The sequence below is a fragment of the Oryza sativa genome, chromosome 8, assembly GCF_034140825.1.
Source record: "Oryza sativa Japonica Group chromosome 8, ASM3414082v1".
In the NCBI taxonomy this organism is placed as follows: Eukaryota; Viridiplantae; Streptophyta; class Magnoliopsida; order Poales; family Poaceae; genus Oryza; species Oryza sativa.
The window spans coordinates 1601955-1738321 of record NC_089042.1 but is presented as its reverse complement, the minus strand read 5'-3'; the positions used below and the strand labels follow the sequence as shown (position 1 = coordinate 1738321).

The window sequence follows — 136367 nt, the reverse complement described above, 5'->3', positions numbered from 1 at the left end:
CAAACCATCATAATATGCAACTATTTTTATTTAAAACATCTTACTTTTATAGATATTGTTGGTCAAAGTAGCATCTCGAAGACAGTGTCAGAGCCTAAAAATGCTTATATTTGGGACGGGGGGAGTAGATAATTTGTATTAGGGAGGGAAAAATAGATACAATCTTGTGAAGATAATTACTTTGTAAAAAGCAAGTTCTTTTTCTATTTTGCAGTTTCCTCTATTATCAAAGAGTGGCCTTTTGGAGCGTTGTATCCGAGAGAAGATTGAGAATGGAGACAACAGTTGTGTCATTGACCTATCGGATATTCCTGGGGGAGCAAAGGCTTTTGAACTAACTGCTAAGTTCTGCTATGGTGTTAAGTTCGAAATGACTGCCTCCAATGTTGTGCATCTTCGCTGTGCTGCTGAATATCTCGAGATGACTGAAGAGATTGCTGAGGGGAATTTGATTGCGCAGACAGAGAACTTCCTTACCCAAACAGTCCTTAGGAGTTGGAAAGATTCAATCAAGGCCCTCCATACCTGTGATGACATCATTGATCTTGCTGAAAAATTGCAAATCGTAAAGAGGTGCATCGACTCAGTTGCAACTAGATCATGTACTGATCCTGATTTATTTGGGTGGCCAGTTGTCCAGTACGGAGGCCCCATGCAGAGTCCAGGAGGAAGCGTCTTGTGGAATGGCATTAGCACCGGAGCAAGGCCAAGACATAGCAGCCCTGATTGGTGGTATGATGATGTTTCATGCTTAAGCCTTCCATTATACAAAAAAGTAATCTCAGCTATGGAATACCGAGGAATCAATCAGGATATTATTGTTGGATCCTTGAACCACTATGCCAAAAGGCGTTTACCTGGCCTGAATCGGCGTAAAAGCATCAGTGATGTCAGCAGTTGCCTTTCAATATCATCTTTAACATCAATCCCTTCTGAAGAGGAACAAAAGTACCTACTTGAGGAAATTGATAGACTGTTACCTTTCCAAAGGGGGGTCACATCTTGCAAGCTGTTATTTGGTCTTCTGCGGACAGCAATCATCCTAAAAGCCAGCCCTTCTTGCGTGTCAAACTTGGAGAGACGGATAGGTATGCAGCTTGATAAGGCTACCCTGGAAGATCTTCTGATTCCAAACATCTCTGAGTCTGTTGAAACGCTCTATGATGTGGATTGTGTCCACAAGATTCTTGACCATTTCTTGGCAATGGATCAAGAAACTGGTGGGGCTTCCCCTGGCCTTGGTGAAGATGCACAAATGTTAGCTTCACCATCACTTATGCCTATAACAATGGTCGCTAAGTTGATTGATGGCTACCTAGCTGAAGTTGCACCAGATGTCAACCTAAAGCTGCCAAAGTTTCGGTCTTTGGCTGCTGCTATACCAGATTATGCCCGGCCAATAGATGACGGACTTTACCGTGCCATTGACATCTATCTGAAGGTAATACTTTTGTATTCCTGCCGATTACTTCTGTTGACATGTTAGCATGCTTGTTTGTGAAGCTTTTCAAGTCATTTGGCAAGTCAAAGCATGTTTTAAGTTTAGCATTTTACCATTCATGCATATCTCAGTTCGTCATATATCCTTTCAAATTGTAATTTATAATCAAGTTTGTATGTCAAGTGATTTGTGGAAAGCCTCTCTTTCAGTTTAATTAGGGATTTAGCCTTGTATTGTTTCACTGGTAACTGCGTAAGCCGATTTCCTGATGAAACTGAAGAATGGATTCAGAAGCCTACTATTCAGGTAGGCTTGCAGCAATACCTGCTCCTGAAATCCTGGCCTATCCATGTGGATGGGATGGAATTTCAGGCCATCCAAACAATGCCTAAACTGTACAGAACAGCTTGGCTATTCTCTTCCATCAATGAAGTTGTCATGCTAATTGCCAATAGCTATTGCCTTTTCCTAAAAAAAAACTATTATCTTAAAAACAATACCTATATCTATTAAAGTTTTGATCATGCATCTTGCTGTATCATGTTGATCTTGTAGATGCTTAATAATTTGTCTGGATTTTTTCTCCATAGGCGCATCCTCACCTGTCTGAATCAGAGAAGGAAGAACTTTGCCGGGTGATGGACTGCCAGAAGCTCTCTCTCGAGGCCTGCACTCACGCGGCTCAGAACGAGCGGCTCCCGCTGCGCGTCATCGTGCAGGTCCTCTTCTTCGAGCAGCTCCAGCTACGGAGCTCCATCGCCGAGTGCCTCATGGTCTCCGAGAACCTCGAAGGCGGCTCGAGGCAGCTCATCCCCACCATCTCCGGCGAGCAATACCGCCCCGGCTGGCCCCTGGCCTCCCGGGAGAACCAGGCCCTCCGGGAGGGCATGGACAACATGAAGCAGCGCGTCGCCGACCTGGAGAAGGAGTGCTCCACCATGAGGGATGAGATCGAGCGGCTGGGCCGCAGCCGGAGCACCGGCAAGGGCAGATTCTCCCTCAACATGAAACCACAGATTTGCAGCACCAAGGAGGCTATTCCGACGACAGCGACGACAACGGCGACGGCGAGCGAGGAGAAGATGGCCGTGGTGAAGGGTGACACCACGCCACGGCTGAAGCTCAGCAGGCACAAGAAGAAGCTGTCCATAGAAGCATGATGATGATGATCCGCTGATCACTCACACTACCAATCCTTTTCACTTTTCTTCTTCTCTGAATTCTTGATAATCGAGTGCCATCAGCTCAGTAGATGTGTTGCCGTGTTGGTGTCGTAACTGCGAACTTAGTGAGTTGTTGTTAGAGTGTTTTACATCCATCCATCCATCCAGCAGGAGGAGAATCTAGTGAAAGAGCTGTTACCTGTTCATTTTCTGGTGCTAAGTTTTTGACATTTTCATCATCATAGTAAAAATTGCCAAAGTGTTGTTAGCATATCTGTTGGAATTTGGATCACATCTCATTGGATTGTTTCTTCTGTGCGTCGACAGTAGATAAATCGGCACGTTTGGTTCTTTGCCAATCCTAACATTATCTTATTTTTGCAACAGTAAGAGTTATCATTGCCATAATTTTGGTAGAGTTGTCCGTTTGGATTTTGGCCTCCCTTTTTTTTTCCAATGGTTTTCTACCAAAATTGTTACTATGTTTTAGCCAAAATATTCTCTCCACAATCCGCAATGTAAGTTACTATCCGTAAGACCCATAAAAAGACCCATACATATTTTACATACAGTCCTTTAATTAATTTATTATTATTATACCAGGACTTGTTTTATTTTATCTACAATTTATCTCCAGAATTAGATTAAATTTCATAAAACTCCACCTGATCCGAATTACTCTACCAATAAGTAAAAGAAAAAGAAATTTGGTTCCTTGGGCAACCGTGCCCTCTGCAGACTCTGGCAAGGCCCATACGCCGGAGAGCCCAATAAGGCCCATCTCCTGAGACCGCAACCGCCACGAAACCCTAAAACCAAGCCCATCAGGCCCACCAACCCGAAGCCACACCCATCCCTCTCCCACTATAAATACCCGCACCCCCCACCCTGGAAACCCTAGGTTAAAGCGACGCCGCCGCCGCAAGCCGTCCGCCTTGCTCCTCCTCGCCGAGAGCTTGGTCCTCGCCGTCTCCTCTCCCCACGCGCAGATCTAAGCCTAGGGTTAGGGTTTGTGTAGCTCGCAGCGATGGCGATCAAGAGGACCAAGGCGGAGAAGAAGGTGGCGTACGACAAGAAGCTCTGCCAGCTTCTCGACGAGTACACCAAGGTGCTCATCGCCGTCGCCGACAACGTCGGGTCCAACCAGCTGCAGGAGATCCGCAAGGGCCTCAGGGGCGACTCCATCGTCCTCATGGGGAAGAACACCCTCATCCGCCGCTGCATCAAGGTGCACGCCGACAACACCGGCAACAAGGAGTTCCTCGAGCTCATGCCCCTCCTCGTCGTAAGTCCGACTCACCGTGTTCTTGCGGTTGTTTTTGCCTACGCGTGTTTCTGGAAATCGATGTGATGTTCTTGCTGTTTTTTTTTTGTAGGGAAACGTTGGCCTCATCTTCACCAAGGGTGACCTCAAGGAGGTCCGCGAGGAGGTTGCCAAGTACAAGGTATAACTGGCATTCAATCTGTGTTCTAGACTGCATGGATAGTAGATTGTATTGTGGTGATTCTGTAGTTTTTGTTGAATGTGATTCATTGGGTTGCACGCTCGCAGTTGATTATATGTGGAAGATATTAGTAGCGTGTTATGTAAAAAAATTGCAAATCTGATGCTTGATCCGTTTGCTAGTTTGTAACTGTATTAGTGTTATTATGAAACTTTCTGTGGAGCAGTTTATCCATATGCTATGTCGATATTTTTGTTGTATGATGCTAGATCTTCTGTTAGATTTTAAAGGACATATTCATCATCATGTAACTTTTCCAATGCGATTTGTCTCTGAAATATTGCATTGGTTTTATAATAGTAACTTGTTCTTTAAGTGAAATTGGTTGATGTTTTAGTGTGTTATCTTACAGTGATCATGGGAAGAATCTCAATTGTTAGTAGGTTGTGACAGTTTGATGCCTGATGAGTATTGCTAGTTTTTGCAAGCATGTACAACTTTAGGACATTATAGTCAATGTCATGCTCAATTTATCGCTAGGCTTATGCATGTTAAGTTTATCCATATGCAAAGTAGATGATCTGTTTGTATGGAATTAAGTGTTATGTTAGATGTGATATCACAATATTTGACCTCGTCACCTTTTAGTGTATGTCTCAAGTTCTTTGGTTATATTGCAATGTCATGTTGTAGATCCCACTACATATTGGAGTTTAATTTAGAGATTTCTTTAAATAGCCAGTAATTTATGTTTTTACAGTGTGACTTGTTGCTTGACTTGTGCTTCTCTTTTCATTGCGAAATCTCAGTGCATACTTGTGATGTTATCTGATGAATGAATAACCCTGATTTGTTTTTGTTATAAAACAGGTTGGAGCTCCTGCTCGTGTTGGTCTTGTTGCTCCTGTTGATGTGGTGGTTCCCCCTGGCAACACTGGTCTGGATCCATCCCAGACCTCTTTCTTCCAGGTGATCATTTGTTGATTTGTTAATAAATACTATCTTGTCTGCTTAGTCAAGTAGTCAACTACATGTTCTCACTGTTCCTATCTTGTTACAGGTGCTTAACATCCCCACCAAGATTAACAAGGGTACTGTGGAAATTATCACCCCTGTGGAGCTCATTAAGAAGGGTGACAAGGTGGGCTCCTCCGAGTCTGCTCTGCTTGCCAAGCTTGGTATCCGCCCCTTCTCATATGGGCTGGTTATTACCAATGTCTATGACAGTGGGTCAGTCTTCAGCCCTGAGGTGCTTGACCTCACTGAGGATGACCTGATGGAGAAGTTTGCTTCTGGTGTTTCTATGGTTGCCTCAGTCTCCCTGGCAATCTCGTACCCAACTATTGCTGCTGCACCACACATGTTCCTCAATGGGTACAAGAATGTGCTTGCTGTTGCTGTGGAGACCGAATACTCGTACCCACATGCTGATAAGATCAAGGAGTATTTGAAAGTAATCTTGTTTCTATTTCACTTTATGATGATGTTTTCTTAATGCTTGATAATTGGTCTAACTAAGATAATCAATAGATAGTAGATTACCATACTAAAATGTAGCATGTCCATGTCGGTACATTAACATCTTGTTTGGCTGCTTGGTGCAGCGCTGCTGCAGCGGCTGCCTAGCAGCATGCAGCTAGCTGGTGAACTGGTCATTTTTACTTATCTACATAATTGATTTAGTCGTTGAGCATTATTACATAGTCTAGTGAGCAATTGAATTTTTATGGTAGCAAGGAGTATTTCACTTAGGCTGTTTGTGCCTTTATTGGTTCATCCATGGTAGCAAAATGCTGTTTACCACACTAGAAAATAAGTTAATGCTGCTTTGGAAGCGGTTGCATCATGGTTTCTTACATATTTATCTGGCTTATATTTCTCAGGACCCCAGCAAGTTCGCTGTTGCTGCCCCAGTTGCCGCCGACAGTGGTGCTGCTGCTCCATCGGCTGCCAAGGAGGAAGAGAAGAAGGAAGAGCCCGAGGAGGAGTCCGATGGTGACCTGGGCATGAGCCTCTTCGACTAAGCCTCTTGCCATATCGCTGCAAAGTTGAAAGTTTTGTTTCAAGTTCTGAACATCGAAGTTTGTTTTTAATCTTTAGCATATTAATTTTCTACTAGACAAGAATGTATCCAACAATGGTATCGTTAATTATGCATTTTGGTTGTGCCCGTATCCCCCTGCTGTTTTTGGTGTGCCTGTGCGATGGTTATCGACTTCATCCTCCTGTGCATTTCATCTTTTTCTTTATTCGAATGCATGTATCCTAGAATTGCGCAGCGATCAGATCATGAAGAAAGAACTAATGCCGTGCGTTTAACCGCCGTAAGTTTGCCCTTGTTACTGGAAAATTTATGCAGATTTTCACAGAAAGTAACTTTCCCATGTTTCTGTAAATTGCTGCAAAATTTTCACAGAAATTTCTGTACATTTCAGCTCTATTTTCTTGCAGCAAGGCAAGAAGTCTAAAGTCACTTGGTCAGATAATACTACTACTTGGTAAAATAGGTTTTTCCAGGCAAGAAGTCCTTAAGTCAGTCACATGGTCAGATTCTACATCTCGATAAAATAGGTTATCTGTCTGGATATGTAGCAATCAGTGGCCTCCTATCCTGACCACAACCATCTCTGCTGCTCTGAACTTCTTATCTCGAATCGAAAGAAAAAAAGATTCAGATGTCACGCAATCACGTTGACACTTCTCCTTCCTCGCTCGCTCACGCTGTTGCGTTGCATGCGCAATGTCGCAGCAGCACGGCCGCGGCCACATTGCCCACTGCCTCGGCGGCGCCCTCGCCGGCCGAGACACCGTCGCCGTCTCCGGCAATCGCCGCCTGACCGGCGCTGGCCTCGCCGACGGGGCGCGTAGGCTGGCCGCCGCCCTCTCCAACCTCGGCGTCCGCCGTGGTCACGTCGTCGCCGTCGTCGCCTTCAACAGGTTGGGACTTGGGAGCTAGCTTTGCATTCTCTTCAGCTTGCCTCTCTGATTTGAGAAATGAAACCCGTAATTGTGGCTTCTGATTGATGCACTCATGTGTTCATCCATGGCTTCCCTTCTGCTTTGCAGCATCGAGTACATCGAGCTGTTCTTAGCCGTCACTTACATCGGAGGGATCATCGCTCCTCTCAACTACCGCTGGGTAATAATTCAATTCCTTCACCTCATGTATCACAAATTCAAGGGAAAAAAAAGAGCTGCAATTCAAACATTTTGTCTGAATTTCCATGTGCTGTTCTAGCCTGTGTTGATACTTTATACTGAACATTGAACTGTGTCATCTTCCATGTGGGTGGTCAGAGCTTTGAGGAGGCCTCACAGGCACTGGAGCTTGTGCAGCCAACAGTGTTCATCTTCGATGGCAGCTACAGCTCATGGGCGCTTCGGCTGAAGGAGAGCAACAGCTTGACATCGGTTAATCTTTACCTCTTCCTGGGGAATCTCTGCAGCATCAGCCAAGCTGCAAACTGTAAGTTCTTCAGATTGTTATTTTATTATTGTGAACAAGCTGGGTATATTTATATGAGAATATTGTTGCCCTGTGAATTATGGCTCAGTGCAACTCGTATTTACACATGAAAATTTGTTTCAGTTGTATCAGTTGTATCAGTTGAGCAGATCAAGAGGAGCTCAGGAGGAACTACTAGAGCAGTAGAGCCTGTGTCTGCTCCAAATGATGTTGCTCTGATATGCTTCACATCTGGTAAGCGATTGCTCTTCCTGGCACTGAGCTGATTCTTCCCTCATTCTGCACTGAATTATCTGCACTTTGGGGAATTTCAGTCTGCGGCCTTTTATGCATGTTATAGACAGGTTGAATTGGGATCAGTTTGATTCTAAATAACCATAAGCTATTTGGATTTAGGCACTACGGGACGACCAAAGGGTGTAGCGATAAGCCATACATCTTTGATCATTCAATCCCTTGCAAAAATTGCCATTGTTGGCTATGGTGAGGATGATGTATGCTTTCAGGATCCAAATATTGTCACATGATTTTCTTGAATATATAGTTCACTTAATGTTGACATTATTTTCCTTAGCAACCATCTAGATGTGATATAAATGGAATTTCATCATACATTTGTCTGGCCTGCAGATCTACCTGCATACAGCTCCTTTGTGCCATATTGGAGGGATCTCTTCATGCTTGGCAATCCTGATGGCTGGAGGCTGTCATGTCCTGATACCTAAATTTGACGTGAAATCGGCTTTCGACGCCATCCTAGAACACAGAGTGACTTCGTTCATCACTGTTCCTGCAATCATGGCTGACCTACTATCCTATGCTCGGTATGACAACGGCGATACAATATGATTCTGGAAGCCTAGGAATGAACAATTTGTTGGTGACTGATTAAAAGTTTTGGTACATCAGGAAACAGAAGATATTGAACCACGGGATGACCGTGACAAAGATTCTCAATGGCGGTGGCGGGTTGTCGAGTGAATTGATAACTGGAGCTTCTCACTTATTTCCTAATGCCACTATCTTCTCAGCTTATGGTATAACTACTTACCACTGATTTCAAGTTCATTTTTCCTGCAAAAATTCCCTAAAGTTAGGTACCATTAGGAGTCATTTTGATTCTTGCAAGTTGTAACATATCTCAAAAAACTGAACTGAGACATCACTGTTACTGTTACTATGAGCTCTGAATCATGTTATTGGCTACCTACTGCAAAGTTCACTAACTGGCTTAAAATTTTCATCAGGGATGACTGAGGCCTGTTCATCTCTGACATTCATGGTTCTCACCAGGCCAAAAATTCAAGAACCTAAGGACCAGTTAGGCAGCTCTTCTGAAGGTGTGTGTGTTGGCAAACCAGCGCCTCATATTGAGATACAGATCAACAGAAATGGAAGTAACAGTAGTTCTTCTTCACCAATTGGGAATATCTTGACAAGAGGCTTACATACGATGTCCGGATACTGGGTGAACAACAGCATAGACACATCAGATTCTGTCAGGAATGGATGGCTCGACACCGGCGACATTGGATGGGTGGATAAAACTGGTAATCTGTGGCTCATGGGGCGACAAAAGGGAAGAATCAAAACTGGAGGTGAAAATGTGTACCCAGAGGAGGTACTGATTCTACTATTAGTGCTGTAGTGCAATGTTCATAGGGTGACATTATGCTTATGCATATGTAGAAATGTGAAACCATGTTTAGGTGATTTTCATCTCAAAATTTTCAGGTAGAATCTGTACTGTCTCAGCACCCAGGTCTAGCTAAAGCCGTGGTGATTGGCATGCCGGATAGTCGTCTCGGGGAGAAAATTGTTGCCTGTGTTAGCATCAGGGATGGCTGGAACTGGGTTGATGCAAGAGCTGTGCACAAGGGGGAAGGCAGAGAAGTCTCTGCACAGATGCTTCAAGACCATTGCCGTACAAACAAATTGAGCAGGTATTCTGTCTCAACATAGCGTTTCATTAGTCAAATTATCAACTGTTTCAGATCAGTCCTTAAACAATGGAAATAAATGAGAGATAAGACGGAAAGTTTGCTTCCTGATGCTCTATCAGGTGTCACTATATTCAGAAAATCTACCTGTGCCACTGATTCTTTGGATCAATGATGCAGCAACTAACAAGCAAATGTTATCTTTTACAACTGAATTTTTTCAGCTAGTACAGTGTTAGCTAATCCACTGATATCATGATGGAAAAACTTTAAATGGACTCAGCTCTAAAATCTTAGAATTAAATGACCCTCTCTAGGTAATCAGGTAGTAGTTCTTTTTTCTTTTTACCTTACTTATCAAATGATCAGTACTCCACTATTTTTTTTTTCTGAAACAGATTCAAGGTGCCAAGGATATATTATCAGTGGAGTAAACCATTTCCAGTGACAACAACAGGGAAAATTAGAAGAGAACAGTTAAAGGCTGAGATATTAGCAAGCATGAAACTACACAGCAATTTATAGTCTTAGGCTATTGTTAGTGACCATGGCAGCACAAAAAAGCACATTATGTTCTTCATCTTCAGCTGGTGGTACATGCACATCACAGCAATATCCCAATTTTGGTCTCTCTTTTTCATTTTTACAGGCAGAATGCTATCCTACTTGTTATTTACTGAATTTGAGTTCAAGTATCCGATTATTTCATCAGCTAAAGCTAGCGGTGAAAATGGGGCGGGTATTTCCCGACCGCCCACCCGACCCGAGGCTCATGGGAGAAATATGGGACAAAAAATGGGATACCCGATACTATCCGAGTTCGAATCCGAATTCGTTAGAAAATATGGATAAGGATACAGGAAGTCATGTATCCGCCCATATGTCCCATATTATAAAATATGTATGAAAATCTATTATAAATCCACCTACAAACATGATAAAAAATGGTTAATCATTATTTTACGAGCTCACATGTAATATTGTATAATTTTTCTCTTGATGTATCTCATTTAATACTTTAATCACCTTTTTATATTTAATATCTATAATTAGAGATACAAATAGATGTCCGTTTCCAAATCCAATTCGAAGAAAATAATATGGAATAAGATACGGGATGAGTAATATCTTATCCGGCACTACCCGTATCCGACTCCGAATTTAAAGGAAAATATGGGTTAGGATATGGAAATGCCATAATCCGACAGTATCCACCCATTTTCACCCCTAGCTAAAGCTGATGCTCATTTTTGCAACCTGATGCCAGCAATAGATGATTCATCTACATCATGACTAATGAATATGTGATTCTCAATTTCTCATCATGACATAACGACCCCAAAATGTAATTAGTCAACCATATATTTTCAGATTTTTTGTTAGATAATGGATATTAAACCCAGCCTTTGCATTTTGTTTGGCGGTGTGCATCTACCTTCGGATGCAGAGGCCGAGCGCTACCTGTTATCCAAAAAAACAGCCTTTGTTTTAACAGAAGCTACAGCCACAGTATATTTTTAGATAACAGAAAAGCAGATTCTTTTCATCGTGCCTCATCTGTCAGCCTTTTTATCACCCAAATCAGTCACCATGTACACAGCAAATTCAAACAAAAACAAATTCGAATTTGAAAATGCACGCAGTAAGTTAAGTAGGGTAAATTCAGTTCCATTTTTATGGTTTTTCACACACAAAATTCACACTAAAGTTATTCAATAATAAGCCAGGAAGAGCACATTGTATGCGTGGTTCACGCAATCTCGCATCACAATTCACAGGAGCCGCATGAGCTGCACTTACTGCTGCCGTCTCATCGGAAACCCGTGACGCGACGTCCACGTACGCATCCGTGGGCCCCACCTCCCCCGTCCACGTCAGCGCCGTTTGAAATCCCCTTCCCCGCGCGCGCGCGGGGGTATATATATAACGCGCCGCCGCTTCGTCCTCGCGTCTCCCTCCACTCGCTTTCAACTCCGCGGCGGCGTGATCCGCGTCGAGCCCGAGCACGGCGCGGCGGCGAAGGCGGCGGGTTCTCGACTTCTCGATCGAGGTTGGGGGACGCTTTTGCATGCGGTGGTTAATTTGGTTGTGTTTGATCTGGTTGTTTTGGTGGATGGATTTTGATGGGGGGATTTTGGTGTCTGCGCGCCAGGTGTTCGACGGAATTCCGCAATGCCGAGCGGAGGGAGGCGGCTGCCGCCGTGGACGTCGCCGAGGGGGGCGGCGCCGAGGTGGAGCCCCTGCACGCCTGCGGGCGCGGACGGTTCGGGCCGCGCCGCCCACGCCACGCCGCCGGCGAGCGGCGGGTGCTCCTCGCACGTGACGCCCCCGGCGAGCGGTGGTGGCGGGTGTTACGGTTACCGTGTCACGCCGCCGACGAGCGGCGGGTGTTCCCGGCCTCCTAGGGCGCCGCTGTCGTCGGTGGATTCGCCCTACGTGCGGGCGAAGCAGGCTCAGGTAATTGGAATTCGGAAACCATCATGTGCGATGCAATTTCGTTTACTCTGGAGAGAGGTTGCAAATTAGGTTGCTGAAGTATGCTCAATATGGTGACTGTGTGTACTATATTAATTTCAATAATGAGTAGTTTGTGAGGGAGAAGGAAGGGCAAAAGCATTTTGTGGTTGTTTTAGTTACAGTATTTTCCATTGTTTCATGATATGTTTGAATTGAATTTAGGATATCCTGGGGGCAAAAACTTCACAAAAAGCAATGGGATGGCATCGTTTTGGTGTGAAGCTTTTCTTGCTGATTAGCTTTTTTTCATAGTTTCTGCTTTCTAGAACTCTGTAATCTGAATTTGTTTCCAGTAATGGAAAGGGGAAGCTCTGCTTCTCTGTCCCCCCTCAACCCACAAAAAAAAAAAACACTTTTAATTGAACCAGAAGAGAGAATATGAAGGTAATTTCCATGATATAGATAAAACTACTTCTATGTTTCTTTAACAAAACCAGTATTAGAGTAAAATCGTAAAGCGATATAGAAATTGTGTTCTCATGACTAGGCTCCCTTGTTACCAGAAATCTATTATACTAAAAGACTGATAGACCATCTCAAAAAAGATTGAATAGACACCAGCCACACCACCTGGGCAAGTTTTGATGGTGTGTTGCCACTAACGCATGCTATTCTAACTAGTAACTGTAGTGGGTACTAATTTTTCCCTTAATTGTTGCTTCAACATATTCATGCTAAATCATTCAGTACATGTTACTTGCTTTTTTGCAAAGTGACAGCGTTTCTTTTTCTACAGCTCTTTCAGTTTTGTGAACAAAAATGCATGTAATAACCTGAATCTAGAAATTTTCATAAGCTAGATCTGAGGTTTTTGTTTTCTTGTCTTGTTTTCTGCAGGTGATTGAAAAGGACCCAAACAAGGCAGTTCCATTGTTCTGGGCGGCTATAAACAGTGGTGATCGAATTGAGAGCGCACTGAAGGATATGGCTACTGTACTGAAGCAAGCAAATCGAGCCGAAGAGGCTATTGAGGCAATAAGATCCTTCCGTGATCGTTGCCCAAATGAAGCTCAGGAATCTCTTGACAATATTCTTCTTGACCTGTACAAGGTATCTTGGCCTGTAAACCAAGAACCTACAAGCTAAATCTTTCTGTTGTAAAGTAATTCTGTGATTTGGTAGGCCTATAGCAGTAGATCCTAAAGACATCTAAATTGCTGCACTGATGACATGTTAATTTTAGATGAAGATGCGACCATTTCTGTTCTGATACTAGTCATTTTTATGTAAAACCAGAAATGCGGCAGGACAAAAGAGCAGATTGAAATGCTGACATTGAAGTTGAGAATTGTTGATGAGGAGCTAGCTTCTGGCAGGTGGAAAACCAAGTTGTCTAAATCTCATGGAAGAGTAGTTTATTTGTCTCTCAGGGATGAAAAAGCAAGGTATTTAAAATCTTTCGTACATTGCTATTCAACCAGTAAACATCATTCTGATGCTCTTATTTGTCTTGAAGGTTGTTGGGTAACCTTGCCTGGGCCCATATGCAGTCTGAAAATTATGATGAGGCCGAAATGCTCTACAGGTATACTTTTGAGTCCAGTTTTCATCAACATCAGATGGCTTGTATCTCCCAAAGTGGCAGTATTTATTTATCCTGATTTCTAGTTTATTAGAAATGCTCACATTTGGTGTTCATTTGAGAAAATTAAGAGGAAAAAATAGGCGCTACTATATTCCTTCAATAGTTCCATAGTGTGAAAACTGAAAACAAAACATGTATAGGCAGAGCTCATACCCTTTTCATTCAAAAAGGAAAACAAAACATGTGGCCGCACAGTTAAAATCATCTAGGTGGGCTTGAAATGACTATACTCAGCAGTCAGCACTTATGAATCCTAGAAGTAATTATATAATAAAAACCATTTATTGAAACTGCAAGCAACAATCAGCTCTAATGAATGCTGATACTAGTAGGAGTGATATCTGGTTTACGTTATTCAACTAATCCAGCTGGTACTGACTACTGACTAGCCGTATGTCATTTGACACAGGCAAGCTCTTGCTATAGAAGCTGATTATAACAAAGAGTGCAACTTAGCTATCTGCCTGATAAAGACCGGAAAGGTAGCCGAAGCTAAATACCTTCTCCAATCTATACCTGACAACTGCAGTGATGAAAGCCATGTGAGGTCTCTTGCTCGGGCCAGAGAAATGCTTATGGAACTTGAGTCACCAACACTCCATTCTCCCATAACTCAGATGAAATCTAAAGAATCATTAATCTGGCTTGCTATTGATGCGGAGAACCTTGGGCATTTACAGCCACAGGTATCCTCAACTGCTTTGACTCAACTGAAATCTGAAGAACCACATATTTCAGTTGCTGCTGATGCAGAGAAGCAGGAGGATTGCAATTCACAAGTATTTCCATCTCCCATTACTCAGATGAAACGTGAAGAACCAGAAAGTTTGATTGCTACCAGTGGGGAGAATAATGAGAAATGCCTGAATGAATACCAAGATCTTTCTCGACTGTTCAATGATGCTGCTACACCCCAGTCGTTGCTTGAGAAACTACGAAAACGGCTGGTGAAAGAGGACACACTAAATATCAGCATACAGCACCAAGTTCAGATTCCTAGTTTTGTTGAATGCTTGCCAAACTCTGGTGGCTCCACAGATGCTGGTGAGAATACTAGGCCAGAGGGAAAGGCTCTTGTCAATGGTGTTAGAAAAACATGGGCTGATATGGTGGAAGAAGATGAACGTCAATTGGGTGATGTCAGCTCAACGATCGGTATGGACACTACTAAGCGAAATGTAAGCTGCAAGCATGCAAATGAGGAGATGTATAGAACACCCTCATTCTCTCAAGAAAGCAGCGCCTTAAAAAGATCAAGCGTGGATGATCACCCACAGAGTTCTTCAGCGGATTCATGGAGACACAGTGACTCCAAAATATCCACAGATGAGAACGTGAACATGAAGTTTGTCAGGACTGCTCCACAATGGAGACAGCAGAAGGTGCAAGATTACAGTAACCGAGTCTCCCAAAGGCTCGACACAAGCCATCTCAGTGATAGAGCTGAAGGCACAGAGCAACCACCTTGGAGAAGCAGCACAGCTCAGCGTTCGCTTTTTCCTGACTGGAAATCCAAGTGTGAAAGATATGGACATGGTTATGTGCCATTTGGTGACAATGAACATTTTCAAGGTTCCAGTCACTTTGAGGCCACCAATCGTTGGCCTAAGAATGCGAGACCATGGAGGCCTCAGAACCGCCTCTGGGTCTTCCAAGAAATCACAAATGAGATCAACCAAAAAGTAGTATAAATACACATGTAATCCAGCAAGTAGTTGTTTGCACTAGAATGAGATAGGTGAGAAATAGCTCCTCATACAAAGTTCTGTTTTGAGAAGAGGCGCTTCTAGCGCTTGAACTGTAACAGTTTCAAAGAAGTAATCGTATTGCGCAAACTCTCCGAGCATTGTCATACACAGTTCATATGCCTCTCTGTATCTGAGATTGAGTCCACAAACACAACACACTGCCATTGTGCATGACTCATGGATTGTACCATTGAGATATGTAAATGTGAGCAACAATCTGGTTGTGATTCAGTTACAGTGTCTGAAGGAATCTTTTCTCCCCCATATACTACATTTCACAGCAGACTAGAGCACTGTGGCTTACCATATACACCACGTTGTTGTTTGGCACTACTGCTTTAGATGATACTGCATGGTTCCTTGTTGAATGTTTTCATCTGTTGGCTGGACATCTGCTGCTCCATGATGGGCTGCAAGATCTGAGTGTTGCTCCCCCCTCTGGGCAATTTGCAGAAATGGCAATGCAAATGCATCCAGCCACTGGGTAAGCAATGTATGCATGCATTATCTGCATCTGCATAGTGCTCACCCCTGTGTCATTTTGTAGGTTGTCTACACACTGGAGTCAGGTGGATTCCCCACCACTGAAGCTGAGAGAGGGTGCTAACATGGTGGTGCTGGTGCTGTCCTCAGGGACAGCAATGGCTGGCTGGCAGCAGCCTTGAGCTTCACCTCCCTTGCAGGGGCCGAGGTGATGCTGCCAGCTAAGCAGGGGCCGCGACGTGTAGCGCCTTGTCACCGCTCCTCGGCTTCCGCGACAAAGCTGCATGCCGGTGAGCCTTGCCGGCGACAAGGGACAAGTCCCTACAATAATTCTTGCTGCATGATTGGCCACACATGTATACACTGGTGAATGCTAGCTGCTGATACATTCATGATCAACCTAGCTCCAAGATCAGCTGCTACCAATGGCCTTCTCCATTGCAAATGTTTGTGAAGACTGTATCATGGCATACATGGTGCGTCCCTTATCTGGTATTCCGGTTGGATGGATAGCCAGATACTAGGAGAGACAATTTGATGCCATTGTCAATGACTGACTCTTCTCTATTTGATCATGTGTGATGAACAGTCAGCATCAGCAAGCAGTGTACTGTTCTACACATCTTGCTTGGATATGCAGCAGCTACCTTACACCGGGCATGTGATCACCATCAACAAATCTGAGGTACAATGCATACTGTGCAGTAGCTCTTCATCTGGATACTACTAATGTATAGCAATTTAACATGCAGACAGCCTAGTCGGCCGTACACTGACAATTTACCTGAATCGCCTGCACATGACTATTTCAGGCTGCTACTATATGAGGGACTGTATATCTGTTTGTCAGCTGGTATCTTCTCGATCTTCAGTAAAACCTCTTCAAGTCGTCGCTGGCTATCGAATTCCACGTGCTTATTAAGATTTTAGACATCGAAATGATTGTTAAGAAGGGTGTAGATTGCAGGTAGTAATTGATCATGTGATTGCTTAGTGAATTAAGGCGATGGGATTAGCTAATCATTGTCTATTTGAATGTTGAGACTTGTTAGAGTTGATTGGGGGTTCTTTTTATCGTAGTTTATTTTTCAGCCTTAACTTTTAAACCTCTAATAATACATATATAAAAGTTGTACCTATATTTTTTTTGGCTGCTTCATTCATTTTTCTATGACTGGTCGGCTGTAGCTCAAATGATAGTGTTTAGTACTCAAAACAAAATATTTCATCTGTTTCACAATGTAAATCATTCTAGTATTTCCCATATTCATATTGATGTTAATGAATCTAGATATCTAGATTCATTAACATCAATATGAATATGGGAAATGCTAGAATGACTTACATTGTGAAACGGAGGGAGTAACAGTATAACTGTATACGTGTGGGCTCCTTGAAAAGCTAATATTAGGTGGAAATGGATTAGATTTGCAGCACACAACTGACAGATATATCAATCAATGGTGATATTCTCTTGAATGAAATCAATGGACATTTCTTGAATCTATCTGGAATCAAATTTGAATATATAGTATACAATTCACACAGTTTTCAGTCTCTGCATTGTCCTTCAGTCCAGCCACTTGTTTGGCGTCAGCTTTATTTGTACCTGTTCCTGTATGTGGATGCTTTTTATTACTCGATACAAACGCGTACAAACACTTCGCATGTTCCCGAATTCATTTTTTTTTGTTGAATCGATGTAACATTGACACTGGGTGCTCAAGATGTCGAAGTTTCGATTTATTCCAATAACAAAACCTGGAACAACCAGATTTAAACAACATGAAATATGATTCATTGACTTCATTAAAAAAAAATTGATACATTGAAGATTCATAGAGCTGGTACATGGAAGATTCAAAGCTATTGATCAAAATGGGTCTTCAAATCCCCAACCACTCGAGAGCAGCTGCATGCTGGCTAGACTTGGTCATAATTTGGGGAAAAAAATCTCTAGAATTCACTCCTATATGATCACTCAGACGACAACATATAAATCAAACTTCATTAAAAAAAACATATAAATCAAACTGGTTAGAATTCTGAGCCCTGCTTCAAATTTTCGATTAGTCAAGCCTTGCATGGTTATAAACAGGCATATCTACATGAGGTAACTTTATGAAGGAGAAAATTCCGGATAAGCATGGAGTGAATATGCTATTTTCAAATCAAAGTGGCCTGAAAACATATATTTGAAATCAATGGTTAACTGATATCGTGCAATCCTTTTGAACATTTATGCACAAGAGTGTTAATGATGCTCATTTAGATGATTTTTCAGAACCTAAATGCTTTCCATTGTTATCCCAAAATCCATTTCAAAGAGGGAAATTAAGCTAATATGAGATTTACATAGAACATCTCGCAGGATATGGTAGTAGCTAGTATCATGTTGTTTCAAAATGTCACAAAGATATGTACATTACTAGTATCTTATACATTACTAGTAACAATGGAGAGAACCATCAGTTTATATAATCATTGTGGGCAATTTTGAAAGGAGGATTTGATAGAAATCTGCATGAAAATCTTCCAAGGGAAAACTTATTTCCATTCATATTAGAGAAGAAAGGGGGAAATGGTAACTAGTTATTATGACAATTAATACCTGGAGGAGTACGTATAATATATCTATAAAAAATGGAGAAAAACAATGCATTTCATTTACCACGCATTAGCTGCAGGATATACAAATACTGTACGCAATGAATGCATTGCATTTATACTGTTTTGCAAATCACATTGAATAATACTGATCAAGATCAAGATCCAGTCGTCCGTGGAATAGCTGCCTGCAGGCAATTATCCCAAAAGAATAGTCCAAATCCATATATTTCTCCACAACAGAATAAAAAGGTATACATATATAAGAGATAATGAGATGACATCAAGGACAGATATTTATCAACAAACATAATATTAGCTTGCAAAAAGAATTTAAAATCGACATATATATGGCTTTACGAACCTCCCTCAAACTTCAACAAATGCACAAACGTTTGTCCTACTTGATATACATATATTTATCGAATTATCGTGTAATTTACCATGTAGAAGTCGAAGGACCATGCATAAACATAAAATCAAAAACATGCGTGGATAATATATGTAAGAAAACAATAAGCAACCAAGCCAATTCGGAGAAAGGAAAGGATTAATTAGGAGAAGGTTGGAAAATAGGAGGGAATATGCTTGGCTCCGTGCACGCCATCCATCATAGGCAACCTCTCGCAGAAGTTTGTTGCTCTAGATGAGTGGCATACAGGGAGCCAGGCACATTCCCAATATCATCACCTTTGCTTTAGATCAATTATCCATGCATTGATCTCCATCATCTCCTTCTCTTGTCACCTAGATCTCTCATCTTTGCTACACATATATCTCCATGCATGTCAATGCCATTGCTTATGCATGGATTTGCTACCACAATACATGTTGCAATATGAACAATCACCATCTCCTGAACTACTACTACACAATTTCTCCATGGATTGTTGACGAGGACGACAAGATCTAGAGAGAGAGAGAGATAGCTAGGAAGAACTAGAGAGAGAGAGAGAAATGATGTGGTGATGTGCAAGGTGAATGGGAGAGGATACTCTATATATAGGGGGGTGATGATGTGTGAGAGAGGAAGAATATTCCGTGCACACATACAAGCTATGAAAAGAAGACAACTCACAAAGTAAAAAATAGCTCCATGAAAACCGAGCTGGCTCTGCAGTAATTTACTCGTGGTAAAGAAAAAAAACGGTGATCTCCAACCAATTAAATCACTGTTCTCACCACTGCCAGCATAAAACAGTGTTAATAAGCAGGAACAATTCTTAGCCTGCATTGATTATTTTATCACCATTTTCGTACAAAAACATATAATTTCGACTGTAGCCAGATTGCTGTTTTTATTAATTGCCACACTACTGTACATTCTGCTCATGATGTTGCACTAGTAGCTGGAGTACCTAAAAGTTAACAACTATTTACTTGCTTTTTGATTTTTGCAGAAGTGCAGAGCATGAATGATTACTACTACATGAGTAGTGCAATTCCATCTTGACAAGCTGGGCCGAATGCATTGCTAGGCCAAATTTCTGTCTCACCCAACTCCCAAAGCTAGGTTGGGCTGGGCTAAATTTAAATGAATTTATGCACCCTATAATATATCAACAAGTTTTCTCTCTTTCAAATCTGAACCTAGAAAAAAATAATGATAAAAAAAAATCTGAAGCTAGAAAGACTCTGAGCATGCTCTGTGAAACCATGATAATATTTTTTTTATACTCTCCGAGTGCTAGATTGTACTTGTCAGCAAGCCCCTCGAAATTCCTGGTCGAAGAGGGAAGTCGCCGGCGAGGGCGCCACTGCGCCGACGAAGGAGGAGAAGCTAGCGGCGACGGAGTAGCAGTGGCGGCGGCGGCGGCGGGAGAAAGACATGAGGTCGAGGTCGCTGCACGGGTCCGGCGATGCATCGCGCTGGGACCCACCGCCGGTGACGGCCTCGGGAGGCGCCGACGGCTGCCACCGCCGTCCCGCCCCATTAATTTTGGGCGAGTTTGTTTGAAAACTTTTTATTGAGTAAATTTCACTGCCAATATTTAACTATTAATGCAAATTTCAATTTATTTTGACCTTACTTGCAACATGGCTAACGCTACCTTCATATTTTCACTTGCAACATGTGTTCTTCTACTTGTTGGTTTTCCACGCGCATACTTTCCCCACTACTAAATGGTATATTTTTTTTTCAAAAAATTCTATAAGAAAGTGATTTAAAAAATTATATTAATATATATTTTTAAAATTTTTTAATGAATACTTGATTAATCTGCTAATAAAATGACATGTTTTACATGGTTATGGATTAGTTCGCAATACACAACGTCATATATATTTGAGCTTTTGTACTTGTGACTGGGTCTATGGTTTGGGCCATCACGTTAGCTTCGGCCCACGCTGCGCATGCAGGAGACAGTGGGCCGTGTTCTATCACCGTGGGGCATTGAAGTCTAAGCGAGATGGCGCGAGAGTGGCTACTTGACTAGAGTGGCAAATAGTTAAATTCACCACTTTTTGAGCGCCGGAGTTTGTTCGAAAATTTTGGTTTTCTTGACAATTGAAAGATTTGCCATAGAGGGTGTGTTCGATATATATTTGTTGCGGTTGTACAGTGCAGCTGCTATGTTTTCTTTTGCGTGGGGGCATTTTAGCTGTGATGTGACTGCAGCAATATGAACCGAACATAGCCATATGCTTCATCCGTCTCATAAAAAATCAAATCATGGTTACAAATCTGGACGTATGTACTTGTTAGGAATTAAAGAATAAAAAATTGTGGGTAGAAATATTAAAAGTAGTAACATATTTCATTAAGAATAATTGCTAAATATACTTACCGTCGATATTAAAAAAAACTTTCACATGGACACTAACAAATTCTTCAGATAAAACATTCTGTTAAAAACTTTATGTTACAAAAAGCTTATATAGACAAATAGACAAATGTCAATCTGTATTTTAAATATATTCAAAAATCACTTTTGAAAAATATAAAATACCATTAACATAACATTAGCCTGTAAAGGCCTCTTGCAAGCCCCACTCTGTCAAAAAAAACATAACATGTATGCATCATTCATTTATTTTTACATGTCTCTATGGCAAGAACATTCTGTATATATCCAAGTATCCAACTATATTTAGGAGGATAAGATTTGACTAATGTATGATTCTTCACCCAGTGCATATAAGCCATATACCTGAATTCGGCTGGTACAATATATATGTTTGCATGTAGCTTACTAGTCGGACGCCCAGAGTTTTTTCTCCTGAATTCAGCCGGGTCTAAGAACTTAATGTGATACTCCCTTTCGTTTATAAATATATATCGTTTAAATATGTATATATGGTGTCAAACATCAAAATATTAACTCACTAATATCTGCAACTGCAAAGTTGTGAAAATTTGATATGTAATAATGATATTCATAGAGTTGCCATAAAAAAATAATTTCATATAGTTTTATTTTTATATAATTTTCATAAACATATAGTCGTAAAAGATAAATGCCTAGATGATAAGTTAAAAATAAAGGAATGGACGGATAAGTTTGTGTCACGATCTATATGACAATAAAAAAAAATGGAAGGATTGAGTCCCTGCTTTCTGGGAATCATATCATATATGCCCAAAAATTTACGATGCACATTCTGTGTACACCAACAAATTTCACAAAATTTTTAGAGAAAATTACACACATACTTCTAATAATTTATGCAAAGTATCATCTTTAGATTCATTATATTTTTAGTCGTGAAAAAAAATAAAATTATAACAGATTTTCTTTTTTATGGTGAGAATATAATAAATTTAAAGTTAATATTTTATAGATATGTGCAATACTATTAGAAGCACATGTTTTTTTAAAAAAAATAGATGGTGGCATTTGTTAATTGATGTACACAGACTGTGATACCTTTCCTGTTTTCAAACTTGTAGAGTTACATGTGTGAATTAGTAAAAAAAAAATAACCCCTTACAAGCCAAATTCCAACGAACAGTGTAGTACAGTAACCACAAACTAAATAATTTTTGTCCTTTCTTTTCTACAAGATTATCTGGAAGAATATTTGATTTGAATGTAAAGTTATCCTTGCCACGTAACCAGGCTCATCCCTTTCTCTTTCTTGCCATTTGTTTACAAGTGTTCTCTCTTCTTTTCTGCACTTGGCTCGATCGATCATCACCAAAGTTTAATTACCCTTCCGACAGTAGTTTACATTCCAATTTGATCGAATATTGGTGGAAAAGTGCAAAGGTGAGTCGACGATTCTCCACTTCACATCTTTAAATTAATTTGGATTTCAATAAATTTATTAGACCAATACTGATCGATCTTATACCATTGCTTGCTTCATTAATTAATCCTTCGGAGTCCTTTGTGTCGAATTTTGGTAAGTTGATACCGGATAAGCAAAAGCTGCATTGCTTTCTTGGCATGGATTAATTAGTTGAGAGCTTGTTTTTACACATCAAACTAATGCAAAGCACAGTCAGCTATTTGATTCCCTAAAAGGTATAATTTGTAACTATAAATAAAGTTAGTATATATACACGAATCGAATTGTGGCTTCTTGGAAGTTCATAGAGGTAGCCATGCTCAGATAATGTGATTCGACCGGTTAAAAGCAATATATGATGTAACTATATATATAGGTGTCCTAAAATCTGTTCTAATCCATTTGCTTGTAGTTATATGTAATGAAAAACACGCCCTATTATGGAATGCACCATTTTTTCCATCAATCATAATAGACATCCACGAAAGATTAATGATATATATAGAATATTCGATGGGCAGCTGATTACGAGCGCTCACCCCTAAACCACCATATATAATTATATCATATCAGGGTATCAACAACCTCGACTAGCTAAATGACCGGCCAATTGTTTCCTCGTCTAAGCTATTGTAGTCATTCGGTTATCTTAGGTGGGACTATTAACAGAGAACCTAAGATAAAATTTTAACTTTATATATTTATATCTTATACATATTACAACTCCAAATCCTATATATTAATTGGTTTTGTACATATATTTGACACAAAATATATAACAATAGCCTTCTCACACGAATGTTAAAAATTTTGATTGGCGGCCCTAACGTCCTATATACTACATCTGTTTTTTTTTTAATATATGACATCATTGATCTTTTGACAAACATTTCTTATTCAAATTTCTTATGTAAATATAAAAAATAAGTTATGTTTAAAGAATATTTGACGATAAATCAAGTCACAAATAAAATGAATGATAATTATATAAATTTTTCAAAGAAGACAAATGATCAAACTTATCTGAAAAAGTCAATAGCATCATATATTAAAAACGGAGGGAGTATCAACACACTTGTTTCACAAATATGCTTTCGACTTTGAATTTCATTTTTTTAGAAAAAAGAATTAACTACCTTTGACCGCAGAGAGAGCTTGGAGAGTATATGTATTGACACATTAAATTCAATGGACACGTGCTAGAGCTCGCATACTGATCGAACACGACCACATCATATATCCTTGTGGGCTTATTTAATTAGATATGCTACATGAATTAAACACGAGGGAAATTCTATATATTTGGATATAGCAATGAATTATTCTACATGAAAAACACGTACGTACGCGTCTGTGTTTGTATACTAATCAGCTGGTCGGCCAAGCGTGTGAGACCAGCCAAACAGGCTAGAATGTACGTAAAGTATATATTGTGTCGTGTGAGAGTACATATGTCAATATTTGGATCTTGAGAAGATCAAGCTAGATAGATATTTCCATGGAGAAATAAAGGAGATCTGCAAGCAGCTAGCTGATTGATTTGCACTTTAATCTGCAACCTGTCACTATGAGCTATGCGCTAACTTTAGTACAGGATCCCTTGCATTCGTATAGGTGCCAGTTTTGAAACTGGCACCTATTCGATTGAGGAAAGGTGTCGCTTACCAGCTAAAAAAATCAGCACCTATAATAAGTTCCCAACCTATACAAATAAGACAACCTCATCTTTTCGCTTATACTTACACTTATTAGTCAAAATTTAAATTTTCACTCTTAAATTTGAAGTTGATTTTGAGTTTTTTTTTATCAAAGTTTAGTTTTCAGCATTTATTTTTAGATAGTTAAGAACACGTATATAAATTTTGGCTCAGTAATCCGTATTTATATGCATATAATGACCTGCTGGTTTTCTTTTTCTTAATCTACTGCATTGCATTTTCTTTTTTACCATTACTTGATTGAGAAAATAATTTTAAGGTGATCCTTTCTTACCAACAAATAAAATACATATAGAGTTATAGATGGCTGATTGTTATGCATTATATTATTCCTAAGAAAACATATATGCTTTGTTCATTTCAATTGATTTACTAATGGATCGAATGAAAAGAAGACCGTAAACCAAGGCTCACATATAATTGTCCTTCCTTGATTCAAAATCTACATGCAAATAAACTAGTTGATCAAACCAATAGATACGATTGTACACAAATTTAAAAAATATGACATTGTATTAAAATTGCACACAAATTTTTAAAATTGCATTACATTTGAAATTAATATGTACAATATAGTATATGTGGTCATTTCAGAAATTATTTACCTTATTAATTAACAGTGTAGCTCTCAGTGCTACAAAATAAAATAATTATTTATTTTCTTAGGTTATACGAACCACTGGATCATCTCCCAATATGGACGGAGCAAACACATTTGGTACGTACACCTTAAGAAAGAGCTGGAGCCGCAATTGCTATAGTTGCGATATGAGTTTCACATGCCTAAAACTTTTATAAACCATTAATTTTAATCTATTCTTCATTTTCATTGACAAAATGATTCTAGTTGAGTTTAGGGTGGTGATTATTCTACACTTTCTTGTTCTAAAACTAGCTAGCTAGCTCCTACATATATACCTACTTAAGTACCTAGACTTACATATATATATTAGGCCCGTAGAAAAGCAGGAGAGACTCTATAGCTAGGCTTTGGAACTAACATCCAATTCCAATGGAGTTAGTAATTAGATTCCTAAGAAAGAAGGGAGGAAAGGAATTTGGAAAACGCATGGCCCTTGATGTTCTTCACGCACCCTTTCGGCCACTTTGGATCATTTGATTTTGATCGATATTATTGGTAGGTAGCCATGCATGAAGGTACAATTTGTATTTTTCTAAAATATTCCTTTGCTTTAATTCACATTCTCTTCGTAGCTAGTTGGGCATGCATTGCGAGCAAATTAATAAGCACCACTCAAATTTCGGTTTTGGAACATTACGATATTCTTCATCGACGTGTGCATTACATGTATATATATATTCCCACGCATATATACACACATAGATAATATATATAATATTTTTTAGAGGATCTAACATGTATAAATTTATATATATATATATATATATATATATATATATATATATATATATATATATATATATATATATATATATATATATATATATATATATATATATATATATATATATATATATATATATATATATATATATATATATATATATATATATATATATATATATATATATATATATATATATACCATGATAATAAACCTACGTGTCACACTGCTCTCGATATGATGCATGTATACATGCAATTATTCACGCATATATGCATGCATGCATGTAGCCGACCATATTACGTGGCAGAGCATATACCTCTTCATGATTTGGTTAATAATGTATATGCCCTCATTTATGAGTTTTAAACTTTGCCATTATCTAATAATACTTAAAAGTTGAAAATTCCATCCATGATCAATCTTATCAAGTACTCCATAGTTCATGATGTACAGATGACGTTAACTAAGCAACTGTAAGTTCAAGTGACTTAATTTGGTTTCGGTGATTAATGATAAATCTAATTATATGAGACTAACGTTTTTATGAGCCTTTCTTTGACTAGTCTTATTTGGATATGAAAGTAAAAATGATGGGAGGTATGTATTAAACTTCACATATTCTAACTTGGTCTCTCTTGTAGATCCAAAATATAGTGTGAGCTCCCTCATTGATCTTGATTGATTATGTGCATATGCATTCCTTCATATCCATATGTATGCACATCTTTAGGGGGAGCTTATTCTATATTTTGTTCATTATAAGATCTCTACTTTGATTTGAAATTATCTTTCATCCCATCTCTTTGTATTGTTTATATCGGATTATTATCTATCACAAAAGAGAGAAAAGATTGAAAAATCTTGGATTAAACAATTTGTGTAATTGTTACTTTGGTGATAGATGATAAACCGATGTTTATGGGATTAACCTCTCTTTTACATAAGTTTTCAACAAGGTTATTTCCCGATAATGAGATGTGGTAGATATGCATTCTTTGATGATGGACCTTAATCATGACAAGGATGAAATTCATGGAGATAAAGCGATATGTATCACTTCTTATCACCTACTTTTTGATAGGTTCATATATATGATTTCCATGTTATTGTTATATAAGTGTGAGACTAATGTTTACTTGAGTCTTATCTTATTTAGTCTCCTTTACATTGAGAACATGGAGATCATGAAGGTATGTGTTTTTTTGTTTATCTTCATCATTACTACATATGCATTCTCTATGTGTACAGGATAAACCCCCATTGGTTCTTCTTTACTTATGCATACACTTGTCTCTCTTGTATATTTCTTTGTATGCATATACTTAGGGGGAGCAAATCCTATACATTTATTGTGCATGTTTTAGATCCATGTTGTTCACCTATTATATATATCGGATCTTTGCACTTGAGCTTGCATATGAGTATATGACACTTATGATGTTAATGAATACTCAATAAACATATTCATATCTTTCATAAGCAACCGGTTGGTCACCAAGTGGAGGGTGCCAACCGATTTGTTGGGACTAATGTTTTCCTTTGAGTCGTGCAAAGGAATAGATCTAATTGCGATGAGGCTAATGAATGACACCATGGGTTAATGGTCACCAAGCCAAGGACATCGTCATGTTGGCAAGAATGAAGTCAAGCTTGTGATGAGAATAAAGTCTTGACAAAGGATGGCAAAGATCTCGGCATAAACATGGTTCAACCGAATGGTCACAAGTGTTGATGTTGGCTCAAGCATTGACCCCAAGTTGGATGGCGCAAGGCAAAGGTATAATGGAGCTAAGAATGTTTTCTTAGTCTTTTTCCCGGTCTTGGTGTTTGGTGTAGACCGGATTTACTAGATATGTGCCGTACTATCAAGAGGGGTATATGAAGCGAGCATGTGGATGATTTTGTGCCATATTAGTTCATATGCATATAGGTGCATTTTGTGGGCTTGTCTAGCCAAGTGTGGTGAGTTTTATCAAGTCCCAAACAAAGAGAGAAGTGGGCACATCCTATAGGTTTGGTTAGCCTCATGTGGTTATGTCCGGTGGAGTATTCTTTGGAGTGTGAGCCCTTTCTCCCTGAGAAAAGTTGTGTTTCTTGGATGGATTGTTCATGGGTTGGATAGCCCTTTGAATAAGCTTTCCATAGAGTCCAAGAACGCCAAATTCCGAGACCCGAGTCAAGAGATATCGCCGTTTTACTAACGGTTGGTTGTGCTGAAAAGTGACCTGCGGTCTGACCGTGGGCCTTAGGTCGGTCTGACCGGGGCTGTTAGCCGGTCTGACCAGCGTGGTAAGGCCGGTCTGACCGGCCCTACTGGTCTGTTGCACTGGTCTGGTTTTTGGTGGCGATACAGAGCTGCCAGAGCCGCAACCGGTCAGACCGAGCCGATGGCGGTCTGACCGAGCCGTGGACGGTCTGACCGGCCACTTCACTGCGGTCAGACCAGCCAGGTTGAGTGGGCTCAATGATTGCCCTGTAACGGTTAGTTTTCTAGCCATTATAAAGTAGTCCGGTCTGACCGGCCACTCTATGGCGGTCTGACCGGTAGAGCACAGAGTTGGGAATTTCGACTCCAACGGCTAGTTTTGGTGGTTGGGGGTATATATACCCACTCCCCAGCAGCAAGGGCAAGGTTTTGGTACTCAATTGCATTATCTTGAACCCTTGCAAGAGCTCTCACACCCTTGTGCACTTAGTTTGTCTAGTGAGGTATTAGAGAGTGAGTTAAGCCAATCCAAGTGTATTGCTCCATTGTTATAGCTAGTGTGGCACTTGATCATTCTCGGCAAGCATCCTAGACTTGTTACTCTTGGAGGTTGCCGCCTCCTAGACGGCTTGTGGAGGTGTTGCCCGGTGACCTCTCTGAGGAGATTGTGGAGGAGGCCCGGCGCCGGTTGAGTGGTTTGGAGTTCACCACCTTCGGAGTGAAGGAAGAACTACCCTAGTGATTGAGGCTTTGGTAGTCCTCTCCGTGGGCCGACTCCCGCCTTGCCCATCTCTTGACGAAGGGGGCGTGCGATGGCTTCGTGGTTGAGCGGTGGAGTTGGGCTCGCCTCAACGGGGATTAGGAAACCGGCGAGTTTCCGAACCTCGGTGAAAATTCCTTGTCTCTTGTCTCCTTTATTTTGTGCAAATTTACTTTGAGCAAGTTTACATACTAGAGTTTATTTGTGCTATTATCACCCTAGGCTTGCAAACCTCAACATAGGCTAGCTTCTTTGTGCACTTACTTGAGACTAGTTGATTTAGGTTTTGAATTGTGCAAAACCATTTTGATTTACGCTTCCGCATACAAAACTCGGTTTTAGCCAAAAGTTTGAAAAACCGCCTATTCACCCCCTCTAGTCGACCTCCTTGATCCTACAGCAACACACATATGCCGCGATATAATATACTCCCTCCGTCCAAAAAAGGTCAACCTCGTACTACGATGTGATACATTATAGTACAAAATTTAGATATAAAGATGTCCAGATTCGTAGATCTCGCAAGTCCACCTATCAAATTTAATTTATAAGGTGAGATGAGCCTAGCACTACTCTCTCTCTCTCTAAACTGACCGAACAACTGAATGGGTAGAGAGTTTGCTCAAATCTTTGATCTGATTAACCGTATATCACAAAATCATTTTAACACTACACTGCTTATCTTTTTCTTTACTCGAAGCATGTACAGATTCTGTGATTCATCCCATGAAATTCAATTTATTAACAAGACAGTTAAGAAAACATTGTAGCCAAATATCTTTATCTACACGTTATATTATATTTTAGGAGAAAGACATCAATTCATATATGCAAAGCTAAGCTTCTGTGCATGAGTGCGTATAAATCAATCAAATCCAAGCTAAAAGCAAGAATTAGCTTACCTTGAAGACATAAGTCCTGCCAATTCATGAACCGCATCGAGCTCCTGCTACCCTTAATAATTATTAGTAATCGATAGACAGTGATATTATATATATATATATATATATATATATATATATATATATATATATATATATATATATATATATATATATATATATATATATATATATATATATATATATATATATATATATATATATATATATATATATATATATATATATATATATATCACAACACATACATTTCAGAATTTTTTTAATTAATACTATTGTTGAAAAAGTATACCACCAACTATAATTAACTTAGAATAAACCCTGAAAACTAGTAATTTGACACCAATTTAATTATTTTTTCCTATTAATTTTGGTTTTTTTTTTGCGGTCTATCAGTTAATACCTATAGAATGACCGTTCATTACAAAACTCTTAATTAATTTAAATTAAGTAAAACTAAGTGTACCGAAGGGGGCAATTGAAGCACTTCCGCATGGGTGCTTTTACGGTACCTTTCTACTAGCTAGATCAACATGTGGTTATATATCTACGGTTTGTTTCAGACACCATATAGAGTAAATTCCCTATATACCCTTAAAATTTACCCGTTCACTTCTATATCCCTAAAATTTCAATTTGATCCTTTCCATACCCCTCCCGTTACATTTTTCTTCATTTCACCGTTAAGTTTGGTGGCAAATGTCTTTAATGCCCTTGATGATTTAGGTTTAAATATAAGCTTGAAAAACAATTGAAAATTTTGTTTGTGTGCAGAGTGTGTGCATTTTAAGTAACTAATGAGACTAAATAATTAGTTCATAAAATTTTGAAAATAAAACAAATGTAATAAATTATTTTTTTATTTGAAATTTAATAGGACAATAGATTTTTTTTGATCGGGAGCATTCTTAAAAAAATATCGTGAGCATTAGTAGTCCTATATTTGTATGAATGCTCCTCATTTTTATGATTTTCAAAAAATAAAATAAATATATATATTTTTATTTCATTATCTAAAAGTAAATTTTATCATAAATAATGTATCGCATAGCAATCATAACTATTAATAATCTCACGTGACAAACTTTTATATTTTCAATAATGTAATTCATAAACTTCTATGTTCATTCAAAGTGTAAAATGGTTATTTTTATAGAAATTAAACGGTCAACTAATGGTCAATTGAATGGAGGGGCATGGAAAGGATCAAAATCAAATATTGGAGGTATACAAGGAAGTAAACAAAATTCAGAAGCATAGAAAGGATCAGTTAAAATTTTAGCGGTATACAAGGGATTATCTCCACCATATATCTTGAATATCTTTAGACATGAATAAACTTATAGGTATGTTTTACTCCAATTTTCCTACCAATGTACAATATCGATTCAAGTAACCGGAAATTCAAAATGACCGATGAGATGTATATTATTACACTTTGGGGCTTCTTTGCTAACTCCTATATTATTACACTTTGGGGCTTCTTTGCTATACTATATAGTACTAGTTAGCAAAGAAGCCCCAAAGTGTAATAATATGTAGTCATTGGTGATTTATGCATAAATACACAAAATACAATCATTCATTGCATCCCTTGAAATTCCATAAAATGCTCTTCAATTCCTTTGGCAATCTTTTTGTGTGCACTTTTCTACTTTAGGATTAGCATGCTATGCTAGCTAATTAGACAGCATATTCTATTACTTCATAAAGAAAACACACAGCACAAAATTAGTTTGCATATTCCTCTAGCAACAATTCATTGACATATTTCTCCCTCTGCTTCCACTTGGGTGAATGAACATTCCAGTAATGGCTATAGGCAGAGGGAGAGAGGGGAAGGGATCTAGTACTTCCTCACTTTCACAATGTTTGTCTGGTCGGCATACTATAAAGACATAACAGTGCAATAATAGAATGAGTCCAAATTCGACGCAGTTAATTAGATATAGTGTAGATTAATGCATATATAATAAACAAGAGCAATCATGCATATAGTCGAATTTCACTTAAAAAGTTGAATAGTTTTGTGTCCCTTCTGATATATATGCGCGAAGGAAATAAATAATTAATTAGTAGTGTCAAATGGAGGAATAATTAATTAATTAATTAATTAATAGCTGCTAAACTTTTAAATTATTCCATTGTTCTCAATGTAAAAGAGGCATCTCTCTTAAGTCTGAATTACCAAGGGCATCTATTTATAAATTTATGGTTGTGAAGTTGTACCCTAATGAAAGCTACTTCTAGATGGCAGGTAAAGCTAGCTGGAGTAGGCTTTTTTGGCCAAACTGGTGACCGTAGAAGGAAGAGCTCATCAAATGTTTGCATCTATCTAGGCTTAATTCTTTTATCAACAGAGTAACTAGTTCAAACGAGATTTTTTTTCCATCCTTATATATCTATCTCCCTCAACTTGAGAGGCAAAAGATTAAACCGGTAGAATTGAGAGCAAATGTCCTAGTGAGTTCTTGTTTTTTTGGTGATATATATACCTTCTAAGGATGAGAGAAAAAATATCCTAGCTAGTGAGTTTTGATCTTCAATTGGAATTATTTGGACAGCTGTTTATGGCCGAGTTTAGTTCCAAACTTTTTCTTCAAACTTCTAACTTTTCCATCACATCAAAACTTTTCTACACACACAAACTTCTAACTTTTCCGTCACATCGTTTCAATTTCAACCAAACTTCTAATTTTAGCGTGAACTAGACACACCCTGTAAACTAAACAAGTTTATGAATATGAGGTCTATTTCAAGCAAGCAGTAAAGAATCTATAACGGATTGAGCATACATTGCTAGCTAGCGTGATGAGCGCTTAATTTGTTGCTAAAGGGAGCATACGTTTTCTTGCTTGATTTTTATTGTAATAGGGACTTGTATCCTATCTTACTATAAAGTTATAACACACTAAATTTTAAAGCTCAACATGTAAAGATGACACATCATCATGCATTAACAAGATGCCACATCATCATCCACTAACAATTTTATAATTTGTTAAATTTTAGAGTTTTTCAATATAAACATGTTAAATCATCATCCCACATAATTCACATAATATTTCAATATATTTCTTCATCATTTTTTATAATATCATATATACCTATATGATTCATCCTCACTTAGTGCTATTTCTCTCTTCTCCCATTAAATCATATCACATCAATTACTTTAACCTTAGATGATTAATCTATGGTCCAAAGTATCTCACTCCCTTTCCTTTCTCATAAAACCGCATCATCTTACTTTTACATTTGAATCATCATTTTATATACTATTTAAATTTAAATTATCATAAACCATATTAACTTATGTAAGTTCATGTTGTTTAGCTATTGTCATCATACTGAACTTCCGTAGTAACACGCGGGGTTTCACCTAGTATATAGATTGTTAGTCCCTCCATGGTGTTACTAGTTTTAGTGTAAGAATTTTATATATTAATGAGCGGAGTAACTACATATGTGTGTATCCTATATATTAATTTCCAGTCAAATAAAAAAGTGATAATTGCATATTTACAAGGATGTCTTTCCATTAAGGCATAGTAGTAATCCTATTGATCGATCAGGTAGTTTGCCGGATACTACTAGCTAGTAGTGATATATCTGCAGGTTTGCTAGCTAGCTTGTGAATGAGTGATGGGAATGAAGACGGATAACATTGGGGATAAGAATTGCTACGTGGTGTTCAACTCCCAAAGCCATCACAGCCTATATATATCATGCATATATCTCAACAACCAGGTAAGCAGGCATGCATATGCAACTTTATGTGTGTGTATACATGTGGCAATATACTCCTATATACTCCCTCCTTCCCTAAATGTTTGACGCCGTTGACTTTTTTAAACATGTTTGATCGTTTGTCTTATTCAAAAACTTTAGTGAAATGTGTAAAACTATATGTATACATAAAAGTATATTTAACAATAAATCAAATGATTGAAAAAAAATTAATAATTACTTAAATTTCGGTCAAACATTTTTAAAAAAGTTAACGGCGTCAAATATTTTGGGATGGAGGGAGTATATGCATATGCTTGTGCATTTTGCATCTACTTTTTTGAAGCCGTTTGATGTGAACGTATTATGTATATTGTTGGCCAAGCTATGGGCGGTCAAACTATGCTCCATCCGTGTAGACAGTTCAATTCCTCTCTCTCTCTCTCTCTCGATCAAGTGATAACTGAGAATTTTCTTACGTGGAACCACTTGGAATATACACATGTGGACTGCCAATCGGTTTACCAGCTGCCGAGACCTACAACGACAAAGCATATACTTTCCTGGTCCACAGAATTGTTCTTCTATTGATAGAACAAATTAAATTAACGGTCATTTTTTTCGCCAAAACTTTCAGATTTATAACCTTAGGATCGTCTCGAGATTTATCCATGAAGAAAAAAAATTGCTAGAGATTAAGAATATTTCACACATGTCATGCGTAAGACCCCGGTGCTAAGCCAATCAAATCATAGTTGAATACAAATATTATAGGAGTATAAGTTATATTGTAGTTACAATGCAGTTACAGTGCAGTTACAATGTAATTACACTTCAATTATACTATAGTTACATTTGAAAGTTTTACATTCAAAAATCTTACAACAATTTTTTAGATACTCCCTTAAATTAAATAGGGTTGAGAAAACAGCTTTGCTATTAGTCGATCGATATATCATTGCCTAAACTTTTCTTAGTGTCAATCGCCTAAACGTATTTGCGGTCTGCGGATAACCTAATTAAACTTCATGCACATGATATGTAAAAAAAATTAAATCAACTTTGTTGTGACCATATATCATCATTATGGGTTCTGGGCTTCTATATATGGCGATGCACATTATTATTGTCACGAGATACTTTTGCCGACGTGTCATCCGTGACGAGCCTTATGACGCTAGAATTTTGTCACATAACTTGTTCTATGACAAAGCTAGGACTTCACTTTGACATTTTGAGATCACCATCAAATGTCAAATTTCTTGTAGTGTTATACCGTGTAAATTTTTAACTCAAAAGAAAAGGAAAACAACATGTAGATAAAACTTCTCAGGCCTTCTCGAGTTCTGGTTGGCACGAGGGATAAGGGGATCCGTTGAAAAGGCTCTGTCTCTCGTCGTTGTGAAGTAAGTTGTTGGGTTTTCTCAAAAGTCTTTCAGGTTTTAAATGTATTAGATAGTCTAGGGTTAGTCTTTCGTCTATGGGTTAAATATATTTAGCATCTTGCTTTTTCTATCTCTTTATCAATGACTTCTCCCTTTGTTAGGATCACGGGGAAGACCTAGGTCTTGTTTGCTAGGTTACCGATGATCCAACCAATGATGCCAGATTTAGGATTCTTGTGTAACGGGGTTACTGATGATCCAACCGGTGACATCAAATTTTGGGTTTGGGTTGCCAACTTGTTCGGTAATGCTTGTTTGCTGACTATCAAAGAAACTAAAATGGTGGCTGATGCTCATTCATATGCTTTCACTTGCGTTGGAGTTGGTCAATGTTATGGCTGCACTTATCTGCTCATATCTTTTGTAACCATCCAAGATATGCAATGTCTTTGTTATGCTTATCAAGTTTTATATTTCTCTTTATCGCAAGAATATGTTTGCGATCTCCTCTCTTATTTAATATGTTTGGTCCTGTTTTGCGATAATGGTGCGTTAGTTTTTTCGTTTAGTTTTTTCCCTAAAAGACCCTATATTTTAATTAATTAGGTTAGAACCTTTTTTTTCATTTTGTAGATGCCAGAAGTAAGTGATTTAACAAGTGAGCTTTTGGATGTTGGTTTGATTTCGTTATCAAAATAAATTTAAGAAATACCACTAACCTACAACAAAAATAGTAAACAGAAATGCCAACCACCATCGTTGTCAGGATCGAATTTCCTTTTCTTAAAATGACCCTTGGTTATAATCGACCAGCCTGATCATATAGGAGTAGCAATATAAATTTGACTTTTTCACAGTTTCTCTGAAACATACATATGATTGCTGACTGCAGGATGCAATGCATCGACACATGGTGATGGATTTCATCACAGATAATGAACTGATACTCCTAAGCAAAAGGGATCGAGCACCCTATCACCGATGGGAGCCATCCACGTGTCGCCCATCCGTGGAAGTATTCCCTTTGACAAATGGTCTGATTTTGACGCGAGGAACAAACGCTGACGTGTCACAAAATTATCAGTAACGGAATGGAATTTCAGCAGAAAATGACCATGAACAGACGCCTACGTGGCGGCACGCCACTGGCTGGGCAATGGAATTATGTAGGCTACAGTAGAAGATGGTCTACGCTGACTAGGAGGGAAAAAATTGTTCTCTGGTCCTCTGGACCAACGTCGCCTTTCGATCTCTCTCCATCGAGAATCTCTAACGAACTACTGATATAATATATACTTTACCCATTATTGGTGCAGATCTTTTCCAATTCTCTCACTGCAATTTTTTTTTTCTGAAAAATTCTCTCCTCCAATATATATAATCATCAAAAATAAACCATCAAGGTCAGGTGAATTAATGAGCATATATACTGCCTATGTTTTACTAAAATATAAGCATTTCTAAGCTTTTTAATGAAATTAAGAATAAGTGAAAAGGACTTCTAGATGCTGTGCATTTAAATTATGTTCGGAGAATGAGAGATAGTTAGGGGTAAAATTAGATGTAAATTAAATAAGCAGTTGTTCGGTGGGGAAGTAACTGTATTTTGGCATAAATTTTTAAACACGGATCATATAGCTACTCCATCCATTTCAAAATACAAGGTACAATATTTTTTTCCGATGTTTCATAATATAAGTCTCATACAATTAATTAGCACATTACTATTTCCTAAATTTGTTTCTTTAATCACCACTCCCAAGATCTTTAATTCCATTAATTGAATACATCATCACATGTATTGTATTTATTAAGGTATCAAACAAAGATGTGATAATTAGTATTTGTGTTAGTGATGGTTATATCTTATCTTTTGTGATAGAGGGTAGAACGGAGTGAGCATTCCTGATTGTACATGGAGCTTCAAATATCAGTAGATATTTTCTGTACGGGATATATATGGCCATAGCTACCAGAGAAGTCGATCAAGTTGGAATTGACGATGACATAGTTTATCTAATTTATATCCTTCTCATTGTGATAATGAAGTGTGTTAAGTTAAGCCTATCTTATCATAAGGAGTATGATGAATTTTAGGAGTAAATTTCACATAAACCCATAAACTGGGACACTTTGTTAGATGATGATAATTTTGAGAAAACTTTAAAAATCTTAGGTGATGATCAAACTGGGATAGAGGAACTATATCACAAAACTATAGATTTATTGATAAATTTATCACAAAATTACAAATTTAATTAAGGCCAAGTATCACAAAATTACATATTTAATATTGAAATTATCACAAAACTACAGATTATAGAGTTTAAATCCCTAGCACCGCGGTTATGTTGGAGCTATAAACGTTGCAGTTTTATGATTAAATTGGCACTAAAACATTTAGTTTTGTGATAAATTTGCTATTAATATTTATTTTTGTGACACGTCATTTTAAATATATATAGTTTCATGAGAAATTCCATGCTAAATCTGCAGTTTTGTGATACAACACACACTATAAATATATTTTATAGTTTTGCGATAGTTTGATCGAGTATCTATAGTTTTGTGAAATTTTATTTATTTTTAATTTAAGTTGCAAACAAGCTCCTTTACCAGCACGTTGGACTTGGACGTTTGGCTTGCCACTTCCCCCTCTTGTCTTGATGAGCACAGATCGATTTATATTTTATTCAGCACAGATTTGGATCACGCTTCCCCTGCAAATCTTCAATCCGATCTCTGCAAGACTGCTACTGCAATACGGAGTAGACCTCCTGACAGTTACAGGTACAAAACGTACGGCTTATAACCGAAAACCACCACCCCAAAAAAGGCCAAGCTCAGCTCAACAAACGTATCACCCTGCATGCATGCAAACACGACTGATTAAGCAAAGCTACTCCTTCTAATCCGCAGCTGCAGCAAAAAACTAACAAACTTGCCTTGAGAATTGAGCTCAGAATCGAATCAAATTAACTTGCACTTCTCTAGTATTAATCTTTCGCAAGCAGCCGCAAAGAAAGCTGTGAGAATTATTGGCGCGTAGGAAAGAAAGAAAGAAGAGAAAAGATTCTGTCGTTGGAGAGGAGAGGAGAGTAATTCGCCCATATCCGAAAGGCATCATCTCTCCATCCATCCATCCACCCATCCATGGTGATGATGATGATGCTGATGATTCATCCATCCATCCACCATCGTCGTCGTCGCCGCGAGCGAGCGAGCGAACGATTGATTTCTTTGCAGATTCCGAGAATTTATCCCAAACGAATCCGGCCATCATCCCCCTCTCCCTTTAAATCCACCTCCCTCCCAGCTTCGTCTCCTGCCACCGTGGAGCACTCGATCTCCAAGCTCATCTAGCTCTTCTTGCTTCAGCTTCTTCCTCTCTCTCACAGTTCATCACACTTGGCTTTTTGAGTCAGGTGCTTGTTCTTCCTGCTGTTCTTGCCTTGGTAATGCTCTTGATCTCTTCTTAGATGTAATCTTGGGTTAGCTAGCATGCAGTTCTTGGGGTTTATCTCATCTTTCTGTAGTTTAGTGTGTCAGGTTTAGTAGTAATTGTTCGTCGAGAAAACAAAATGATATATGGGTTGGATGAATGGAGAAGAATGTGGTTCAGTTCAGTGTGATCATCTTCTTGTTGTGGCTCTGAATCGAATGAGCTGTGAATTTGGTGAATTTGCAGGCATATGCAGGACCAGCTGATCTGCAGCGGCTGCAGGCGCGTCGTCCAGTACAGGAGAGGGGTCGCCGGCGTCTGCTGCCCGGGCTGCAACACGCTCACCGCCGTCAACCCGTCAGCGGTGGCCGACATGTCGGAGCTCATCTGCAGCGGCTGCCCCACGCTGCTGTTCTACAACCGCGGCGCCTCCAACATCCGCTGCCCCAGCTGCAACAGGCTCAACTCCACCAGATCAGGTGAATGATCATATTTTTGCACATACTATATCTTTCTCTGAAAAGATCATATTTGCAGCTGATTCAGAGCTGCAAATTGGGATGAAATTAATCTACTGAAATCTGAGCTGATCATGGATGGTTTTATTTGGTGGTTCAGCCAACCAGATTGCACACCTGACATGCGGGCAGTGCCGGACGACTCTGATGCACCCACCTGGAGCCTCAACTGTGCAGTGTGCAACCTGCAGATATGTTAACCATGTCAGGGTATGTTCTCATCTCTGAATGTTTCTACCCTCTATATTTCTCGCATCGCGCATTCGCTCTCCGGTTTCGCTCTCTGGTAGTAATCATCGTCGGCTCATCGGCTCGGTGATAACCAGGGTTGGAAATTCCGAAACGAAATTTCCGAAATTTCGGACATTTTAGACCTCTCTGATATGATATTATTTCGGCCAAATTTTTTTATTTTTTTAATTTTTTCGTGAACTTTGGTAATATTTGTTCAAATTCAACTAAATTTTATTCAAAATTTCGGAAATTTCAGACCGAAATTTCAAAAAATTTGGCATTTCCATGAGGACCGATCAAATCGGCTAAACCGAAAGGTTTAACCCTGGTGATAAATAGTTAGTGTGTTCTTGAATGATCTTTCCACAACTGAACAGCAACCTGAGTTGATCAACTGGAAAGATGGAATAACCTTTTAACTTTGCCTAGAATATCAGTAGTCGGCACAGGTTTTTCTGAAGCTGAAAATATGGAATTTTCAATTAGATTTTCTCATTTCTGTGAACAAAATTTCATGGGACCATTGACTGAACAAACCAGCACTTGCTTTTATCTTTAATTTTGCATCAACTAGGGGATGCATATGGTTCTCCTCTTCTTAAAAAAGATGACAACTTTGGTAGGTTCAGCTTGCTCCATGGTTTTTCATGGAATCAGTTCTCAAAGTAGGCATGTACCTATGATTAGCCAGCAGAACTCGATGCCTCGGCCAAGATTTTTATCTTCCAATTCCGTTATCAGGACAATGAAACTAAATGATGATGGTCCATTGGGACAAATGAAACAATCTGAATCTTATGTGATGTCAAATGTTCCATGATGACGATGCTAGCTTTGTTCTCTGAATTTCCTTTTCTTTCTCCTACTTGCAGGATGCTCGGCCTCAAACTGTCCTTGTAGAGAATCCTAAGACACTGGATGATAAGGGCAAGCTGGTAAGCCTCATCTCTAGGCTATATATCTCTACTATCTACTACTTTAAAAGACGCAGTCCTCCCATCCCACCCTACCGCACGCAGCACGAGAAAATCTTGTAATAAACCGAACCGGCCCACCCACCGCACCCTCCTTCCCGCACCGCGTGAGAGAAAAAAAAAGTGCACGTCCGACTTCCATGTCGTCTTCTCGCTAGAAAAACCGAGTTTCAGTATCAGACAAAAATATGATAGTTGTTTTTATGGGTCCATTGCAACGCCTAGACATTTAACTAGTAGTACCCTAAAACCAAAATTTCCTTCTGAATTTTTTTCTTGGAATAGCAGAAAGTTTCACTTCTGAAATGATAGCTGAAGAGTACATGTATTTCAGCTCTGAAATGTCCAGTTGATTGACTGTTCTGTTTTGTTATGGTATAGGTGAGCAATGTGGTTGTTGGTGTCACCTCATGGAAAAGATGATGAACAGGGGCTCATCTAGGGTTTAATCCCAAGGGTCTATGGATGATTGATACCCTTGGTGGATTTGTATCATTACTACAAAGCTATTGTTAAATCAAGTGTGTTTTGAAGCTTGATATAAACAAGAGAAAAACAATAGGGCAAAAAATGAAGAAAAAAATATATCCGAAATGTGCCATGTTTGTGCTTCTTTTGTGAGAAAAAAAAATGTAAATATGCTGGCTATGGTGCTAGCCTATGTGCTTTTTAGCAAAAAGGAATGGAAATGAGATGAGCAGCATTGTGTCCTGGAATTTTTATCCTCATCCTCTTTTTATTTCTGCCTTGGACAAGCTGAGTCAACATTGCACTTGCTCTCTGGGAGTTTTTGATTCTTCATGCAGTTGAAAAAAAAACTTGAAACCACTGTTGAGAAAAAAGATAGTGATGGCCACAGGAGATGAGGAATCATGCCTTGTTCTTTTACTGTGGATAGACAGATTGATCTTTCCAGGCAAAATAAGCTTCTTCAGAAAGACTTCTTAATAAGATTTGACTGTTTAGGATTATCCAGTTTAAGCTCTAGAGAAAAGGGTATATAAAGACATGGCATGGGTTGCTTTCATGGAGCTGATAAAATATGCCTTTTCTATATTGAAAAATCAAATATTAGTATTTATGAAAAAATAATTTAAGGACATTTTGATTCGTAGTTTTTTCTCATAGAAAAAATGCAGGAATAAGTCTTTTGTAGCAGTAAACACTTTTAAGAAATATCATAATGTTTTTTTTAAAAAATAAGGACTAAAAGAAATACACAAAGCAAATTTTCTGGACCTTGTAAATTAAGAAATCCCCAACCAGCTTGGTCAAAAACAGTACGAGATGCTAGCAAAGGTTGGAGTATAAGATGGCACTTGTTTGACCTTACATGTCCATATCAATATTTTTTTTCATTGACAGATTAAGTAGTATTGTCCACATCAGTTTAAATTTTCGTTGATATATTAGGCACCATTTTCCGTACCAGTTTTATTTTTCGGTCATAAATTAAGTGCCATAGTCCATATCATTTTATTTTTCATTGACAAATTAAGCACTATAGGTGACATCATATCGCCTTCATGCGAAGCTTCCATACTGAAACAACAAGATTAGAACCTTCATATACCCATGTCTGATGTGATTGGCTTCATGTATCATCAGTCCTCGTTCCAAGGATTGACCAAAACTAAAACTACTTAACGTGCGTAAAACAAATGTAAGAATGAGTCATGAATACGTGTAAAATTCAAGGACTTATCTTAATTCAGGAAGGGAAAAAGAACATAGCTCAGAAGACGCACACATACACGCACAAGCAGAAGAATATACTTCATAAATCCTCATCCTATGCTCCAAGAGACGAAAGCGTAAATCCCTTAATTCATCTGTCCCAAAATATAGCTACCTAATATAGGATGTGACATTACCTAGTACTACGAATCTGGACAGCCTACACATACATGCACAAGAAGAAGAGTATACCCTATAAATCCTCATCCTACGCTCCAAGAGACGAAAGCGTAAATCTCTTAATTCCTCTGTCCTAAAATGTAGCTAATGTGACATTACCAAGTACTACGAATCTGGACCTAGTACAGGAGGCTGTCCAGATTCGTAGTACTAGGTAATGTCTCATCATGTACTAGTTAGCTATATTTTGGGACGGGGAAGTATCTTATAACGTAATCGAGTGTGCTTAATATTTATGTGTACCAACAAATTGTAAAAGTAGGATGTGTATGTGTGGTGTGCTTTGGTGTATGCATGTGCGCATATTCTATTCAATTAAATGAAAATACACATATATGGAGCACCGATCGAAGGCAAAACCCATGTTCATATATAGGAATTTAAAATAAAAATACAGCAAAACAAATCCTCGATCTTAGCCCCAATAAAAAATAAAAAATCAGCTCGTGATCTATTATAGCTCAAACTACAAGGTAATAAAAAAACCTATTAAACCGACAAATTTTAATCAAACCTGATGAACAAATCAAGGCAAAACGAATTAAACTAACATTATATAACACCTACACATCGTGAGATCCATGCATCATCAGAGAGAGATTCCCAAATTAGTCAACCCCAATGCCAAGATTACCACCCTCATTATCCTCCGCATTATAATCACCTGACCAACCTTAATTAATTAAGCTAAATTTCACGCTAATCCTAGCAACTAACCTCCCCCGCATTAAGCCTAAACTTCGTAACTAACCCCAGCTTTTTTTTTTGCAGAAAAGCCCCTCTAATCCGCTGCCGTCCGTTGAAATATTTACATTTTGGTCCTCGTGATGAGTCTGAATTAGCATATAGGTCCCTCCCTCCCAAGCATTTCTTCCTTCCCCCCAAACGCGTTGATTCCGATGCCAATGGCGGCCGCGGCCGGCGCCGGCGAGCCGTCGCCGTACGCGGAGGCGGCGGGATCCGACCTCGCGAATGCGCGGGCGCCGTCTCCCGTGGTCGGCAAGCACCTCCCGTCGGGCGCCGTGCCGCGCCACGCGTACGTGTTCGACGGCGAGGGGGGGTTCGCCGACGCGGCGTGGGACGTCGCGGCGGCGGCGCCGGGGGCGTTCACGTGGCACCACATCGAGCTCCCGCGGCAGCAGCCCGGGGGCGCCGCCGCGAAGCCGCTCCACCACGCGCAGGCGCTGATCGAGCTGCTCTGCCCGCCGCTCACGCTGCAGGAGATCCTCGCGTTCGTCGCCACGGGCCCGCACTGCGGCGTCGTGGACGGCGGCGGCGGCGGCGGGGCGGGCGCGCTCCTTCTCCGCGTGAGCTCGCCGGGGCCGGTGGGGAGCGCGTTCGCGCTCCGCCTCGCCGCGCGCGTCACGGACAGCTCCGTGGTGACCGTGTCCGTGGGCGGCGTCCCGCGCCTCGCGTTCGGGACCACGCAGGCGTCGCTCCTCTCCGAGGTGCCGCTCGGGGTGACCGCGTCGCTCTCCGACGAGGGCCACGGCGGCGGGCGCGCCGTCGAGGGCGGGGTGGTGATCGAGGAGCGGCTGCTCGAGTCGCTGCTCGCCATGAACCACGCCGACGGCGCGCACACCGACAACCCCGTGCCGCGGACCGTGTCCAACCTCCTCGTGCACGTCCTGGGAACGCACGTAGACCACGTCCACGACATCGTCACGCGCCTCGAGATGGAGCTCGACAGCATCGAGCTGCATCTCGACAAGGGTAGGTGGAGGTTGCTTTCTTGACTAGTAATCGCATATAAACATAAATCAAATTATTAGGGTTCTAAGAACATCTCCATTCGTTAGACAAAGTTGGTGCCCTTTTTTTCCCTTTTCTGGTGATGTTGTTAGGTAGGACGAACTAGCTTCTTCGTTACGTCTGTTGTTCATGATTATGCACGAGAGAAATTTATTGTGCTTTGCTTTGTTCTATGGGCTCATTGGATTACACTAAACTGGAAGTCTAAAAATTGGGAATTTGTCGAAAATTATCGATTCTGTTGTGATTGTCCATCCGCATTGGGGCGGCAACTTGATGAAAAACTCCTATGATTGGAAGGAGGTTGCTGATGCTATTGAATTGATTCTTGATTGTTACTGTTCCATGGAGAAGTTCCAATTCCATATTCGTGCTTAAATTGATTCTGAAGCGGTGTATTTCCTTTTAGAGGTGATTTCGGGTGTGTTTAGTTCCCACCAAAATTGGAAGTTTGGTTGAAATTGGAACGATGTGACGGAAAAGTTGGAAGTTTGTATGTGTAGGAAAGTTTTGATGTGATGGAAAAGATGGAAGTTTGAAGAAAAACTTTGGAACTAAACCCAGCCAATAAATTATAAATTTGGGGTGAAGTAAGGTCAGAGAAGAAGGAAAGGTCATCAATTTATAGTTTGTTATGTATGGTGGAATGAAATTTCTGAATGTCATGTTGGCAGCAACCGTATTTCCTGAAATGCCATGATTATATTGCTAGCTGTGATTCCAGATGGGATTCATTTCACATGATCAGTATGTGCAACAGAATATTTTCTGAGATGGATTTCTCACGTAGTCTATGGATATCTGTTCTACTTCTACATAGGTTAATGTCAATGGAAGTCAATGTGAAGTCTAGTTTATTTACTACTAGCCAAACTTATGCTCAAATTTGTTATAGCATTCTGCAGATGTTATTCTTTCTCTTAATGGGCTTTGAAGGTATTTATGATATTTCTGTGAATCTTGCTTGCAGGTGGTCACTTTATGAGGAAACTTTTGTTGGATGGAAGGAGATTCCCCAAAATGCATCTTGATCTACAGCGCCTGCTTCAGGTATTTTCTGAGATTTATCTCAAATTGCTAAAATGGAGTTCAATGTATGAGTATGTTATTGTTCACTGGATCGGGAACGCATAATAGAAGTCATGGGCTTTAATGATTTCTTGCCTAGGTTGTTTCTCATGGTGACCAAGTATTCCCCCGTGTAAAGGAAAAATGTGCGAGCAAGAGTTGGTTTGCGAGTGAAGATATTGTTGCTCTTGAAGATCTGATAGGCCGTCTTAGGAGGCTGAAGGAAAATCTTGGATTTATAACGAATAGGGTGACTACACTTCAAGCTAGTCTAGATAGCTGGCAATCTGAGCAGATAAACAAAAGCTTGTACTATCTTTCATTTTTGTCCATAATATTCCTTCCTCTATCCATTGTCACTGGAGGTATGTTCCCATGCGTATTTCTGATGCCATTTATTGCTTAAGGTCTCCAATTTACATGATCTGCTGCAATGTTTGTGCAGTTTTTGGGATGAATGTTGGTGGTGTGCCATGGACTGAGCAGAAAAACCCTGCAAATCTAGATGGCTTCTTCAATGTCATGTTAATATGCGTCGTGATCTTGTTGATCCTGCTGCTTTGTTTCTTATTTCCTTCATTGTATTCACACGTGTCGGCATGGAGAACCCGCCGTGCACTGGCCCGGAGCAGTTCTCAGAACAAGAGACATCTGAAACTCTTTAAGGGTCACAAAGATGGTTACATGCGCCTCTGAGAACAGAAATGCAGGTAACTGGTAATATATGGTTTTCCATAGGAATCATAATTATCAGTTACTAGTTGAGATTATTGCAGTCTTCCCATGGATTGATAATCTCCTTACAATCTCTATATTGATGCAGGTTCTCCATGTACTTAGCCAGCACATGGATGCCTTTGTAATATGGAACCATAGATAGAAAATCCAACGCGCTCATGTTGTCAGCAAGCAAAGTTGACAGAAAGATAAGTTTATTGATGTGATTGTAACATTGGCAAGAGGAAATCCTAGATAGTCATTCGCACATGTACAGCTTTTGATTCAGAGCCTCTACTGGAGGTTCATATCTTTTTCATTGCTTAGTTCTTTCCTTTGTTTCTTGGGAAGCTTGTGAATGTGGTGGTTTGTTTCCCTGTAAACTTCAGCATTCTATGAGTCATGACTGTACACATTGTTTTCATTCCCTGTGGTTCAATCTTCATATCTATTGTTGTTAACTGTACACATTGTTTTCATTCCCTGTGGTTCAACCTTCACTATGAGCAATTCGGTGTGTTTTTCTTTACTGAGTCATGACTTCATATATGCTTTACTGAGTAGTGACTTCATATATGGTTGGCGCTAGAGTTTGCCAGCGCAAGTGCCATTAACTGTGAGTCAGTTTCACTTCATGTTGGAGCATGGAAGAAAACCCTCCAGATTGTACATCAGGTTGCAATCTGCCGGCAAGAATGTCTGTAAAATTTACTGGTTGGAGTCGTCGATCGAATTTGTTTGCAATTTGGGAATAGCCCTCGCCAGAATGTGTACCAAATCATCGATCGAATATGTTTGGAATTTGGGAATACGCCTCGCCAGAATGTTACAGAGCACGGCATCTATTCTATGGAGAAATCATTGTTAATTGTTCATTGAGGCTGTAAGTGAAGCATTCTTGAAACGATAAATCAAAGATTGTTTCGCTGCGCACAATATTTTCCTCGTCTGGCAGTACATTTAGAGCATAATACTCCATCCGTCCCAAAATATAAGGAGTTTTAATTAGACGAGACACATCTCAATACTGTCAAGTCTAACCAAAACTCCTTATATTTTGAAAGGGAGTGAGTACATAGTAACGTACTAGATGAATCAATTAACAACTATTCTAAATTTTCTTGTTTTCACTAACGTTGCCGCATCAATGAATATACGCAAGCCGGCACAGGTCGGCTTCATCGATTAAACAAAATTTAGACAATTTGTTTGAAATGTGGGAACAAGGTTGGCCAGAAAGGTACAACAGAAAACATATAACAACACAATCGATTGATTCACGTTGTTGGCAACTTCGATGTGTCGATGGAGCAACATTCATCTGATATATGCAGTGACGATTCCTCACCCACAAAAAGAAAGTTCACAAATGCAAATGATACATCTGAAGTACATTTCCCAGTCTGCAGTACGAACAAAAAAAAAAGATTGGTCCAATATATTACTCCCACTCCATTAAATGGCAAAAAGAAATGGAGTAAGTGAGACTCATTTGGAGGACAAACTGCAAATGTTACTCTCACTTTTAGGCACAACTTCGTACGAAAATGTTGCTTACAGTAGAACTTCAAATGGCAACTCTCCCAGATAGAAACGGGTGTACACGGGGTAACAGTGGAAACTATCTTCTAAACCCTGTAATTCATAGCAGGGGTGTCATATACAGCATGCAAGTCAATAAAAGATGCAATTATAAGGTAGAGAAGATTTCTTATGTGATACTTGGTGAGGCTTATAACATTTCAGATATAAAATTGTTCGAGTTTTTAGCACTAGATTATACTAGCAAATAAGGAAAATCACAACTCTGCATCTCTATTCGATTCATCAGGACTAATCTGTTGTCAGCATATTTTATTAAGGCCAACATCTGGGGACTATATGCTGTACCTCAATCCAACTTCAATTCTGTCTGTGCAACTGTACATGAGAAGAATGATCTGCGAACAAAATGCAAGATGTTAATCATAAGGGACTCATCAAAGTGTTGACAGAAAGATTCAGACCAATACATTATTCATCGTAGAAGAGCAATACCACTTGTTACACCAGTAGAAACAATTCTATCAATGTTATCTATACGTCTTTGTATGGAGCGCAGGAGCATGTTCAGAGCTAAAACTCTCTTGCGAATAGAACAAATCCTTGTGGCTTGTTGCATTATGACCGGGGAGGGTGCATTCTCTAATAGCTTGTCTAGTTCTGCAAAAGAATAAAGGTAATTTCATATAATTCATTAGTGCATGTACAAAGGGCCATGGAGAAACCGCATTTTGAAATAACATATTTGATGTGAGGCAAACTGAGCAAATATCAACATTTTTTTAAGGGAGGACCGGAGGAAGAATCAGATGTAGAAAATGTAGATAAACTACCTCGAGGAATATAGACAGATCAAAAAAATAGGCAGGTCAACCAAAATTGAATTCGTACTTTGTCATGCATGGACAGTATGGATATCCCAAAAGTTTCTGACTATGTTGATCTTCATAATAGCAATTCCCTTACTAGGATTTACAAGTTCATACATTCATGTTTAGGGTGAAATTAAATACAAATAACCTCTCTAAGTCCCAATCATAAACATATCAAACAACCAAATGAGGATTCAATTTATGATTGGAACTAAGAACCATACAAGTACAGTCAGTAAATCTCCTGGTTCGCTAATTTATTGTACAGTATACTACAAGGTTTAATAACAAAAGATGAATGGCATGTTCCGTGAACTAGTTCAACTCCACACAAGAAATCGTACTGCATGTCTGCATCAGTTTAACAGCTATTTCAATAAGCCAATCATAACAAGTTTTGCAATAAGGAAAAAAATGGAGACGATCTTTAGCAATGTTACGATTTTGAAATAAATATAGAACTAATTTCAACTCATCCAAACCACTTGAATACAACTCTAAACCAAAAAAGAAATCCTCTTGAACTAACATGAATATCCAATCATCCATGTAGCAAACAGATAAAAGTTCAGCGGGAACGGACACGAAAATATCTACCTAATGCTGGAAACAAGAAGACTATATCAGTAATTCAGTATCAAAATATCCAGACAATTAGAGACGTACTTGTCCATATTGCATAGCTTGTAAAGAAGATTGTACTCGATACTAGCACAATTCACAAAATGCGTGAACTATAAGCATAATTCGTTAATTATTGGTTCACGTATGCCGCAAGCTAACGCCTTAGTGCATCAGAACATTTCTACGAATCAATCACATAGCAGAAAATCGTCAACGCAACTCGAACGACGATTCCTACACCATAAAAGGCACACAAAACCCTAGGAGTCGACGAGCCTACACAGCAGCAGTAGGAAGCAAAGCAACGGAAGTCGCGGGGGGAAGGCTCGGAGAGACAGGCACGCACTCACCTCCGTTGAGCCGGTCGACGGCGGCGGCGAGCTCGCCCTGGCTCCGAGCGGTGGCCGCCGCGCACGCCTCGTGTTCCTGCAGCGCGCCGCCCAGCACCCCCGCGATGGCCCCGGCCAGAGCCTCGCACCGCTCCGGCTGGGCCGCGGGCGCGGCGGCTCGCTCGTCGTCGTCGTCGCCGGCGGCAGCTGCGGCGGATGGGGAGGCGGCGGCGGGTGGATCGGAGCCGTCCATTGGAGCGGCGATGCCATCGAGGGGGGCTTCAGATTGGGGACTAGAAGCGAGAAAGTGCGAGACGGTGATGGGCCTCCATGTAATGGGCCCACATTTGGATGTGAAATGGGCTGTGCGGTTATATTTGGGCCTAATTCAGTCTATGAATAAGTTCACTTTATATCCCTCAAATTATCGCTGAGTTTAAAATTCATCAATCAACCACAATAATATGCATCGTTAACATTGAACAGTATGCAATGAGTAGCTAGAACTGATCCTTCCAACGCAGCGTACCAAGAAAAGCTACCAGAACACAGAGGTCGAAACACCGTGAAAGCAGCGAAATAAACGAAAAATATACGTTCATGAACATGATTTAGACGGCTTCCATCTAATCTTTCCACGCTACATCTAAAACAGATTTAAACAACCTATCCAATGTCACACCATTGCTCACGATATGAAATAAACGCAAAATTACTTAACCGCAATGAACAGCAAATTCAAAATTTGCAAAATATCTCCAAACTACATACTCCTAGGGCTTATTTAAATCAAACTGTTTTGAGCTGCACCTCTCAGAAAATAAACTAGAGAACCAAGATGTTTCAGCTTCGCCTTAAAAGGGATCAGAACAGACTGGTATGCTCTCAAATCATATGCTTTGTTTAGTTCCTAACTTTACTTTTCCATCACATGCACACATAAGCATTTCAAAACTTAAAAGCCAACATTAAAAAAAAATTATGTTAAAAGCATTTCAAAATCAAATTTTGGTTTATTCTTTAGCTGTTTAGGCCAAACGATAGGGCTAATAAACTTCCAACTTTTTTCTTCAAACTTCCAATTTTTAGTCAAGCTTCCAATTTTAGCATGAAACTAAACACAGCCATAGACTAGAGAGCAGGGTTCAGGCTGCTCTCCAAAGCCAACTCTTGAGTTAAATTTGGAAGTTAAACCCTGCAAAACAGGCCCTAAGTAGAACAACAAACAAGCTACCACAGGAAGCAAGAACCAGCCGAAGAACTGCAGACATGCAAAACAATGTTAAGCTTCTAAAGAAAAAGTAAGGCCTGTCCAGGCTGAGCATCAGCGTCTCCAGGGAAATTCCTACACTGAAACCATCAAGCAAGCAATAACGCAGAGATCAACACACCAATGCTAACAGATAAAGCAGCAATCAATAGATGTTACCACAGAGCCAACAAAGCAATTACTCAACGGTAGGTAAACATTAGCAGCAAATACGGCTCCATAACAAGTTCACATAACTGAACCGACATGTCTTGGTGCAAAACTCTTGGTAAAACTAGGGATATAAGATGATAACAGCACAGGTAAATAAGCCATTCAACAGTCGAATGGTGGCACCACGCCAAGCAGCTTGACATATCAACGAGCTTGGCAGCCGAAGACATGGATCACTGCGACACGCCATCACCATGATCGCCCATCTCCTTCGCCTACTTAGATCTCTGCCTCATCTTTCGGCGCTTCCTCTTCAGCCTCCTCATGCGCTTCTTCTTCCACTGAATACAATACAAACAGAAGTATCAGATCACAGAAAGTTAACTGATGAAAATTAGCCGATAAGCATGGTAGCATAGCTAAGAAACTGCAAAAGATCACAACACAGTAGCCTTCTCTCAAAGAACACAAGGGTGAACAGAAACTGGAACGCAGAAGCAAGAAGCAACATAGCATCACAGCAAATTTAGTTGATTTAAATTCATTGCTTGGGTGATTCAAGAATGCCAGCATAGACATTGTTGAACAAACCAACTGAAGTAGGGGCATCATGGATGGCAAAATGGCAATACAGATTGACAAAATACAGAATGACAATTTCATATTACAAAGTCTATCAAATCATGAATGAATGATTAAGATGTACTTCCCTGGATAAGCTTTGCACCACAAAAATAACTACTATGAAATGGTAACTTAGGTAATCACCGATAATGCAGTTATGTAACTGAATTTCATGTTCACAGGGAATTGAAAGCATTCATAATTTCCTACTGAAACTACAGCAGGAATAGCATATAGACAGTGAGCATCACATAATTACTGATCAACTTAACAGCTACTATTAGTATATAATAGTTATAATTTCCTACAGACAGTACTACGGAGTATTATTTAAACAGTGAGCACCACAAAATTAATGAGCATCTTCAGCATCTAATGGATAAACCTAATTTCCTATGCTAACTGACAAACGGGTAATCCAAGCAAATATCACGCACCATCCATCAGATGTTGCAAGAACAGGAATTCAGCTCGCCAACCAAATACCATCATAAAAAATACCATCATAAAGGGGGCTCATATCAAGTGTATGCGTTAAAAACGAAGCCTTCATCGTGGCAGGAAACCCCCTCACGAGACAGCAACCCACCACCACGCGCCATCCATTCCTCCCCCAGAAATGAACTTATAACCTTATGAAACGGAGGAAGTAGCAATAACATTTTGGACGGGGAGGGAGTAGTACTAGCATGGTGAGCCATGGATGCAACTACCGAGATACCCAAGCCAACATCGCGATGGGGCGGCACCTCGGGTTCCATCCACTCCACCGCCGTGAACACACGGGGTGCTCGTGGGGAGGAGGGGGGCACACGGCGAGATCCGCCGCCTCGCTAGGGTTTCCCGTGAAAATTCACCACTCGAGCCTCTCTCTTTGTAATCACAGCCCCCGACCAACCAAGAACAAGCACGGCGACGACGCAACAACACATGGGCGTAGACAGCCTAGGGAGGAGGAGGAGACGGCGGGGAGGTTGGTTACCTTGGCCCTCATGGTCGCCTCCTCGTCGGCTTCTTCTTCTTTTTCGGCGGCGGCGGCGGCGGTGGGAAAGGGAGGAAGTGGGAGAGAGGCGGCGCGTGGTGGTATATATAGGTGCTTCGGGGGAAGCAAACCCTAGGATGGTGGAGAGGCTTCGGGAACGTGGGCTTGGGCCGCTTCGGCCCGTCTTGGCCCAGTGAGAACAGCCCGTGTTGTTGGGCCTAGGCTGCGATAACTTGGGCCAAAACCCCGAGAAGTATAAACTCTTCCCTTTTTTTCCTGTCAAAATTTGGAGTGATTCTGGTTTGCATGGAAATTCAAGTTAGTTAGATTATAAGAAAGTTGTAATAAAATTTGGTCAAAATTTTATTACCATAAGCACTTTGTATAGAGTTATTAGTCATGTTTTTTTTAATATGTGCCAGTTGTATTAGACATTACCACAGCAATTTTAGGCTCTGTTGTGGAATTTGGATCAGTAAACCTGGAAATAAAATTAGAACAATTAACCAAGGGATAACATAAAATTTAAATCTAAATATGACCTGCTATCCAAGCCTCCAATGTGAAATGTTGAATTCACTGCTGAAACTCTCTATGCATATGGAGAGAGTACAGCTTAGGCTAAGTTCTTCCCCCAGGTTACCAACTCTTCTCTCTCGTTTTCCGCGCGCACGTTTTTCAAACTGCTAAACGGTGCGTTTTTTTTAAAAAAAAATATTCTATATGAAAATTGCTTTAAAAAATCAAATTAATCTATTTTTGAAAAAAATACTAATACTTAATTAATCACATGCTAATTGACCGCTCCGTTTTCCGTGCATGGGGCATCGGTTCCCAACCAGAACTAGCGAACAGAGGCTTACTATAGGCTGTATAAATTTTAGCAAAAAGCCAAATTAGTTGTGGGAAAAGAAGGATCTTTCTGTGATGAAAAGAAAGCTGTGGGTAAATTCATCATGCAAATTGTTAGCACAATATTATATTATAACTAATGATAGTTATTTTTTTAGATAAATGGAAGCATTGCCGTTTTAAGATAATGGAAGAGATTTACACTGAGATTTACAGCCTGAATCATGCATGTATCATAGTACTCCGTATTTGTCTCGCATACTACTAAAATTCCAGACAAATAATAATAATAGTGACGTACTACTAAAAGTTATGATAGTCTGTACTTTTTGGAGTACCATACTTTGGTTAGTACTCTGGATACTATTCACATAAATGTTGTCAGCTAACCGATGACCAACAAAGCTTAATTTGCTCCCGGTTCATCCTACCAGAAGCACACTCTCATCTCATCCTTATCATGTGACAATTTTAGCCGTTCTATGTGGTAGTACCATAAACATTCACCATCTACATGATAACTATATCTATTTCTTTTTATAATAGAAATCAGTCCAGCCTCTGCATCGAGATGTATAATAGCATTGGTGAGAAATACCCGGGGGTCTTCCGGCTAGCTCCATAAGGTGGTGGGCTAGATGACCTGGGTTCGAAACCTCGCCCCTTCTAATTATTTGATATTAGATCCTTTCCTAACATTTGCGTCTTTATAATAGCATTGGTTAAGATGCGACTGATAAGCTTATAGAAATATGAACGAAAAGCTAAACATAATTTATTAATAAAACTTTTATATCTATATTATTCACAATTTAAAAACCAATACTAAAAAATAGACTATAATAAAAAAGGTAAAATCAACACTAAAATTGTGGATGCTGCTGATAAACCGAGAAATCATATCTATTCAAAATTCACCATGCCGAACAAAATGGGAGGAATTTCTTTTGTGTAAACCAATGGGGGAGACTTGGCGTGGCAACTAAAAAAAGAGACATGTTGTGGGCACTTGCATACACCAATATGATCCAAATCCATCACTCTCTCTCCAAAAGAAATCCTGGTTGCTTGTGCATGTGCGTTAGGTTTGGTCACCTGTTGCTGCAGCCTTGCAAGTTGCTAACTACCACTTCATGCAAACCCCAGCATACCATATTAACTGATCTGCTGCCAAAAACTGAAAGAGAGAGGAGGCAAAACGCACTGCTCACCAACCTGCAAAGAGACGCATGAACCGGCAGAATTTAAGCATGAGCATTGGAGAGTTCATGGTGCTACTCCTATCTATGATGGCCTCTCTGTTTCTCCAGCTTGATTGGAGACTATGGCCAAGACAAAAAAGATGCAATCTGGTAGGCCTAATTGAGCATTTTAGTCAAATGGTAGTAGCTGAGATTAGGCAGCTTATAAATGATGGGTCCTTTTTGGGATTGTTGATTTGTGGAGCCATCTTCATTTAAACTTTGATTAGGCACTTTGGATTAGTACCTTTTTATTGAATAAAAATGGACAGGTGGCAACATTTTCAGGTTTCAATTGAAAAACATCTGATTTGTTGTTAGGGGATCTCTCCCTCCAAAATTCATAACAAGATCTTGAATGTTATTCCCAGGACTTGTGTAACATGTTTGACAGGAGTGAGTCAGCGATCACTATTCATGTACTATCTCCGTTTTTTAATAGATGACGCCGTTGACTTTTTCTCACATGTTTGACCATTCGTCTTATTCAAAAATTTTATGCAAATATATAAGATATAAATCACACTTAAAGTACTATGAGTGATAAAACAACCTATAACAAAATAAATTATAATTACATAAATTTTTTGAATAAGACGAATGGTCATACATGTGAGAAAAAGTCAACGGCGTCATCTATTAAAAAACGGAGGGATTATATGATTTGTAACAGTATAACTCTGCCATGCTGCCACCTTCAAACAGAAGTCAAATGTAGACCAAACAAAATTTGAAAACAACCCCCAGGCTCATTCATGGGAAATCAAGTTGGTACTGAAAGTTTGTTAATGACAACCTAAGCATGCCTGATCTGACAAAACAACATGAGCATGTCAAACCGGTTGCCTGAAAATGCGTAGCAGGTGAGGCTGCACAAGAACAACGCCTGATTTGATACTGCTTAACAATACACGTGTACCCAACAGTTGGCACGAAATGGTGATGAGCATTCCATAGATAACAAAACACAGGGATATTTGTAGTCTATAGTTCAGTTCACAAGCTTGCATCTCAGAATGGTAAGAGACAATGTACACTTCTTTTTATCAGCAATTTGTGTCAAAAAACAATGAAATTTGCCCTTACAGGAAGGCTTCCAGGATTTCCAGCATATCAAGATCACTGCTTATGGTTTTGCTAGAAAATAACAACAAACCTTTGAAAATAAAAAGAGAAAAAAATAACAAATGAGTGACTGTGGAAGCGGTATCGCACCAAGATCCTATACCACTAACTAAAAAAATCAATATATCGACGATTCAGCAGAATTATTGATCAGCAAGCTATATTTAGTTTGACCCATATCCGCGTGGATGTGACTTTTGCCATCTCCAAGCGACTGACAGGCTCTCCTTGAGGTCGGTATATTGAGCAGTCCAGTTGAGCTCCGTGTTGATCTTTGTTGGGTCACTGTATACTTCAGCATAGTCCCCTGGCCTCCTGCTGAGGTACTCAATTTTAATGTTGACTCCAGTTGCCTTTTTGCAGGCATCCACAAACTCCTTGACTGAACGACCTGAAAGCAATCATACATATATTAGAATATACTATTGACAGCACAAGAAATGCATGAGTAAAAATGCAGAATGGAGATAATTTGACAAGAGAAGTCAATTTTTCATAAGCATACAATAAAAAATTATTCTACCAGAATAACCATCTGTGTGTATTCCAGCGTAAAAATTTGATGTAAAATAACCAACAAATGCAGCATTTAATTAAAATCTGATTCTGTCCTAGCATGAGCGAACTGCATTTAATCAAAGTAAATAAAGAAAGCTCATATTGTCAAACCTCTTCCAGTGCCAACATTGTAAATGCCAACTTTACTTGGCTCTGCCTTGTTGAGTGCTTTCACATGAGCATCAACAAGATCTGTGACATCAATGTAGTCTCTTATGCAGGTTCCATCAGTTGTAGGATAATCTGTTCCTTTAACCTGCAATTGATTCATGAAGTATCAGCTTCAAATCTAAATTATCTTCTGTAGTTTCAGTCTCTGGATACAGGTATAATACTTCAAAAAACAAGTATCTTCTAGATGGGTATATCATATTGCTATTATCAACATCCAAAGCTGATATATGGTAGTAATACACTAAATTATGCTTTACACCAGGGGTACTGTACAGTCAAAGTATAAGAGAAAATACCTTCAGCCCTGGAATGATTCCTAACGCAGCATCAAAGCATGCCCCGGATATCCTTCCATGCTCTCGTAGTTCAGGTCTAGGAGCTTCACCTAGTCTTCCCTCTGGGTCTGATCCAATAACATTGAAATATCTAATGCAAAAGGTGACATGTTAGTACATACCAATTTTGTGTTCAGAAATTGCAAGCCTATATCCATGGAAAAACAACATACCTTAAAATCATCACAGCCATGTCCTTTCTCCCCTTCGTGAAATCTAGTATGATGTCCTCCGCCATTTTCTTAGCTTTTCCATAGGGATTAATTGGTAACTGTAACAGAGTAAATTATTAACCAATTAGGTACATAATATTTACACATCAGCCTTGAGTTTGCCTTTCCAGCAACAAGATGAAATAGCACAGCACAATCCAAACACTGCAGTTTTGAGGCCATCATAAATTAATTACCTGACGTGTGGTTTCTACAATAGGCATCTTCTCTGGTTCTCCATAGGTGGCACATGTACTAGAGTAAATAAGGGTCTTGACTCCATGAGACGCCATAGCCTCCAAAATCAATAAGGTGTTCGATGTAATATTGTGATAGTACCTGTTAAATACTTAAGATTATCAGAGATATACTAGACATGTTTCAGATATATTATACAGTTCATCATATCTGTGATAGCAGATAATATAAATATCTGAGAACTAAAAATCAGAAAGCACTTGATTATGGAGTTAACATTGTAGCATACCAAGTACCATGGATTAATAGTGAAAACTGTTTTTTATCATAAGGACCTTTTCCCCTAGCACTACAATTAGGCCATTAGACAAGGGTGTGTACAATGGTAACGTCTGTAGGGGTTAGTAGAATAAGAGGTCCCCCAAGCTCATGGAACTGACAAACTGTCAATAAGGTAATGACTTACCTAAGGGGTTCCAATGTACTCTCACCCACATAGGCAACAGCAGCAAAGTGCATAACAGCATCAAACGCATTTTCGGCAAAGATCTTGTTGACCTGGGAGCCAGTTAAGTGAAAAACTGGCATTTGAACATTTTAAAAATTACGAGGAGGTAATTTAGAAGTACAAAATGAGGATACAGTTTTTTGATCTCCAAGATCAGCATAGATAAACTGAAGTCTTCCTGGCTGGGGGAACAACTCTTGGAGAACCTTTACTGCTCCCATGTTTCCTCTAGAAAGATTGTCCTAAAAATCACAATTAACCATCAAGGGTGGCATTTGAAGAACAAACCAGTTCAGAAATTCAGTACAAAGGAAAACTTAATTACCACAATGGTAACTCGATAATTGTCCTTTAACAGGCGTAATGAAGCATGTGACCCAATATAGCCAGCTCCTCCTGTTACTAAGACATGAGTAACACCAGGTTCATGGCGAGAAAACTGCAAGATACATAACCCCACAATCAGTTATACAGTTGAATTAAAAATAGGGGAAATATAAGAATGGCATAATAATAATTGCAGCATAAGAAACATAACAGGCGGATTTGCATGAAGAGTTGAAAGATTAAGCAACAGAAGTCAAAACAGATGGAACATATCCAAGTTTAGCCATACACATACTAGGTCTGCATCGCAGCTTATACATGTTTCTAGACAACAAAAGTAATGTGCTATGTTTGACCTTCACTCTGCAACAGTCTCTTAACATTTTATTCTAAAGAACTGGATAGTTAGCCTGTAGTTTTAGAGATGTGATATATTTACATCTGCAAATCATATCGTAGTTTTCTTGAACAGGAACATGTCAAAATTATTATGCAGATTGATTAGCTGTCAGAAGGTCTCGTGGCTGAAAGCTACAGTTTGTTAGGATGCCATTTAGGCATCAACTTGCCGCAACGAGAAGTGGCAAACAACTAATGAAGATATGTGTATTGAAATATCAAGTTGGAACATGAACTAATGTAATAGACATTGCAATAACAAAGGCAATTGGATGGAGAGATGTCACTTTCCTCACCTGCTTGTTAGCACTGAGAGCAGAAATGAAGATATGTGTATTGAAACAACTACAATAGCAGTCATCATTTTGTTTTATGCTAGTTATACAAGGACATATTCTATAATACAGGTGATACTCAAAATTAAAATTGCTTTTTGTGTAACAAGAAAAACATAAGAGAAAGTAAGTTGAGAAAAGTCCAAAAGTTAAACCTATAGGTAGCAGAAAGTGACTTACAAATCAAAACATGAAAACGTGAGGAAAGGCTGATCTTAAAAGCAGATTTAAAGGAATAAGGATGAAAGAAGAAGAAGAGAAAAAAAGAAATATAGACATCTTACCACACTACTGCCACCAAAACCAGGAGATTGCTTCAAAATAAATATACATAGTGTTGTGAGGACCAGAGCTGCAATAACTTTCCCAACATTATGAGGCTTCCGCCTAGCATCGAAGTACTCCATCCCTATCAACATGATGAACTTACAACATAAAGGGAATGACCAAACATTTAACCATTACAACAGTTGAATAAATTAAAGCATACCCATGGTCAAACAAAAGAGCAACCTAATTAATGTCAGATATATGGATCCCCTGTTCCGCACAAACAAATGAACCAGTCCTCATTGATAATGAAACTACACAGCAAGCAAACTCTGGCTTTGACTTGAAATGCGATATCAGCAAAGTGGCAACTGCTTGCTTAAAGATTTATCTACCAAAAACAAGATCGATATGGTTGCATGTCTTAGTTGACTTCAGTTGAAATATTGCACCTAATAGCTTTAGTTCAACTTGCCTATCTGTGTAGTGACTGAAATCTTAATGTGCACATAACAAGCATTACTTAAGGCAGAAGAAATGGGCTGGGATCATCTACTGAAAAGGAATTTTTGCTAAGAAATTCTTCACTGCTGGCAATAGTGCATACCATCAAAAGACACACTACTGCTTGCCATATGAAATATCTAGCCCATACATATGCATGTGAAATGACCTCTGAAAGGTGTTCATGTGCTTGTACACCAAGTGAATCCCATGGCAAAGAAAAAAGGACAGCTTTTTCAGGTGGAGCAATTCTTAAAAAAAAAACAGTTTCCTTCATGGGGCACATAGATTAGATGGACAAACTAAACATTAAAAAAAATGCCACTATTGGTTGGTACACATGCTCAAGGGCCAAAGGGGATCAAAAAGGCAACAACATTATTTAGACGCATATACATATATCTAAAGCAACAGTAAATAACCAAAGAGAAAGAAAGGGCATCGAGATCTACCACCCCTAGTCTGACTCGCCCTCCTGTTTAGCGGAATCATGTACGAATTCTCTTCTTCACTTGGGGATGCAGCCGAGCCGCCAATGGTAAAAAAATAAATCCCTAGTCAACACCACCACCACCACCGTCCGTGAATTGAATTCGTCCAGCCAGAAGATGAACTGCAGCAGAATCAATGAACCATCATGCATCAATCAATCACAATGATTAGAATCATCATTCAATGCAAAGAACAGGCAATTCAAACAAGCCAAGAATGGCATATTTTACACTAATCACAGTTCCAATCAAGAATCACAGAAAGAATCATATAGTCAGCCAGGGACGACGGATCTAACATGCCAAGCGCCTTTTGGGGGTGGAACAAGGCTGTCACAAATTAAGAGAAAAAGGGCTCCCATCCAAGGTCTAGAAGAGAAATTAACGCGAGCAAAACTGGAGGAAAATCGTGTCAGGTGGACGCTGCTCACCGGGATGCGATACCGATGCGGCACCAGCTCGCTCGGTCGCGGGTGGGGATCTGCGAGGCGCAGAGGCGGCGGCCGAAGGCGAGCTCACGAGGTGGAGGAGGAGTCGCCGCCGAGGGGAAAATATATCTCGGCGAGGGGGAGAGGAGGGGGGAGGGGAGGAGGGTCGTTGGGGGTATGTGGTCTCTTGGACCGAGTCCAGTCGAGGAGTAGTTGTTGTATAGAGAGAGAAGTACAGGAGAGAGTTGCAAATGCAAAACTCTCTCTCTCTCTGGGCCAGTTTGGTATAACTCCAACTCCTAAATATAACTCCAGGAGTTAAGTTTGGAGTGGAGTTGTGGAGCTGCCTAAACCCAGCTCCACAACTCTAGTACATTTTGTGAGAGAGCTCCACCCAACTCCACTCCCAGTTTTGGTGGAGCTGAAACTGTTTGGCTGAGCTCTGGAGCTGTGCCAAACAGGGCCTCTCTCTCTCTGAGCTTCCTTCATGTCTCTCTCTCTCCTCCCTCGCTTTCTCTTTCTATCACTCTCCTCTTCTTCTTGGCAGTGATGGTCCTGGTGGAGCCAGCACGGTGTTTCACGGTGATCGATCAAGTTTTATACTATATATTAATAATATTTATTAGTAAAAAGGGTAGCGGTGGCAGCGGCGGAGCCTGGATGGTCGCCCTACCCCTACCTGCTCGGTGGCGGCCTCCGTCAGTGCTTTCTGATCACATCGTTTGGCAGTAGTTATACTCTGCGGTTTGTTGTGGTATACCATGAATCGATGGATTTGATTCTAGAACTCGTACATACGAATTCTATCAATGTATATGTGGGAGCATATAAATGTAAAATCTACTTAACCGCATGATCAATATTTAACGCATATCTTACTGCTGTGAAGTACAACTAATATGAATTCAACTTAGAATAATTCCATTTGGAAGAAATTTAGAGACCAAGCAAACATGAGACGGTTTTTATCAAGCATCAAAATGATGATTTAGCATGTAAGTATGTTGAGTTTTATAATATAATAAATTATGGTTATAATTGCTATATTTATACATTAAACTTTAGATATTTGGTGGGTTGGCGTGGTATTCTTGCATGTTAAGTTTTAAGATACTAATAATTACTATATTTGTATGTTGAGTTTTAGATGTTTAGAAGCTGTAACTATATATAGAAGATATAGATATATTGGTTATGTTAGTAAAACTTTTATAAATATGTCCTTAGCTTTTAAAGACAATAAGTAAAATAAAGTATAATAACAATACCCTAAAATAAATGTCAAATTTAGTTTTAAAATTTAAATTTATCTCCTTCCGTTGAAAGGACGGCCATATTTGGTGAACTCTGGCTGCTGCAGTTTTTTTAAAAAAATCTTCAACTATAGATTTCTACATTTAAAAATAAATTAATAAGTAGAAAATCCAGTTTTTTTTAGGTCCTCACCCTCTACCTACTCACTTGAGCTTCTCCCACACGGGCCGATGTTTTCTGAATTGATTATCGGAGTTTGTTGGGAATCTGTCGTCACCGGAAAACCTGTTTTTTTTCTTGCTGCTGTCCGCAGCATCTTGCATTGCATCTCTCATCTTTCTTTTTCTTGCATTTATGAGCTTGTATAATGCACAAGCATCGATTTTAGCTGTGTTTAGATTCAAAGTTTGGATCCAAACTTCAGTCCTTTTCCATCACATCAACATGTCATACACACACAATTTTTTAGTCACACCATCTCCAATTTCAACCAAAATCTAAACTTTGGATCCAACTAAACACAGGCCCTATTTGGATCCGGAGGGTTATTAAATAGCCCTCTGGAATCTCGTTATTTAAGAGTATTAAACGTAGATTACTGACAAAACCTATTCCATAACCACTAGGCTATTTTGCGAGACGAATCTAACGAGATATATTAATCCATGATTTGCTACAGTAATCAGCTGCTAATCATGAATTAATATACATAATTAGATTCGTCTCACAAAATAGCCAAGGGATTATGGAATCAGTTTTATCGATAATCTACGTTTAATAATCTTAAATAGCAAGATTTCGAAGGGCTATTTAATAACCCGAAGAATCTAAACAAGGCCACAGCCTTTGTTTACATGTGGTCATGTCGACAATCTCGAAAAGCAGCAGCGGAAGGCAGGTCGGCGTCGAATCCAATCTGCATTTTCTGACGAGGAGACACCCTCCTGACAGATGTAATTGATGATCCCAATCAAATGGTGATTAACAGTTGTTTATGAGTAGATGTCCTTTTTAACTTAACCAAAGAGTTAGGGCAAATCTTATAGAAGGGGTGGCTGCCATATCTATTTTATCTATTTAAAATAAGAGATGATATATACTCTCTTCGTCCCATAATATAAGAGATTGTAGGGAATCTGGACAAACTGTCTCTCTATAATCATTGTACTATAATGTGTCACATCCATCCAAAATCCCTTATATTATGGGACAGAGGGAGTACAATACATCACATCTACAACTACCTCTAGCATACTAACCCAAATAATTTTATTTTATTTGTTTGTCTAATCTACTCTTCCTTTCATCTCCTTTTCCTTCGGGTTTGTGTGGAGGTTGCCCCTCGCATGAGGGGTGGCTCACCTTCTCTTTGATCACTTATTTCTTCCACCTCATCATTCAATCTTATGTGGCATGTTTAGGGGCAATACATCTAGCATTATAGCACTTGCCCTTACTCTACTATTCTTCCTTAAATACGGAGTAGTATAAGGGCTCCTGGAATCGTAGGAATGAAAAAAAACAAAGAAATAAGAAAAACATATGGTTCTAACAGGAATGAAAGTGTAAAACAAATGATTCAAAACATAGAAAAAATACAAGAATGACCGTAAAAAAACACAAGAATCGGATGCGAGAGATAGACTAAAGGAAATTTTCTAAGAGCTTTAAGCTATTGCTAAGTTTCTTTCAAAATCTCTATAGGATTTTCTATTCCATATGAATTTCAAAAATTGGATAGGATTCAATCCTCTATTTCAAAGGCATTCATAGAATTTTTCCTATAGAATTGAAATCCTTCAAAATTTCTATGTTTTTCCTCCAAATCAAAGGGGCCCTAAGGTTGTGTTTGAAATAAAAAAATAAGATTAAGAAGATGCGCAAAATGAGTTGAGCCATCAATACATGATTAATTAAGTATTTATTACTTTCAACTTAAAATGGATTAATATGGTTTTTTCAAGCAACTTTCTTAATGGATATTTTTGCCAAAAAAAACATATCATTTAGCTGTTTTGGAAGCATATGCGTACAAAACGACATATTTTCTATCTTTGCTTTGCTATAAGAACGAATCCTAGGAAATCATAGTATTATTTTTTAAAAAAAATGAGAAATTATTGACACAACAAGTTATAACATAAGACATGTAGTTAGAAAAATAAATTTGCACATAAATTGGCAGGTGAGGAATAAACTACAAACTTTAGTTTGGGAAGGGGTAGTATAAAGTTGGTAGATGAGGAATGGTAAAAACATGTCTTGAAACCACAAATTTCAACTTATAGACAAACATCTTTTAAATTTATAGTCGTTCAAAAAATATTTTATATTTATACACGGAGAAAGCGATGAAATGCAGGGTTTCTTTTGCAAGGATTGAAATGCAGGATTTTGAAAACAGTTGGAAGGATATAAATTTTATAAATTTGGATTATTTTTTTGAGCTCCTACAAGATGTTGGAAATATTTAAAAATCATTTCGATGGCACCAAAGAAGAAAAGAAAAGCTTTAAAAAAAAGAAGAAACAAAAAAACCAGGGCGCACGACACATGTTGGTTTCTACTAGTACCCTGCATCTGATTGACAAATTGTTCATGACTTCATGTGTGCATGCACACCACATGCATGCATCAACTAATTCGACAAATAATCATAGCTATAAGGTAATCATTGTATGTCCAAGCAGCTCTAACTGCATGAGGTGTTATGGAGTATAGGAGTATAACATAAGTGACATTTCATAATTTAAAAAAAATGCTAACTCCTATTTTCAAATGGTTAAAGGGGTCATACATGTACTAGTACAATCCATTTGACATATTTGTCTCCACATGCATGTGTATGTTGTTGGACGGTTAGACCTTAAGAAAAGCTAGGTCTAAGCTTCCAATCCAGGTTAATGCACTAGCTTTACAGCTAGTGTATAATTAGTCAATTAGTTTATTAATGTATCGTGCTTGGATACGCATATTAAAATAATTGCAAAGACTTACATGTACGAAATCCAAAAATATTCCAAGCAAATTAAGAGAAAATATAAAGTACTACTCTCCAGTACGTGCCACTGTAGCATCGGGGTTCAAGGACTGATTAGCCTCTGTAGTGAAAGTGATAATAGTTGCAACTTTGGAACATGACGCCACCATTATGAATCATATAATGTAAAACAGGCAAATGACGAGTCTGGGTTGAAAATAATAGGAGGGGCTCCTTCAATTATGAATATGATGCCTTTATGGCTATTTGTTATTTTAGATGTATAAAGTCTTATTGAGCCATAAGCTGGGTCTAACTTTAGCTATATGGTAATTGTTGCAATGTACTATAGTACTCCCTCCGTCAACATAAGGGATTTTGACATTTTGCTTGTGCTGTTTGATCATTTGTCTTATTCAAAAAAATTGTGCAAATATAAAAAATGAAAAGTTGTGCTTAAAATACTTTGGATAATAAAGTAAGTCAAAAAAGTAAATATTAATTCTAATTTTTTTTTAATAAGACGAATGGTCAAACAGTATAATCAAAATATCAACATCCCTATGTTAAGGGACAGAGAGAGTACGTGGCAAAGAAAAACACTAAACTGGGTCCCACACAATTAAAAAAAATCTTACTATGCATCACACCTTGGAGTACTACTTTTTGCTGGTGAGAGACTTGGAGGGAAGAGAGTCAAATATTATTGATTTCTTTTCACCCTTAAGGTCACTTGCAAACTGTTCCACAATATATCACAATATATAAGGGGGTGTTTAGATCCAGGGGTAAAAGGTTTTGGCGTGTCATATCGGGTATTATATATGGTGTCGCATGGGGTGTTTGGGCACTAATAGAAAAACTAATTACAATATCTGTCAGTAAACCGCGAGACGAATTTATTAAGCCTAATTAAACCGTCATTAGCACATGTTTACTGTAGCATCATATTGTCAAATCATGGAGCAATTAATCTTAAAATATTCGTCTCACAAAGTAGTCACAATCTATGCAATTAGTTATTTTTTAGACTATATTTAATACTTCATGCAGGTGTTCAAACGTTCAATGTGACATGCTGTAAAATTTTAGGGTGGGATCTAAATAGTCCCTAGTTGCTTTTAGAGTTTAAGGTCTATCTTATGCCGAACATTATGGATGCCTTAAGGGTAGTATTAGATGTATGTCAATTTCTAGGTTTAGTTTGGAGTTTGGACAGAGAGATTTAGTCCAATTTAATATCTTTTTCATAGATCTAGATCATTTAACATGTTATTTTGGCCATTTCTAATGTTTTTAATCCATGCTTACGTTTTTACACAGAAAAGCTTTTATTAATACAAAATATTTTACTCTCCTGAACAATTTTATTGGATCACTTTAAGCCCCTAAATTATTTTGGCTCATTTTACCTCTCCACTCTAATATAATCAGATCAATCTTCATCCAAGAGTGGATCTATTAAGAAGTACTCACTCTGTCCTAAAATAAGTTCATTTTTCACTCATCCAACACATATCAATACAAAACCTAAAATACTATAATATCCCCACTTTATCAAATCATAATACAATGATTCTTCTCTTTATCTACTTCCAATACATTTATACTATACTTCTACTTTTATAAATTCTGATGCAATAATTACTTAATAAAATAAACTATTTTTGGGACAAATAAGAGCTAAAAATGAACCTATTATGGAACAGAGGGAGTACATGACTTGATGCTCCTGTTGTTGCTGCTCCTTGCTTTTGTGAATTGAAACTGTTCTAAACCTGTTGGAGTATATATAAAAAAATGTGCTGAATGTCTAGGCCTGAATACCTGATCCGTTTCCTGAACATGTTCCCGTTTCTGAAGTGCGTCTCTTCACAGGTGGTCGCCTCGTCTCCTGGCGCAGCGACGCTGGATTGCAACGAGGGCATGGGTGTGTCATGTGTGGCATGGAGAAGAAGCCTGAAGGCGACGCAATTGTTGGCCTCCTGAAGCTCCACTCCTCAACCACAAACACAAATACACACATCTATGGTTGTTTCAGTGATTGCTCTTCAGAGATTTGTGATTGTGATTTTTTGGGTGATCGTTTGTCACTCCAAAACATTGTAGAATAGAAAATTGAATACGCCAAATCTGGGGAAATTTAACTATTTGCCACTCTTGTGACATGGCAATTAACGATTTGCCACACCGTGTCTATAACATATGGGCCCTCATGTGTCTATGACATGTAGGTCTAGTGGTAAATCGTTAAGCACCACTCGTAAGAGGGGCAAATAGTTAAAAGCCCCCCAAATCTGACCCATGATTTTTGGATTTTGTGTTTGGTTTTTCCAAGTTCGCCTCTCGATCAAGGATGTACTCCCTCCGTTTTACAATGTAAGTCATTCTAGCATTTCTCATATTTATATTGATGTTAATGAATCTAGATATATATATCTATTTAGATTCATTAATATCAATATGAATATGGGAAATAATAGAATGACTTACATTGTGAAACGGAAGAAGTATTGCTCTTTGCTGTACCATATGTAGAGTTGGAATTGGAGAGTCCGTTTCAAATATAAAAATTTAAAAAATATAATCTTTTGGCTAGCTAGACGTATGGGCATTTTGGGAACATAATTTAGCCATGCTTTAATAGATGCTCTTAATTGGCTCAACCCAGCTTAAAATTAGGCTCCAAAATATGAATTTATCTACAGCTTATAAGCTAATGTTATGAGATACACTTACAGTTATGTCTTCCGTGTAATTGAATAGGGAAAAGAGAATCAAACGTTTTTTTTTAACCTTTTTCTATGTCATATAGGCTCACACATCAAAATAGCTTCGATTTGCATTATCCGAAAGAGCCATTCCCATCCCAAGTGGTGGCCCGATTCGGCCTGCTAAAGAGTGTGGAGGTTCGAGTCCTCTTCAAGGCATAATATATACACCTGTCATCAAATTTACTAGTTGAAATTAGTTAAAATCACACAAATTTAAAATCACAAGGCAAAGGACTCGATCCCGCAATCCCCAACACACGCCTATCCCACTAAGCTACGAGCATTTTTGTGTATCTATATGACACTTTACATGCTAGTTACGAGCATAATTGTACTGTAGTTACATTCATCTGATTTTCGTGGGAAAAAAATCCGTCCAATGATATATACTCAGATGGTCCTAAATTTTTATGGAATAAGTTCACTCAACTTGTGGCCGAGTTTGAATTTCGTCATCAAACCATAATACCAAATATAACAAGTTCCTCAACTTGGAAAAGTGGTATGCCAGAGGTCTCAAGCAGTATACACACGGTTTTAGCTGACGTGGCGAGTGGGGCTCACATGTAAGGCCTCTCTCCACCTCTAGCCTCCCCTCTCTCTCCATCTATTCCCCATCTCCCATCTATTTCCTCCATGCCCCATCGTTGGCTGGGGAAGGGGCGAAGATGGAGGCAACGATAGCACCACCCGTGCCAATGAGGAGCGCTACCTCCTCTCCTTCGATGACCCCATAGTCGCCGCCCACTCCTATGCCATCACCTGGACCCCTGCCACCGTCATCTTCTACGTGGACGGCACCGTCATCTTCTACGTCAACGGCCACCATCATCTTCTACGTCGACGACCACCATCTTCCACCTCCGACCTTTGATTCACTTCGTTGCTCGAGTTTCCATTGCCATGGTGGGGCCAGCAGCGACGACAACAACGACAACAGAGAGCACTACTCGCGGTTGATCCGAGAGCTGTGTAAACTGCTCGTCACCATCAATCACCCCCTCAGTCGCTCTGTTGGTGACGTCTCCTCAGCATCAGGGGATGGGGAGAGGAGACAGCGCCAACAAAATCTCACCCATCGCGCCGTCCTTCCCGTTGGTCGTCGCCCTAGAGGGGATTGGGAAGAGAGGAGAAGAGAAGGAAGAAAGTGCTAGCTACTGACATACGGGGGCCCACGTGGGTCCCACGTTGACCCAGCTTGCCACATCAACCAAAACCGGGCATAAACTGCCTAGAACCTCGAGTGATCTAGTTTTGCAAATTGGGGTATCCATTATATCTAGTATTTCAGTTTAGGGATAAATTTCAGACTCAGTCAACAAATCTAGGGACCTCAATTGAACTTATTCCATTTTTTATTTCCAGCATAACAAGACAGCCCACACCTAACACTCAGACTTTTAGAGAGAAGTACCCGGCCCAGTAGCCTGCTGGCGGCCCAGTACGCTCGGTCTCACAAAAGCGACAAGAAACCAGGGAGAGAGAAAAAGAAAAAGGCGAGAAACTGCTCAGTGGGACCCACCTGTCAGTACCTGCTCTGCCAATGTCTTGTCCCCCCCTAGGCGCTACGGCTACTCGTCTCGTCCAAAACCCCTATCCCCATTTCAAAATTCAAACCACACACCCACCCCCCTCCACTCTCCACTCCACTCTTCTCCTCTCCCGAGAAGAAGCAGAGCGCAAGAGAGAGGAGAGGAGAGAGAGAGAGCAACCGAATCCTCGAACTCGCCGCGACGAGCTCGTAGAAAAATCCGCGCGTGGGCGCGGGGCGCGGCGATCGAAGGCGAGCGAGGCCGAAGGTGAAAGCATCCGAAGCTCCACCGCACTTGTCTTCATCCTCCTATTCTTCTTTGTTTACTGCCACTGGCTGATGTTGGCTCTACTACTAGTAGGAGTAGTGGTGGTAGTGTCGTCGGGAGTGGCACGGCACTGCGGGGTTTTTGATTTTTTTTTCTTTTTCGTCTTCTTAAGTTGAAATCGAGCTGATTTGGGGGGGTTCTTGCTGGAGCGGGGGATGATAGGTTGCGGACTTGCGGTCAGGAGGAGGTCAAAAGGAGGGAGAAGGCTTTGATTAGTGGGGGATTTCAGGATTGGCGATCGTCTTGAGCTCGCTCGGTGTGCAGAACGGCTGGGTTCTTTTGTGGACGGGGGAGTTTGCTTTCACCTCGATCTGTACAAATCGATGGTGGGTGGTGGGAGGTAAGAGTCGCGCTTTACTTGTTGTGTCCTTCTTGATGATGAGCCCAATGTGGGTTCAGTCTACTCGCTGTGTTCAAATGCTTGATTTTTGTGGAAGCTTTTGGGTTTTGATTGGCATTGTGTTTATCATCTTCGCCAAAATCGGTTGGTCCCATTTGCTGTTCTCATTCGATTTTGGTTCTAGGGAGTTGGATCTTGGGGCATTTTGCTCCTTCTCCTTCGTGTTTTAGTTAGTTCAAGAGGATGCTTGTTTGCAGTTAGCAGTTTTCTGCTTTTTGGTGATTAGGTTTCGGGAGATTTCATCTTCGTCGACGATGCATTGATGGTCGATGCTACAAATGTGTACTGTACGGCCACAAAAAAATTGAAAGGCAGTGCTTCTTTTTAGCCTTTGGAAACGATAATCTCAAAAAAGTATTAAGCTTGATTTGCTCAGACCTTGATGTTATTTATTTGCTTCATACAAATGCTTCTAAAGAGAGAGATAAAGGCAGTTGTAATGCTGCTTAAATGTTGCTCTCTTCAGAGTAGTACACAAATGGACTCCATGGAAGTAGTTAAAGATGTGGTTTGATATGGTTCTGGGTAGCATTGCAATAAAGAATTCATTTAGTCTAGTACTCCTGAATTGATGCTTTATTTCCTTATTTATGGACAATTTTTGAAGGCATCCATTTTAAAAGGCATTCATATCTGGTTCTTCATTTTTTTTCTTTATTCTTGTTTTCATCTGTGTTATTGATGTTTGGTTGCTAGCTCAATTCATGTTTTTCTCACTTATTTGCAGGTGTTAGTACAGGTACTGGAACATTTTAATCAAGTCGAGTCACCTCTGCATGGTTAGTGTTCTGGGTCAGGCAAAATCGCTACAAGATGAAAGAAGATATTATGTTTGACAACCAAACAAAGCCATGCAGATCAAGGGTTGACTCCAAAAGCAATATAAATGTGCTCAAGCCAAAATTTGGATCCTCTTGGGGTTCCCAAATTGTCAAAGGGTTCACAGCTGACAAAAAGACCAAGAAGACAGCAGCTGCTGCAAGCAAGAAGCCACCTCTTGCAAGTGTGGAAAATGTTAACACCAGCAACCAACAGATTCCATATCATTCTAGGGTTAAGAGATCTCTTATGGGAGATTTCCCTTGTTCACCTGCTGGTGCTCAGGTTCACCCCCATGTCTTTGATTGCCATGGCATCAGGTCCCCAGCATCTCATGATCTTTTTCTTGAGTTGGATCATCTCAGGGAACAACTACGTGAGTCAAAGGAAAGGGAACTAGCATTACAGTCAGAGTTGCGGCAATGCAGAGAAAATCCTAGAGTTTCGGAACTTGAAAAGGATCTTGATTCAAGGAAGAATGAAATTGACAGGCTTGTGCGACTTAAAACTTCACTAGAAGTTGAGAAAACAAGCCTTTCTGAACAGCTATCAGCTCTATCTTGTATGGTAGAGCAGCATGAAGAAAATGCAAGGTTGGATGGGCATGGCAATCGGGTTTCTAGTATGAATGGGGGCAATGCATCTTCTTCAGAAAACTTGGAGATTGAAGTTGTTGAACTGCGACGTTTAAACAAAGAGCTTCAATTTCAGAAACGAAACCTCGCAATTAAACTCTCTTCAGCAGAGTCCAAATTGGCTGTCATTGAAAAGAATGCCGAGGTAACATTACTTAAACTAAATTATTTTTCAGGTGGGTTGAGTCGTAGTTTGTTTCCAGCTAACCTTTTCTATACCATGCTTATTGTCACCAGAGTGAGATAGTTGCAAAGGTTCAAGCTGAGGCTTCATTATTGCGGCACACAAATGCAAACTTGAGCAAGCAGGTTGAGGGTCTGCAAATGAGTCGGCTAACTGAAGTTGAGGAGCTTGCCTATCTTCGGTGGATCAATTCTTGTCTACGTCATGAGCTCAGTAACTCAGATCAAGCAGCTAGAGCAATGACAGATGCAGATTATAATGATGAAATTGCTTGTCATGTTGATGATTGTGATGGTGATGCAAGACTTGATCAGAACAGTTCTGATCACAAGAAGTTCAGCATTGCTGAGCGTATCAAACAATGGTCTCAGAATGATAAGAATTGTGAAGCATCTAAAAAGGAGGCCCTTCTTGACAGAGCATGGATTGAAGCTGCAGAATGCAGAAGCCCGACACGCAGGCACTCACTAGGTGGACCAAAAGGATGTGCTCAGGAGTTTAGCATTGTGAAGAGGCGCCAATCTGATACCTTTATCTGCCTGCCTGAAGCAACAGATGAGGCAATCTCCTGTAATAAGGATGAGACAATCAGGGAGAAGCGTGAACTTCTTGTGGATAAGTATGATTTTGGTCGATCTGAAAGCTCAAGATTTCTTCTTGGCAAGTCAGAAGTATGCAAGTCTCAAAGTATGGATGTTGAAAAGCGTGCCTTGCGTATTCCAAACCCTCCTCCTAGACCTTCAGTTTCTGTGCCACATTCTGGTCCATCAAATGGATCAGCTGCGAATCCACCAAAGCCTCCGCCACCGCCACCGCCTCCAAAGTTCTCCACAAGAAACGCTGGGGTCATGAAGAGGGCACCACAAGTTGCAGAGCTTTACCATTCACTTATGAGAAGGGACTCAAAAAAGGATACTTCTGGGAGTGGAATCTGTGAAACTGCTAACTCAGCAAATGTGCGGAGTAGCATGATTGGTGAAATTGAGAACCGTTCTTCGCATTTGCAGGCTGTAAGTAGAATATTCTGCTCAGATTATTGGACATATGTAGAATTGTAGATACCAATGAAAAGCTAGCTGGTTCTCGCACTGATGTATGGCTATTTACTTTACTCTTTGTTCATTTTCAGATCAAGGCTGATGTTGAGACTCAAGGTGAATTTGTGAAATCATTGATCAAGGAGGTGACCAATGCAGCTTACAAAGATATAGAAGATGTGGTTGCATTTGTGAAATGGCTTGATGATGAGCTTGGTTTCCTGGTATGAATGTTCAGTAGCACTATACTCTGAGCAATTTACTTTGTTTTTTCACTCATGTAATTGCATTACTTGAAGGTGGATGAGAGAGCAGTGCTGAAGCATTTTGATTGGCCAGAAAGGAAGGCAGATACTCTACGAGAGGCAGCTTTTGGCTACCAAGACCTGAAAAAATTGGAATCTGAAGTTTCAAACTATAAAGATGATCCTCGCCTTCCATGTGACATTGCACTGAAGAAAATGGTTACAATATCAGAAAAGTACGACTAAATTTACTATAAGTATACAGATTACATACATTTAACAGAAATAGTGGTAAACTTAAATGGGAATACTGATATTTTCATTTGCATTCTTAATTCAGGACTGAGCGGAGTGTCTACAATCTTCTGAGGACAAGGGATGCTACGATGAGACAGTGTAAAGAGTTTAATATTCCTACTGACTGGATGCTCGACAACAATCTTATTGGCAAGGTATATGTTCTATAATTTTCCGTATTTGAAGGTTTGATTTCTTAGTGCTACATTGTTGTCAGCATATGATACAGGAAATGACCTAGTCAGAATTATGATGCTTGGCCTGCAAAAAGTAAAATTTGTTGGTTACCAGTATTCAGAATAGATAGCATGGAGACTACCAGGATAAGTTTTCAAGTACCTATTGGTTAACTTGAGGTGCTTGTTATATAGTATCTAAGGTTATTTTCATCTACTGAAACTTAGGAATGTGGTACGCTTTGCATAGGTACCACTGTTGTTTGCTTGTGAACATTTTGCAGATTATGTTGATACCACAAAAAGGTTGTAAAACAGAAGCAGTTTGCAACGATCACCTAGACCATCGTTTACATCCTGTTGGATTAATCATTGCCTTTCTATTAACTGGAGTAATCGTTGTCTTTCTATTTCCTTGATAACTGCAGATAAAATTTTCTTCTGTCAAATTAGCAAAGATGTACATGAAAAGAGTTGCTATGGAACTTCAATACATGGGACCTCTGAACAAAGATCCAGCTTTGGAGTATATGCTACTTCAGGCTGTGAGATTTGCCTTCAGAATGCATCAGGTAACACATTTCTAGCAGGAACTCCACAAAAAGAAAATTCCCCTGTGCATACTGCATACTCCATTCTGATTAGATGTATACTTGGGCAATTATGTTATACCACATCTCATAATTGTTTCATCTGCCTCCTGATTCCCATTCCGTATATAATTGCACATATTTATTTTCCACAGGTGCTTGTATATGTTTTATGTCCTTCAGAAACATTATGGTTATTTCTGCATTACGTTTGTGCTATTTTCTGCTGTTAACTCTTGTTATGACATATTAAGATGTGTTATTTAAACCTTAATGTCAGCTGCATATTCTAAATTGCCGCTCATTTTTGCAGTTTGCTGGGGGATTCGATCCAGAGACCATGGATGCATTTGAAGAGCTGAGGAATCTTGTGCATGTCAGAAACAGCACCCAGTAGGAAGTTAAAAAAATGTGGAGAAGGGGATAATTCTAGCTTACTCTCTCAGTAAGCATAGCAGAGAGCTTTGTTTTGGTTTATGTGATTGTGTGATTGATGATTAGTGTGTGTATGACTGTATCTATGTGTTTCAGTGTGTGCTAGGCTGAAGAACACCAGCTGGTGTTTGCCTATGATTTTTGTAGCTACCATGACTGAAAAAAGAGGAAAAAAGAAAAAAAATGCATGGAACTTTTCTGTATGCTTGTTGATGACTCAAAAATGAGCCAAGCCACTTTATAATCGAAGCATTTGAACTTAGATTTCAGAGATACTTTGGAACTGTTTCTGTATGAAATCATTAACCATTATTTTTTAAAAAATGTGTCTCCATTGTTTCACTTATGTTTATACCATAAGTCAAGTTAATTTTAAGACTTAATTATGAAGTTGATTTTGTGGATTTTTTCATCGTGATTTATTTTACAACATTGGCCTTTATATCAGTAAAGACACACACATATAAAAATTTTACGTACAAATTATTTTTTGTTTGCTACTAGTAAGCTGGACAATAAGCACAAGATAAGCGAAATAATGGGGCCAACGGTTTGTGTAGATGAAAAATTTACTTAAAAAAAGGGCACACTTCCGTCACCTCCGTCGCCGGCGAAAATCCTCTTCTTCCGCCGTCGCCGTTGGGGTTGAATTCGGTGGCGCCGGCGGCGGCGGCGGCTGCGAAGTGAGAAGGCGTCGATACGGACGAACTCGCCGGCGTCATCGCCTTGGTAGAATAGACTTGGTCAATTGGGCCCAGCCCAATTACACCACCGGGCCCACCTTGTCAGCCCACATCAAACCGTTCGTCTCGGGAAGCCACCGCACGATTGGATTGGATTCGACTCGACTCAAGAAAAGAAAAGCAGGAGAGACACAAAAGAAAAAAAAAAGAAGAAACCCTAGCTCGCCGGAGCACCGCCGCCGTCGAGGCCTCCGGTTCCCCGGAATCCCAACCGCTGGTCCTGTGCGGAGTTGCGGGGTGGTTCACGGCGGGTTCGCTATGGCCGCGTCGTCGCCGGCATCCAGCGGGAAGGCGGCCAGCGACTCGTCGGCACCCGCGGTCGCGGTCGCCAACGGCAATGGGACGACGCCGCAGAAGCTGCCCCCGGCGTCCGCCTTCGACATGCCCAAGCCCAACCTGCGCGGCCTCAACAAGCCCAAGTGCATCCAGTGCGGCAACGTTGCGCGCTCGCGGTAAGATTTTTTTTTTTTTGTTTTGGGGATTTGTAGTGATGGTTTTCTAAGAGAAATCGATGCGCTGTATCGGCATGTCGCTCCTGGATATTTTTTTTAATTCATTCTGTGTAATGTAATGCTTGGCCTTTCAGGTGCCCGTTCCAGTGTTGTAAGAGCTGCTGCTACAAGGCTCAGAATCCTTGCCACATTCATGGTATGTATGTGTAATGCTAGTACCATTTGAGTATATATCTGCTCCTGTGCAACGAATTGTGCTTGTAATTAGTTGTATTAAGCCGCTGACTGAATACCTGTACATCCACTTATTCGATCATTTGATCCAACCAATTTTTTTGACAGGCGTGATTTGGTCTTGCAGTTTTACCTTTCTGTGGACTATTACTCATTGTTTGGCAGTTGGAGATTTACCTGTTTTATTGTTTACAATTTATTCTGGGAATGCTTATCACGTTTAGCTACTTAGCATCAAAGCTAGGACAATTGCTTGTAAGTGGGGTAGTGGGATACTTCAATTATGGAGGAATTTTAAGGTACGGTCACTTTCTTATGGACCGTTGATCAAACTTATAATGATAAGATTTGAACATGCTCATTTCAACATCTAAAAGGGAAACTACAGGTATAGAAATGCATTATTATAACGTTTTGTTCCATTTTGGATTTTTATTTTTCTCAGTACTGACAATGTTGTCGCGTGCAATTGAACAACATTAACAACCAATTAATGCTTCTCCATCAGGCTGCTCAAATAGTGGGATGATGTTGGTCAACAGAATGTTTGATCTTCATATTTTGTAGGGTTTAGGGAAGGAAATGAGGGAAAGGGTGTAGAGAAGAATTTCAGTATGTTTGTCAGGTTGGATCAAACAGCGGCAGTTTTCTTCAGGACTGTAGTTTAGGATGTGGGATGTGACCCTGAACCTGAACCAATGAATCTAGGTCGATGAACAAGCTACTTGGTCTGTCAAAATAAATTATATGGTATAAAATAAATTACTACTACTTTATGGTATGTCATACACAAACACCCAAGGAAGATAATCAGTTTTACACTACAAGGAAGGGAACACGAAATGAGACAAATAAATATTTGGGTTGTAGAGACATCAGACATGTGACCCATCCAGCCACACAATTCTGTTGCTCTATCTCCTCAGTTCTAACATAATCTCATATCCTCGCCATCGATGCAGTTTCAGGCTTTCAGCAGACACCCTTGCCACCATCTTTTATAAGCAAATGCCCTAGTCTTCTCCAAACCTCCTCCCCTCTTCTGCTGACTTGTCTTGCATCGGCGACAGAGAACCTTGAGGGCCACGAGATCACAGGGTGTAGCAACTTGGTCCCCATCTTCTACTGCTGGATTATCCCCTGCAGTGTGCCACCACACACCTTCACACATGCCAGCACCACCTGAATGGCGAGGAACCTGGCCACTGTTGCCCCAATCAAAATCAGGTAGGTTTCTGTACCTGATTTGGATGCCTCTAATAACCAAACACGGCCTGGAGGTGACCTGCATCAACTGTGACCAGCAAACTGGGACAGGTTCAGGAACGACAGTATTGTATCATGATCTAGTGACTGTGGTAATGACTCACTTGAGTGCCATGAGCCCATGACAACCTTGGTTTCTAAAATTAAATTGACCCTTGCCATAGCATTATTATTGCCTTGGTCTCTAAAATCAAATGGACCTTCAGAAATGTGTTTTGGAGGGATAATGGCCTCATGGGTGTACCTTGAAGGGCTCTTATTTGTTGTATTGTACCTCTTAAATCTGCTTTCGAATTATATTCATCTCTCTCTATACTCTTCATTATATGGCACTGAATGTTGCTGTCAAAATTTATTCTCTCTGGTGTATAAGGGATTAGCAACATTTGGTTACATACAAGAAATTTTGATTTATGGCTATGATGTTATGCCTGTCTACATATTTTCTGTGATTTGTCTGGACTCTGTATTTTTCTAATATTTTTGAAAAAGCCACTAACCACCTCTTATCACCAATCATGACAGTTCTGAAACAGAACAACACATTGCCAGATAAGCCACCTCTGTCAACAGCTCCTCTGTCAGAGCAACCATCAGCTAATATACCTTCAACCGGGTAACCTTCTGAACCAGGAGTTTTATCTTATGGTAAAATCTGTCATTATTTCTGATGCTTGCTTGAAATTTGCTGCTGCAGTTCATCAAGGTTGGCTTCTCTGCAAAGGCTTCCCCATCATTTCCTGAATTCCCTCCGAACAAAGAAGTCCCTTGCCAAAAAGGTTCTAGCTGTTCCATTGTTTGCGATTGTTCATTGTTTAGTTTCGTTTCTTTTCTTCCATGATGAGACCATGATTAAGGAGTTAAGCATTTATATTACAGGATGTTATGGGCATAAACAAGTGGAGGTTTGAGAAGCTAAAAGAACATATCCAAGGAGACATCGATGCTGAAAATGAAGCGTATGAAAGGTATACACAGAATGTTGGGTTACTGGAGGAAACGTTCGGTCTTACAGAAGATGCTGCTGATGAACCTGAACCTGAAGCAACTTCTTCAGAAGAGAGGATGGAAACATTGGTTTCCGAGGCAAAGGTGAGGCTGAAATCGGACTCTGCAAATGCAGATGGCTTCCGGGACAGGATTGCTACTATTTTGGACCAGAAGATAAAGGAATTGCTAGAAAGCAAAAGCACCTACGAGGATGACAACCCTCCTGACCAAAATCCAGATGACCATCCAAAGCCTGTCAAGTTATCCATCAAGCAGCAAATGGAGAGAGGTGCAAAGATGACTGAGCTCCTTGCTAAGATGATAAGAGCACAGAGTGAGGTTGATCTGAAGATCTGCTCTGGTATTGCGGCGCAGCTGTTTGGAAAGAAGAATGAATTGAGCAACCAAGAATCTGTTGCATCTGTTACGATTCCTTATTCTTTTCCAAAGCTCTGGACTAGGGTGGAGATTGATGATGCCATGATGTGTAAGATCAACGGCGAATTTTCGTCTTCGACAGAGGTAATGCAGCTATAAACCTGGAATTAATCTGTTCAGACCCAATGCTTGTCTACACTAGAAGAACATGGTTGAACCACAGCTTCTTTTCTGCTTAACCTACTGTTCGTTTAATGTAAGCAATTGTAATTGTTTTCATCAGAGACAAAAACCATGAGAGCAACACAGTAGTTTGACCAGTTTGTATTAAACCATGACATGAGAGCAATACAGTAGTATAGTTGTTTTTCTTTATTGTCTATGAGACATCGCTTGTCTCCGCCGGCGGCGGCGGCGGCGGCGGCTGTGGCATCTTGTTCGTCTTTGAGACGCGTGGCTCGCCGAAGATCGTGACTATACACTCGATCGAGAGGAAGTCGCCGGCGAGGAACGCCGGCGTCTCGACGAACTGCACGCCGGAGCAGCTGAACTGGCCGTTCCTGGTGTCGAACGCCGCCGTCTTGTCCTCGCGGAGGACGAGGCGCTCGCCGGTGACCTGGTCGACGGCCTTGAGCTCGTAGACCACGGACGCCGCGGCGTCGGCGGTCATGAGCTCGAGGACCACCGACGGCTGGCGGCACGCCGCCTCGGCGGCGCTGTCGCCGTTGGGGTAGTACCTGACGGCCCAGTCGTAGCCGCCGACGGCGAAGGTTCCCGACCGGACGAACTCGCCGGCGGCGGTGGTCCTCTTGACGAGGCCGTGCTGGTAGACGGTGAACGCGTGCGCGCCCTGCGCTATCGGCGTCGTGCACGTCGACGCCGTCCATGTCATCGTCGGCGTCGGCGGAGAGCAGCCGTGGCGCGGCGACGGCGGCGGCCGCGAAGCTGAGGCGCAGGCGCCCATTGCGCAATAGCAGATGAGAACTTGGGGAGACGAAGAAGACCAGCACGAGCACGTACGCCATGAAATTGGATCATACGATAATATAGTGTTTTAGATAGGCCCTCTCGAAGGCCTGGATTCGGGTTAGACCTGGGCCCTGAGAACATTACTAATCCGTTTCATGAAACACAAACAGAAATATAAACAGATTGTTTTTTTAGATAATGATTACACATAAACTCAAAACAAAACAAGAAAGAAACAAAAGACAGACAGAAAGATTGCAAGTCGAATTCACTCAAACATCGGTTGTGGATTTATGGCAGTGATCAATCAAAATTTTGATGAGATATACGTGTCTGTTCACGGCCACTCACGTATATATACATTCGTCTGGTGTGCATGCAGTGTACATCCTGTTGTTTACAGAGCGTAGAACAGAAATGTGTCAACCAAAACAAGAAGAAGCCTCCATATCTTGAAATGTCGTACGAGATGTGAGCAGATGAGTTACAACATTGCGGCTGACCAACTCCGGAACACAAATCATATGAACGGCTATGTATCTTCAAGTTGCTCAGCTAGCCTAGTTGTCAATACTGAATACTTCCTTCGGTTATAAATACTTGTTGTTTATGTCATGAATCGGATAAAACTTTATAATTCTAATCAATATTTTTTAAATGGTTAATTAGCTTAAAAACAAAAAAAATGGTATACATATATTTGCATCAAAAAGCAATATCATTATATCATAAACTTATTAAATTTGATAAACTGATAAACTTGATGGTCGAAATTTTAAATTTTTGATCAAATCTTATCCTTAACTTCAAACATTTCAGATTTTTGCCAAGATGTTGAGGATCGCGGGAAGTAGCAAGACTGTGATCATTATCTCCAAACTAGAATCAGTCAATGGTTTATGGTTACATGCTGGCATTTTGATGCGAATTTGCAAGGAAATTCAAGAAAATTAGTCCTTGTCTCTTGCATAGATATTGGGAATAACAGAATAAGAGGTCATCTTCCTGCCTATTATCTCCCACAAATCCACCATGAAAGAAGGGCAAGATAGCTTCATCTTCTCGTACCCTTGGCTTTCCATGACGCCTTCCATCTTCTTGGAGGTGGCCAAGAACTCGATGCACGCCTCCTTGAGCTTCTGGCAATGGTGCTGATCCGCCATTGCCAGCGTCGCCGCGACGGTGTCCACGGCGATGCTCTTGCAGAGCATGAGCTCGCAGATCAGCTTCAGCCTCTCGACGTCGTACCGGTCGGCGGCCTCGAGAAGGTGCATGATCATCTGCGCCTTGTCGTCGTCGTCGTCGTCGAGGTCGTCCATGGCGGCGGTCGTGTCGGTGTAGATGAAGTGGAGGAGAGCCCGGAACACCGCCGGCTCGACGCTGTCGATGGCGACGCGGCCGGCGTTCGCGTCCGTGGACTCCTTCATTGGCCCGTAGAGCGCCGCCTTGAACACCGGCGAACGCATGGCGAGCACCGCCCGGTGCGCGGCGAACTCCTCGCCCCGCACGACGAGCGTCACGTCGGCGGTGCCCTTGTCGCCGAGGAGCCCGGCGAGGTGGCCGAGGATGTTCGACGGCGGATGGTCGAGCTCCGGCGCGTCGCCGGCGGTGACGACGGGGTCCAGGACGACGTTGACGACGCACTCGATGGTGAGGCGGTCGTCGCGGACGAACCCCATCTCCTCCAGCTCGCGCCGCCGCATGAACCTCAGGTGCCCCCACGCCGGGAACGCCTGGGAGAACACGCGCGACGTCGAGCCGTCCATGGGCCAGCGCACGGACCGCGGCTCGCCGGTGGCCGGGTGGATCAGCCTGAGGTCGTAGAACGCGCGCGCCACCGCGCCGCCTCCGCCGCCGCCAGCGGCGGCGGCGGCGTTCTTGAGCTCGAGGTAGACCGAGACGAAGTCCATGTCGGCGGCCGTGACGCCCTCCGGGTAGAACACGACGGCCCAGTCGAACCCGCCGACGGTGAAGGTCCCCGACGCCACGCGGTGGCCGGGCGCGGCGCCCTTGGTGGCGCCGTACCCGGCGACGCGGAACCTGTGCCGCCCCTCCACCGTCGCCGTCGTGCTCGTCGACGTCGTGCACTCCGTCGCCATCGTGTGAACTTTGTTACGCGCACTAATCCGAATCCACCGCTAATTTTGTATAAATTTCGTGCAAATTTACAAATCAAGTCCGAAACAAAATCCATCTCTGTTCCCTTCCCTTGAACGTGTCGGACCGAAACTATGAAGTTGGGCCGCCTAAGTGGGCCGAGATGTCAGTCGGGAGAGGAAGAGTTTGATGGGCCGATGCCGCGGGGAATATCTCGGTAAATATTCCAAAATAAAGAGGCAATTAATGAAAAGATTTTTTTTCGAGGTAGTAATTTAATGCAAAGATTTTTTTTGGGCCGTTAAATAGCCCACCCGGCGGCGGCTTCTCCTCCCATTCGCTTCCACTCCCACACCGATCTAGGGTTTCTAGGGTTTTGGGTTGCGGCGGCGGCGGCGGCGAGAGGGCGAGGGCGAGGTCGAGATGGCGTCGGAGAGGGTGAAGGGGACGGTGAAGTGGTTCGACGCCACCAAGGGGTTCGGCTTCATCACCCCCGACGACGGCGGCGAGGATCTCTTCGTCCACCAATCCTCGCTCAAGTCCGACGGCTACCGCAGCCTCAACGACGGCGACGTCGTCGAGTTCTCCGTCGGATCCGGCAACGACGGCCGCACCAAGGCCGTGGACGTCACCGCGCCGGGGGGCGGGGCGCTCACCGGCGGATCCCGTCCCAGCGGCGGCGGGGACCGCGGCTACGGCGGGGGCGGAGGCGGCGGCCGCTACGGCGGTGACCGCGGCTACGGCGGCGGTGGCGGCGGCTACGGCGGGGGCGACCGCGGCTACGGAGGCGGCGGCGGGTACGGCGGCGGCGGCGGCGGAGGCAGCCGCGCGTGCTACAAGTGCGGCGAGGAGGGCCACATGGCCAGGGACTGCTCCCAGGGAGGAGGCGGCGGTGGTGGCTACGGTGGTGGTGGCGGCGGCTACCGCGGCGGTGGTGGTGGCGGCGGCGGCGGCGGGTGCTACAACTGCGGCGAGACCGGCCACATCGCTCGCGAGTGCCCCAGCAAGACCTACTAGGCGCTGCTCGCGGCGTCAGATCCAGCTCCCTCCCATGATGCGTTTTGCTCCCCCTCCCTCACTGAATCACCGAGCAGCGGGTGATCAGTTCTATCTTATTAGTAGTCGTAGATCTCGTTAGGAAAGCTATGGATCTATCGGTTCGTCGTCGTCGTCGTTCTATGTAATGGGATGGGAGTCTTGGAGTGGTTTAATCTTTTTGTTTCGTTGGGTCGGTTTGAGAGACAAGCCATGGATTTGCACTGTCTGATCTATCTATGAATCTATCTATTATGAACCGAGAAGAAAATATTCATCAGCATTTGGATGAGTACTTTGTGTGAATGTTTCTTGGCCAGATCTGATCTGAAATTTTGTCTCTGTCTCCTGATTCAAATCTGATGCCTCTTGTACTCTGCTGTACTTGCAGGGTGGTATTCCTGTATGGTTTATGCAGCTTGGGTTGCAGATTACTAATCACCTGTTTGACCTGAGAAATTGATTATGTCCTTTGCTGTACTTGTAGAGTGGTATTCCTGTATGGTTTATGAAGTTTTATGCTTGTGTTTCAGATGGCTAATCAAGTATGCAGTTTTATGCTTGTGTTGCTGAAGTTTTATGCTTGTGTTTCAGATGGCTAATCAAGTATGCAGTTTTATGCTTGTTGCTGAAGTTTTCAAGTATGCAGTTTTATTCTTGTGTTGCAGATGGCTAATCAAGTAATCAGTTACTACTTGGTGTACTGATTACACAAACCAGGGGCGATATACTGTATTTCATCATGTGGTAGTGGTACCTGATTGTTTTTTGTTGATCAGACTTGAAGGGTTGTGTCTAATTGTTCTCTTGTTCAGAGTACTCTTGTCTGTTCTGTTGTTCATTCAGACAATCTGATTGTTGTTTTGTGCAGAGCCTGCTGTTGTGTTGTTTCTCTTGTTCATTCAGAGAATCTGATTGTTGTTTTGTTCACAACTTGTTTGTTGTGTTGTTCATCCAGAATTTCTGAGTCTGTTTGTTCTGCTTGTTGTGCAGAATCTGCTTGTTCTGCTGTTCATTCAGAAATTTTAGTCTGTTTGTTATGATGTTCATTCAGAACTTTAGTGCATGTTTGTCTGTTGTTTCATTCAGAATTATCAGAGGGGACAAGTGCCTGTTGTTCATCCAGAATTTTCAGAGCAAATCTTGTTCTGTTTCACTAGTAAAATTACAGAGTGAATAGTTGGACCTGAACTGCATTAGCTTTATTTCTTTTCCTGCAGGAAAAAATATCTACAAACTCACTCGTATCTGAACATCAACTAAACTACAACTGAGCTAGGAGTACCTACAAGTCAGTAAACCTTCACAAACTATGAATAATTAAGTGGTGAGTAAACAAACAAAAACTGATTACGAAGATTAAGCGTTCATTGATAGTACCAGAAGTAAAAATAATAAGCACGCTGTTAATTTGTTTCACTGGTAAAACCACATAGAAACTCTTGTATGAAAAATCGTCCTTTTCTTGTAGGATAAATTATTTACAAACTCAGGCATATCAGAACATGAACTAAACTGGTTAGTAAAAAACCACAAACTAATTCAGAATATATAAATGTCCATTGGCAGCATCAGAAGTTAGAAAAATCAAGCTCACTGACTAATTAATATACTCAACAAGCTACTGGGGAGACAAACTACTCGTGAGGAGTAGTTTTTAGAGGATTTTGATAAAGGTATATCAGAACATCAACAAAACTGCAAAAAAGCTACCTGGTCAGTAAACAACCACAAACTACTAATTAAGAAGATTAGCCACAAACTGTAGTAATTAAGAAGATTAAGCGTCTATTGACTCTATCAGAAGTTGGAACAATCAAACACTCTTGAGTCTAACTAGTAACACAGTTTAGTGGACAAACTAATTAAGAAAAGATTAAGAGTCTATCGACAGTAGTAGAAGTTGAAATAACACAATCACTCTGAATCTTTCACTAATTAAACACAGTTTAGTGGATTTTGAGTAAGCTGCCGATCTGGTAGAAGAAGTATTTGAAGAGCGAGATACAGCTGAGCTGGTCAGGATGCCGGCTTATCACCACCTCATCGTTCATACCCATGGCGATGACGAACTCGACGCAGGCTTCCCTGAGCCCGCGGCAGCCATGGCGGTCGGCCAATGCCAATGTGCTCGCCACCGTCTGCGCCGTCAGGCTCCTCGCGAGCATGTCCGCGCAGATGAGCTTCAGCCTGCCCATGTCGTACCGGTCGGCGGCGACGAGCAGGTGGCGGGCGAGCTCTCGCCTGTCGTCCTCGTCGGCGTCGAGGTCGTCCATGGCGGCGAGCGTGTCGGTGTAGATGAAGCCGAGAAGGACCTTGAACACGGCGGGCTGCATGTCGCCGACCTTGATGGCGCCGCCGGCGTTGTTGCGCATCGGGCCGAACAGCTCGGCGGCGAAGACGGCGGAGCGCATGGCGAGCACCACCCGGTGCGCGGCGAACTGCACTCCCCGCACGTCGAACGTGACGTCGGCGTGGGACTTGAGGTCGAGGAGCCGGCCGAGGTGCGCCGCGAGGTCCGGCGGCGGGACGTCGGCCGCCGTCAGCGGCGCGGCGGCGGACACCCGCGGCTTCCCGACGACGCGCACGGCGCAGTCGATGGTGAGGCGGTCGCGGCGGACGTAGTTGGCCTGGAGCGCCTGTATCGCCTCCACCTTGACGCCGTACATGGCGGCGGAGGAGGAGCGGAGTACGGTGCTGAACGTCCTCGGCGCGGCGAGCGGCGGGTGCACGGACAGCGGCCGGCCGGAGTCGGCGCGGACGAAGCGGAGGTCGAAGGTGGCGGCGGCGGCGGCGCGGTCGGTCAGGAGCTGGACGTAGACGGCGGCGTGGTCGCGGTCGGCGTGCGTGGCGCCGCGCGGGTAGAAGACGACGGCCCAGTCGTAGCCGCCGACGGTGAAGGCGGCCGACCGGACGTACTCGCCGGCGGCGAGGAGCGCCCTCAGGCGGCTGTACCCGCGGATCGCGAACCGGTGGTGGCCCTCCACCGTCCCCATCGTGCACGTCGACATGGTGCTCCTCGTCGTCGACGGCGGCGGCGGCTCTTCTCCGGCGTGATGGCCAGCCGGCGCCGCGGAGGACATCATCATCATTAATTACGTGATGCGTAGCTACGACGCTGCCGGCGGCGAGGTTTGCGGCGGCGGCGATCTGTGCGGGTGCACGTGTGGCGGAGATGTGTGTATGTATTGGTCGCGCACGGTAAGTACGTGTCGGAACGGAATTTGGAATAGTGTCTTGGTACCCTGCACGTCACAAATCACGATGAGGGAGGCCGGATCGGACTTTGGAGGCATTGGTTACTGGGCTGGGCCGAACTGAGTACGGAAGTTTTGGGCCCAATTAGTCTCGGCTAGTTAATGTATAGGGAGTGTCTAGCAAACAATGATTTTTGGCTAGTTAATGTATGATTTTTTTGCAACTCGTGGAAGTTAAATTTGATCAGATTTATCACATATTAATCTATCTTGTTAAATTTTATTATTTTTTTTCATAACTATTTGGATGACATGCAAACGAGTGGATGTCCCCTTGAGAGTAATAGTTTCTCCTCAGCACGGATATGATTCATTTAGTCTGATTTGGGTTGAATTTGGCTGATGGAATTTCAATAAATGTGTCCCCGTATATTTATCCCAATTATAATCGAAGTACATTGTGTATTTAACTTATTTTCATCCTAACAATGGTTCCATATGAGGATTTGTTAAACTTAGGAGCTTAGAGAGTTTCTGTTTTGTATTAAGGCCTTGTTTAGATCACAAAAAATTTTAGCCAAAAACATCATATCAAATGTTTGGATATATGTATGGAGCATTAAATGTGGGAAACAAAACAACCAATTGCACAGTTTGCATGTAAATTGCGAGACGAATCTTTTGAGCCTAATTACGCCATGATTTGACAGTGTGATGCTATAGTAAATATTAGCTAATGATGGATTAATTAGGCTTAATAAATTCGTTTCGCAGTTTACAGGCGGAATCTGTAATTTGTTTTGTTATTAGTCTACGTTTAATACTTTAAATGTGCGTCCATATACTTCAAAAATTTTACACCCAAAGAACTAAAAACCCACTAAAGAGAAAAAAAGGGCGATCAGTTAACGAGGAAAGCTGACCAAATTAAAACCATAGGGAAAACCGATAAACTCTGTAGAAAGGCGAAAATTAAAAAAGCATGCGATGTGAGTCAACACAAGTCATCATTCCCAACTCTATAGAAGTCATCATCGCCACATTACCAAGATGAGAACATTCGAGAGTTATTGTTATCGAGCTTGTCACACCTTGTCAAGTAGTTCCGATTCCATCCCGACACACTCTAGTGTGCCGTATGAACTACGAAGTAAACAACAAATACCAACTTAAAATTTGCAGCAGATTTGCCATCATATATACTTTACTCTAACTCAGTTGAACAAATTAATCCATTTTAGAAAAAAAATGAATTAAATCAAAAGAGCTTGATAAACCCATCGCTAATTAAGAGATTTGCTTCAGTCCAACAAAAAGTTTCTCGAGGTACTGTTACCTCACGGAGTCACGGTACTAAATCGTTTCCGATCATTAGATCTAGCTAGGCAAGATGTGCATTGTTAGATCCAAAGATCAAAAACGATTTGGTACCGTGAGGTACCGGTACCTTAAAGATACTTTTTGTTGGACCGAACCAAATCTCGCTAATTAATGTTCATGGCTATATCACCCTCAACATTGCATGAGCAATGTTTTAATATTTACTCTCGACGTGATCGGACGATCCTTTCCCACATGTCTGCGACGACCAACGGACACGCCCTCTTGAGATTAATTGCTCCATGATCTAACAATGTGGTGCTACAGTAAACATTTGCTAATGATGGATTAATTAGATTTAATAAATTCGTATCGCAGTTTATAGGCGAAATCTGTAATTTGTTTTGTTATTAGTTTACGTTTAATACTTTAAATGTGTGTCTGTATATCCGATGTGACACCCAAAACTTTTCACCCCTAGATCTAAACACAGCCTTACTCTAGACGTGATAGGACGATCCTCTCCCACATGTCTGCGACGAGCAAAGGGCACGCCCTCTTGAGGTTCTTGTAACCATCACTCTCCACGATTCGCTTGCTATGAGAATCGATGAACTCGAGGCAAGCTTCCTTGAGCTCGCCGCAGCTATGCTGTTCGGCCAATGCCATCGTGTCGATCACCGTCTCGACTCCGAGGCTTCGCCGGAGCACGCGCTCGCAGATCACCCGCAGCCTCTCGACGGCGTATCGGTCGGCGGCGACGAGCAGGTGGCGTGCCATGTCGATTCTGTCGGTGTCGTCGTCGTCAGCGGCGGCGAGGCCGAGGTCGGGTGGCATGTCGTCGGTGTAGATGAAATGGAGGAGGGCCTTGAACACGGCCGGCTGCACGTCGACGATGGCGATGACGTGGTCGGCGTCCTTCTCCTTCATGGCGCCGTAGAGCTCCGCCTTGAACACCGGCGACCGCGCGGCGAGCATCAGGCGGTGCGCCGTGAACGTCTCCCCCTGCACGGCGAACGTCACGTCGGCGCCCTCGGACTCCACCTGCGCCACCAGCTGCCGGAGTATGTTCGACGGCGGGACGTCGTCCGGCGCCTCGCGGCGCCGCACGGCGGCGACGACGGGGTCGTGGACGACGACTCGGACGGCGCAGTCGATGACGACGCTGTCGCCGCGCAGGCACGCGGGCGACGCCTCCAGCTTGCTCCGCTCCATGAACGCGCGGCGGCCGAAGCACGCTGTGCCGGGATTGCTCGACGCGAACACCCTGGGCGCGCCGGAGGCCCGGGCGACGGCGGCGGCGCGGCCGGTGTCCTGGTCGAGCAGGCGGAGCTCGTAGAACGCGGTGGCCGTGGCGCAGCGGGTGACCAGCCTGAGCTTGACCGAGACGTGTTCCCGGTCGCCGCCGCCGCCGCCCTGGCCCTCCGGGTAGAAGCAGATGCACCAGTCGTAGCCGCCGACGGTGAAGGTGCCGGAGCGAATGCACCGGCCGGCGCCGCCGCCCTTGCACAAGCTGTAGCCGTGAAATGTAAACCGGTGCGTTCCTCTTACTGTCTCCATCTTGCTCATCGACTCCGTCGCCGTCGTCGTCGTCGTCTCCATGGGCATTGCTAATCAGATCACTTGCTGCTGTGAGATCGATCGATTCACGCGTTGCGATGCAGGTGTGGGAGAGATTAATTAATTAATTATTAAGGAAACCCTAGATCAACCTATCACAATTTGATTTTAGCAGCGCCGTGAGTACTATAAAGAGTGTTGAATAATATAGGGAGATCGAGAGAGTTATACCGAAAATATTGGACTTATTGACTTGTTGTATTGAATCTTAGAGGCCGGTATATATAAGAGCATATATGTGACTTAGATTTTAAGTAAGTTTAGAGATATAGATAGAAACTAATTACTTTTATTCGGTATGACAAACATATACTAGAGTTTTATTCATATACGGAGTACTAAGTAGGACCTTTGTCAGACATTATAAGACCCGGTCAAACTCTAATTCCTGAGTAGTTACGCTGTTTCACAGTATAGAAGGCCACAGTTTAATTTGATACCATCTTCTAAACTATTATTTTCTCATAGATCATATTTATAGCAACAAAATCTTTATAGTAGAAAAGTAAATTCAAATATCTACTACTAAAAAAATTCGGATTGATGATGGTGAAGCTAAAATAGACACACGATCCAACATAGAAACGTACATCCACACGTTTTGGAGCGACAAAAATAAAAAAAAGGGTACATGCGATCCGGAAGGAAAAAAGCGTAAAAAGGGTCGATGCCCCCGCGACCCGCGCCCCCTCCCACGCGTCCCTTGACCGCGCCGCCTCATCGCCGCCCCGTGCTCCCTCCTCGCCGCCCTCGACCGCCGCCGCCACCGCAACAGGGCATCGTCGCCATTTTTGCTGTGCCCTACGCTCACGAGTGGAGTTCGTCGCCGACGCCACAACCCACCGCTCGTGGCATCCATGCCGCATCTCCCTGACCGTCGCCACCGTTGCTCCATTCATCTGGTCGGTAACGATGGAGGAGGCGGCCTTGAGTGGGCAGCGGTGAGGTTTTACCATTTTAGTATGGTCGCTAGAGCACCGTGGCACACTGGCACGCGGAGGTCCATGCACCACTGCGGCGGCTGGAGAGGACCCTAGGGTTTGCGCACGCGGCTAGATTGAAAGGCTGCAATGTGTCCTGGCATTCAGGCAAATCATCCATCTCCAAGTCCGACCGCTGACGCTCGATCTGAATCCTCTGCCTGAAAATGGGCTGCTGGCCGGTGTGTCGTTCCTCGCCATCCCCTCCACCACAGTTCGGTATCTTTTATGCTTAATAGACTTCTCTTTGTTAATTCCTCTTCTTTTGTTCAGGTAAATTAGGCAGTTCCAGAGGATAGAGCAGGAAGAGAGTCAGCACCATGAATGTGAGTCCATCTTATTAGTCATTGCTGTTGTGTTCGATGGTGTTCTACTGCTCCAAAATTTTCTTGCGCTGTTGTCACCCCTACCTCCTTTTTCTACATCTGCTACATATGAAATAAACAATGGAAAGCAACTGATAGGCTGCAGATTATCTATCCTATATATTGTTCATCAAGTTATGCTCATGCTGCACGTATTTCAGATTGAATTGATAACTGATGCATTGGAGTGACAGTAGAGCAGCAGAGATTTGCTTGCAAACCGGTTGGCTGATTTTCTGTAAGTCAATGGCTTGGAAATATTTTGCTCCTGCATGTTTGCCTGTATCACTGCATGTTATAGGGGATAAGTTTGGATATTTACCTAAACATCTGAGACGTACGTGTGTAATGCTGATATGTTAGAGCAATTTTGCTAATAGCATATGGTTTGGCAAAATTGTTTCTTTGGTTTATTTTCATGTTAAAATCTGAGTAAGTTTATTTGCCACCAATTTATCTCTTTCTGACTTTCCCTAATGGCCTAATCCCTTCTTCACATGAACAAAAAAGGTAGTAAGAGTGTAGTGGCTTGTTTTCCTGCAGTGTTTTATTGCTTGATTTCTCCACCTCTTTGAAGGCAAAAATGAGGTGTTAGCTGAGTGATCTCCTTTTTTTTCTCTTTGATTGTTTTAGAGCTCTGTATATCAGTATATCCTTATCTCGGATTAAATCTTTTGTCACTTTTTTGAGAAGTAAGATATCGTGCCAGCATATCTATATTACTACCAAAGGATTTCTGCTTACAGCACTGAAAATGTTTGTTTTTATTAGTCATCCAACTGAATGTTTTAGCCCTTTTGCCAGAATGCTAGATGTAACCCAGGGAAAATGTCTTTAATACATTATGTATTTACATAAACATTGAATCTTTTGTCACTTTTTTGAAAAGTAAGATATCGTGCCAGCATATCTATATTACTACCAAAGGATTTCTGCTTACAGCACTGAAAATATTTGTTTTTATTAGTCATTCAACTGAATATTATAGCCCTTTTGCCAGAATGCTAGATGTAACCCAGGGAAAATGTCTTTAATACATTATGTATTTACATAAACATTGGCTTCCTTAAAGTTGAGACTTAATTAGGAGTGATCTGTTCTGTGTATGCTTTCCCCAAGTGCTAGGGCTAGAATCTTTACTTTAATTTGTTGAGAACTGGCGATGTCATCTGTACATGATTCAAACAAATATGTTATCTGGTAAACAATTATTTGAGTCCCTTAGTTTTAACACCGATACATCCTGTGTTTGTATATCTTAACAATGGATGCATTATTGTAGATTTTAACAATGTTCCTCTGTATTATGTTTGCAGCGCAAGGATTTTCATATCATTATGGTACACAGGTAAGTACCTTTTTGGACTGTAATATTAAGCTTTGTTCTAATAATTTCTTGCTGAGCATCTAGAATAAAGACCCTGGTATGAGTGAGTTGTCTAGCAGTTATACAAATCATTGAGAAGCCCATAGTTGGTCGATACCATTCTAAGGCTGTGTTCGTTGGGGTGGGTTGGGAACAAATCTCCTGTGCACGAAAAACGGAGTGGTCCATTAGCACATGATTAATTAAGTATTAGCTATTTTTTTAAACAAATGGATCAATATGATTTTTTAAACAACTTTCGTATAAAAGCTTTTTTAAAAAAAACACACCGTTGAGCAGTTTAAAAAGCGTGCGCGCGGAGGAGGGACAGGGGTTGGGAACCCTTTGAAACGAACTCAGCCTAAAGGTTTCTTCATTGACAAGCTCGAGTGCCATAGCCGATCTAGATCAACTTAGGCGCAGTAATTTGAAGCACTTGCAAATAACCATCACCTTGAGTTGCAAAAAATACACTTCCTTCCAATAAGGGAAACCTATAAGGTTATATGCCGTTCTATCCCCTTGTAGCACTATTTTGGATAGAGGTTCTTAGTGTTGCGAGGAGCTTTAAATTTTCATTGGTTTCAGATGGTTGATAGTTCTTAAAAGGTATTGTGATCGATATAATGGAAGGGCAATATGAAAGGTATACATTGTTTTTGTCATTTATGGCTAGATGATCCAATTTGGTAATGTATACATTTCTTATCAATTTTGCAACGTTACATAAACATGAATTTTGTAGGTTAAGCGTGTGGAGATTGAGTGGTCTCTTTGAATGTGGGGCTATATTAAGGTTTTGTTATAATTTACACTTAATGATTACTTAACATTATTTTATTCAATGTAACTTAAAATGGATGCATACTTTTTGCCCCGTAGCAAGGCACGGGCACTCAACTAGTATCATATTCAAATATCAATCATTAATTGTGGTCATCCAACCCAACGGCCATGAACTGAACACAAACATCCTTGAGCGCGTCGCAGTAGTGCTGTGCTGGTCAGCCATGGCGAGCGTCGCCGCGACGGTCTTGGCGTCGAGGCTCCTGGAGAGGATGAGCTCGCAGATCACCCTGAGCCTGTCCATGGCGTACCGGTCGGCCGCCTCCAGCAGCTGCCGCACCATCTCCTTGTACTCGCCTTCCCCGAGGTCGCCGGGGAGCGCCAGCGTGTCGCTGTAGACGAAGCGGAGGAGCGCGTCGAACACCTCCGGCTCCATGTCGTCGACGGCGATCCGCGGCGCGCGGTGCTCCCTCATCGACCCGTACAGCGATGCCATGAACACCGGCGAGCGCATGGCGAGCACGATCCGGTGGGCGGCGAAGGGTTGCCCCCTGACGTCGAACGTGACGTCCGCGCCCACGCCGTCCGCCCGCTCCAGCAGCTCGCCGAGGTGCCTCGACAGGTCCGGCGCCGGCACGCCGGCGAGGGGGGACGCCGCGGCCGCCGTGTCGTCGTCGCCGCCGTTGGCGACGACGACGTCGATGACGCACTCGACGATGAGGCGGTCGTCGCGGACGAACGCCGACGACTCGAGGTCGCGCCGCCGCATGAACGCGCGGGTGCCCCGCTTGCCCTTGCACTTCTTGTGCTTGACGGAGTAGTCGAACACCACTGGCTGCGCCGCCCGGAACACCGAGCGGGGCAGCCCGGTGGCGCGGTCGATCAGCCGGAGGTCGAACCGCGCCGCCGCCTTGCCCCTGTTGGTCATCATCTTGACGAACACCGACACGAACTCCCGGTGCGCCGGCCCGAACCCGCCGGGGTAGACGCGGACGGACCACCTGTAGCCGCAGGCGGCGAAGGCGGAGGACCGGACGAACTCGCCGGCGGCGAGGCACCTCTTGAGGCTGTACCCGACGATCTCGAACTGGTGCGTGGCGCGCGCCGTCCGCGTCGCGCACGTCGACCTCGTGATGGTGCTCTCCGAGATGGGGCGAGACGATGCCATCTCTGAATCTGATCGAGCTTGCTGAGAGTGACCGATCGAGCTGATGACCATGGAGGAATTTATATACTAGTAGCAAGTTTGGAATCTCAAGATGTGAAGATTTTTTGAATTTTTTTAAAATTGAAGAACAAGAGGGGTCGAGAGAATTTAACTGTATTTGTCAGACATCGAAGCCGAAGCGTCCATTCTTTTCTCTCTTTTTTTTCCCTCTCTTTCTTCTAGTTTGGCCATCATTTTTACACGACATTGAGGTGCACGAAGAGTCTATAGATTGTGCGGTGCAATTCATCAAGGAAAAAAAAATACTACTGCCCATAATTTTTACAAGTCAGCTACAAAAACAAAGCAGACTTTGCAAGCGGTAATTGCCAAACTTATATTGATTAGTATTACTCAATAGCCACATTTCAAAGGGAAAAAAAACCAAGACAGTAAAATTCATCTTAGGTAGTTCTGTAATCGGCCAAATTCATCTTAAGTAAGATTAACACCTGCATGTAGTATTAAATATAGGCTAAAAAAATACTTCCTCCGTTTCATAATGTAAGTCATTCTAGCATTTACTACATTCATATTGATATTAATGAATCTAGATAGATATATATGTTAGATTCATTAAAATTAATATGAATGTGGGAAATGCTAGAATGCCTTACATTGTGAAATGGAGGGGGTAACTAATTACACAAATTATGACTAATTTGTGAGATGAATTTTTTAAGCCTAATTGCTCTATGATTTGACAATGTGGTACGCGACAGTAAAAATTTGCTAATGACGGATTAATTAGGATTAATAAATTTGTTTGTTTTTTATTAGTGCCCAAACACCCTATGCAACACCCTAAATAATACTCGATGACCGATGTGACACGCTCAAAACTTTAACACCACCCCCCCCCCCCCGCGCGATCTAAACACCCTCTAAGCAAACAATGTATACTCTACTAAATAGAAATATACTAGCATGGTGTACTAAAGCAAAAAAAAAAAACACATTAAGCATTGCCTATTAGTAACTCACCATTGAAAGTGGTGGATAAAAAAGTCCTTGACCAATAAAAACAATATTTTGGTTGTCCTAATAACGCTATATCGTAAATAAGAAATTCTACTACTTTCTACATATTTACAATTTCTGAATCATATATCAACCACATTGTCTGCTGTATTATTTTTTTTGCTTAGCTTAATCTTTGTTGCTGTCAGAATGTGGGCCCCCTCCTCGTATCTGCTGCAACACGTGTCATAGTACTTGTTCCAAACCTCTCGCCGGAGTGAAGGGGAGAGGCGCCCATGGCTGACGCTTCCCGCCACGAAGTAGTAGTTGTCCGGCGACGCCATGAACTCGGCGCACCGCCGCCTCAGCGCGTCGAAGCCGTGCCGTCGGCCATGGCCAGCGTGTCCGCCGCCGTCCCCGCGTCGAGGCTCCTGCACATGGCGCGCTCGCAGATCGCCCCCAGCCTCGCCATGCCGTACCGCCCCGCCGCGACGAGGAGGCGCCCCAGCAGCGCCGTGTGGCCGGCGCCGTCGAGGCCGCTCGCCACGGGGAGCGTGTCGGTGTAGGCGAAGTGGAGGAGCGCTCCGAATGCCGCCGCCGCCGCCGGCGTGTCGTCGTCGTCGTCGTCGATGGTGATGGTTGCCGCCTGCGACGTCGTGTTGTTGAGCAGGCCGGGAGCACGGGCGGCGAGCACGGAGACATGGGCGGGGAAGGTCTCACCGGCGATCTTGAAGGTGACGTCGGCCGGCTCGTCGTCGGCGGGGTACTGGCGGAACGGCTCGCCGGAGGGCGGCGTGTCGTGGTGGAACGTGAGGCGGTCGCGGCAGACGTCGACGGCGCACTCGATCTTGAGGCAGTCGCCGGCGACGTAGGGCGAGCCGTCGAGGAAGCTCCTGGCGGCGAGCTCGCCGGTGCCCCAGGTGGACAGGTCCTCGCTGCCGGAGTCGAACAAGATCGGATCCTTCTCCCCGAAGAAGGTGACCATCTCGCCGGCGGCCTGGTCGAGCAGCCGGAATTCGACGTGCGCCCACGCCGTGGCGTCCTTGGTGACCAGCACGACGAACACGGCCACGTCGTCGGTCACCTCGTCGGCGTCGCCCTCCGGGTGGTACCGGATGGCCCACTCGAGGCCGGCGACGGTGAACGTCGGCGAGACGATGCAGCCGCCGCCGCCGCAGTGCTGCCTCCTCAGGCCGCTGAAGCCGTGGACGTCCAAGACGTACGTGCCGCTGGCCGGTGACATGGACGATGACGGCGCCGTCTCCATTGTTACCAATTCAATCTACGTGTGGTTTGTAGATGTGGTTATATATAAAGAGATTTGGTCCATTCGACACGGAGGGCTCCATGTATCTTGCAACAGATTAACCGAACAAGTTCGATCATGGAATTGGATAAGAAAAAGTGGTTTGTAGATGTGGCTATATATATGGAGATTTGGTCCATTCGACACTGAGGACTCCTAAGTATTTTTCAATAGATTAATCAAACAAGTTCGATCAGATCGATATTCAGATGGATCTGGATAAGAATTTGACGGGAAAGCAAAGTGTGTTTGTCACATTTTCTCGTAAAAAAGTGGTTTGTAGATGTGGCTATATATGGAGAGTTTTGGTCCATTCAGCATGGAGGACTCCAAGTATTTTTCAACAGATTAATCGAACAAGTTTAATCAGATCGATATTCAGATGGAATTGGATAAGAATTTGATGGGAAAGCAAAGTGTGTGTGTCACATTCGACATGGAGGACTCCAAGTATTTTGCAACAGATTAATCAAAAAAGTTCGATCAGATCGATATTCAGATGGAATTGGATAAGAATTTGACGGGAAAGCAAAGTGTGTGTGTGTGTCACATTTTCTCATAAAAAAGTGGTTTGTAGATGCGGCTATATATATGGAGATTTGGTCCATTCGACACGGAGGACTCCAAGTATTTTGCAATAGATTAATCAAACAAGTTCGATCAGATCGATATTCATATGGAATTGGATAATAATTCGATGGAAAACCAAAATGTGTGTGTGTGTGTGTCTCACTCTGGTAGTGCTAAAGACAAACTAAATGTTTGAGCACATTTTCTGAGACACATTTTTTTTAAAAAAAAATGTTTGAGGCACATTACCAAATTTATTTAGAGTTTTTATAGCGAAAATTAATAAAACTACTACAGTTTGGGAGGAATATGTTGGTGATAGTGTGTTTGGTTTGCTACATTGCCGAATTTTAATAATGACAAAATTTAGCAAGGTTAAAAATAGTATCAAAGTGAACACACAAGATATCAAAACACGAGTAGCAACTCATGGGCAATTTAAGATAAAAAGGAGTGATGGGGCAAATTTCTAGCATAAAAACTTAAGAGAGTTGGTAAGAGAGTAAGGTTTAAAAAACAACTCGATCTAAAGGTAAAACCATTTGCATGATCCAGATAGCCACATTACATTAAGGTGCAACCACGCGTGCACCGTATCAGTCATCACATTGTTGAGAGAACATTCGTCAGATCATCAAATGTACCAAAACAAACATAACCAAAAAGGAAATCTCCAGACATCGCGCACATATATCTTCTGAATCAAGAAGATGTTAATTAATTCCTGCGAACACGGCTCCTCCTCTCCCACACTTCAAACGCCAGAGAGGGAAATGCTCTCTTCAGCTGCTGGTACCCTTGACTTGCAGCCACGGCATCCATTCTCTCAGATGGGACCATGAACTCCATGCAAGCTTCCTTGAGCTTCTTGAGATCTAGCAAGTCAGCTAGACCCAGTATCGCAGATACATGCTCCGTGTCGAGGTTCGTAGCTAGAAATCTCTCGCACATGATCCTGAGCCTCTCCAATCCATACCGGTCACCGGCCTTAAGCAAATGCATCATCAAATGCATCTTCTCACCATTGCCAAGATCATCCATTCTTGGAACACAATCGGTGTAGATGAAATAGAGGAAAGCCTCGAAGACAGATGGCTGCATGTCTTGGATGGTTATCTCCTGCATTTGTGTCTCCTTCTTCTCCTTCATCGGTCCACAGAGCTGAGCATGAAATACTGGAGACCTCGCAGCTAGCACCGCCCTGTGGGCACGGAATGTGTCTTCTCCAACTCTGAATGTCACATCTGCTCCTACACCGTCCTTCAACATCTTGGCGAAATCCGACGATATCTCCATAGGAGGCACCTCGATCTCGCGCAATGCCGAACTAGTTTCAGCGTCACACAATGCCCTGGTTTTAGACACTTTTGGCTCATAGATGACAGTAACATTGCATTCGATCACGATGCAGTCATTGACGATGAACCCTGGAGTGCTCTCAATATCGCTCCTCTTCATGCACTTGAGAGACCCCAAGGTAGACTCCTGAAAGCTTGAAGATCTGAACGGGGTAGGCACATCGGTCTTGGTGAACAGCTGACGAGGTTGCCCGGGTTGCAGCTGGTTGATCAGATTCACGTCGACGAGTGCCCATGGCTCGCCGTTCTTGCTGATCAGCTCGAGGTAGACGCCGATGTAGCCCTTGCTGTCGTCGTCGATGCCGTCAGGGTAGTAAAGCAACGCCCAATCGAATCCTCCTACGTTGAAGACGCCGGACCGGATGGAGTCGTCTTCGGCTTCGGTGTTCATCATGCTGTAACTGAAGATCTCGAACCTGTGGATGCCTTTTGCCGTCTCAGTTGTGCAGCTTGATATGCTCCTCGACGCCATTGCTGTTGCTTAATTGGTGTCCAATGATGATCGATGACCCTGCAGTTAATATATAGTGCAGATTAACAAATAGCATATTTTTTTTAGATAATATAGAAACACTAAGAAAGTACTCAGGGATTTTTTGGTGGATGTGACACATCCTCTTTAGAATGTGTCTTAGAATGTGTCACATCCACCCAAAAGCACATATATTATGGGACGGAGGACATTTTTTATATATATTTTATCTTTGTAGTAGTAGTATAGATTAATTGGAAAGCTTATGCGTCTTGGGAATTAATTTGGAATCAGTCAAACATGTAAAGGTACTATATGGCAAGAAGAGTAAGAAATCAGGTGCAGATTTTTTCTTGCGATTATAAGAATTTATCTCTTGCTAAAACAGCCTTACAAACTCCTAATTAGGCACAATTTCCTTTTAGCATTCGTAGATCAATCATTCACAACCAATCTTGTCCATGCAAAACATCATTTGGAAGTGCCAACCTATTGTTCGTTGGTGAGAAAGGTAGGAGTTTCAACAAATTCAATTTTGAAAACTTTTGCATAAACATAATTTACATACAATTATTTACTTTCAAACCAAGATATATACTAATAATTAAACATTCACTACTACATAAACCCTAATGGGTGCCAGTTGGGAATCCTACGTAGGTGCCAGATTTTCCAACCGGCACCTCATAGGTGGCACTGATGAGGAGGAATCTTAGGTGCCAGTTTAGGAACCGACATCTTTGAGAGTCCCGAATCCAAAACAAAGGTTGCTCGATTCGAGCCGATGCATCAAGCAACTCTCCATCATCCCTAAAATCGATCAACATCCAAGAACACAATTATAAAATCAACATTCAAGAGCAAAATTAACAACACAGAGGAGAACACAAAGAGGGAGTTGAGGGAGCCACCGTCGTCGTTGAGCAGCCACCCCTGTGCCTGTGGCGATTGAGGGAGTTGAGGAAGCCGCTGTTGTGAGTAGGCCGTCCTCGTGTGCACGGTGGTAGATTCGGCCGCCCCCAAGCACACGGTGGTTGAGGGAGTTGAGGGAGCCACAGTAGTCGTTAAATGGGCTGCCCCGTGCTTGTGGTGGCGGATCCGGATACCCCCGAGCGTGCGGCGGCGGATCTGGCTGTCCCTAAGCACGCGGCGGCGGATCTGGCCGTCCCCGAGCAGAGAGGAGGAGAGGAGAAGGGGCGACGGAAGACAGGGGAAGGGAGGTGGAGGAGAGGGGGAGGGTCGGCGGAGGCAAGGAGGTAGCAAAAGAGAGGGGGAGGAGTGGCGGAGGCAACGAGGACAGAAAAGGGGATCGGAGAGCAGTGAGAATGGTGAGAGATATGTGAGGAGGGCGAGAAGAAAAATTAGGTCAGCTCGGTTTTCATCGGCTCGGCTTTCACAAACGTGTCGGTTTTTAGAAAACCGGTACTCATATATTCTTCTAGGTGCTGATTTTTTTTAAAAAAAATAGCACATGTATTTATATGTGCTGGTTTTTTTAATTAAACTTGCACCTATAAAGGCATGTCAGTATCGTTTTTTAATCTTAGACTCATGTGAAGATTGTGAAGAGGTTAAATGTGATGGTTTTTTAGAAATCTGCACACGTCCCCTATTAGGATTTTGTAGTAGTGGTTAGAGGTAAATGCGGCTACCCTGCCTAGCACGCCGATTAGGGCCTAATTTTTCTCCTTACATATCTCTCGCCGTTGAGAGCCCTTGCTGCATCGGTGGCTGTTAGCTAGGTGCTCGACGGTGAGAAAAATTAGGGCAGCAGGGACTCACCATCAGGCACCTAAAAACCACCGAGGTGATGACTGCGCCGATTTTTAGAATATTGAACATGCAAGGGTTTTTTGCTTGATGAAATATAGAATAAAGTGCTCCTTTCCCTTGTGCGCCTGTTGTAGCTTGTAGACATATGGCAACCCAGCAGTCCAAATTTACTTCTAATCGCTAACCACTAGCAGTTTATCCTCTTGACAGTTTTGGCAGCCTTAGTTGTATTAACCCATTTAATTACTTGCTTTTGTTGTCTTCAATCTGATGTGGTAATAGCAGTGACATTCTACTGGGGACATGTGCCAAACAAAGAACCAATAATCCCCTTGTCAGAAGGGAGCAGTAACAGCAGCAGCTACTGCCCACTGTCGATCAACCCCGACGAGCTCGACGGCAATGCCGGGCTGTGCGGCGGCGTGCTCCCGCCGTGCTTCGGGTTGTGCTCCATGGTGGGCATGGGCGCCACCGGTGTAGTCTAAAAAGGCCGATCAGCTCCCCCGCACGCGCGCCGTGATCGCCGTGAAGAAGCTATGGCGACCAGCCGCCGCCCAAGCCCCCACTCCGGCGGCGGCGGTGGTTGTGGACAAGGACAAGCCGGTGTTCAGCACGACGCCGGACTCCGAGTCTCCGACTACGTACGCTTAGCTAGGAGCAAGCTAGCTGGACGGCCGCAGGCCCAAAAGACGTCATGCCTCTATGCAATCTCCAAGAAGAAAAACGATGACTGGATCGGAGATTTGGTCTCGGAGACAAACCCGCAAATCACGGCGACTTTTGTGGAATAGCTCGTGGCACTATGGATCGCAGTCCATGGCATGCATCTGGATGAAGGAGAACCAGACCAAATCACATGGAAGTTCACAACTCACGGGTAGTACTCGGCTTCGTCAGCCTACAAAGCACAGTGCATTGGCACGCTTGACACGACCTTTGACCCATTAATTTGGAGAGCTTGGGTGTCTGGAAAATGTAAGCTTCATGCATGCTCATCATCTAGAATAGAGTATGGACCTCTGACCGGCTCACAAACAGGGGATGGCAGAACAACGGGCAGCGCCCCCTCTATAGGGGAGAGGATGAAACGGCGTTTCACCTCGTTGCGGAATGTCGATATTCCAAAAGGATTTGGAGACTGGTAGCGGACTGGGTTCAGCTCAATCTCTGGCATTGGGAGATGACCCAGACAATCAAAGATTGGTGGGAAATGCTAGCCGCTTCGGCGGGCATCCCCAAGAAGGGGTTACGCACCCTGATCCTCCACATTGTTTGGGAAATATGGAATGTGCGCAACCGGCGAATCTTTGAGCACAAAGAGGCCACAACATTAATGTACCTCATTGCAAAAATAAAAGAATAAGCTGGCATGTGGGCGTTAGCGGGTGCTAAGAGATTGCGCGAGCTTATCCCGCACCTTGTATAGTGTACAGTTTTTGGTTTTTGCCTTTTCTTTGCCCCTAGGGGCTGTATTTTTCTCCCACTATATTCAATGAAAAGGCACACTCTCGTGTTGGTTCCATTAAAAAAAAAGAGCAAGCTAGCTGTGTCCATTTTCTTTCTTCTTTCTTTTAATTTTCTTTCTTCTTTCTTTTTTTCTGCGGTGCATGTTAACACGGCCGGTCCTAACTTTTCAGGGCCCTAGCGCGAAAGTAAATATAGAGGCCCTTTCATACTATATAATAATAATCAATAGATACATATACTGAATTATTAATGTTAACATTTAAATTGCATTTAGAAATAATATTTATATAAAAAACATATGTTACCTCAAAAGTTATTATAGTACTTTAACTCATATAAATTACACTACAAAATTACAAATCTAAATTTAGAATCTTACCAAATAGTTTATCGCGAGCGTCCAGATGCGCACCGCAAATGAGCCGGAAACACAACTAGTGCCTTCGTCAGTTTGTCCAACTATCGGGACAACTGAATTGCCCTAATATAGGACTATACATCAGTACACGGGCACATATATAGCTATTTACATGTTAACAGATATAATCACAATGTTACAAAATTAGTGATGATGTATTGATGTATTGGTGTTGCACTCACCTGAATAGAATCCTCCTTGTCCAATCTCGAGGGGGCAGCCGGGAGCCGGCGGCAGGCAACCGGCAGCGGCTGCACCAGCACCTCGTGGCCTACTGGCTACTGCCGTCGCGCGGAGCAGCGGAAAACGGGAAGCCGTGAGCCGCGGAGTCGGCGCCGATGCGTGGCCTCTGGACCTGGGGATTGCACGCGATTTCGGCGCCGTGAGGAGGAGGAGATCAGAAGACGTGGGCGGCAGGCGGTGGCAATCGCGGCATGGCGCGTGCGCCGGTGCGCGTTCTGGTGGCGCATCTGTTCGCCTTCGGGCCTACGGCCTTCCGTATTGGGCTAGGCCTGAGCCTGAGGACCCGGCCCTGCTGCATGTTAATGATTTGTTCATGTATGTAGATTATTCTAAAAAATGTAAGAATTTTGAGCTTGTAACAAACCAACCAACCAACCATTTTCTGTAAGGATTAGACATAGATAATGTAGATTAATGTAAGCAATTTGAAAGCATGTGAATAAACAGCCCACTCGGTTAATTACTCTTATTTATTTATCCGAGTAGGAAAATTAAGAATGAAAAAGATGAACAGGATTAAAACCAAGCTTTCGAAAGGGCCATGTGAATATTCATATTCTCCAATCCAATATTGCAGCTCCTATTTATTTATTTTTTGGAAAAAGTACGAATTATCGCCCCCCCTGAACTATTGCGGTCGACCGAATTACCCCTCTAAATCCGAAAACCAGATATTACTCACTCTAAACTTTTAATACCGGACGAATTACCCTCCTCAATACTGTTTTGAGCGGTTTTGAATTGAGCTTGCACACGTGGCGCCAACATAGCAATCCAGTCAGCCAAAAAAAACCCTTCTTGGGCCCACCTATCATACCCCCCCCCCTCTCCTCGGATGCCACCCAGCCACAGCGCGAGCGCCACCGTCGTACAGGGCAGCGACGACCCTCGCCGCCCCCATGGGCCTCTCCCCCACTACCGCCGCCACCACCGAGTCGTTGCCGTTCGCGCCCACACCGCAGAGAGGAAGCCGAGACGGACGAACTGTCCACAGCAGGCGGTCAGTGGGCGGCGGCACGAGACGAGGAGGAAGGAGGAGCCCGCGCCGCTGCGATAGAGGGGAAGGAGGATCCCGCCACCGCCTCACTCCACGTCCCACCGCCGTCCTCGGTTCCTTGCCCGTCACCCTGCCTTCGCCCCCTCCGGCTGCCGTCCTCGGCTCCTCACCCGCCACCCGCACCCGCCTCCGCCTCGACCGGCTGCCATCATCGGCTCCTCACCCGCCACCCGCAGCCGCCTCCACACCCGCCTGCCGCCGGCCTCGACTCCTCGCCTGCTGGTCGCGGCCGCCTCCGCGCACTCGCTCCGCGCCGGCCTCAGCTCCTCGCCCGCCGCCCGCGGCCGCCTCCTCTGTTCACCGAGAGAGAAAGGCAGAGAAGGAGAGGAAAAAAAACACTGACAGGTGGGTCCCAGCGGTTTTTGCTGTGTGTATCGCCACGTGTGTGCCACGTAGGCTTAAAACCGCTTTGAATCAAGTTAGGGTTATAATTTATCCGGTTTTAAGAGTTTGGGGTGTCAAATGTCCGGTATTGTAGTTTAGGGGGTAAATCGTACTACCGCAATTGTTCAGGGGGAGGGATAATTCGTACTTTTTTCTTATTTTTTTAACGACTCGCATAAGACGGTGCGAAATTTTATTGATAGAGCAGAAGAAAAATTATAAGATTAAAACCATGGGATGTAAAGGAAAAGATTACAGCTCCTATTTATGGGCCATCTAACTTAAGAATGAGCTAGCTAGCGGAGATTGATTCACGGATCGCCACCCAAAATCCTGACAAATCGAATCAGGATATAACAAAGCAGGCAAGAAGATTGTTTTTCGTCTAGATTTACACTGCTAGCAGAAAGAAAGTAATCAATCAACAAATCATCTATCGGCAGCAGGCGTGTGGAGCAACATCCAGCGATCCTTCGAGTCCGGGAAGGCACACGCCGAGGGCGAGGTGAATTATATATCATCGTTTTGATTGATTACTGCACTTTTTTTTTATTGTTGTTGAGCTAGTGATGGTGGTGGTGTGAGGTTTGTGGATGCGCAGTACCAGGCGCGACGTGCGGTGGAGGCGGTGACGGACGCCGCCGGCGCCATCCACATTCCATTCAAAATTTTCACTGTTATACCTCTCAACCACCTTTCTATCATCAACCATAAATTATTTTATAAAGTTTATAGTAATTTGTTCTTAACCATAAATTATTTTATAAGGGTATTATAGTCATTTGTTTTAAACTTTAGGATATGCCAAACAACCTTAAAAAATACTCCCTCCATCCACAATAGTTATACATATTACTTTTAACACCAAGACCAAGGAGAAATTAAATCACCTCGGATGTTGTAAAATCAAGGAGTGAATACAAGCATGCAACCAATGAGTATTTAGATGACTCCTTGGGTTCTAATAAAACATTTAATTTATCTCTTCATTTAAGTCTTGAATGCATAAAGACTACAAATAGGAACAACTTATTTGAAAAAAATCAAATGTGAAATAGGTGTAACTTTTGTGGATGGAGGGAGTAAATAATTTGAGACGGAGATATTACACTGCAATACGGCCCATTGGTGACTCGAATTTCTTGGCAGTGACAGCCTAGGGCCGTGGGCCGTATGCAAGTGCTAGTTGTAACCATCAATCAGGGAAGTGTATTAGAGCAAGTATCATAGTAGGCTGCAAGTCACTTATAAATATATGCGGAAAAAAATAAGTCAAATATAAACACATGCGGAAAAAAAATAAAAGATGAGAGGACTACAGATTTGTAGCATGGACTTTAATATGTTGTGTCAATGGCAGATCTAGCACTAAAATTTAGCTATGGTGGATCATCACACCAGAACTAACTGCATGGTATTTTAAAAATGAAGCAACATTTTATTATACACAAACTATAATATGTCAGCACTTATTAGAATATATGCCATTAAGGATGATTATAATCCTAAATTTGTCATGCAGTTTTTACAACTGAAGCCTTATAAATTCGTCGTATAACTTCTACAACTAAACTACATTTCCACGAGTGTTTCTCTGTTTTGTTTTCTAGGTGTGTTTATTCATAATAAGTAGACATTCATTGAAGTTACACATATATTCTTTAACATTCAATTTTTACCGATTAACATTTTGTTGTTAGCTAGATTTGTTCATTCATTTGTGCAGACACAAGGCAGTCCCACTATAGGTCTTTATCTCCTGTTAATTAAACGAATAAGCTTGTACCAAATGAAATACAACTAACTAATCACATAATTAGCATCTGAAATCAAGGCTGAGATGGCCATATGCTCGAATACTCTACCTACTTTGGGCATGGCATAGGTATGACTGGTGCCATCCCTTGCCACGAGAGAACGCCGTTGTGTTGTGTGTGTATGAAAGATGTAATCATATATTATAATAGTGTAATATACACTTATAAGTAACTATATTTTATGGATAAGCTATTAGATTGACTATATATAATTTGGAGCTAATAGGTGACTATTCTAAACTTCTCTAATCTTTTCTCGTGAGAATGTAGACTGGTGAGCAGGTGGCGCAGGCGGCACAGAACGCGGCGACCGCCACCAAGGGATCCGCCGTCCAGGCAGGCATCCATCCGTATGAAAATCTGAATATATCATTCGACTGAGCAGTGAAGGTGAAGCATTGCCTGGCTGAAGCTGCATTTTACGCGCCTTCGTTCTCTGTTTCATGTTTCTTTCGACTAACCTGGTTGTAACAAACATATGCATTTGTTTGCTCGAAGATTCCGAAATGTTGTCACGCTGAACAACATTCCACATCCGTGATAACAGTTTATCGCATGACTTGCACTGTAATTTTTAGCTTCCGCCAAACTGTATTTCTTGGGGTACATTTTACTCCAAGTCAGTTTTAGCTGATAACTGTATTTCACATGCTAGATGTAGTTACATCCTAGCTAATATACTTTCAAATTTAGTTTTTGCTAATGAACGCAACACTTCCCGAAGCAACTTTGTTAGTAAAATTACATTTAAGAAATTAGTAAAATTGGTCCAGTTAAACTGGAAATTGAGGATGGTAGTCAGGTTTTACATACCGTTTCGAGATGAAAACCAGTCCCATTCTGCTTTTAACTAAAACAAAATGGCTTTCAAAACCGATCGAAATTGTGAATCCTGGTGTCAGTTCCCAAGAGGGACAACAGGAGATTTCCTAAGGGCCTATTTGTTAGAGCTCCAACTCTTAAATTTAGCTCTAGGAGTTAGGTTAGGGTGGAGTTATGGAGCAGCCTAAACCCAGCTCCCCCTCTGGTTCATTTTGTGACAGTGCTCCACCCAACTCCACTCCCATTTTAGGTGGAGTTGAAATTGTTTGGTTAAGCTCCAGCTCTAGATAAGGTGGTGCCGGAGTTGGAGTTGTGCCAAACATGCCCTAAAATTAGTTGAATGGCAGCAGAAAACAAGCGGAGACACCATGGAACAAAATAAAATACACCGCTAACATGGACACTTGCAGACATCAACGAACATGGTATGAAACAAAAATACGAGAGGTTCAACTGACTGATATTTCAGATGTCAAGTTTTCAAGCACCGTAACAAATAAAATCAGATCAGTACATCATATTATAGGAGAGATGGCACAATCCAGGCAAAAGTTCTTAAATTCTAGTTTCATAGCTGCTTTCATAGCAAAACGGATCTAGTTGGCCACGGCAGCTCTCTTCCTTGGGGTAGCCTCAGTACCTGAATCGATAGAACAAAAGGAACATAATGAATCCAAACAACTTTGCTATTTTTAACGCAATTAACATTTCCCATGATATTTAAAACATCAGAAAAGTTTCAGACACCTTCTCTGAAGTTGCTCTTGAACCTCCTAGGCACATGTCGCATGTACCTCATCCTTCCGGTTCCTGTGGTCTTGCGCCTAATGGCCTTCACGCTCCAGTTGTCTGAAATGACATCGCAGAAATTAAAACTAAGCAAATCCAAAAAGACAAAAGAAATTCAACCACAGAATCTAACTAGAGATTTAGAGGCTAACCACAAACAATACAACTCAAACTAAGTATGTTTTCATTTAATGTGTATTTGGTATTAAATGAACGATGCAAGGAAACATATATGCAATGATACGAATTTAAATGGTTACATTACAAACCAAACAACTCAACCAAGTACTGGCTACCATACATTAAACAAGGCAGCAGCAGGAGCAAGTTGACATAATGGTGAACAGAATGACAAATAGAATTGCCATATGTTTGAACTGAAGGTTGAAAAAGAGCAAATATAATAAAATTGCCTGATCTCAGAAAAGAAAAAGAAAACAGAATAAATAAAATATAAGGTTAGAGGATATGTCGAAAGAAAACATAAGAAAGGGAAAATTGAGTACTTATAGAAAAAACTATGTGCATTGGGTACATCAGAGACTTAAATACTTAGGAATCACAGGAGCATATCTCCCATCATATTGTTGCAGTTTTTCTCTCATCACTTGAGCCTGCCTCATGACAGAAGCAGGCAACATGGAAATACATAAACACAGTGAAGGTACAAAACTTCAAAGTGTTACAAATTTCCAAAAGTCTAAATAACCACTGCACAAATCATTTAATCAAATGTGATAGCCTGAATAAAATATAAGCTCAGAAAATGAAAACATCTTCTCATTGATGCCATGGCATCTCTGAAGTCTGACATGCGAAAGTTTTCATGATTCCTCATAGCATTTTTTTTGTAAGACAGCAAAATCATTTGGGAAATCAAATGCAAAGAAAAAACATAGTATTTGTGATCAATTACGACATATGAGATATATCAGTGCTTGAATTTTGTACGTTAATACTGACCGTTTTCAAGAGCCTTTCAAAAGGAAAATATGTTTGAAGGATCATCAGAGACTTAAATACATAGGAATCACAGGAGCTAAGCTCCCATCATATTGTTGCAGTTAAAACCTCATCACCTGACCCTCATAAACAGAATTAAGTTTTCATACGAAAATGGTCATCCTTATGTTTTCCAAGCAAGAATTTTAGCTTATAATCATTTGTGAAAAAAAACATGTGTACAAACAACACATTAAATTTTGTTCAGTTAAGATCAACGCAGCCGAGCAGGTAAATCACTTGTCAGGACCACAGATCAAAAGAGGATGGATAATGCCCAATACATACAATAAAAATAAAAATGAGACCAAAGTTTTCTTCATTTCCATCAAAATGCCGGAAATGCCACGCTCTACAAAGAGGGTTCAGGTAGGAGAACGCATCTCAGCTTGAGAAGCCCCGATTTCTACCCATTAATTGGCTCATCTAGGCGCAGTATAATCATCATCAAATCTACATGGCAACCCAAAAGCAAATACAAGATCTAGTGGGGAAACCGAATCATGAGGAGGAGGCTTACACTTGCGGATGCGGGCGGCGGGGTAACCGCAGGAGGAGCAGGTGCTCTTCTGGAGGTGGAAGCTGCGGCGGCCGCAGCGGACGCAGAGCGTGTGCGTCTTGTTCCGGCGCTTGCCGAAGCTGCCCGTACCCTTACCCTGCGAGCCACAACAAGATCACCACGTTAGAGCTATGGAGAAGCCATGAGGAGGCCGCGGCGGCGGCGGCGGCTGCGAGGTTTACCATTGCTTGATCTGCTCCTCTCGGCTAGGGTTGGAGAATGGGGCGGCTGCGGCGGCGGCGGTGGAGGCGTGCGCCGTGGCGTAAAACCCTAGCTATTTATAGGGAGCAAGGGAGCAGCAATAGTGGGCTTCCATGGGCCGTTCAGAACAAACGCAATCGATTGGGCCGCACGTAAGTCCAAATCGTACCGCGCGTAATAGAAATATGTTTACTTTACATCCCTCATGTTTGACGTTGAGTTTGAATCTCTTCCCTTAACCACAGCACCAGATATAATGTGTCCCTCAGTTTGTAATACCTTATCTCCTTTTCTGTTTCTTTTAACGTGAACATGTAAATTGAAAGATATGTTATATCCGGTATTACGGTTCAATAATGTATTATTCCAATATTAAGAATTTTCGGTTAATCTTACAGACCTTGCGATTGTTGAGTCGTCGCCACGGCGACGGTCGGCTATTAAAATATACGAGCAACTCGAGCTTGTCAGAGTTACGGATAAGGTATACCCTCTATCCTTAGATATACGTTGTATACTGATACGGTATACCCGCGCGTATACGGATATTTTCTGCGTACGTTAAGGAAATCTATCACGTGATAGAAACGGAGTTCACAGATGGAAGGAGTCCTACTCGGACAGAACTGGGTCGTTGCCATATCGTGAGGGGTCCGATATCTCCGAGTTATACTTGGAGACCAACTGATCCGCGATATAAAAGGGACCCCCTGGGCAGGACTGAGGGCATCAAATCTCACCGCCAACACATCTACCACAGCCTACGAAGCCGAAGCCTACAGGAGCCAAGTCGCCGGGTGATCTAGTCGAACCAACTCGATTACGGTCTCGTCGGTATCATCGAGTTCCATTATTCCCTTTGTAATTTGTGATTTCCATCATATAATCCCATACCAACTGGATTAGGGCTATTACCTATCAAGGGGCCTAAACCAGTATAATCTTGTCTTTCATTTGCTTGATGTCGTATTACGTAGATCCTCGTTCCAACATACCCCAATACTCTCTATATCCGGTCTACGGGTATCCCCCGTCGACAGAGCTGCAGTGTCGGATTATTGGACACTTTATGCCGGAAACACGAACAATGATCTAAGGTAGGGGGCGGCTAAAATAACCGAGACGCCTACAAATCGGGCACCCATTTTTTTTCAAAAATCATGCACGGCTCCACCAAGTAGATCGGAATTATTTCACTAAGTAGATAGAAAATGTTTAAATCGTTTAAAAAGCTGAAATACAACCAAATCACCTCACGAAATATTTTGCTACAACATATGAAACAACGGTTTTTGAAGCTGTTTCACCGTATATAAAACACAATGTTTCAGCAAATAGCGAAAGGATGTTTCAATTCACCGCAACACTTGATCTATACATAATGAAACAACATGAGTATACTTTCTGAAACATTACTGGTGGAACAAAAAATGAAACGGATTCACTTAATATAGCGTTTCCGTGATATGTGGGGTGATTTGTTGCAACGGCACATGTGGTGGGGCGCGTGGTGGGGACGACGCGGGGGCGCGGGAGCGCGCACAGGAGGACTGTTGCCCGATTTTTTCGGCGTGGAGGCGCGGTGTAGGCACGGGCGCCCGATGCATGCGCGCCCGCATCGGGCACCCCGATTTAAAGAATTTTTGGTTAATCTTAGGGACCATGTGATTGTTGAGTCGTCGCCACCATGACGGCCGGCTATTAAAAGGTACGATCAACTCGAGCTGCAGTCAGATTATTGCACACTTTATACAAAAAAAACACGAACAATGATCAAAGGTAAGCTACACGTAAAGCCAGTTTAGGTAGGTCTGCCGAGAGATAATAATATTATTATCCCCGAGGAGGATTTCACATAGTGCGAGACGCCTACAAATCGGGCGCCCGATTTTTTTTTTTTTTTTTGCAAAAACCGGGCGATGTTCCACCAAGTAGATCAGAATTATTTCACTAAGTAGATAGAAAATGTTTCAATCATTTAAAAAACTAAAACACAACCAAATCACCTCATGAAACATTTTACTACAACGTATGAAACAACGGTTTTTAAAGTTGTTTCACCGTATATAAAAACAATGTTTCAGCAAATAGCGAAAATATGTTTCAATTCACTGCAACATTTGATCTATACATAATGAAACAACACGAGTATACTTGCTGAAACATTATTGGTGGAACAACAAATGAAACAGATTCACTCAATAGAACGTTTCCGTAATATATGGGTGATTTGTTGTAACAGGCCAACGGCACGTGTAGTGGGGACAGCGCGGGGGTGCGGGAGCGCGCATGGTAGGCACAGCGCCTGATTTTTTCGGCGCGGCGTTTTGAAAGTTTTTCATAAAATAACACTGATTTTTTACTTTTTGAAAAACCTTTCCTCGTTAGTGTTGCGTGTCCATTTGTATAAGTAACAAGCATCCAAATGAACAACTCATCGGAGTGCTTGACGTCTCCAATAACCAACCGACCAATTGTGTTCCATCAAATTCATGTGTAATATACACTATACTTAAAAGTGTCTAATACATAATTTAAATATAATATATCCTCATGTACATAATATGCACTCTGCTTAAAAGTGTAATACATAATTTCTACATGATTATATTTATACGTAATCGGAAATGGACCAGCGCAGCTAGGCACCACACATGGGAATGGTGCAAAATAGACCCTAATTGATACACATCACGAGACCTGTATACACATCTAAGCATACACTACTCCTAGTCTGTGCCAGACGCTCACATAAGCAAAGGCTATGAATAAATATATGAACCTTGATGAATCCTCACTAAAAGTTCACTCGTGTACATGATTGTAGACACTAGATTTTAAACCCAGATTAGAGGATCACCACACAGAACATGTTTCCCTAAGCAAAACTAATTCATTTCATACTATTTTTCTTAGATAATGATTCATTTTATACTATAGCCGAACTTTTATATATTTGATCAATTATCCAAATCCTAGACTCACGCGGGTAAGCTTTTCATTCGAAAACAACAGACATTAACTTCTACCCCCCCCCTCTCCCTCCTCTCTCTCTGACTTATTTTTGATAAGAAAAAGTAATGTTGCCTGGATCAACTGTTATATTTGGTGGGGCATTGGATTTTTAGGGATGAAGATAAGAAATTGAGGGTTGAACCAATGAACTACTTGCTTTTTAATATCTGTTTAGTTCATCGGATGGAGGGTGACGACAAGGTGAGGTCAACAACGACAACAGATGCCCCTTGAGCTTCCAGATCCGGAATCTGATCGAGCCCTCCCTCCTCTTGTCCTCCTTCCTACCTGATTTGGTCGAGCTTGAGCTCTTGGGTGCCAGATTTGCCACGTGGCGGTGCTCGTGACCTCAGATCCAGCTCATCGGAGTTAACAAAGGTGGAAGGAGGGCACCAACAAACCCTAGTTTTTGGTTTGGGGGAGAAATGAGGAGGAAGACAGGGTGGTGACCGGTGACCCATCGCAACCCCTTGCCCACACGAGTGTAACGTGAGTTGCGCAACTGCACGCATCGAGCCAGAACAAGTATCCAATCTTGATTCGGTCATTCCTGCTCAAGCAGGATGCGAGGGATTCTTTCATCAGCTAGGCCTAGATCTGGGACATGTGTAGGTAACCAAACAAGGAGCCAGTTGCACCTGGAAGATACAAGCCAGGTTGATACAAGCAACCGATTATGCCCTTAAGATCTAGTCTCTAGTTTTGTACTCCATGTCAATTCCCACTAACTCTACCAAACAAGATATTATAATTATTTTTTTCATATTAATATCGTTACCTGTTCCTCTTTTATACTCCTGCCAAACTAAGCGGTAGAAGCCTCTACTATCTACCCTATATATGCATCATTTGTGTAATCTTAGAAAAATAAAGTGCCCCAATAGTAACCCCACACATGGGTTGCGCGCCTACACACGTCGATCCAGGACAAGTAATGAAGTTCGATTCGGTCCTTCTTGCTTAGCTTAGCCATGGGGCTTTTTTTTCATCGGTTGTGCTTGACTCAGATACGTGCAAACAAGCAAACACACCCTTAAGATCTAGTCTTTATACTCCATGCCAATCCTCGTGTAAACTCTCATTCCTCTTCTCCCGAGTTACCAAACTAATCCGTAGAGACCTCTAATCTCTATCCTATACAGGACGTACACGTGCGTGGGTACACGGTGTGAATGTGGTTTTGTGTCTATATGCATCCTCTGTGTAAACCTTATAAAAAGAAAAGCGCCCCAAAAGTGCCCCCTTTGTGTGTAACCTTAAAAGTGTGCCTGGTCCACACGGCTGGAACGGAAGCGTACGACCGCACCGGATTGTATTGACCGACCCCGATCCCACGCACGCACGCACGCACCCAACACGACAAATCCCCACGCCGCAGTGGTGCGCCACCACCCAACCCCAACCCCAACACATCCCCACGCCCACGCCACCCACCCCTCTTCTCTCCCCCCTTCCCGCTTCCCTCGTCAACCGAATCAACGCCTCCGCCTCCCATCCCTCGCCGCCGACGAGCTCTCCCCTCTCCTCCCCCCCTCCCCACCTCGCCGTCGCGGATCGCCCCGGGCCGGCCCTGACCGCTCGATCGCCCGCCGCGCGCCGCCCACCCCCACCCCCCGGGATGGTTCACAGGGCGGCGTCTCCTGCTCCCGCGGCGGCGGCGGTGGCGGAGGAGGAGGCGTGAGCCGAGGGGGAACTGGAGCTCGAGCGAGATGGATGCCGCCACGCGCCCCGCCGTCGTCATCGACAACGGCACAGGGTAAGGCGGTTGTTGGTTGGTTCGTTTGTTTGTTTGTTTGCCCCCTCTCGCGTTGTGCTCTCCTCCGGTTGTTAGCTTCGCTGCGTGATCCGTGCGCGGCGTGCGCCTAGCTAGGGTTTTTCCGCGATGGGATTGGCTGTGCTGTGGATTCGGCGAGGCGAGCGTATGTCCCTTGTGTGTTATGGCGATGGATTGCCTGTACCGTTGCGTGTATCTGTGGCTTGGATTATTCAGTCGTTCAGAGGTTTCCCATTTCGCGTCCTTGAGGTTCTAGTCAATCAGTAGGAACTCCACTTCATATAGTTCAGAACTTCGGATCATTGGATTTCCGAGTGATGCTGTGTTGGATTGGAGTGCCTTTTTTGTTTAGTTGCATTAGTTGCAAATGGAATAGGATTGGGTTCATGTTTGGGGTGTGGGGATGGAACATTTAAGGTTAACTCCCTAATTAGCCAGGACATGATGCAGCTCTCATGACTGACGGGTTTGATTTAGTGTCTGAAAATATGTCTTACTTGAAGCATCCTGATTCCTGAAAAGCTAAAAATGGTAGATACCAGAATCGGGCAATACCTGAAGATACTGAAATAGAGTAAAACATATATAAATAGTTTGTAGGATAAAGATGTTTCCCCTGAAGCTGTGTCTTGATTTATCTGCAATTGCTTGAAGGCCGCACATTGTCACCCCAGTAAGGTTATGTTTGATTGTTTTCTTACACCATCTTGCATGATCTTATGTTTAGGTATAGCAAACTTGGATTCTCTGGTAACTCTGAGCCATGTTTCACCATCCCTACTGTAGTAGCTGTGAATGAGTCTTTTCTGGACCAGTCAGAGATGTGCAGTAGTGCAAATTGGATAGCACAGTACAATGCAGGTGTCATGGCTGACCTGGATTTTTTTATTGGTGATGAGGCTCTATCACTATTTAAATCTAGTGGGCTGTACACTAGAAAACACCCAATTAATCATGGTCAGGTATGTTTATGTGTTTTCTGTTTGTAATAACAACAATTGTTTATATTTCTATGTTATACGACTATAGTATGTCCCTTTTACCCTTTTGCAGGTTGATGACTGGGATACAATGGAAAGATTTTGGCAACAGTGCATTTTCAACTATCTACGGTGCAATCCTGAAGAGCACTACTTCCTTCTTACCGATAGTCCTGTCAGTACACCTGAAAGTCGTGAATGTGCAGGGGAAATTATGTTTGAGACTTTCAATGTTCCTGGACTATATATTTCTGTTCAATCTGTCCTCAGTCTTTCTGCTGGATATGCCTTTCTGAAAAGTATTTCTGATGAGGACTCGGTTTCTGTGGTAGGTTCTGTAAACATCTGCTTTTCATGCTTTTTATTTGCTCCAGTGAGACATTTGTTTCCACATGGACTGCATCTCCTTGACTGAAAAGAATTTTCTGTATTACAAAATTATTGTAAACTTGTTTTAATGACATGTAGCCCTGCTATGACAAACTCTGTTTTTGCTCCCTTTCTTTAAGATATTTAAATAGCCACATTTCAAAAAAAAAAATCCAGTCTGTTCCTGCCATATTATCCATAGATATTTGTTGCCTGTGTTGTTCCTAGAATTCCTATTCTTGTATGCAGTTTTGTTTTGCTATTCCCTTGTATACTGGTATGCAAATAAACATGTTCTGCATATTGTGTTATATGCGAAGAGAAGTATATATTTAAGCAATATGAAAGACAGATAATACTGATTGAAGCACTATGAGAAATCAACATTAATACAATATGACTGTGTAAATTTAGTCTTTTAGTTGCCAGTTTGGTTGAGGATAAAGATCTGTAGTTCCTAGCAAGCCAGTACCAACCTTGCAAAAGTTTGAACACCCATAATTCATATCTGTTGGGTCTATTCATGCTCCCTTTTAATTACATGCCCTTAAAATTTCTGGTACACCATGCTACTTATTATTGTTAAGTTTGACCAGTATATTTTGTCAGTCTGATATGACAGGTGTAGTAGTTGATATTGGGGATGGAGCTCCACATGTGGTGCCGGTTGTAAACGGCTACGTAATTGGGAGTAGCATCAAGTCTTTTCCATTTTCAGGAAGTGACGTTACACAGTTTGTTTTGCAGCTTTTACAGGTATTTCATCTTCTCCTCATAAGTCATGTTGTTCATAAACAGGATGTGTGTGTGTATCTAGCATTCATATAGTGCAAATACATTGAAAGGAGCATCGAGTAGTTTTTACAGTACTAAATTAGAACAATTGATACTATTCTCAATGTTCTACTCAGTTTTCATCTGTAATTTGAGTTATGCTGCTCCCAGATCTTTATTGCCTCTATAATTAGTTGTGGCCTGTCACATAATGTTTTTAGTGATTAATGGCATCTTTTGTTGTGCAGGAAAGAGGTGAACTTATTGCACCTGAGGATTCTTTGGATATAGCTCGTAGGGTGAAAGAAATGTATTGCTACACTTCTTCAGACATTGTCAAGGTATTATGCTGCTTGGTTTCGGAGCTACTTACTCAATAATACCTTATGTTTTTTAGGGTACCTTGTTGTAATTTTCCAACGGTGTACATAAATACATTCTTTGATGAAATAGTTGAAAGTGATGTTTCTGTTGAAGTATCTGTATATCGACTATCGAGTCAACACAACAAATTCCATGAAAGGAATGGTGTGCTGTATTTTTTTTTCAGAATACGCAGGAGATAATGGCGTGCTGTATCATCCTTTGAATTTTAAATGCGAAACAATTATGTTTGAAGAAACAAAAAAAATGCCAACTTTGTTGTGAATTGTAATTTGTTTTGTTATGATTATCACGGATTAGTTAATGCCTGGAGAATAGCCCATGGGCAAGTTGCAGCATGATTCGGATGGCAGAGATTAAATTTTTTGTGATGTTACTTTTGTCATGGATTTATCTGCTGGCTAATATATACTACATATGATATTATTATTCTGGTTCTACCAGCAAGATTGAACTGTAGTTTAGACTTATCTTGAACAGATAGGTTATTATGTGTTTCCGTTACAATTTCAGGAGTTCAAGAAGCATGACAAAAAGCCTGATAAGTATATCAAACACTGGTCTGCTATTAAGCCCAAGACTGGAGTCCCATACACAATTGATATTGGATATGAGCGTTTTCTTGGACCAGAGGTTTGTTCCCATTTCTATCATCTAGTTTCCATGTTCTTTTAGTAGTGTTGCTACAATTGACATGATACCAATCATGCTTTGAACAGGCGTGCTACCCTACTGACGTGATAACATTTTTACAGCTTTTGATGTTATAATTGATTGTGTCCTGTTTGTTTGTCTAATGTGCTACTCCATGAAATCATGTGCATTGTTGGAATGAACTGAAAGCCCATGTTATGATTGAACATGTATGATTAGTTGGAAGAGTAATTCTGTTCTCTAGGGCATTCAGTATTAGTGAAAGTCCAGGGGCTTCAACACAAAAAGGACTAATAAGAACTATGGGTCAAATGTAAATTTTGTGTTGATCTGATAAATGCTTCCTCCAGAAGTCATTTTATTGACATTTGGACTCTTCACCTTGAAATGACATTAAAAGGAGAAAAACATGAATTTGATGTAATTTACTAACCTTCTACTAGCGCAAATGCAGATCTTCTTCCATCCCGAGATTTACTCTGCCGACTTCTCCACTCCTCTACCTGAACTAATTGATAGCTGTGTTCAATCTGCGCCAATTGACACAAGGAGAGATCTGTATAAGGTGCTTTGTTTGAACTCTGGGACACATCTAAGAATGTGACATATATTGATTATGTGATATTTGACTATTTGCAGAATATAGTATTGTCTGGTGGATCTACAATGTTTAAGGACTTCCACAAGAGACTTCAGAATGACATAAAGAAGATAGTAGATGAGCGTGTTGCCGCAACTAATGCCCGTCACCATGTGGAGGTGAAAGTAAGTACAACGATGATTGGTTTTGAGTTCATACGGCAATACTTGAACTATTCCATTTGTGTTTTGTCTCAACCTGTTGTCTCAGGAGTCTTTGTTGACAATTAATTGAGTGTTTCGTTCGTCTAATGTTTTGGTTCCAGCCTGTTGAAGTCAATGTGGTCGCCCATCCTATACAGAGTTATGCAGCTTGGTTCGGGGGTTCAGTAGCTGCTTCTAACCCTGAATTTTATGAGGTGCCTTCCACTTTACACTCTTTGAGTCTTGACACCTCATTCTGCAAATTTAATAATATGACATATTCTGCCATATAACTTTGTTAATAAGTCAATAATATGCTTCAGGTCAATGCAAACCATATGCACTGCACACGTGAATAAAGTGATAAGATGGAATCTAAAGTGTTTGTATGTTCTCTTTCAGAGTTGCCACACAAAGGAAGAATACGAGGAGCATGGAGCAAGCATCTGCCGGACCAGCACCGTTTTCAAAGGGATGTACTGAATTTTTTCCACCTGTCCAAATCTCTCAGTAGGAGTTCGTTTAGGTTTCACCAGATAGAAATATGTAGTCAAAATTGATTCTTTTTGGCCCATCCAAAGCATCGCCGGGGCCATCCTGATTAGATTGGTAGCTCAGGTTGTTGTTAGCTCTCTCTGTGTTCATGCTGTGTATAGCCAGCAGCTGCTGTTCCTCTGTTTCTGTTCGAGGTGCATGTTTGTAGCCAAAACCTTGGGCAGCGAGGCCTTTTCCCACTTTCTACATACTCCTATTTCACAACATTTTTTTTCTACACATCTTTTTTTCCAGATATATATTCATGATGAAGAAGTTTTTGCTAATAAGAATTCAGGTTATGCATTGGACTGTTGTTAAGCTGAGGTAATTGTTCGTTGATGATATTGAAGACTTTGAACCGTATGACAAAATACCCTTTCTGATCAATCAACCAAGTGCATGTATGTTACGGTTGCAACGAGCCAATAATTACCGAGAGACGATTCTATCAGAAATGCAGATGTGCATAAAATTTGCATCTGAACAATCCACTCAACCATAAACGAAAACTTTAGATTCAGTTGTAGTATCGATCATGTGGTCTATACCCCTAAATTTTAAATCTTAATATGCACAACAAAAAAGACAGGAGAAGCCTACAGCAATTTACATGGATGAAGCTGGCTCTATGCACAGCGCACAGCCTAGAGTGGAGTTTCAGTGATCAACTGTTCAAAATTACATGATGTTCTCTCTGTTTCTCATGGAAAATTGGCATGACGTGGATTAGCGGCAAAACAGGGTGTTCATCAGGAAATCCTCAAGAGAGACCAACCTTGTAGTTCTCAGATCCAGCAGATGATTTTAATCCTCAGAAGATCAGATTTTCTGTCCACCAGATCGGATTCTGGCATGGTGGCAATAGGAGCCTGATGTGTATCCTCAATTCACCATATCTAGCGATCCGGACCAAATTCAGATGTTTGAGATGTGATAGCCCCCATCATGGAAACCTGATGTAATCAAGAACTAATGTTTTGGCCGGAACCACAACGGTCTTGCTAAGCACGAAGAGCACAAGTGTTAATTCGAGCATCAGAATTGTATTTAGGAATGTCCGATCAACGATCCAGCCAAATATCGTGATGCCACCTGGGTTGCCCAGAAGATACAGCACTGCAGTGAAACACAGAAGAATAAAAAAAACATAAGAATCAAACAGGACACCCAAAAAAAAAATCTGTATATGAAATGTTAGCTTTAACACTTAACAATATAAAAGAAAAGAATGTCTTGTAAAGTAAGGTATGCATTAATTCCAAGTTATCACAATGAAAAAAGATTAAGCAATGCAAACTTCAAATGGAAGCTTTAGATTTACTAACCAAGTGATTCCCTCTTGTGGTATGAAGACATGTATGAAGCCAATTGAGCTGTGCCATGAGAATTGCCTTGTACTGAGCCACTCTCCAGAGACTCCAAATCACTTTCTGAAAAGTCTCTCAAGAACATATGTGCTGGAAAAGGCACAAGGTTCCCAGAACTGTTTGGTGTGCTTACATAAGTAGAATCACTAGAGCATGTTACTAAGGCATGCCATCGACTAGCCAGTGAAGCAATGTTTTGAGCTCTGTGAGAAATTTTAGCAGCTGCATGCAAACAAAGGACAAGACCGACAACTTGAACAACGGAAGAGACCTGCATCATAAGAGAAATCTATTTATGATCTGTTTTGTTTTTAAACATAACCAGAAGGGAACATTATGTGATTTTTAATATTGTACTCACAGCTATATCACCACCATTAGTGAAATTGATTGGTCCAGTATATGCTGTTGTCTTGAACAGAATGGCAAACTGGCTTGCTGTAACAGAAAAGAAGAGCAGCAAAAGGAACATGCGGAACCTGTGACTGATTTTGGAGAGATTATGACGAAGCTGCAGGTGCTCTTTTAAATAGACCAAAGGATCTGAATCTTGTTCTAGAAGTTTTCCATAGTCATCGAAATGAATAACTTGTAGGTTGCAAACCAAGTTGAAAAGCATGCAGGAGGTTAATATAATTGTGGTCAGATACATCCATGACATGATGGAAGCAAACAGTACAGCACATGATCTCCAAGTCGACTCTTGGAAGATATGGGAGAAACGGAACATTTCTCGTGTGACCTTCACAACAAAGCATGGCAATATCCACCACAAAATTGTGCTGAAGAAATCCTGCCATAGAGATTGAAAACACATGTCAATATGGCAAACAAAACTCTGGCATATCAAATAACAAATGCATGGTTATTACCATCCTAAACATTAAATTTTGCAATTAAAACATCCACTAGAAAAATAAAGCATGAAGCATCACGCAAAGGGTGATAGCAGTTTCAGCCAGACCATAGACCTAGCAGGACACAGCTCATTTTTATTTTTAATTTGTCTTCTGTTCCAAAAAGAAAAAAGTACAGAAATCAGAGTGTGCCCATTTCCTAACCAAACATTGTCTATTGATAACAAATCAAGTATGGCTTTATGCTTCAATTGATTCCTCCCATTAGAACTGCTAAAGACATATCTGAAGAAATGTGAGTCTTCCAGAGCACGATTCTTTGTTCAGCCCCTAATGACGCGTCTTCATGTAAAAAAACACAAACAGGTTTGTCGGCACAGACAAAAAAAGTGACCTCCCATGCACATGACATCAACTCACATGGGGGCATAAGTAGAAGTAGCAACATGCAAATGCATATATAACTGAGAGAATCAATCACCGCAGTTCACCCTTCACTGAAGACAATCCCATGAATCCAAGGTGCTACCATAATAAAAAATGTAACTCCATACAAAAGATCTCGTACTAAATTACAACCTAGATGCAAGCACAAGCTTACAACCACAGCCTCAAAATCCTCCAGGTTTCCTCAATGCTAAACAATCTGAACATCACATTCCACCTGAGTCCACAAATTTCTCCTTCAAATGCACAAGTTGCAGTAAAATGACACCTACTTTCATGCCATAATCTAGTAGTGGAGTAGTAATTCATCGAGAAAATGTCTTAACTAAATATAAAACAATTTAGCAACTACTCCTCACTAATCACTATCATTATCTAAAAAAACTCGCTAATCCCTATCAATTGAAGTCAATGACTAGGTGAATTTCAGTGTAATCCAAAATTACATCGATTTGAAGGCGGCGAGACATCACCTTGATCTTAGCGACGTACTCCTTCTGGAAGCGGATCCGCATGCCGAGCTCCGGGTCGACGAAGAGGAACTTGCGGAGGCCGTACATGGCCATCTTCCTCGACACGCACGCGAGCGCGACGGCCGCGGCCGCCGCCTGCGACAGAAGCACGCACACCTCGAACACCTCCACCTCGAACTCGTCGCAACCCCTCCCGCGCCCGCGGCACGGGGAGAGCGCCACCGCCAGCGCCGGCAGCGCGACGCCCAGCACGGCGAGCGCGGACGCCGCCCCGGCCTTCCCGAGCGGGCTCGACGCCGCGAGCCCCGCCGCCGAGAGGAACGCCTCGAGCCGCCGCAGCCACTTCGCCAGCGGCGCCGCGTCGCCCGCGCCCGCCCCCGCGGGCTGCAGCAGAGGCGCCGAGATCGCTGTATGGTTCTCCGACGGCGCGGGAGATCCTCTCGGAGGTAGAGGAGGCGGCGGAGGAGGAGGAGGAGGAGGAGGCGCCGCCGCCGCCGCCGCCGCAGCTCCGGCGAGGCGGTTGCTGGGCGCCATGAGGGCGGGAAAGGGTGGGGCTCGCCGGAGGGGCAGAATGGTAAATACCGGGCGGGTGAGTAGGCGGAGACGAGAGGTGTGGGGCCTATTTATTCTAGCGACTTCCCGGGCCCACACGAGTGGTGGGACCCACATGTCAGTGGACCCGGGGTAGAGTGCTCAGCGAGCAAAGGGATCTCTCCACTCCACGGCCAGGATCGCGTGTTGCCCGCGCCGTCCGGGGAGGGGTAGGGGACACGTGGCGTGATCCCATCCGTTCGTCGGTGACGTGGCAGATTCGAGTGGAAGGCTCGTGGAGTAATTACGTGTGAGGGATGCCAGAAAGATCCGCATGACTGGCAAAGTGAAAGCAAAGTCGAATTCTAAATTTTATAAAATTTGGATCAATATCGTTTTCAAATTAGGGGAAAAGTGTATGTTCGTATTTCTATAGATGTATATCCAGTAGTTGATCATTTTGTTTAGTTCGTGAAAAGTAAATTTTTAGGTGTCACATAGGACGTTTGACCGAATGTTGGAAAGGGTTTTTAGACACAAATGAAAAAACTAATTTCATAACTCGCTTGAAAACCGCGAGATGAATCTTTTGAGACTAATTAATCTGTCATTAGCACATGTGGGTTACTGTAGCACTTATAGCTAATCATGGACTAATTAGCCTCAAAAGATTCATCTCGCGATTTCTCCTCTAACTGTGCAATTAGTTTTTGAATTTATCTATATTTAATACTCTATGAGTGTAACCAAAGATTCGATGTGATGTTTTTGGAAAAAAGTTTTTGGAAACTAAACAGGGCCTTTAAATATGCGACTGTATTTGTGTGGACAATTAATTATAAATGAAATCCAGAGGCTGAGAAATTTGTTCTATTATAAAAAGAAAGGAAAACGTGTGGTTGCATTTTGTCATATGCTGGATATATGTTAGGCCATAAACAACCTCAGCTCATAATTTAACCCCTGTTGACATGATTTTTGTGCTAAAAAGGTGATCATGGGAATTGGGGACAGTAAGAAAACTCTAGACCAAAAAAGGGTAAACACCTTTAGATTAGTTACATGTAGTTAACCTTAGATTAGTTAGATGTAGCTACTAGTAACTAGCAGCTGTTGCAATTAGACGTAACCTCTAGATAAAAGTTGGTTAACCACTAGATGTAGCTAGCAACTACTGCAACTCGCGACTACTTCTGAAACCATTTTGTGTGTGTATGTGTTTTGATTGATCCTAGTCATCACCTTTTTTCTTGACATGTGTTAGAGCCACTGAATCATTGGCCCCATGCCGATCACCATATGTCCATACACAAATGGAATCGAATTAGCACATCACCATCAACACAAATCCCATGATTGGCTGTTTTTTCTCCTGTGACTTTGTGGCAAAAAAGGAGCAACACACCCAGGCAAAAGAAAATAGTCCAGGAGACCAGGAATTCATTAGTAAAAATAATGAGGCTACATGATTATGATGTAGCTTAGAAGCCATGATTACTAAAAAGTTTTCATATACAACACAACAGTTCTATGATATCTAATTTTCAGTAACAAGAACAGCTACATTTTTTAACTCGAACCAAATTTAATTTTTGACCCTACTTAGTATCATACGATGATGTGAGCTTTCAGAAAATATATATCGGCATGCATGGATTTGAGGTGGTAGTCGGTGACCGGGCGAGCAGCTCGCCTCAGCGGCGACAACGACGGCGAGCTCATCGCCGGCCGCCCATCCGCCACCGCCAGACCGGGCGTCCACGGAGAAGTTGGGCCTAATTAAATCCTACTAAATAAGACGATAAGACCAAGTCAGTTCCATGCGGTGATGATTAGCCATTGTTAATTGTGACAGGTCCCCTGTCAATGCCGGCAAAGTTTAAGCTACACAAAGGAAGAAGAAGAAATGACTGAGTCACAATCATCCAGCAGAGAGTGTCATCAGTAATCACCCAACAGCTGGTCATGATCTGCACCAGAAGAGGAGAAAATGTATCATGAACTATATTATAATGGGGTTCAATAATTCTTGCAGGAGAAATGATTCTTTCTTGACATCAAGGCAAATGAGAAGAAAATGGGGGAGGAAATAGTTGGTATATCTTGGAATTAAATTGATGAAGTCTATTTCTATCTCTAATAAATATGCAAATAATTGCACCAATGCTATCATGATTAGTTAAATAAATAAAATAATTGTAACTCGACGTGGAGCCCTTTTGTACATGAAAATTATATATGGTAGAAGAAGAAAAGGTAGGCAAAAAATAGATTGAAGCATAGTCATAAAATATATTAAAGCTTATCTGCTAAAGCTGCTACGTGCAATGAAACTTGAAAGAAACATAGTAGCTAAATCAGCCGCAACTCAATCTAGCAGAATATTCGTCACAAGCAACGTAGGAAGAAAAGAATATTAGCGCAGAATGGTTCACGTTTCACAGTCAATTAGCCCCTTGAATTGAAGCCAGTTAACATACCAAATTGTCAAAGGTGCAAACAGCCATGCAACATGACAAAAATGGTTGCTGCATAAGTAAACCATATACTTATATAGCTTAACAGAATGACAAAGCAGAGGACGACAATCCAATTTCGATACAGTAGATCTATATTGATTCCTTGACTGCTGCTACCCTCAAAAAAGGTTGGAAATGGATTGGATCTATAAAATACTGTTACAGAAGTTCATTTGGGTTGTTTGGAGATATGCCTAGATTCTGGTATTCCGATTCCAAACGTGAGAATGAAGACAAGCAGGTAAACAGCATTAAAATCAGGACACAAGTTATCATTCAGAACACAAGTAGACAGCATCAAAATCAGGAGGAACGTCAACATTCAGAACACGCAACAGAAACTTCAGTTCGAACTCTGCAGATACAGTCCATGGTACGACCAACAAGGTGACTATCTTACATAAGGCAGCAAGAAGTGGCAAAATGATTGTGTTAATATATTATATTCTGGCCATTTAGAAGAACATGGCAAGAAATTCATCTAGGAAATGTGGATGCACAACAATATAGACAACAAGGACACTATGAATCAGAAGTCAATCTATCATACAAAATACAGGACAAAAATAGCTTCTGGAGAGCCTAGCAGTTAGAAAAGGGAAACAGATACTGACCTATAATCTACAGTAACAACAGCTAAAACTTTCCACATCAAAGGTGTAGTTTTGTTCTCCACGTGCAACCAACAACTTTCTTTGGAGCAGGATTATCAGGCCCCCTATCTCGCTGCCCAGAAGTGAAATAGAGCCAACCATCCCAGTAACCAGCTAGGGCCGTCTTGATTCGGAAAGGCATGCGGCCAATGACTGACCATGTCTGAAAAAGGAGCATTCCAGATGTTTATCTGTCAAATCATTTGACTATGCTTGGGAGAATATAACCATGAAAGGTGCATATAACTGACATACCAGTGTATCCAAATCGAACCGGAAAACTTCACCGACAAGAATCATCTTTTTGGTAATAGGATGCTTTTCCGTAGTTCCACCAACAATTATTACAGAGTTATTAACTATAACCCATGCACACTCTATGTGGGAATTTGGCTTTGGCAGTGGAGATAGTTGCTTCCATTTATTTCCATCATCTAGCATATACACATCACCGTACACAACCTGCAAAAGTGCAAATTGTGTTTATGGCAGAATCAAGCTATAGCCATAAACGGCTAGAACATAAAAATCAAAATGTAAACAGAGACTACTAACTAGAATTCTTATATGGAAGTTCATGTCACTTTTTTTTTTAACAATGATAAGTACTCACTGGGTGTAACTACTGTTATTTTTGTTTAGAATAGTTAAAAACATCAAGTGTTAATATCACTAAGTGGCCAATGCAAACTGTAGCGTTATATCTTGTATTTTGATAATAAGGGAATAAACATCAGGTGCAGGTAAGTAATCTTCAATTTGTAACATCAAGGAGTTACATAAGCATACATACCTCATGCCTCCGTACACATTTAAATATCGGCGAGCCTGGTTTTGCCATGAAGTCTCCCTCTTGACCGCCAATGACAAAGAGTTTATCATTAGCAACAATGCATGCCCTGTAAAAAGTTAAGACAAAAATGAAGTACTGTCAATATTCTAATCAGTTGCATGTGTTCTCACTAATAAAATCTGCACATCAATTAGCAAACTGCATAAACGGCACAACTGACAACAAGTACACTCGTACAAACCTATGAGGTCCACCACGGGGTATGGCTATCTCAGTTCGCCACTCATTCTCCAATGCTTTGCCATCCTTGACAGCTAAGCTCCAGTGCTCTAATCCAGGTTCATGGCGATCTTCTTTTCCACCACCCATCACATGGAGCCGTCCACGCCAAAGTTGAGTAGCGGGTGCATACCTAAGGGGTGTTACAACATAAGTTTGTTTTGTCTACCTGATTGTTTATATGGTATAGCAATAAGATCATTACATAGCTTTAGAACATCTTAAAATCATAGCAGAAATAGCAGCCTTTTTCAGATCAACAAATTCTATTGGCCTGATATTTGCTCAGTAATCATTACTAGGCTAAGGTTGATCGATAATTCAATACTAAAATCAACATAAGTGCATCAATTGCTTAAGTGATAGCAGCCTAAGAATTAAAGATGATACACAACAACACATAACATAAGCACCAATGGTAAGTGATGACAGACTCCATAGAGCATACCTAGGAACTGGCAAAGGGGGCAGTTCATGCCACTCTTTTGTCACTGTGTCTACAACGAAGTTGCGGTTTATAGGTGATCGGCACTGGGGACCGAATTGCCCGGTCAGCGCGTAAATGTACCTCCCATCTGTTGCTATTCCTAGATGTGAATTTGCCATCTCCTTGGGCATATCAAACCTCCCCGTCCATGTGTTGGAAGTGAAATTGTACACATCAACATGAGAATGCACCTGAAATTGAGGTGAACAGAAAGCAGAAAATTAGTAAATGAGAGAATGCATTTTTGCAAAGAGAGTGTGGAATTGTAAGAGGGGGGGATTCTCACATGGTCGAGGTTCTCGTACCCTGCGAAGACGTAGAGCAGGTCGCCGATCTGGACGGAGTAGCCGTCGAGGCGGGGCACGGGCGCCGCCGGCATCTCCTCCCAGTCCCACCGCGGCGCCGGTATGTCGGCGTACGTCGCATTGAGGTAGCCCTCCGCCGCCGGCTTCTTCCCGCGCGCCCTACCGCTCTTCTTCGCCGTTGCCTGCATAGGCTGGTAGAGTAAGCTGCATCACGGCGGCGGGGCAGGCCGCATTGGGCGGAATCAAGCGCTTACCGTCCTGGAAGCGGAGGCGAGCTGGCCGCGGCCGGAGGTGCCAGAGGAGGAAGATGATGACCAGAGGAAGTCGGCGACGAGGCCGAGGGCGAGGAGGAGAGCAATGGCGAGCGGGACGGCGAGGCGCGGGGACAGTGGCTTGGGCGCCGCCATGGCGGATTGGAGGGAGGAGAACGCGGCGACATGGTCGGGGGTAGGGGGGTTAAGGAGCGAGGCGGTGGTACCTTTTTTGGTGGGGGGAAACGGTGGGCGGCCGCCGGAGTGCAGCGGGCGGTTTCGGCGGCCGCCGGCGCCGGTGGAAATGGAGGAATCCTGGTGCTGTGCTGTGCTGTGAGCCTGCAATCTTGGGCTGTACGCATTGTAAATAAGTCTGTTGTTCCTCCCTCCTCTCTTGCTCGCGAATCGCCTCCTTGAACCGCAAAAGTGCAAAATGAGTGTAGCACCTACTTCATCTTTGAAAACCGGTACAAATCAACTCATTTCATGGTTTTCTGCTGATGTGGGAGTTTGATCGTGTTGACTTGTTGAGTTAGCAATCCTGGTGCTGTGCTGTGAGCCTGCAATCTTGGGCAGTTTAGTGGACTTGGGCCAGTATTCTGTACGCATTGGGAATAAGTCTGTCTTTCCTCCCCTATCTTGCTCCCCAGTTGAATTGTCTCCTTCAACCGCAAAACTAAAAAGAGTATACCTTTTTCATCTTTGAAAACCGGTGCAAATCAACTCCTTTCATGGTTTTGAAAATGGCTTCTACTGATGTGGCAGTTTGATCGTGGTTAACTTGTTGAGTTAGCATGTGATTTCCACCTCATCTTGCCTTCTTCCTTACCCCCTCCCCCCTCTCCTCTCTTCCTCCTCGCTCACCTTCCAGCTAGGGATGTATAAGTGGGCCGACCCGGAGAATCCATTTATAGATAAAATTAGTGAGTAAGCCACAGATTGATTTGTGTATTGCCTACTAGTATTTTTGACATATAAGTAGATTCATGGGTTGACTCAATTACATCCATAAATACAGTAAGTTAGACCACGACACATGAACCCGCAGGTTTACTACTTGTTTGACCTATAAACAAGTTCACGGTCACCCGCCTACGTCCCTACTTCCAGCAACTACACACGATGGTTGACGACTCCTCCCTCGAGCTCATGTAAAACTAATATTATGGCTGTGTTCGCTAGGGGAGGATGGGAACCTGCATAATGGGCGCGGAAAACGGAGTAGTTTATTAGCGCATGATTAATTAAATATTAACTTTTTTTTCAAAAATAGATCAATATGATTTTTCTAAACAACTTTCGCATAGAAAACTTTTTTTTAAAAAAAATACACCGTTTAACAATTTAAAAAACGTGCGCGTGGAAAATGAGAGAGATGAGTGTTAGGAACTTGCTCTTAAGAACACAGCCATGGATAGATTCATGCGCTGATCGACCGACAAAATTTCGGATTGTTCCACAGTTAATTCACAGTTTAAGCCAAATTTTAATTGATAAAGCGAAACGAGCTCTTAATTAACACACTGCACTTTGGTAGCAGCAGCGACTTCATTTATTCTAGATCGGGTACACCGTACATGTACGGGCCAACATACGGTGCATGCAGTGCGTGGCACCCTTAACGGAAAACGTGCACATTATTAGTACTACATGTACATGCGCACGTGCGCTCACGCTGGTATCTACGTACGCCTCAGGCCGGGGCGGCGAGCACGCCGTCGTCCCTGTGGCCGGGAGAGCGGCGGCGGCGGGCGGCGGCGCCGGACTTGGGGGAGAAGATGGCGAGCTCCTGCCCCCTCCCGAACTTGACCATGCGCGCCTCCTCCCTCGACACGCCGAACGCGTTGTCCAGCACGTCCGCCGGCATCCCGCGCAGCGCCGACGACTTGCCAACCACCGGCGCGTTCATGGCGCCGTCGCTCGTCTGGAACGACACCCACGCGAACCCCTCGTCGCCGGCGCGCCCCGCCACCGCGAAGCTCTGCGGCACCACCACCATCTGCCCGCGCCGGAGCTCGCCGTCGAACACCCGCCGCCCCTCGCTGCTCACCACCTGCAGCCTCGCGCTCCCGCTCGTCGCGTACACCGCCGCGTGCGCGTTGATGTTCCAGTGCGGCGCCAGGATCGCGTTCTGCAAATCAAATCAAACACCATCGATTAATTCGTGTCTGTTAATTAATCATAGAAGTTGGATTCTAAACTCTCAGGTGAACGTCTACTAGTTTCTTATATACCACCTAAATAATTATAAAAAAAAATTTTAAAAAATTACAAGTTAGTAATATATCATTTTACAAATATGCAGGTTCAAATTCGACTTTTACAAGTTGTTATTTTTGTTACAACTTGTATAAGTTAAATTTCAATTTACATATTTCTGAAGTGATATATTATATTTTAACTTATCATGTTAATTTTTTTGAAAATTTTTTTTAAGGATTTAGATGCCATGAAAAAAACGGGTGGACGTCCACCAACTGTTTAAAACAGTGATCGTTCGTCGTCTCACCCGGCGCATGACGCCGCGGTTGACGCTCATCTTGATGAGCTTGAGGACGGGGAGCTTCTGGCTGTTGAGGACGGTGATGCGGCCGCCATTGGGGGTGTAGAGGTCGGCCTTCATCGGGTCGGCGACGTTCTCGCGGAGCTTCATCAAGCAGACGGCCTCGTCGATCCCGTTCCCGGCGGCGGCGGCGGCGTTGGCGCCCCTCATCATCTCCTCGTCGGTCACCCGCTCCGTCGCCGGGCGGAGCATGCGGAGGCCGCCGCGGCGGACGCGCACGATGTTGCCGCGCTTGTCGCTGCGGCCCTGCAGCTTGCGCGCGATGTCCGGGCTGACGCGCATCGACTCGGCGAGCAGCTCGGTGTCGAAGCCGCTCAGGATGTTGTACGACTCCTCGCCGCCGCGTTCCGTCTCCGACTCCGACGACTCGCCCTCACCGTACCTCTGCCTCCCCTCGCTCCTCGCCTGCCCGCCGGCTAGCCGGAAACGCTGCAGAAGAAACATTGCACGTTAGGTGTTCGACCGATGGAGTCCATCAATTAATTAATCTCGAGATTGATTACGCACGTACGTACCCTGGAGGTTTGGTCGAGCTGGTTGGCGTTGTTGCTGACGTCGTGAACGGAGATGGCGACGAGCGGGGAGTCGCCGTCGTTGTGGACCCAGAACGGCGCGCCGGCGGGGATGGCCACGACGTCGCCCTGGCGGACGGTGGTGATCCTCTGGTGCTCGTCGCGGATGGACTGCTCGAAGCTGCGGCGGCTGGTCTCCTCTTCCTCCTCCTCCTCTCCCTCGCTCGATCGCCGTCTCTCCTCATCACCACGGCGGCCACGGCGGCGGCGCTCGTCGTCCTCCTGCTCCTGCGACGACGACGACGAGGTCTCCTGGTACGTCTCGGGGCAGCCGGGGATGACGACGCCGACGATGCCACGGCCGTGGACGATGTAGGCGAGGCGGGGGGAGTTGGAATAGGAAGGGAGGAGGAGGCCGTTGCGCTGGATGGTGATGCGCGCGGCGGCGACGCCGGCGCAGGGGAGCTGGCCGTCGCGGTCGTCGTAGAGCTCGGTGTGGCCGGCCTCGGAGTCGACGCGGCGCGTCGGCTCCAGCGCGCGGATGCGGCGGTCGATGCGGTCGCAGCTATCGCGACGGCCGGCTTCTTGCTGGTCGCTCACGGCGGAGGCGCCGCGCAGGAGGAGGATGCAGAGGCAGAGCGGGATGAGCAGCGACGCCGCCATTGATGCCGTCTTCATGGTGGTGTGTTGTGTTGCAGTGTTGGTGGTGGTGGTGGTGAGACATGGCGGGAATGAGGTGGTGATAATTTATAGTGGGAGGAGGGGGAGTGCATGCATGGCAGCTCAGCGAGGGGTTTTGGATGCGTTTGGGTTGAGTGGTTTGTAGCTGGACGCGGCTCGCGGCGTCATGACTTGTGACAGATTCATAGAACGTACACACTCACATATTAAAAATTTTGGGTTAATTAGATACGTGCCACTAAAAAATTGCCGGTTTTAAAATATACCATTACTATTTGTGTATTTGTAACAATGCCACTGCTGCTTGTTCGTAATCTCAATGGTGCCACTAAGATACGTATTTTGCATGTATTGGACGAAAAATCCCCTCATCTTCTATCTCTCTCTCTTCACTCATCTTCTACCTCTCTTCGCCTGCGACATCCGTCGCGGGAGCTCGGAGCGCCGGACAGAACACCGCAGGTCCGCCATCTGCCGAGGCTCTTCACGAAGGCCGTCCTCGCTGCATCGGGCGTCGAGGTGGTGGAGGCAGCTGCTGAACCGGAGAAGCTGCGGGTGCGGTGAGGGAGGGAGGGAGGGAGGTGCAGGAGCTTGCCAGAGAGAAGTGGCCGCTCTTTAATTCTTTGGTCATCGCCATTGCCCAGAGCTCCTCACACGGCGAGGAGAGGCGACTGGATCTAGGACGCGCTGATGCACAAGAGGAGACCGGCGGCGGGTCGAGGTGGAGGGAGATGACGCGCATGAGGAGGCCGGCGGCGGGCTAAGGTGGAGGGAGACACGAACGAAAGAGTGCTAGAGAAAGGAGGAGGTGTGACTGTGGTGGCCACCATCGCCAGTCAGGTCACGCCATGGAGGAGAGGCGGAAGAAGAAAGGGGAAGAAGGGAGAAGGAATAAGGGGAAAAGGGTAGTTTGGTCCAGATTTTTGTAAATGCATCCAAAGGGTAGTGGCATATCTTGAATACGTGTAAAATTATAATGGCATGGTTCCCGATACGTGAATACTAGTGTCATATTTCAAAACCAACATATTTTTAATGGTATGGATCCAATTAGCCCTAAAATTTTTGAATAAGATGAAGGGTCCAACGTCTGCCTAAAAATTAATGGCGTTATCTATTAAAATATAGAGGTAGTATCATCAGATATTATGAAAGTTTCAGGTATTATGATAACTTCAATAAATATAAAAATATCGGATGATACCTAAATACCATGATTTCTTTGGGTATCATGAAGGTATCATGTATGATGGTACCATTAAACAGGTACGAGTAGTATATAGATATAGATATGGATGATACCTAAATATCATAAATGTATCAAATATATATCATGATATCTTAAGATATCATGGTGATATTAGGTATAATGATAATTGAACCATTAGGTACCAAATGTCATAGTACAAGTATCTTGGTATCTTGGTGTCATGGAGATCAATATCATGATACTTGAACCTTTTGGTACCAAATTTTATAGTACCTATGAATATTATGGGTGTGATACCTCCATCTCAAAAATTCACTTATATATAAATATGGACAAGTTTTTTTTCAGATCCTTATAAAAAAAATAAACTCTTTTTCAATTAGAATGAAGATAGTATCAATTATTAAGTATTGTGGAGTTATTATGTATCATAAAAGTATGGGAAAATTAGAACCATACCATTATAATTTTGCAAAATTTAAGATATATCATCCTGACCCACATGTCATTGACTCATGTGGGTCCTACATGTCATTGAGATACCGATGGCATATCTCAAACTTTGTAAAATTATAATGGCATGGTTCCAATTTACCCTAAAAGTATCGGGTATCATATTTTATTTTACCAATTGATCTAAAAGTAAGTACTACCATTCTTGCCACATGCGTGTACCATGCCTGGTTAGGTCTGGTTTCTATCGTCGCACACTTTCTTTTTCCAATGAAACAAATTGTAATTTTTCTCTAGTAATTTGGCCGCGTTTGTGTTTAGAGAAAAAAAGAAGATTAAGAAGATACGTGAAACGAGATGAACCATACTGATTAGTTGAGTATTAATTATTTAAATTTGAAAAAAAAGAATTAATATAATTTTATAAAGAAATTTTCCTATAGAAACTTTTTGCAAAACGTACCATTTAATAGTTTGGAAAACGTGTGTGTGTGGAGAACTAGAGAGATCTTCTCTAAAGCTGCCGAACAAGAGAAATCTTCTCTCAATCTTGCCTTGTCAATCTTGTCACTCTCACAGCAATTGGAGGTGTAGGATGGGTAACACCACAGATAAAGTGAGATAAGTGATGCATCTTAGATTAGAGTTACAGTACTACTCTATTCGTCTCAGAAAATGCACTCAGTCTTTTTTTTTTGAGAAAATACACTTAATGTAAACAAGGATATGACATCTTCTATTATAATAGATCTGGATAAAGAGTTAATTATCCAGATTCATTGAACAAGAAGAAAGAGTCACATATCCGTCTAGATTGAGTTTTTTTTGAGAATGGTACAACTCAGGACGCACACACACACTACACTCACACCACAACACACGCGCACACACGCGTGCGCGTCCTTAACACACACTAGGAATGAGATTGGAGACCACTAGGTCTCAGTGCACGGGAAATGTGCAGTCCCACTAAACACGCACACGTATGTACCTTATTTCTAGTCGAGACTGCCCCGAAGGACAGTCCCGAAGAAAGACGGGGAAAAATCCCGTCGAGGTGAGGTCCCGTGAGTCGAACTCGCGACCGGCTGTTCGCTCCACTGCGAATGTGCCAACCGAGCTACGCTCGGTCCTCAGATTAAGTTATTTTTGGATGAAGAGAGTACGTAGCATTAGGGCATGTACAAAGGTAGAGTCAGATATGAGCTCTACGTTATCTAGAGACTAGCATCCTACAACAGTTAGAGACAATATGGTCTCTAATCATTAATGTATCAAAATACTTTTTCTTACTTTTCTTTCCTTTCTTTCACCACCATACAACAAAATTTGCTCTAATAAATGCTAAGAGTTGACTCTAAGCTGTTGTCATGCATAACAACCATACTCATTTCTCTTTCTTCCATGTCATCAAATTTACTTGCATGGCAATAGAAAGAGACCACTGATAAACACCATTGTACGTGCCCTTATAGAGTAAGAGCTAAAAAGTGGGGTGTGGGATAACCTCAGCAATAATATAAGCGAAATTCCGTGGGAGTATTAAGTATCCCGTCCAGACGAAATTCCGTGGTGTAGTCTCTTTTTAAAAATAATATAAGCGAGAATCTACTCTGTTTAGAAAGCCAGAAAGCTTGAGATTGTAATAAAAAACTGCAACAAACTTCTTAAGATTTAAAAGAAACTACAAGCTCTCTAAACACAGTGAAAAGGTCCTACGAGTCTATCCATATGACCATATCTGAACAATTTTGTTAAACTTTACACGAACTGTAAGTCTGTAACAGCGTACGTGCATTGGACAGTAGCGGTAGGTGAGGTGCAGGGCATGGACGGACGGGAGAACGCGAGAGGTTGCATGCCATGCCATGGATGCCACGCGCGCGCCGGAGACGGCCGTGGCGCCACGGCGACGCACAAGCGCGCCATGCCAAACCCAGCGCGCGGCGGCCATGCGTGGCGAAGCATGTCAGACGGTGCGCTCCAGCGCGGCGGGGGCATGCAGGCGACGACGACGACGCAATTAATCAACCTAAGCGGCGGGAGTCCCGAGCTCAGTTACCACCATGGAAACATTGGTATCGGACGGATCGATCCACGTAGGGACGAGGGGGAAATAGTCGAAAACGGTGTCATTATTTTATTATTTTATAGAAACAAATAAAAACAGAAAAATTTTATATTTATAGATTTAATTATTTAGTGTCAACTTTGACTCCACATTGATAGAAATAGGAAAAAAACTATACCTTATTTAGAAACGGTAACCGTGGTAAAAATTATTATTATTATATTATTTTTTCTGTCGCTCGTCGTGAAATTTTCATACCGTTTTTATCCATCGGTCTGGTGGGCTCACGGGTTGGGTTGGGCCGCCGGTCGCCGCTGCACTTGGAACAGGCCTAGAAGGCCAGGCAGCAAGACAAATATGTGAGCCTTATGAGATTAACTCCTTGGGCTGTTTTAGGCATCGGATATGTTTCACTTACATATAGGTCTCATGTGTTTTTTTTTGTTTTTTTGCTTATTGTTCTATGTCACTCAAAATAGCCTTTAATACTGTTTTAGGACTGAATTTTGAATAATAAAGGATGTGTTCATCCCCATTTTGCGGTTTAGGGATGTGATTTAAAACTTAACGTAAAAAAGAAGGGACCTAACATGAACTTATTCTTCCACTTGTTCCCGTGTAGCAGCCCAGCCCAATTATGCTGATCATCCATGCAGAAAAGTGAACTAAACATTTTCGTCAGATCAGCACTAGAAAACTGTCTGACAAAAATATAGCAATTCCGAAAAATTAATTAAAGCTCTCTGTTTACAATCCCAAAGAAAACCAGTCTTCTGATCGGGTCGAAAGCAGAAAACGCTCGGGTATTTTAAGTCAAAGATGAAAACAAAACAAACTGAATGTTAGTTTTTTGACAATATTTGTTGGGATTCATTGGTTTTGTAAATGGATTCCACGAAATCTCATGAGCGGTTTATTTTCTATATTGGGATTGTAAACCCTGATATCAATACTACAGTCAATTAGTCAAATAAATCCAGCTGCCCATGACCATATATACGTATGTGTCCAGGGTAGTAGAATATCCACTCCTCAAGCACATGCATGCTCAGCAAGCCAGCAAATTAAAGTCCTTGATGCAAAAAGAGTGAAAGACACAGTTCCTGAATATTAAAATCGCTGAATCTACCACAATTATATTAAAATTGACCCTCGTGTGCCTGCACATATGAGTCTCCTCTCCAGTACCACTAGCATGTAGGATTAAATTAATTACCATGTAGTTAACGAGCTGATTAACTAGTTAATTTTTCATCTGATAAAGATGTGCATATTCCTCTTCCCATTCTCGTAGCTTTTAAGCTAGCAACGTACACGCAAACAAGACGAGGATAGAATCTTCCTTTTTCTTCCCTTTTTTTATTTCTTTTTGCTGCAAGTTGGGCATCAGCTTCAGCTAGCTCGATCGATCACGAATTCACGAGATCTATGAGAAGAAAATCTCGGCAAACATGATGGAATCTGCCCTGCCGCCCTTTTGCCGATGAAGAAGACGTATGCATCTCAAGAGAAGTTTCCCCTTGATCACACAAGATTCTAAAGCTAATTGTACTTAGAGAAACTTAGTTTGGGAGGAGTTTTAAGAATTCTTTTCTTAGGCAGGCAAGCACAAGTCCCATAAGTGGTCGGTGTGCTTGCTCAAAGCAACTTGTATTTGGTAAAAAAAAAGCAACTTGTAATTAGCTGTTTGTGAGTTGTGACCTGTGAAGATGTGTATATATCTTCCTTCATGTGTGCTCTACTGGATTGTTTGCTTTGGCCTTTGGTGCTTGTCCCTGTGACTTGAGACAGCTACCCAGAAGATGGGGCCTTGTGTATCCACACTTTCAAGCGATCCAAAAGGGCAAGAATTATTAAGCATGCATGCTGTTAGCATGGTTATCTTTTCTGATTAAACAATCATTAATCTCAGGTTCTAGTGATTTATAGCACATCAGTGAGTTAATGTTGGTCAAGTCTCACTTGCTGCAATATTAGTCAAGTCAAGAGAATGTTCATTTTGGTTTCAGATAGTTTTCGGTGCTCAAGTGGGGTACTTCCACACCCCAAAAAAGAATCAGATACCAAAGTTCAGTCATTTTGATTCTCAGCCAAATGCTAATTAAGACCATCTGATCACCTTGACCCAACAGCCTAATCATTTGGAAAATTAATAGAACACATCACACTGATGAGTAAAACTGATATTAGTGGATTTGTCATATATTAAATAAACACTTCCATATAATTAAGTTTATTTCTTTTTCTAAATATGTGATAAAGAGAAAGTCCCATTGGTTTTTAGTGGCTAGCACCACAAATTAGTGGGTTGATCAGCCTGGGTTTGGGACTCACTCCGTGCTTAAAACCATTGATATAAAGTCCTTCCTTTCATATCCAGATGAAGTCTTACGGCCTCATCGTTTGTCTTATTTGGGGAACAAGTCAAACAGCATATTTACAAATGAAAAATAATTTGTGAATAAAACTTCTATATACGTGTTCTTAACGATCTAAAAGCAAATACTGAAAAATAAACTTCGATGAAAAAAAATCCCCAAATCACTAAGGTTGAAAATTCAAATTTTGAATGATAAGCATAAGCATAAGAGAAAAGATAAGGCTATTAGACAATAAGATTTAGAAAATAACATATATTAAATTTCCTGAATATGTGATAAGAACATAAGAAGATTATGGATTGTTACCCCTAAAAGAACCCCAAAAGACTGAATTTTAAGAACAGGAGAATATCCCTCAAATCCTCAATACAAACAAAAAAAAACATCACATTAGAAAAAACACCCATCACATTACTGGAGTACAGTGACAGTCGACAGTTGACACTAATCCAGATCTCACAAGCCCAGCAGGTGAGAAAGCCTGAAAAAAGCAGTAGCAGTAAAGGCATTGGCAAGCTAAGCTAAGCAAAGAGAAACAACCTATAGGTTGCAGACTTGCAGTGACCTGAGTAGCACCCTAAAGTTTTAAATTCAAATCTCTATATAAGCACATTTTAGATTGGGTTATTTGAGGGCTAAGTTTCATATTTAATATGCTAAGTTTCTAATATAAAAGATTGTATATATCCAGTTAGATATAGAG

The 136367-nt window shown here is 42.1% G+C and overlaps 23 protein-coding genes, 2 long non-coding RNA genes and 3 other non-coding genes across 32 annotated transcripts in view; 11 read left to right on the top strand and 17 right to left on the bottom strand.

Annotated features, from left to right (window-relative positions):
- Nucleotides 1–2875, top strand: part of LOC4344591 (BTB/POZ domain-containing protein At1g30440) — a 6199-nt gene extending 3324 nt beyond the window's left edge. The window contains exons 3-4 of the mRNA XM_015794768.3: nucleotides 215–1441; nucleotides 2032–2875. Of these exons, the coding sequence (XP_015650254.1) occupies nucleotides 215–1441; nucleotides 2032–2601 (1797 nt within the window). The 3' untranslated portion in view covers nucleotides 2602–2875. The remainder of the gene's footprint in view (nucleotides 1–214; nucleotides 1442–2031) is intronic.
- Nucleotides 2876–3501: 626 nt separating this feature from the next.
- 60SP0 (60S acidic ribosomal protein P0-like) lies at nucleotides 3502–6223 on the top strand. The gene is made up of 5 exons (NM_001403480.1): nucleotides 3502–3889; nucleotides 3981–4049; nucleotides 4920–5018; nucleotides 5110–5502; nucleotides 5933–6223. The coding sequence occupies exons 1-5, from the start codon at nucleotides 3632–3634 to the stop codon at nucleotides 6071–6073; spliced, it is 960 nt and encodes a 319-aa protein (NP_001390409.1). The 5' UTR covers nucleotides 3502–3631; the 3' UTR covers nucleotides 6074–6223.
- Nucleotides 6224–6637: 414 nt separating this feature from the next.
- Nucleotides 6638–10166, top strand: LOC4344589 (2-succinylbenzoate--CoA ligase, chloroplastic/peroxisomal). The gene is made up of 10 exons (XM_015794554.3): nucleotides 6638–6986; nucleotides 7116–7188; nucleotides 7347–7515; nucleotides 7639–7749; nucleotides 7912–8009; nucleotides 8146–8339; nucleotides 8425–8552; nucleotides 8763–9136; nucleotides 9250–9458; nucleotides 9854–10166. The coding sequence occupies exons 1-10, from the start codon at nucleotides 6790–6792 to the stop codon at nucleotides 9978–9980; spliced, it is 1680 nt and encodes a 559-aa protein (XP_015650040.1). The 5' UTR covers nucleotides 6638–6789; the 3' UTR covers nucleotides 9981–10166.
- Nucleotides 10167–11402: 1236 nt separating this feature from the next.
- On the top strand, nucleotides 11403–15536 carry LOC4344588 (uncharacterized). The gene is made up of 6 exons (XM_015793454.3): nucleotides 11403–11505; nucleotides 11608–11912; nucleotides 12810–13022; nucleotides 13209–13357; nucleotides 13429–13497; nucleotides 13967–15536. Exons 2-6 carry the CDS (start codon nucleotides 11628–11630, stop codon nucleotides 15246–15248), a joined length of 1998 nt encoding a protein of 665 aa, XP_015648940.1. The 5' UTR covers nucleotides 11403–11505; nucleotides 11608–11627; the 3' UTR covers nucleotides 15249–15536.
- A 2941-nt stretch (nucleotides 15537–18477) lies between these two features.
- Nucleotides 18478–19347, bottom strand: LOC136351285 (uncharacterized). Its single transcript, XR_010734253.1, has 2 exons — nucleotides 19086–19347; nucleotides 18478–18583 (listed from the first exon to the last, which is right to left on the bottom strand). It is a non-coding gene; the product is annotated as an uncharacterized lncRNA (long non-coding RNA).
- Nucleotides 19348–38028: 18681 nt separating this feature from the next.
- LOC4344587 (protein LOL4-like) lies at nucleotides 38029–40582 on the top strand. Its single transcript, NM_001422892.1, has 5 exons — nucleotides 38029–38153; nucleotides 38387–38619; nucleotides 38759–38868; nucleotides 39765–39827; nucleotides 40248–40582. The coding sequence occupies exons 2-5, from the start codon at nucleotides 38391–38393 to the stop codon at nucleotides 40287–40289; spliced, it is 444 nt and encodes a 147-aa protein (NP_001409821.1). The 5' UTR covers nucleotides 38029–38153; nucleotides 38387–38390; the 3' UTR covers nucleotides 40290–40582.
- A 2075-nt stretch (nucleotides 40583–42657) lies between these two features.
- On the top strand, nucleotides 42658–45786 carry LOC4344586 (uncharacterized). Its single transcript, XM_015793382.3, has 5 exons — nucleotides 42658–43496; nucleotides 44506–44585; nucleotides 44704–44968; nucleotides 45049–45313; nucleotides 45427–45786. Exons 1-4 carry the CDS (start codon nucleotides 42683–42685, stop codon nucleotides 45297–45299), a joined length of 1410 nt encoding a protein of 469 aa, XP_015648868.2. The 5' UTR covers nucleotides 42658–42682; the 3' UTR covers nucleotides 45300–45313; nucleotides 45427–45786.
- Nucleotides 45787–46620: 834 nt separating this feature from the next.
- On the bottom strand, nucleotides 46621–50391 carry LOC9266083 (uncharacterized). Of its 3 annotated transcripts, XR_001548208.3 has the most exons (5): nucleotides 48709–48955; nucleotides 47358–47522; nucleotides 47211–47260; nucleotides 46879–46955; nucleotides 46621–46723 (listed from the first exon to the last, which is right to left on the bottom strand). XR_001548208.3 is itself a non-coding variant. In XM_015794259.3 (4 exons), the coding sequence occupies exons 1-3, from the start codon at nucleotides 48938–48940 to the stop codon at nucleotides 47223–47225; spliced, it is 435 nt and encodes a 144-aa protein (XP_015649745.1). In that variant the 5' UTR covers nucleotides 48941–50391; the 3' UTR covers nucleotides 46621–46955; nucleotides 47211–47222. The 3 variants fall into 3 exon arrangements, 1 of the variants encoding a protein (XP_015649745.1); XR_003243819.2 differs by having other exon boundaries at nucleotides 46621–46955; nucleotides 47333–47522; XM_015794259.3 differs by having other exon boundaries at nucleotides 46621–46955; nucleotides 48709–50391.
- Nucleotides 50392–54735: 4344 nt separating this feature from the next.
- Nucleotides 54736–59853, bottom strand: LOC4344584 (probable UDP-arabinose 4-epimerase 3). The gene is made up of 11 exons (NM_001403391.1): nucleotides 59677–59853; nucleotides 59207–59367; nucleotides 58265–58389; nucleotides 57245–57358; nucleotides 57054–57161; nucleotides 56878–56969; nucleotides 56411–56552; nucleotides 56175–56272; nucleotides 55963–56092; nucleotides 55604–55748; nucleotides 54736–55325 (listed from the first exon to the last, which is right to left on the bottom strand). Exons 2-11 carry the CDS (start codon nucleotides 59244–59246, stop codon nucleotides 55099–55101), a joined length of 1221 nt encoding a protein of 406 aa, NP_001390320.1. The 5' UTR covers nucleotides 59247–59367; nucleotides 59677–59853; the 3' UTR covers nucleotides 54736–55098.
- An 8471-nt stretch (nucleotides 59854–68324) lies between these two features.
- LOC4344583 (protein CHUP1, chloroplastic) lies at nucleotides 68325–73565 on the top strand. 2 transcript variants are annotated; one of them, XM_015794255.3, is made up of 8 exons: nucleotides 68325–68480; nucleotides 69668–70539; nucleotides 70632–71588; nucleotides 71708–71839; nucleotides 71915–72096; nucleotides 72201–72312; nucleotides 72762–72905; nucleotides 73237–73565. In XM_015794255.3, exons 2-8 carry the CDS (start codon nucleotides 69754–69756, stop codon nucleotides 73318–73320), a joined length of 2397 nt encoding a protein of 798 aa, XP_015649741.1. In that variant the 5' UTR covers nucleotides 68325–68480; nucleotides 69668–69753; the 3' UTR covers nucleotides 73321–73565. The 2 variants fall into 2 exon arrangements, with proteins under 2 accessions (XP_015649741.1, NP_001390330.1); NM_001403401.1 differs by lacking the exon at nucleotides 68325–68480 and adding an exon at nucleotides 68562–68880 and having other exon boundaries at nucleotides 73237–73559.
- A 617-nt stretch (nucleotides 73566–74182) lies between these two features.
- LOC4344582 (uncharacterized) lies at nucleotides 74183–77792 on the top strand. The gene is made up of 5 exons (XM_015794256.2): nucleotides 74183–74553; nucleotides 74688–74749; nucleotides 76579–76669; nucleotides 76751–76832; nucleotides 76933–77792. The coding sequence occupies exons 1-5, from the start codon at nucleotides 74360–74362 to the stop codon at nucleotides 77578–77580; spliced, it is 1077 nt and encodes a 358-aa protein (XP_015649742.1). The 5' UTR covers nucleotides 74183–74359; the 3' UTR covers nucleotides 77581–77792.
- An 8-nt stretch (nucleotides 77793–77800) lies between these two features.
- Nucleotides 77801–78385, bottom strand: LOC107275371 (BTB/POZ and MATH domain-containing protein 2). Its single transcript, XM_015793688.2, has one exon. The coding sequence runs from the start codon at nucleotides 78383–78385 to the stop codon at nucleotides 77801–77803; it is 585 nt and encodes a 194-aa protein (XP_015649174.2).
- Nucleotides 78386–79340: 955 nt separating this feature from the next.
- On the bottom strand, nucleotides 79341–80489 carry LOC107277918 (BTB/POZ and MATH domain-containing protein 1). Its single transcript, XM_066303302.1, has one exon. The coding sequence runs from the start codon at nucleotides 80487–80489 to the stop codon at nucleotides 79341–79343; it is 1149 nt and encodes a 382-aa protein (XP_066159399.1).
- Nucleotides 80490–80822: 333 nt separating this feature from the next.
- On the top strand, nucleotides 80823–81805 carry LOC4344581 (glycine-rich protein 2). The gene has a single exon (XM_015794253.3). The coding sequence runs from the start codon at nucleotides 80911–80913 to the stop codon at nucleotides 81502–81504; it is 594 nt and encodes a 197-aa protein (XP_015649739.1). The 5' UTR covers nucleotides 80823–80910; the 3' UTR covers nucleotides 81505–81805.
- Nucleotides 81806–83372: 1567 nt separating this feature from the next.
- Nucleotides 83373–84773, bottom strand: LOC107281888 (BTB/POZ and MATH domain-containing protein 2). Its single transcript, XM_015793685.3, has one exon. It carries the CDS (start codon nucleotides 84612–84614, stop codon nucleotides 83472–83474), a length of 1143 nt encoding a protein of 380 aa, XP_015649171.3. The 5' UTR covers nucleotides 84615–84773; the 3' UTR covers nucleotides 83373–83471.
- Nucleotides 84774–86534: 1761 nt separating this feature from the next.
- Nucleotides 86535–87647, bottom strand: LOC107275583 (BTB/POZ and MATH domain-containing protein 2). Its single transcript, XM_015793684.3, has one exon. It carries the CDS (start codon nucleotides 87645–87647, stop codon nucleotides 86535–86537), a length of 1113 nt encoding a protein of 370 aa, XP_015649170.3.
- Nucleotides 87648–91289: 3642 nt separating this feature from the next.
- LOC107276396 (BTB/POZ and MATH domain-containing protein 2) lies at nucleotides 91290–92324 on the bottom strand. Its single transcript, XM_066303497.1, has one exon. The coding sequence runs from the start codon at nucleotides 92322–92324 to the stop codon at nucleotides 91290–91292; it is 1035 nt and encodes a 344-aa protein (XP_066159594.1).
- A 1004-nt stretch (nucleotides 92325–93328) lies between these two features.
- Nucleotides 93329–94640, bottom strand: LOC107281887 (BTB/POZ and MATH domain-containing protein 2). Its single transcript, XM_015793682.2, has one exon. It carries the CDS (start codon nucleotides 94588–94590, stop codon nucleotides 93688–93690), a length of 903 nt encoding a protein of 300 aa, XP_015649168.1. The 5' UTR covers nucleotides 94591–94640; the 3' UTR covers nucleotides 93329–93687.
- A 1062-nt stretch (nucleotides 94641–95702) lies between these two features.
- Nucleotides 95703–98401, bottom strand: LOC4344580 (BTB/POZ and MATH domain-containing protein 3). Of its 2 annotated transcripts, XM_015793623.3 has the most exons (3): nucleotides 97941–98401; nucleotides 97766–97839; nucleotides 95703–97068 (listed from the first exon to the last, which is right to left on the bottom strand). In XM_015793623.3, the coding sequence occupies exon 3, from the start codon at nucleotides 97027–97029 to the stop codon at nucleotides 95917–95919; it is 1113 nt and encodes a 370-aa protein (XP_015649109.1). In that variant the 5' UTR covers nucleotides 97030–97068; nucleotides 97766–97839; nucleotides 97941–98401; the 3' UTR covers nucleotides 95703–95916. The 2 variants fall into 2 exon arrangements, with proteins under 2 accessions (XP_015649109.1, XP_015649108.1); XM_015793622.2 differs by lacking the exon at nucleotides 97766–97839.
- Nucleotides 98402–102699: 4298 nt separating this feature from the next.
- On the top strand, nucleotides 102700–104911 carry LOC112936185 (uncharacterized). The gene is made up of 2 exons (XR_003238332.2): nucleotides 102700–102876; nucleotides 104459–104911. It is a non-coding gene; the product is annotated as an uncharacterized lncRNA (long non-coding RNA).
- Nucleotides 104912–105438: 527 nt separating this feature from the next.
- LOC4344579 (large ribosomal subunit protein eL37z) lies at nucleotides 105439–107610 on the bottom strand. The gene is made up of 4 exons (XM_015792812.3): nucleotides 107543–107610; nucleotides 107322–107457; nucleotides 105758–105859; nucleotides 105439–105650 (listed from the first exon to the last, which is right to left on the bottom strand). The coding sequence occupies exons 1-4, from the start codon at nucleotides 107543–107545 to the stop codon at nucleotides 105607–105609; spliced, it is 285 nt and encodes a 94-aa protein (XP_015648298.1). The 5' UTR covers nucleotides 107546–107610; the 3' UTR covers nucleotides 105439–105606.
- LOC112936267 (small nucleolar RNA Z199) lies at nucleotides 106330–106414 on the bottom strand. Its single transcript, XR_003238394.1, has one exon. It is a non-coding gene; the product is annotated as a small nucleolar RNA Z199 (small nucleolar RNA).
- Nucleotides 106552–106645, bottom strand: LOC112936273 (small nucleolar RNA R64/Z200 family). Its single transcript, XR_003238400.1, has one exon. It is a non-coding gene; the product is annotated as a small nucleolar RNA R64/Z200 family (small nucleolar RNA).
- On the bottom strand, nucleotides 106802–106885 carry LOC112936268 (small nucleolar RNA Z199). The gene has a single exon (XR_003238395.1). It is a non-coding gene; the product is annotated as a small nucleolar RNA Z199 (small nucleolar RNA).
- A 4434-nt stretch (nucleotides 107611–112044) lies between the features above and the next one.
- On the top strand, nucleotides 112045–117134 carry LOC4344577 (actin-related protein 3). The gene is made up of 10 exons (XM_015795056.3): nucleotides 112045–112332; nucleotides 113078–113312; nucleotides 113404–113658; nucleotides 114309–114455; nucleotides 114722–114814; nucleotides 115371–115490; nucleotides 115966–116076; nucleotides 116151–116276; nucleotides 116417–116509; nucleotides 116697–117134. The coding sequence occupies exons 1-10, from the start codon at nucleotides 112286–112288 to the stop codon at nucleotides 116775–116777; spliced, it is 1308 nt and encodes a 435-aa protein (XP_015650542.1). The 5' UTR covers nucleotides 112045–112285; the 3' UTR covers nucleotides 116778–117134.
- Nucleotides 117135–117323: 189 nt separating this feature from the next.
- Nucleotides 117324–120570, bottom strand: LOC4344576 (uncharacterized). Its single transcript, XM_015795055.3, has 4 exons — nucleotides 119976–120570; nucleotides 118560–118991; nucleotides 118157–118469; nucleotides 117324–117947 (listed from the first exon to the last, which is right to left on the bottom strand). The coding sequence occupies exons 1-4, from the start codon at nucleotides 120507–120509 to the stop codon at nucleotides 117775–117777; spliced, it is 1452 nt and encodes a 483-aa protein (XP_015650541.1). The 5' UTR covers nucleotides 120510–120570; the 3' UTR covers nucleotides 117324–117774.
- Nucleotides 120571–121918: 1348 nt separating this feature from the next.
- Nucleotides 121919–125973, bottom strand: LOC4344575 (kelch repeat-containing protein At3g27220). The gene is made up of 8 exons (XM_015793403.3): nucleotides 125797–125973; nucleotides 125524–125724; nucleotides 125199–125428; nucleotides 124713–124883; nucleotides 124472–124577; nucleotides 123934–124140; nucleotides 123640–123841; nucleotides 121919–122476 (listed from the first exon to the last, which is right to left on the bottom strand). The coding sequence occupies exons 1-7, from the start codon at nucleotides 125947–125949 to the stop codon at nucleotides 123677–123679; spliced, it is 1233 nt and encodes a 410-aa protein (XP_015648889.1). The 5' UTR covers nucleotides 125950–125973; the 3' UTR covers nucleotides 121919–122476; nucleotides 123640–123676.
- A 1331-nt stretch (nucleotides 125974–127304) lies between these two features.
- On the bottom strand, nucleotides 127305–129616 carry LOC4344574 (cocosin 1). Its single transcript, XM_015793288.3, has 3 exons — nucleotides 128872–129616; nucleotides 128303–128785; nucleotides 127305–127924 (listed from the first exon to the last, which is right to left on the bottom strand). The coding sequence occupies exons 1-3, from the start codon at nucleotides 129544–129546 to the stop codon at nucleotides 127487–127489; spliced, it is 1596 nt and encodes a 531-aa protein (XP_015648774.1). The 5' UTR covers nucleotides 129547–129616; the 3' UTR covers nucleotides 127305–127486.
- Nucleotides 129617–136367: the final 6751 nt, after the last annotated feature.

Excerpts from the sequence above, each read along its gene's own strand:
- 60SP0 (NM_001403480.1), top strand. The coding sequence starts at position 3,632 with ATGGCGATCAAGAGGACCAAGGCGGAGAAGAAGGTGGCGTACGACAAG. Across the intron at positions 5,019-5,109 it reads CCCAGACCTCTTTCTTCCAG|GTGCTTAACATCCCCACCAA; the intron begins GTGATCATTTGT and ends ATCTTGTTACAG. Across the intron at positions 5,503-5,932 it reads AGATCAAGGAGTATTTGAAA|GACCCCAGCAAGTTCGCTGT; the intron begins GTAATCTTGTTT and ends TATATTTCTCAG.
- LOC4344589 (XM_015794554.3), top strand. The coding sequence starts at position 6,790 with ATGTCGCAGCAGCACGGCCGCGGCCACATTGCCCACTGCCTCGGCGGC. Across the intron at positions 8,010-8,145 it reads TTGGCTATGGTGAGGATGAT|ATCTACCTGCATACAGCTCC; the intron begins GTATGCTTTCAG and ends TCTGGCCTGCAG. Across the intron at positions 8,553-8,762 it reads CACTATCTTCTCAGCTTATG|GGATGACTGAGGCCTGTTCA; the intron begins GTATAACTACTT and ends AATTTTCATCAG.
- LOC4344588 (XM_015793454.3), top strand. The coding sequence starts at position 11,628 with ATGCCGAGCGGAGGGAGGCGGCTGCCGCCGTGGACGTCGCCGAGGGGG. Across the intron at positions 13,023-13,208 it reads TTCTTCTTGACCTGTACAAG|AAATGCGGCAGGACAAAAGA; the intron begins GTATCTTGGCCT and ends ATGTAAAACCAG. Across the intron at positions 13,498-13,966 it reads GAGGCCGAAATGCTCTACAG|GCAAGCTCTTGCTATAGAAG; the intron begins GTATACTTTTGA and ends CATTTGACACAG.
- LOC4344587 (NM_001422892.1), top strand. The coding sequence starts at position 38,391 with ATGCAGGACCAGCTGATCTGCAGCGGCTGCAGGCGCGTCGTCCAGTAC. Across the intron at positions 38,620-38,758 it reads GCTCAACTCCACCAGATCAG|CCAACCAGATTGCACACCTG; the intron begins GTGAATGATCAT and ends TTGGTGGTTCAG. Across the intron at positions 38,869-39,764 it reads GATATGTTAACCATGTCAGG|GATGCTCGGCCTCAAACTGT; the intron begins GTATGTTCTCAT and ends TCCTACTTGCAG.
- LOC4344586 (XM_015793382.3), top strand. The coding sequence starts at position 42,683 with ATGCCAATGGCGGCCGCGGCCGGCGCCGGCGAGCCGTCGCCGTACGCG. Across the intron at positions 44,586-44,703 it reads ATCTACAGCGCCTGCTTCAG|GTTGTTTCTCATGGTGACCA; the intron begins GTATTTTCTGAG and ends TTTCTTGCCTAG. Across the intron at positions 44,969-45,048 it reads TCTATCCATTGTCACTGGAG|TTTTTGGGATGAATGTTGGT; the intron begins GTATGTTCCCAT and ends ATGTTTGTGCAG.
- LOC9266083 (XM_015794259.3), bottom strand. The coding sequence starts at position 48,940 with ATGGACGGCTCCGATCCACCCGCCGCCGCCTCCCCATCCGCCGCAGCT. Across the intron at positions 47,523-48,708 it reads CGTCGACCGGCTCAACGGAG|AACTAGACAAGCTATTAGAG; the intron begins GTGAGTGCGTGC and ends ATTCTTTTGCAG. Across the intron at positions 47,261-47,357 it reads TTCTACTGGTGTAACAAGTG|ATCATTCTTCTCATGTACAG; the intron begins GTATTGCTCTTC and ends TTTTGTTCGCAG.
- LOC4344584 (NM_001403391.1), bottom strand. The coding sequence starts at position 59,246 with ATGATTCCGCTAAACAGGAGGGCGAGTCAGACTAGGGGTG. Across the intron at positions 58,390-59,206 it reads GGCGAGTCAGACTAGGGGTG|GGATGGAGTACTTCGATGCT; the intron begins GTAGATCTCGAT and ends TCATGTTGATAG. Across the intron at positions 55,326-55,603 it reads CAATGTTGGCACTGGAAGAG|GTCGTTCAGTCAAGGAGTTT; the intron begins GTTTGACAATAT and ends GATTGCTTTCAG.
- LOC4344583 (XM_015794255.3), top strand. The coding sequence starts at position 69,754 with ATGAAAGAAGATATTATGTTTGACAACCAAACAAAGCCATGCAGATCA. Across the intron at positions 70,540-70,631 it reads TCATTGAAAAGAATGCCGAG|AGTGAGATAGTTGCAAAGGT; the intron begins GTAACATTACTT and ends TATTGTCACCAG. Across the intron at positions 72,906-73,236 it reads TTGCCTTCAGAATGCATCAG|TTTGCTGGGGGATTCGATCC; the intron begins GTAACACATTTC and ends TCATTTTTGCAG.
- LOC4344582 (XM_015794256.2), top strand. The coding sequence starts at position 74,360 with ATGGCCGCGTCGTCGCCGGCATCCAGCGGGAAGGCGGCCAGCGACTCG. Across the intron at positions 74,554-74,687 it reads GGCAACGTTGCGCGCTCGCG|GTGCCCGTTCCAGTGTTGTA; the intron begins GTAAGATTTTTT and ends TTGGCCTTTCAG. Across the intron at positions 76,670-76,750 it reads GCTAATATACCTTCAACCGG|TTCATCAAGGTTGGCTTCTC; the intron begins GTAACCTTCTGA and ends TTGCTGCTGCAG.
- LOC107275371 (XM_015793688.2), bottom strand. The coding sequence starts at position 78,385 with ATGGGCGCCTGCGCCTCAGCTTCGCGGCCGCCGCCGTCGCCGCGCCAC.
- LOC107277918 (XM_066303302.1), bottom strand. The coding sequence starts at position 80,489 with ATGGCGACGGAGTGCACGACGTCGACGAGCACGACGGCGACGGTGGAG.
- LOC4344581 (XM_015794253.3), top strand. The coding sequence starts at position 80,911 with ATGGCGTCGGAGAGGGTGAAGGGGACGGTGAAGTGGTTCGACGCCACC.
- LOC107281888 (XM_015793685.3), bottom strand. The coding sequence starts at position 84,614 with ATGATGATGATGTCCTCCGCGGCGCCGGCTGGCCATCACGCCGGAGAA.
- LOC107275583 (XM_015793684.3), bottom strand. The coding sequence starts at position 87,647 with ATGCCCATGGAGACGACGACGACGACGGCGACGGAGTCGATGAGCAAG.
- LOC107276396 (XM_066303497.1), bottom strand. The coding sequence starts at position 92,324 with ATGGCATCGTCTCGCCCCATCTCGGAGAGCACCATCACGAGGTCGACG.
- LOC107281887 (XM_015793682.2), bottom strand. The coding sequence starts at position 94,590 with ATGGAGACGGCGCCGTCATCGTCCATGTCACCGGCCAGCGGCACGTAC.
- LOC4344580 (XM_015793623.3), bottom strand. The coding sequence starts at position 97,029 with ATGGCGTCGAGGAGCATATCAAGCTGCACAACTGAGACGGCAAAAGGC.
- LOC4344579 (XM_015792812.3), bottom strand. Across the intron at positions 105,860-107,321 it reads CGCCGCCCGCATCCGCAAGT|ACAACTGGAGCGTGAAGGCC; the intron begins GTAAGCCTCCTC and ends ATGTCATTTCAG. Across the intron at positions 105,651-105,757 it reads CAAGAGCAACTTCAGAGAAG|GTACTGAGGCTACCCCAAGG; the intron begins GTGTCTGAAACT and ends CTATCGATTCAG.
- LOC4344577 (XM_015795056.3), top strand. The coding sequence starts at position 112,286 with ATGGATGCCGCCACGCGCCCCGCCGTCGTCATCGACAACGGCACAGG. Across the intron at positions 113,659-114,308 it reads ATGAGGACTCGGTTTCTGTG|TCTGATATGACAGGTGTAGT; the intron begins GTAGGTTCTGTA and ends ATATTTTGTCAG. Across the intron at positions 114,815-115,370 it reads CTTCTTCAGACATTGTCAAG|GAGTTCAAGAAGCATGACAA; the intron begins GTATTATGCTGC and ends TTACAATTTCAG.
- LOC4344576 (XM_015795055.3), bottom strand. The coding sequence starts at position 120,509 with ATGGCGCCCAGCAACCGCCTCGCCGGAGCTGCGGCGGCGGCGGCGGCG. Across the intron at positions 118,470-118,559 it reads CTAATGGTGGTGATATAGCT|GTCTCTTCCGTTGTTCAAGT; the intron begins GTGAGTACAATA and ends CTTATGATGCAG. Across the intron at positions 117,948-118,156 it reads CCACAAGAGGGAATCACTTG|TGCTGTATCTTCTGGGCAAC; the intron begins GTTAGTAAATCT and ends GTTTCACTGCAG.
- LOC4344575 (XM_015793403.3), bottom strand. The coding sequence starts at position 125,949 with ATGGCGGCGCCCAAGCCACTGTCCCCGCGCCTCGCCGTCCCGCTCGCC. Across the intron at positions 125,429-125,523 it reads GGTACGAGAACCTCGACCAT|GTGCATTCTCATGTTGATGT; the intron begins GTGAGAATCCCC and ends CCTCAATTTCAG. Across the intron at positions 124,578-124,712 it reads CCCCGTGGTGGACCTCATAG|GGCATGCATTGTTGCTAATG; the intron begins GTTTGTACGAGT and ends AACTTTTTACAG.
- LOC4344574 (XM_015793288.3), bottom strand. The coding sequence starts at position 129,546 with ATGAAGACGGCATCAATGGCGGCGTCGCTGCTCATCCCGCTCTGCCTC. Across the intron at positions 128,786-128,871 it reads AGCTCGACCAAACCTCCAGG|CGTTTCCGGCTAGCCGGCGG; the intron begins GTACGTACGTGC and ends TTTCTTCTGCAG. Across the intron at positions 127,925-128,302 it reads ACCGCGGCGTCATGCGCCGG|AACGCGATCCTGGCGCCGCA; the intron begins GTGAGACGACGA and ends TTTGATTTGCAG.